Source organism: Dryobates pubescens, chromosome 35, assembly GCF_014839835.1.
Source record: "Dryobates pubescens isolate bDryPub1 chromosome 35, bDryPub1.pri, whole genome shotgun sequence".
NCBI classification, from domain to species: Eukaryota; Metazoa; Chordata; class Aves; order Piciformes; family Picidae; genus Dryobates; species Dryobates pubescens.
In genome coordinates this window covers 846,151-983,542 of record NC_071646.1, presented here as the reverse complement: position 1 = coordinate 983,542, position 137,392 = coordinate 846,151, and the positions used below count along the sequence as shown (strand labels likewise).

Below are 137,392 nucleotides of genomic sequence, written 5' to 3'. Positions count from 1 at the left end.
GAGGCTTTTTGCCACTTCCCCCCCTGCCCCCTGCGTGGCTGCTGCTGCGTTAAGAGCAGGCTGCCGAGAAGGAGGAAACACAGAGCTGGACCAGCCCCAGCGTGGAGCATGGAGGAGCTGTGACCCAGAGGTGCCCCCCCCCGGCCCTGCCATCCCACCCCCAGGTAACCCCTGCTCCATCACCCCCCTGTTCCCACACGGTGGGATGGCAGCAGAGCCCATCCCTGGGCTGTGGGCACCCAGGGGGTGGCTTTGTGGGTGCCTGGTGCTGTCAGGGCAGATCTTGGTGCAGGGCAAACACCTCTGGACTCCTGGCTTGCTGCAGCCAGCCAGCCCCTGCCGGCCCTGCAGTGCTGCTGGGTTCTGGGGTGGGTTCTTGGGGTTGGGGTGCACCAGGCTCCCTCATCTGCCCCTCACATCTGTGCCCCCCAGCCCTGGCATTTGAAAACGAGGAAGGAAGGCTTGGTGGGTGCTTGCTGTGGGCAGGAAGAGGCAGAGCTCTTCTCACTTCTTTCTTCTCCTTTTCCTCTTTGCTGCCTGCTTGGTTATCAATGAAGCAGCCCAGAGCTGGGGTAGGGGGGGACAGCATGGCCCCCTCCCCAGCTCCCCTCCTTCCCTGGGGGTCCCCTCCCCCAGCTGAAGCTGCCAATTGATTTTTCCACTTGCAGAGGGCCAGGATCGACTGGGAAAGGAGCACAGGGCCAGGGCAGGGCTGGGCCAGCTCCTCGGTGCGCTGAGCTTGGGGGTTCTCAGCTGCATTGCAGGCCCTGGCTCCCTCCTTCTTCCTCCAGCTCTGGGGGGGGCTGGGCAGGAGCTGGCTGGCACTTGCTGGAGGTGTATGTGTGTGCCCACACGGCGTGGGCAGGGTGGGCACTGGGGGTGCTGCTTCCCCGTGGGCCACCCAGGGAGGGTAATGTGATCCCCCCCGGGCTCCTCGGGGGCTAAATCTGGAAACTGCCTCACAGCAGCTTTATTTCTAACCCACACCTGGGCACAGCCATGGCAGAGCAGCAGGGGGTGCAGGGGCAGCAGTGTGGGTGCAGGGGCAGCTGTGTGGGTGCAGGGGCAGCTGTGTGGGTGCAGGGGCAGCTGTGTGGGTGTTTGTCCCTTTGGGGTGTCACTGGGTGCAGTGTGGGTGCAGGGGCAGCAGTGTGGGTGCAGGGGCAGCCGTGTGGGTGCAGGGGCAGCCGTGTGGGTGCAGGGGCAGCCGTGTGGGTGTCTGTGCCGTTGGAGGGGCACTGGGTGCAGTGTGGGTGCAGGGGCAGCTGTGTGGGTGCAGGGGCAGCAGTGTGAGTGTTTGTCCCTTTGGGGTGGCACTGGGTGCAGTGTGGGTGCGGGGGCAGCCGTGTGGGTGCAGGGGCAGCCGTGTGGGTGCAGGGGCAGCCGTGTGGGTGTCTGTGCCGTTGGAGGGGCGCTGCCTGCCCCCCGCTGGCTCCCGGCAGCAGCTCCGGCTGCAGCCTGCCCGCTGCGTTGCTCGGCAGCCGCCGATGCGGCTCCAGGAGCCGCCGCTGGTTGCTGAGCAGCAGCCCCTGCGCCGCTGGCTGTCGCTGGGTGCACTCCGTGGGCTGCGCTGCTCGCTGGGCTCCCGGGAGGGGTGGGGGACAGCTTGGGACTGTGCAAAGCCCTGTGAGGGTCAGGGCAGCTCCAGGTGCCACCAGGATCCTGCAGCTGGAGCCACCCCCCGCGAAGGGCTCCTGATGCAGTCAGCCCCAGAGGGAGAGCAGGAAAGGTCCAGAAATAACCTGGTTGCTAAACAGCAGCAGAGATATTTTGAAGGGAGATTAAGTCCCTGGCTCCGGCCCCACATGTGCCAGCAGTGGGGCTGGTAGCTGGTGGTGGAGCGTGGCTGATGCCTGGGCAGTGCCCCGGTGCTGATGGAGCCCATCCAGGCTCTCCAGCACCCAGGGAGGTTGTGGGCAGGGGCTTGAGGGCCCACCTGGGCTCTGGCTGCTCCAGGAAAAAGCCTCCCTGTGCCCCCCCAAGACAGCACAGGTGGAGTCAAGGGCTGGAGAGGGGCCAGGGCCATCCACCCTTTCCCTGCTCCCTTCCCGTCCTTCAGGCTCTCTTCTCCCTCTCCATCCTCTTCTTGCTGCTCCATTGCCCACTCTGAGCCTCCCACTGCCTTCCTCCCTCCCTCCCCTCCTCTCTGACCCATGTGGGATGGGGACATGTCCCCAGCAGGTGCCCTGGCAGCACCCACTGGGAAACCCAATGCCCTGGCATGCCCTGGCTGGCTGTGCTGCCCACTCAGAGCTGCTGGCTGGGCACTGGGCTGGGCCATCGCTGGGGACCCCTCCGGACAGGGACCAAGCTGGGGTTGCCCCTGGCGTGGGGATGGCTCTGGCTCAGCAGAGCAGGCTCTGGATGTGGTTCTTCCAGGATGCCAAAGCCTCTTCACCTTCCCAGGAACAGGAAGCATGCCAGGGAGAGCCACCCTGCCCTGTGCTTTATTTCTGACCCCCTGCACCAAAGGGGGGCAGGATGTGTCCCCAGAGTGGGACGTGCCCCCCAGGGGAGGGTGCTCGCACCATGATGCTGGCTGGGTCCCCATCCTTTCCCACTGCCACCCTCCCCCTGGGGCTGACTCAGAGTGAAAGCAGAAGCTGCTCAGCATTTTGGGGGGTGGGGAGAGGCCAAGCAGAACCAAGCAGATTATTTTAAACTTGACCTAATTCCCCACCCCCCTTTTTTTATCAGGCCCAGCTCTGGCCACCCTTCCCCAGCCTCACCCTTGGCCTCTGCTTTCCTCAGGAGCTTCCTGGGGGAGTGGGCAGCACTTTCACCTCCCTTCATCCCTCTCCCACAGTGGGACTGGGGGTGGTGAGCGGGTGTCACACCATGGGTGGTTACACCTTGGCATGCTTCACGTGGACCCTCCTCTCAGGCTGTTTGTCACAACCCTCTCCATGGTGGGACTTGATGATCTTAAAGGTCCTTCCTGACCAGGATGATTCTCTAAAGCTCCAGTTGATAGCTGTCCTGGGCTCCTCTTCTCCCATCCCCCTTCAGACAGGCCACCATGTCTAATTAATTACCTTCCCCTTGCTGTTCAATAGCTGCCTCTTGATCCATGTAATCGTGTTTCTGCCCATGCTGGCTTGATTTAATTTCCCCCTTAGGACATGGCCTGGCACTGTGTGTCAGATGCTTCACCAGAACCCCCTGTGCTGTACCCACTGGGGCCCCTTTGTCTGCAGGTCCCCCTCCTGTTTGAACAGCAGACCCCTCCAGGGCTGCCTGCTGGTGCTGCTGCAGAGCAGACCCCAGGGCTTTGGCTCCTGCCTGGGCCCCTGGCAGCGTTTGCTTTGGGTCCTGTGCTTTGCCTTCCATCCTACCCTGAGGATGCTGTGGTCCAGACCCCATCCCATACAGCATCCCCTGCATCCCTGTCCCAGCCCTGTGTGGGTGAGGCCATCCTGCAGCTGCCTGCCACTCCTGTGTGGGAAGTCATTCCATCAGCCTGGAAGCCTTCAGGAGCAGAGGGTTCTGTGGTTCTGGGGATGAGGTCCTGAGCAGCCTGGGCTGGGGGGAGGTGTCCGTGCCCGTGGCAGGGGGCTTGGAGCTGGATGCCCATTCAGGCCCCTTCCAACCCAACCCATTCTGTGGTTCTTTGATCTCCATCCTGGCCTGGTGTGGGAGCAGCCACCCCCCGCCCCCATGCCGGCCCCGTGGCAGGCCGTGGGCACGCTGGCTGTGGCGGCTCTGCCCTGGGCGGGCGCCGTCCCCTTTGTCCGGGGGAACAAGGCCTGGTCTGTGCGGGGTGGGGGCCTCGCACCCCTGCCCCCCGCCCCGCGCTCCCCGCCGGCCCCGCACAGAGGCTGCCTTGTTCCCCCCGCAGCGGGGCTGAGGTTTGGGCACCGCCAGGCTGAGGGTGAGGCGCTGCCTCCTGGCACCCGCCGGCCTTTTCTTCCTGCTCTGCCCCTGCTTTCCCTTTCCCTTTCGTCTGCTCTGCTTTCTCCTGCTCCTTGGCTTCTCCTCACCCTTCTTGCTCCGCTCCAGCCCTCTGGAAGTCGGTGACCCAAACCTGAGCGCGGCAGTAAGTGAGTCTCTGGGGGTGGGGTCCTGGCTGCTCCCTGCCTGCCCTGTTCCCCCTGCCCCAGGTGCCCTGGCTGCCCCCAGGGAGCTGTGGCAGGAGGGCAAGATCCCATTTGTCTGGCAGTGGGGAAATCATCCTGGCTCAGTCAGCAGCTCCGGGGGGGACTCTGGGATGTGTGCTCCCTCCCCTGTGCCTCAGTTTCCCTCCCCTGTGCCTCAGTTTCCCTCCCCTGTGCCTCAGTTTCCCTCCCCTGTGCCTCAGTTTCCCTCCCCTGTGCCTCAGTTTCCCTCCCCTGTGCCTCCCTCTCCCTCCCCCTGCCTCCCTCTCCCTCCCCTGCCTCCCTCTCCCTCCCCCTGCCTCCCTCTCCCTCCCCCTGCCTCCCTCTCCCTCCCCCTGCCTCCCTCTCCCTCCCCCTGCCTCCCTCTCCCTCCCCCTGCCTCCCTCTCCCTCCCCCTGCCTCCCTCTCCCTCCCCCTGCCTCCCTCTCCCTCCCCTGCCTCCCTTCCCCTCCGGCGGGGCAGTCGGACCCTGACGAGCTGTGTCCTGCCCTCAGGGTGAGCTCCGTGCCGGCGGGCAGCGCTGTGCCAGCGTCGGGCCGGCCATGGCGTCGCGCATCGGGCTGCGGATGGAGCTGATGAAGCAGCAGGCGCAGCAGGAGGCCGAGCGGGAGCGAGCGCAGCAGCAGCTGATGATGAGCTACATGCAGCAGCAGCGCCTGCCCGTGGCCTCCAGCCCGGCCATCAACACCCCTGTGCACTACCAGCCCCCACCGCCCGTGCCCGGGGAGGTCCTCAAGGTAGAACCTCAGGGCTGGAAGGGTCCTCAAGGCTCAGCCAGCTCCAACCCCCTGCCCTGGGCAGGGACACCTCACACTGCAGCAGGTTGCTCACAGCCACCTCCAGCCTGGCTGCAAACACCTCCAGGCAGGAGGCTTCCACCACCTCCCTGGGCAGCCTGTGCCAGGCTCTCACCACCCTCCTGGGGAACAACTTCTTCCTAGCATCCAATCTCAATCTCCCCACTTCTAGTTCTGCTCCATCCCCCCCAGTCCTATCCCTCCCTGACACCCTCAACAGTCCCTCCCCAGCTTTCTTGGAGCCCCCTGCAGACACTGGAAGGCCACAAGAAGGTCTCCCTGGAGCCTTCTCCTCTCCAGCCTGCACAACCCCAACTCTCTGTCTGTCCTCACAGCAGAGCAGCTCCAGCCCTCTGCTGTTCACAGTATCACCAAGGTTGGAAGAGACCTCAAAGATCAAGTCCAACCTGTCACCACAGACCTCATCCTCGTGGCCCTTCTCTGGGCACCTTCCAGCACCTCCAGATCCTTCTTGTACAGCGGCTGGGGGCTGCCCCTCACTCTCCCCTGGGGATGCTGAGGAGGGTGTGGGGGGTCCCTGACGGTGTCTCCCTGCAGGTGCAGTCCTACCTGGAGAACCCTACCACCTACCACCTGCAGAAGTCACGGGACAAGAAGGTCCAAGCTTACCTCTCGGAGACCTACGGGAACAAGTTCGCAGCCCACGTCAGCCCCGTCAGCCACTCGCCCAAGCCGCCCCCGGCCGCCTCCCCTGGCGTCCGGCCCGGCCACGTCCTGTCCTCCTCGGCGGGCAACAGTGCCCCCAACAGCCCCATGGCCATGCTCAACATCGGCTCCAACCCCGAGCGCGAGGTGAGGAGCTGCCCCCGGCGTGGGGAGGTGCCACCCTCAGAGGATGTGAGGGGTGGGAAGGGACCCCTGGAGATCTTCCAGTCCAACCCCCTGCCAGAGCAGGAGCAGAGAATCCAGCACAGGTCACACAGGAACTCATCCAGAGGGGGCTGGAAAGGCTCCAGAGGAGACTCCACAACCCCTCTGGGCAGCCTGCTGCAGGGCTCTGGGAGCCTCCCAGTGCAGAAGTTGCTCCTCGTGTCGAGGTGGAACCTCCTGTGCTGGAGGTCAGCTGCCTGGGGGCTGGCGAGGGCTGAGCAGCTCACTGGCACTTTCTGTTGCAGTTTGATGAGGTCATCGATGACATCATGCGCCTGGATGACGTCTTGGGCTACATCAACCCTGAAGTCCACATGCCCAACACGGTGAGTCCGAGGAGCTCAGAGCCTGGGCTGCGGGGAACAGAGGTGGCACAGAGGGGACCTTACCTTCTGCCACATGCCTGGGGCGATGCCCAGGTGCCAGCCTGGCCCTGGCTCACCCCTGGGGCTGAGGGAGGGGAGCAGGCAGTGACATCTCCCTTTGACAGCTCCAAAGCCAGTTCCTCAGCTTCTCCTCCTCTCTAATGACTGCTGGGAGCCCTCATAAAAGCCAAGTGCCAGGAGAGGGATGTGGGGAGGGACCAAGCCTCTGCTGCAGCACAGGGAGGGATTCACAGAATGGTTGGGTTGGAAGGGGCCTTAAAAGTCATCCAGTGCCAACCCCCCTGCCGTGGGCAGGGGCACCTCCCACTAGACCTGGCCTGGAACACCTCCCTGGGCAACCTGTTGCAGTCTCCCCACCCTCACTGTCAAGAATTTCCTTCTAATCTCCAGTCTCAATCTGCCCTCCTCAAGCTCCAATCCATTCCCACTCATCCTGGCACTCCCAGCCCTTGTCAAAAGTCCCTTCCCAGCTTTCTGGTAGCCCCCTTCAGGTACTGGGAGGCTGCTCTGAGGTCTCCCTGGAGCCTTCTCTTCCCCAGGCTGAACAGCCCCAGCTCCCCCAACCTGTCCCCACAGGGGAGGCTCTGCAGCCCTCTGGTCATCTTGGTGGCCTCCTCTGGACCTTCTCCAGCAGCTCCATATCCTTCTTGTGCTGGGGGCACCAGAACTGGAGGCAGTGCTGCAGGCTGGGCTCTCAGGAGGGCTGTTCATGCCGGGAGAGGTTTCCCAGCCCGGAGCCCCCTGGCAGTGGCTCTGTGCCTCCGATTGGATCCGCAGGGCAGCTTGTGCCTCCCAGTGGGATTCATCCTGCCGAGCCCTGCTCTGATTCATCTGCCCTATTTTAGATGCTGGCCGTGGGAGGGGATCAGCAGCGCCCTTTGAAGTCCTGTTTTCTTTGCTCCTCTGATTATAGCTGCTCTGAGGGCCCAGCAGGACAATTACACCTGCCCAGGCTGCACACTCACATCCCAGCGGCCACGCAGCAGGGCTTGAGCCCCGGTCCCGCGGCCCCAGATGGAGCTAAGCTGCCTCTCCCTCTGCTTTGCAGCTGCCCATGTCCAGCAGTCACATGAATGTCTATAGTGGGGACCCCCAGGTGACAGCCTCCCTCGTAGGTGTCACCAGCAGCTCGTGCCCTGCTGACCTCACCCAGAAGAGAGAGCTGACAGGTACGGCCCCGGAGCAGGTGGTGCCAGAACTGGCTGGGACTGTCCCGTGCCTGTGGGTGGGGAGGGTGGCTCATGGGGGTGCTGGGGTGCTCAGGCACCAGCCTGGGGTGCTGGTGGGGTAAGAGGCAGCGTTGTCCCCTCTGGGTGACACTGGGGCTCTGTGTTGCAGATGCTGAGAGCCGAGCCCTGGCGAAAGAGCGTCAGAAGAAGGACAATCACAACCTGAGTGAGTCTGGCCCTGCCTTTCCCTCTCCCACCCCTCCAGCCCTTTCCCTATCTCTCTTCATCCTCTCTGAGCCTGGGGTCCCCCCTTCCCATCCCACCTCACTGTGAGGAAGTAACCCCCCAGCTCTTTCCCAGCTGTGCAGGATGTCTGTGTTCAGCAGACCCCTTCTTGTCCCTCTCTTCAGCCCTGGGGGAAGGTCAGACCTGCTCCTGCCAGGGCGATGGATGGGAGCAAGGTGCCAAAGGGTTGGCCCAGGGGGGTTCTGATCCTCAGTCCCCCTGTCTCTGAAGGGTCTGGCCAGGCCACGATGGTGGCTCCCAACCCCATGAGCTGGGAGCAGCTGGTGGGGACACTGAGCTTCTCCTGCTCTTGCTGCCTCCTCACTGCCATCCTTCTCTTCTCACCCCGCAGTCGAGAGGCGGCGAAGGTTTAACATCAACGACCGCATCAAGGAGCTGGGGATGCTCATCCCCAAGGCCAACGACCTGTACGTACCCATGGCTTCTGGGGGAGCTGGGGGGCTGGGGGGCTTGCTTGAGCCTTGTCCCCGTGGCAGGCAGTACCTTCAGAGGGCCTTTCTGGTGGAGCAGAGGTGAGAGGCCGCCTGGCTGGCAGGCAGGTGGCAATCCTGTGTCCATCCTGCGCGGCAGGGACGTGCGCTGGAACAAAGGGACAATCCTGAAGGCATCTGTGGACTACATCAAGAGGATGCAGAAGGACTTGCAGCGGTCACGAGACCTGGAGAACCACTCTCGGCGCCTGGAGATGACGAACAAGCAGCTGCTGCTCCGCATCCAGGTGAGCTTCCCTCTGCTCTTCCCTCCCTCTGCTCCGCTCCGGCCCCACGGACAGCTCAGCCCTGCCCAGGCGAAGGGCTGGGCCAGGGCTCTCCTCCCCCTTAGGGCTCTGAAGTCACCAGGAGCAAACCCTTCAGACAAACCAGGTCGCTGCTGCGAGTGCTGAGCTCTGCATGGGTCACTGTTTTCCAGCCTTTGCTTCCCCCTGAGCCTCGTGGTCCCCCTGAGCCTCGTGGTCCCCCTGAGCCTCGTGGTCCCCCTGCCCCTGCTGCTCCATGAGCCTCTCCCTGTTTGCTGTCCCCACCGCAGACCTCCTGTGCTCTCTTGGCAGGAGCTGGAGATGCAGGCACGCGTCCACGGGCTGCCCACCTCCTCGCCCTCCGGTGTCAACGTGGCCGAGCTGGCTCAGCAGGTGGTCAAGCAGGAAGCCAGCGGGGAGGAGGGGACGCTGGAGCCGCTGCTGCCCGCCCCGGACCCCGAAGCGCAGCTGCCGCCGGCGCTGCCTCCTGCGCCGCAGTCTCCCTACCACCAGCTGGACTTTAGCCACAGCCTGAGCTTCGACGACGGCTCCCGGGGCTTCCCGGACAGCCTGGAGCCCAGCCACAGCGCTTCCTTCCCATCCCTATCCAAGAAGGAGCTGGACTTGATGCTGATGCAGGACACCATGCTGCCCCTGGCCTCCGACCCCCTCTTCTCGGCCATGTCCCCCGAGGCCTCCAAGGCCAGCAGTCGCCGGAGCAGCTTCAGCATGGAGGACGCAGACATGCTGTGACCGAGGAGCTGCTCCAGCAGCAGGGGCAAGGACTGGACCTTGGAGCTTGGTTAGTGAAGCTGAGGGCTCTGCCCTGGCAGGAGCAGCCCCTCCTGCCCTGCACTTGAACCTTCGTAGGAGTTTCCTTTTCTCTATGCAATGGGGGCTGGGGCCGCGGCTGGCTGGGGGCCGCCCTGGCTTGTGCAAGCTTCTCTTTTTGCCCAGGGAGCCTCCTTGGCTTCCATGGCCTCGGCCTGACTGCAGATTCCCCAGCCCTGGGAGTGTGATCTTGGCTGCTTTGCCTTTCAGCAAAACCCTCCTGGACCCAAGCCCTTTCCCCAGGGTGCTGGCTTGGAGCTGGAGCCAGCAGGAGCCTTCAAGTCCCTGGGATGGGAAGAGAAGAGAGGGACAATGCTCAGTGCTTTTGGTCTGGCTTGCTGCCTCCTTGCCATCCCTCTCTGGGAGCCCATGTCCCTAACAAGTCTTCCCCAGAGGTGGCCTCTGAGCCCTGCAGATGCTTCGTGGTGCCACAGCCTTCCTTGGAGCACCCCCTGCCTCTCCTGCTCACAGGGAGTTGATTGGAGCAGGTTAATTCACAGGGCACTGGGGGGTAGTGTGAGTGAGCTGGGTCTGAAGCTGCAAGTGTAAGTTCCAGGCTTCCAAACTAGCTGGGATGTGGTGTTTGATGCACGGCCAACCCCCTCCTGTGACTCCCTGCCTTGTGGGGGACCCCTTCTTGGGGTTTGGCAGCTCCTGCTACCCCAAACCCTTGCCAGCCTCTGGACAAGGGCTGCATGGTGCCAGGTGAGCTTCAGCCTCCCTTGAGACATCCCCACAGTGGTGCCTCTGCCCCATCTGGCTCTTCAGGGGGAGGCTGAGGGGTTTTACACTTACTTTTGGGTACACTTGTTGGAAGCAGGTGTCCTGGGCATGGAGGTCCAGGATCTGTCCCAGGAGCTGGGAGTAGTTTGTACTGATTGCCAAACCTGAGCTTCTCCTCTCTGCCTTTGCCTCTTGGGGTTTATTTCTCTTCCCAGTGCCCCCAGCTCGTTCCCCAGCCAGGACAGCTCCGTGGGGGGAAGCTGCTTCCAGCCCTGCATCACCTTCTGCCTTCTGAGCCTGGCTGCTGGTGGGGAGGGGGCTGGCAGGGGAGGGGAGATGCTCTTCACAGGGGAAATACCACAAGCATTTTTTTCAGGGAAGGCTGGGGAGAGTCCTCCACTTTGTGATCCCACAGCAGAGCCCAGCATCACCCCCTGGGCTGTGGGAGCTGTGGCTGGATGGAGCCCACATGGGAGGGAGCCACTGGGTGCACCCCATCCTGGACTGAGGATGGAGGATGTCATAGGGTTGGGACTGTGAGGGACAGTCAAGGAGGGACAAGGTGGTTGTGGGTGGATTTAAGACTGCAAGGTGGGGGTCAGCCCCAGTGCCCCCCCTGAGAGGTGCCTGGGGGATGTGAGGGTGTGGGGAAGTGCAGAAGGTGGGAAGGAGAAGGGGAGGGAGAGGAGGGAGGTGTTGGGGGTGTCCTGGGGCAGGGCAGGGTCTGTCCACTGCTCTGCAGGGGTGCAGGGAAAGGGGTGAAGGGGACATCAGGGTGAGGGGCACTGGGCTGTGCCCTGGTGGGGTTGGGGCTGGTTCACAGGGGGCCTTGGCATCCTTCATGCACTGCCATTAGTGCCTGCAAAGAGAAGAATTCCCCCCCTGGCAGGGCAGCAGCCCCCAGGCCCATGCTGAGCACCTAGAGGTGGGGGTGAGCTGTGGGCCTGTGGTCACCAGAGGGTCTGCAGGGGAGCTTCAGGGCTGCCAGGGGAAACCCCTGGTTGCTGGGATTGCTGTGGCTGTGGGGTGGCTCTGCTGGGCCCTCCCTGGTGGTACCCAGCAGGTGTGGGGCTGGCTGGGGTGGACTCCTGCTCCAGGCACCAGTGGGCAGAGGACCCTCCCCTGCTCAGCAGGAGCTGTGGCCTCTCCCCCAGCCACCAGGAAACAGTTGTGGATTCTTATTCTTTTTTAATCTTTTCTGGGGGTTTTGTTTTGTTTTTCCCTTTGGTTTTTTTTTTTGTTTGGTTTTTTTTTTTAATGCACTGTGCTCTGATTTCAACAAAAGAGAAAAGAAAAATTTTACTACTGTTTTATAAAGAAAATGTACAAAAGAATGAACTGGAATGGAGGAGAAGAGAAATCATTAAAGTATATTTATTTACAACAGCCTGGAGTGCTGCAGTGTGAGCTGCTGCTGCTCAGCCTGCAGCAGGGAAGGGGTCAGGGGGCACAGAGCCACCAGAGCTGCCTTGCCCCAGGGACAGGATAGGATAGAATAGAATAGGTTGGAGGAGACCTTCAAGATCATCAAGTCCAACCTATCAACCAATCCAACACCACCTAAACAGCTAACCCATGGCACCCAGCACCCCACCAAGTCTCCTCCTGAACACCTCCAGGGATGGGGACTCCACCACCTCCCCAGGCAGCACATTCCCATGGCCAATCTCTCTCTCTCTGTAGAACTTCCTAACCTCCAGCCTAAACCTCCCCTGGCACAGCCTGAGACTGTGTCCTCTTGTTCTGGTGCTGGCTGCCTGGGAGAAGAGACCAACCTCTGCCTGGCTACAACTTCCCTTCAGGTAGTTGTAGAGAGCAAGAAGGTCTCCCCTGAGCCTCCTCCAGGCTGACCAACCCCAGCTCCCTCAGCCTCTCCTCACAGGGCTGTGTTCCAAGCCCCTCACCAACTTGGTTGCCCTTCTCTGGACACCTTCCAGCAGCTCAACCTCTTTCCTAAGCTGAGGAGCCCAGAACTGGACACAGGACTCCAGGTGTGGCCTAACCAGTGCAGTGTACAGGGGCAGAATGACCTCCCTGCTCCTGCTGGCCACACTGCTCCTGATGCAGGCCAGGATGCCATTGGCCCTCTTGGCTGCCTGGGCACACTGCAGGCTCATGTTCAGCCTGCCATCGACCAGCACCCCCAGGTCCCTCTCTGCCTGGCTGCTCTCAGCCACTCTGCCCCCAGCCTGTAGCTCTGCCTGGGGTTGCTGTGGCCAAAGTGCAGAACCTGGCACTGGGATGTGTTCAATCTCCTGCCCTTGGAGTCATGCATCGGATTCTGGGATGCCACAGCCATGCCCAGCTGCAGCAGAGCTTGCAGGGCAGCTCCCCTGGATTTGGGGAGGGGGCTGCTGGGGGTGGTTTGGGGCTGTGGAGAAGGGACTGCTGCTGCTGTTGCTCTCTCATTCAGCTGCTCCCAGGGTGGTTTGGGGTTTCAAGCTCCCTTGGGATGGGTGCCAGCCTTGCAGCCAGGTGCTCCTGGAAGTTCCACAGCTCCCAGTGCTGAGCACAGCTGGGACTTGGGAGGTGCTGACCCAGCTGCTGGTTGCTTAATTGGAGCCAGGCTTGGTCCCTTAATTAATCAGTCACAAGGCCCTGGAGAGTGGAGCTGGAAGGAGCTGTGCCCCTGGGGCTGAGCATGGTGCCAGGAGTGGAGCAGGTTTCTGGTGTTCATCCTGGGCTGAGCTGGGTAAGGGTAATGCTGGAGCCCTCCCTGGAGCTCAGCTGTGCTTCCTACCTGTTGGGGGGCTCTTGGGGTGGGTGTGGGGCTGGGCTGGGGGCTTTGTTGCTGCTTCATGGCTGTTGGTGCTGCGTTAGCATCGCCCCAGGGTGCTCCCTGGTGCAGGGAGGCTTTGGGGCAGGCTGTCCTCATCTGTTTGCAAACCTGCTGTAGGCTGAGCACCCCCAGCTCTGCAGGCAGAGAAAAAGCTGTCTGTGAATTGTGTGGGCTGAGCCCCTGCCTGGCACAGCTCATCACGTGCCATGCTTGTAGATCCTCTGTGTGTGTCGAGCCACCTGCTGTGTTCACACAATCCCAGCATGGTTGGGGTTGGAAGGGACCTCTGGAGATCATCCACCCGCCCTGCTCCAGCAGGGCACCCACAGCAGCTTGCCCAGGAGCACACTGGCCAGGGGGGGTTGGAAGCTCTCCACACAAGGAGACTCCACAACCCCTGTGGGCAGCCTGCTCCAGGCCTCCAGCAGCCTCACACCAAAGAAGATTCTCCTCCTGTTCAGATGGAGCCTCCTGGGTTCCAGTTTGTGCCCTTTGCCCCTTGCCCTGGCCCTGGGCACCACTGACAGGAGCCCAGCTCCATGCTCTTGCCCCACAGCCTTTAGCTCTTGCTGAGCACTGCTCAGCTGCTCTCTGGGGCTGCTCTTCTGCAGGCTCTCAGCCCCAGGGCTCTCAGCCTTTGCTCCTCACAGAGCTGCTCCAGGCCCCTCAGCATCTTTGTAGCCTCCTCTGGACTCTCTCCATCACTTCCCTGTCCCTCTTGAACTGGGGAGCCCAGGACTGCACCCAATACTCCAGATGCAGCCTCACTAGGGCAGAGGAGAGGGGCAGGAGGACCTCCCTTGACCTGCTGCCCACACTCTTCTTCATGCCCCCAGGACACCATTGGCCTTCTTGGGGCTGTGAGGGCACATTGCTGGCTCCTGGGCAACTTGTCCTTGGTCCTTCTCTGTGGAGCTGCTCTCCAGCAGGTCACTGCCTCACCTGTACTGCCAAGTTACCTGCCCTGTCCCTTCCCCCTGCCCCTTCTGCTGATGCTGACTAGACCAGAACAGGATGAACCAGGTTGGAAAAGACCTTTGAGATCACCCAGTCCAATCCAACACCATCTGATCAACTAAACCATGGCACCAAACCCCCCTCCAGGCTCTTCTTAAACACCTCCAGGGATGGTGACTCCAGCACCCCGCTGGGCAGCACATGAACACACAGAGAAAATCCATCCTGAAGGAGACTTCCCAGGGTGGCAAACCACAGGGGCTAAGCTTGGAAACTTTGTTAAGAATAGGGAGGAGAAAAAAAACCAACCCAACAATAACCAAAAAAACACCCCCAAAAACCCCCAACCAGAGCAGAGGAGGCTGGGGGAGGAGGGCAGAAAGAGTGAGTTAGGTTCAGACACTTCAAAAAGCCTCCTCCCTGGTTTGATTTATCTGGGGAGTGTGAGGACTAAATAGAGAACAAGGCCTGGAGTGTGAATTATTTCCTATATTAACAGGGGGAGAAGCTGATAGCCTTTTCATGCCAGGAGAATAGCAGAGGAGGAGGAGGAGGAGGAGGGGGTGTGTGTGGAGGAAGGGGGGCTGGGGGGGGGAGGGGGTCCATGACATTGTTCGCTCTCTGGGTTCGCTCCACTCTTTATCAGGCTGAGATCAAAATTTATTCCCAGGATGAGCCCTGCAGCCTGGCTGAGGCCCTGGAGATTCTGAAGGGCCTAATTAAGAAAACAGGATGAAAATGGCGAAATAAGAGGGCAATTTACTGCTTGCAGAATAGGGAGATCAAATCAACTTATGAGCAATTAATGTGCACAAGGAGAGAATAAAAGGGATGCCGGGAGATGGGAGAGGGGGCCTCATTTTAATGACATGCTCTGGTGTTGGCATAGAGGATTACTCTGAAGGTCAGATGTAGATTGAAACGACCTTGCAGATTCTTAACCCTCCTTCCAATTAACAGAACCAACTCAGAAATGCAAAAGAGCCTGGCTCGGAGCACTGTCATCCCTTCATGTTCGGGAGGGGAAGGGAGGGGAGAGGGGGGAAATGAAATGATAAAGGAGAGCGAGGACAAAAAGGGGGTTTCCTTCCCTTAAAGAGCAGCTGCCAGAGCTGGGGCAGGCGGGAGAGAAGGGCTCTTAATTACAGCCTGAGCCACCCACGGAAGAGAAAGATCCGAGTCGAGGCTCCGGGTGGGATATAAAAGGGAGGGAGCTGCGGAGGGTGTGGCGAGCGGCGGCTGGGCTCTGCCCCTGGGGACGGAGGCAGCAGGGGGATGGGGATGGAGGCAGCAGGGGGACGGAGGCAGCAGGGGGATGGGGATGGAGGGAGCAGGGGGACGGGGACCTGGCTGTGCAGCGGCGCTGCCCTTCCAGCTGGGTTGGGTTTTGCTTCGAGTGGATATTTTTCTTAGTGGGATGTGAAAAAAGAGAGAGAGTGCTGGCTGGGACCGTGGCAGGTGTGATGAGCTGTGCCTGGGCTCTGCCCGTGGGGATGGAGGGAGCAAGGGGATGGGGATGGAGGCAGCAGGGGGATGGGGACCTGGCTGTGCAGCGGCGCTGCCCTTCCAGCTGGGTTGGGTTTTATTTCGAGTGGATATTTTCCCTTATCTCAGTGGGATGTAGAAAAGAGAGAGAGAGTGCTGGCTGGGACCGTGGCAGGTGTGATGAGCTGTGCCTGGGCTCTGCCCGTGGGGATGGAGGGAGCAGAGGGGTCTGGACTGGGGGGCACATCACTGTTGCCTCTTACAACATTTCTTTTCTTGTTGTGGATGTTACTTCTCCTCCAAATGGGCTGTGAAAAGGAGGGAGACGTGGCTGGGGCTGCAGTGGGTGTGATGAGCTGGGGCTGAGCTCTGCAGGCAGTGATGGATGGAGCAAGGGGATAGGGACTGTGTGGGACATCATCACTGCTCTTCCAAGAGTTGTTTCTTTTCTTCTTCTAATGGTTATTTGCTCTAACAGGGGACATTTCCCCATCTCCGAGTGGGGTATCAAAGGGAGAGAGCCCTGGCTGGGGCTGTGGTGGGTGTGATGAGCTGTGGCTGGCCTCTGCCTGTGGGGGTGGGCAGGATGCATGGACAGAGCAGCCCCCCTTTGCCGTTGCGTCAGGGGAATGTGGGGTGCTGAGCCCCTGGGAGAGAGTCCCCCCACTCGTGGCACTCTCGGGGGCACCATGGGCGCTGTGACATCTCTTTCCGGGTCGTGGCTGTTCCCTCAGCGGGGAGGAGCGGCGAGGCTGCACCGGGGCTGAGCAGCCACAAGAGAGAGCCAGACGGTTGCCGGAGACGCCGGGGCTCCGGCGGGGGAACCGGAGCGGCCTCGCCCGGCCGGGGCTGCGCATCCGCGGCTGCCCTGCCGCCGGGCGCCGGTGCCCAGGGCGGGCTGGCAGGGAGCGGAGCGAACCCAGCAGTGCTGATCCTGGCAGCTTTCGGGGGGCGGGAGCCCCCCTGCGCCCCCCGGTAGCCGGTGCTGGCGTTCGCCAGGCTGCGGGAGCTGCCGGAGCCGGTTCGGGTGGGAAAGCCTTTCAGGATCATCGAGTCCCAGCTCCGAGCGTTGTGCCGGGGCTGGTGTCCTCTGCAAGCAAGAGCAGCTCCTGCTTGCCCTCTCAGCCTGCTGCCAGCACCCCCTTGCCAGGGCCGCTGCCCCCTTCCCCACTTTCACAGACTCTCAGACTGGTTTGGGTGGGAAAAGACCTTTTCAGCTCATCTGCTCCAACCCCCTGCAGTCCACAGGGACAGGCTGAACACCCCCAGCTCTCCCAGCCTGGCCTCCCAGCAGAGGGCTTCCAGCCCTGCTGTGTCCTCTTCTGGCCCTGTTCCAACAGGTTCCTGTCTGCGCTGAGGACTCCAGAGCTGCCCCAGCAGAGCACAGCAGAGGGGCAGAATCCCCTCCCTGCCCCTGCTGCCCACACTGCTGGGGATCAGCCCAGGACACTGCTGGGGCTGGGCTGGCAGTGCACAGTGCTGCCTCGTCTCCAGCTCTGCACCCATCAGCACCCACAAATCCTTTTCCCCAGGGCTGCTCTCCATCTATTCTCTGCTCAGCCTGATTTTGGGTTCTATTTGTGCTTCCAGTTGGTTTTGCTAAACCTAGGAAGGTTCAAACCAAGCCTGCTGACAGGCAGAGCTGCTGAGCAGCTGCTGCTCTCCACAGACCCTGTGCTCAGCACCTCCAGCAAACCAAGTTGCTGAGATTTGACCTCCCTGTGCAGGAAGTGCCAGTGAAAACTGGGCAAAGGGAGAGCCCCTGGAAGAGGCTGGATGGTGAATGGAGCTGGAGGAGAGCAGAGGGGCTTCTTGGGGAGGAAAAAGCCCCTCAATAGAGCAGAGTTTGGGCTCAGTCCTGAAGCAAGAGCAAGCAGCAGCCAGCCCAGGCCTCTGCACCAAGATGCTCACCCAAGCAGGGCAGCACTTCCCTGGGTACCAGGACAGAAGAGTGCAGAGGCAGGAAGAGGAGTGGGAGATGGCTGGAGGGGCTTCCCCTGCTCCACCCCAAACCCTGAGCTTTCTGAGCCCAAGACATCTCAGCAGAGCATTGCTGGCGTGGGACCAGCCAGACCTGCAACCTGGAAGCCATCCCTGTCTCGGTGCTGGGCTGTGGCTGAGTTTTCCTCCTCCCCTGTCTCCCTTCATTTCCTTTCTGGCTCTCACTGAGCTCCTTTGCTTTGAGCACTTGGGCTACTCCTGCTGCCTGTTCCCCCACCTGAAGCCCTAATCCTCCAGGTTCCAAGGGCTGTTGTGGCAACAGCTGGGATGAGGTCAGGGGGAAGGGAAGCTTCTTCAGGTGGGGGAACAGGCAGCAGGTCTGCCTTGGCATCAGGAAACCAAAGCAGCTCTTTGCAAGCCAATCTTTGCAGGTAACGAGGAGGGAGAGACTGGAAAGCCTCTGATGCCTGTCCAGAAACTGCTTCCAAAGGCAAGGGCCAGGCTTGGTCCCTGGGGGAGTCCCTGCAGCAGAAGGCTTTGGCCTGGGGGTTATTATTTTTTTTTGCATCAGCAGCTTTTTAAAGCCCTGGGGGTTGGGGGAGCCCTCTGGGGGTTGGGGAGCCCTCTGGGGGAGCCCTTTGGGGTTGGGGGAGCCACCATCCCTGGAGGGGTTCAAGAGATGCTTGGATGAGGTGCTGAGGGATGTGGTCTGAGAGCTGTGTGCAGGGAGATCTTGGGTCATGGTTGGCCTCAATGATCTTGAGGTCTTTTCCAGCCAGGCAACTCTCTGCCTCTGTGATTGTGCCACCGTGGACGTGCTGGGGCCACTTCTCCCACCAAGCTGCACCCCCAAAGTGCTTTGCAGCCTCTTTAGCCAAGGGTGCTCTGCCTGGGAGCCACTTCCCATCTTGCTCCTGGGATTTTCCTCCCAGCTGCAAGCTGCTGACCTTGGGGACTTGGGGGGGAATGCAAATTCCTTGCCCCTTTGGGGTCCCATTGTGGGTTTGTCCATCTTCAAAGCCACCTTGGAGTCTTTGCACCTCTTCCCCTGGCTCCAGAGCTGGTTTAATCATCTCACAGTTTTCATTTCATGCTTTTCTCTCTCTCTCTTTCTCTCTCTCTCTCTCTTTTTTTTTCTGAGGGGGCAGTGAAATTTATACAATATTTAAGCAGCAGAGTGGAGTCCTGGAAGATATTATTAATGTAAAAGGGACAGGCTGGAAATGCACTTGAACCTGGTTACAATTAGAGGGTGATTTTTCTAAAGGTCAATGAATTCAGATAATATCCACAGGGGGGAAAAGAAATTTAATACCTTTTTAGTGAATTAATTAATTATAATATTATATCGGCTTGGGGTTCTTTTCCAGAGTGATTAAGGGAACGATCTGTCTTCAGAGGGGCTGGGGGGGAGGCAGGGAGTGAAGGGGAAGACTGACAGAGGGAAGGGGGAGAGCTGGGGAGAGTTTAAAGGGAGAATAATGGAAGCCTTTTCTTCCCTTCCCCAAACTTGCTGCGTTTCCAACCCCTGCCTGCCAGCTCCGGACCCTTCCCTCCCAGCCCCTCCCCAAGGCTCTCAGGGATGGTTTTGTTTTTAACCTTTCCAAAGGGGCTTTGGATACTTCAGCCTCCCAGATGCCAAGGTGGGCAGAGCCTCGGTGCCAAGCCACGTCCCTGGTGTCACCAGGCTGGTGAATGGGTTCTGAGGGGGAGGTCTGTGTGAGGGGGTCCCCAGGAGCCACCAAAAGCTGTGGTCTTGGCACTGTGCTGCTCTGGCCCCGTGGAGCCCAGCCCTGAGCGGGGTTGGTTCCTCTGCAGCCTGAGCTGGGGCTGGAATTTACACTCTCTGCTAATCCAGCCAGCTCCAAAAATTAATTACAGCCTTGTACATTAAAAATTAACATAACCTTTCTGGGTGTGTGTTCTTATAGCACAGGAGTGGGCCAGAGTCCCTCAGCAGCCTGGCACTGGGGCTGCTTTTGCTTCTGATTCTTCCCCCTCTCTGCTTTTTTTAAAGCTGTGGACACCAGAATTCATTAATCACAGATCCTGGGAGCTGGGGAAGTTGGAGAGGTCTGCACTTGTGTTTGGTCCTGGCAGAGTTTGCAGGGAAGGGAGAGAAGGAAACTTCTCCTTTGTTAGCCAGGGCTAAGCAAGCATCTAGGGCTGGGCTGGGAGGGAAGGGAAGCTCCTGGTCACCCTCCCAGGGGCATCTGCTGGCATGGGTAGGGTACCCAAAGCCTGGCAGGGAGGTTGGCTGCAGGAGGGATGGGATAGGATGGAAGCCCAAAAGTTACTCTGTGATCTTCTGCATGCCCTGTGCAGGTGTGGCTGCAAGAGAACAAAACTGCAGAACAAAAGCAACCTCTTGGGGGAGGTCCTGCAGCACATTTCCACCTTTCTGCTGAGCCATGGGCTGCAAACCTCCCAGCAGGTCCAAGTGGGGCAGCTGGAGGGGTGACTCCATTCCCATGGGCTGAGCTCTCCAGTGCTCTTCTCACTGCTTGCCTAAGGAGTGGTAACATCTGGAGTGGTGGCAATGGGATTGCTCAGGGTGGGTTGTGGTCAGCTAAGGCATGAAGAGCAACCTCTCACAAGGATTTGCTCTCTGCTGCTGGAACATCTTAGCCCTGGACTTTTGTCCCTCTGGCCTCTGTCTTCCGTCCTGGGAGCTGGGGCTGGAGCCCTCTGCTCAACATCCTTCTGGGTGCTGAAGGAGATCCTGGGGGAGATCTTCTGACAGAACCTAGAGCCCTGCTTGATTCTGCTGTGTCAGGGCAGTCCTGGGGAAGGGGATTTGGAAGGACCAAGCTGTGATGCTGAGCTGCTTTGGTGACTTCAAACTCAGGCTCTTCTGTACTCTGTGCCCTGGCAGGATCCAGCCCTGCCCATTTCCCCTCACTCCTCCACGGGAAGCATTCAGCCCTCAGCAGGCTCTCACCTCCTCCATCGCCTCCAAGGCAGCAGAGCACTCTCCAGGCCTTTGAAAACCTTCCCCATCTCTACTCTTCCAAACCCCTCACCATCTTTTATCAAACCATCCTTCTCACTTCTTTTTTTCCCCCCCTTTCCTCCCCCCCCACCAACCACCACCCACCCAGCTCCCACCGGCAGCAGCCAAGCGAACTGCCACGAGAGAGAGAGAGAAAGAGCGAGGGGAAGAGGGAGGCAGAGCGAGGCAGAGCGAGGCAGAGCGAGCCAGCTCCTTCCCATTGTGCTATCTTTGGGTCCTAAATTAAAATTTATGACATCTTGAAATGAGCAGTGAGGGTAATTTTGCTTCTGAGCGAAGATGCTAATGAGTCCCCTTAATGGCGTGACTAAGGAGCTGACGGGTCGTGTGTCACCCCGCACAGCCCTGCTGCTGGTGTAATGGCCACAGTAAGTGGCTGTAATTATACCCTGTCTCGCTGTATTTTGGCAGCCCTGGTGGGAGAGCAGCAGCTCAGTAAGGCAGAGTAGGGTGGGGGGAGGAAGGGAGGAAGGAAAGAAAAACTCCCCAGCACCCTCTCTTCATCCTCCTCGGACGCCTCGCGCTGGGAGGTGCCGGAGCGGTGGCTCCCGGAGGGGTTTGTTCAGAGAGGCAGGGAAGGGGTTGGGTGGGAAGGGGTTGGCTTGAAGAGCAGCAGGTTCCAGTTCCAACCCCCTGCCGTGGACAGGGACAGCTCCCACCAGCACAGGTTGCTCATCCAGCCTGGCCTGGAACACCTCCAGGTAGGAGGCAGCCACAGCCTCCCTGGGCAACCTGTGCCAGAGTCTCCCCAGCCTCACTGCCAAGAACCTCTTCCTCATCTCCAGTCTCAGTCTCCTCTCCTCCAGCTTCAATCCATTCCCTCTCATCCTATCACTACAAGCCCTTATAAAAAGTCCCTTCCCACCTTTCTTGTAGCCCCCTTCAGGTAGTGGAGGGCTGCTCTAAGGTCTCCCTTCTCTTCTGCAAGCTGAACAGCCCCAGCTCCCTCAGCCTGTCCCTGCAGGGGAGGTTCTCCATCCCTCTCTCTCATCCTCTTCTCTTTAAAACAAGGAGAAAGCTCCATGTGTCCCTTTCTGCCACATCAAGTGTGCCCAGGGTGGGATGTCAAAACCCTGTTGGACCTGAAAGGAGGTTGGAGTGAGGTGGGGGTTGGTCTCTGGTATTAGCTGACAGGAGGAGAGGAAACAGCCTGAAATTGTGCCAGGGGAGCTTGAGGCTGGAGACCCTACAAGCAACCAGCTCTGCTGCTTGTGGCTCTGGCTTGGGAGCCTTCAAGCTGCTCTCAGAGGATGATTTACAAACTGTGGAGCCTTGCCCTGCTTTGTTTGTGTAGGTGGCTTTTTGTTTGTGTGTGTCTTGAAGCCTTGAGAGCCCTCCACATATTTCTCCCTGTGCTCAGCCCACACCTTTCCGGCTGGGGGAAATTCCCAGCGGGAGCTGGGAGCACCAGGGGCAGCTGCACGGCCCCTAGCCCCAGGGCCATGCCCAGACCAAGGGAGGCTTTGTGCTGTGGAGATGCTGCTGCCCTGGGTGTTGAGGTGGAAATTATTCACCCTGGCTCTCCCCAGCCTTCCTTCTTGCTCTCTCATCACGGTTGGATGATGCACCTGGGGAGGGATAATCTCCTGCACAGGTGAGGGATTGGTCTGCTGGAAAGCAGCTCCATGGAGCAAGACCTAGGACAAGCTCACCATGAGCCAGCAATGGGCCCAAATAGCCCCCAGAAAGCAGATAGTGTCCTGGGGGGCATGAAGAGGAGTGTGGCCAGCAGGTTGAAGGAGGTTCTCCTTCCTTCCTGGGATGCAGCAGCCTCAGTCCCAGAGGGCTGTGGCACAGCCAGATCCAGAGCAATTCCTTCACCAGCCCCATGCCTTGAGCTCGCACAGGGTGCCAGGCTGACACTGGCACAGCCCCACAGTGACCCACAAGACTGCAGTGCCCATGGCGCACCCAGAGGTACAAAAATCCACCCCAGGAGCATCACCAACCAGCCCTGCTCACACCCACAGCATCTCTCACCCCCGTGGCTGTACCTGGCACCTCTGGCCTCCTGCCCACAGCTGCAGCCACTCACTGGAGTGCCAGCACTGTGTCCTGGGAACACATCACCCTCCTGGCCCAGGTTTCACAGCCTCTCCCTCTCTTCCTCCTCCTCCTCCCACCAGAGGCTCTTTAGTTAAAAGCGACACCAGGAGGGGAGGGCTGCGGCGGTGGGGGGGAAGCCTGGTTTTCCTAATTAACAATTAGCACAGAGTGTGCTGCTAATTATGTGGTTCCATGTAATTAAGAAGCTAATTAGTGCGGTGTCAATTAAGATTTAATTAGTACCCTTGTCAAAAGTACTTGAAAGCACAGTTTGTGTGCAAGTACTTCAATATTTCAATGGTCGTGATCCCCCGGCGTGGGGAGCCCCTGCCTGCCAGCCCCTCCTCGGAGCCTGCTCCCAGCCAGCCTCACTTACTGATAGTGTCCTTTACAACCTGCCCACGTGTGGCTCTGCCACAGACACTGGGATTGATCCTGCAGGCAGCTGCTGACGTGGCAGAGCTTTGCTTTCCCACCGGGATGAGGCTGCCGGCAGCCGTCGCCGTCCCTGGCTCCGTGCTGGGCAGGTGTGAAGCTTCCTCTGCCAGGGCCATGCGGCAGGGAGGCACAGAATGCCAGAATCCCAGCGTGGTGAGGGCTGGAAGGGACCTCTGGAGCTCACCCAGTCCAAGCCCCTGCTCCAGCAGGGCACCCACAGCAGCTTGCCCAGGAGCACAATGGCCGGGGGGGAGGTTGGAAGCTCTCCACACAAGCAGACTCCACAACCTCTCTGCTCCAGGCCTCCAGCAGCCTCACACCAGAGAAGTTTCTCCTTCTGTTCAGATGGAACCTCCTGGGTGCCAGTTTGTGCCCATTGCCAGGCACCACTGAAAGATTCTGACCCCATGCCCCCTACCTTTTAGCCCTTGATCAGCCCAGCCACATCCCATGCTCCCCAAACTGCACGGCAGCCACCAGGCTGTGTCCTGTACCACAACGCTCTGTGCCCAGCAGCCATCATCCTCTCCACATCTCCCAGCCCTGGCAGCAGCCCTGGCAGCAGCCCCTTGGTGCCAGGCACCAACAGCCCCACCCCAAGGCTGCAGGTTTTCTTCAGGTCTCTCTTTGGGTTTTTCTTTAATAGTTCATTTTTCCAGGAAACACAAAACTGCCCTCAGAGCTGCTCCAGACTTTGTCTTTCCCAAGAGCCCCAAGGAGCAGGATGTGGATGTGGAGCCAGCTGGGAGACTGCAGCTCTCTTGTTTATGGGGAAAGAGGGAAAGGGGAAAAGAAAATATCCCTAATTGCCCTGGCTGGGGAAAAGAGAAGGAAAAGAAAGAGAAGGGGGGGAAAAAATAAAAGGGAAAGGAAAAAAAAAGAGAGAGAAAAAAAGAGGTGAGAAAATTGTTCACATTTGACAAATCTTTCTAATTAGGGCCAATTATGTCCTCAGATTCCTAATTGGGATTCCGGCAGGTTTTCAGGCTTGCAGGGTAATTACAGGCTCCTAATTCTATTAAGATGGAAATTTGGGAGAAATACCTTATCATAACATTTGGATTCTGCCATCTGTGTTGACAGGCTGCAGCTCGGCTGGGAAGGAGCTGCCTTGCCCCAGCACAGCCCTCAGCTGCTGCCAGGAGCCGACAAGGTGTGGGCAAGGGGAGGATGCTGAGCAGCAGCTTGGTGCATGGAGGCTCTCTGGGGGCCCCTTGGACCATGGAGGCTTCTTGGGGTCCCTTGATCCATGTAAGCTCATTGTGGGTCCCTTGGTCCACAGGGGCTCTTCAGGCATCCCTTGAATCATGGAGGCTTGTTGGGATCCCTTGGTCCGTGGAGGCTCTTCAGAGGTCCCTTGAATCATGGAGGTTCTTCAGGGGTCCCTTGAATCATGGAGGTTCTTCAGGGGTCCTCTGGGGTGCTGGGAGTGTGGGTTTAAGGGAAGATGCCCTGAGGTCCATCCTTGCCTCCTCCATCAGCACCATCCTGGGGTTTCCAACCAAGACTGACCATGGCAGTCAGCCTCTGTCTTCCTCCTCCTCACCCAGAAGGAGCTTCCTTAGCTTCCAGGCAGGCCTGGATCTCATTTTGCACCAACCTTCATCTGATGCAACAGGGGAAAGAAAACAAAGGCTGCAAGGTGCCTGTGGCTGCACCCAGGGGGTGTAAAGGAGCTCAGAAGAGCTGAGCTGTGGGGGCATGCTGGGGCTGGCAGGGATGTGCCATGGGGCAGAGGTGACCACATGCTGGAGCAGGTCCAGAGATGGACAGCAAAGCTGGTGAGGGGTCTGGAGAACAGGGCTGGTGAGGAGCAGCTGAGGGACCTGGGGGTGTTCAGCCTGGAGCAAAAGAGGCTGAGGGGAGACCTCATTGCTCTCTACAGCTCCCTGGAAGGAGGCTGGAGCCAGGTGAGGTTCTTCTCACAAGGCACAAGTGATATGATGAGAGGAGATGGCCTCAAGTTGCACCAGGAGAGGCTTAGCTTGGATATCAGGAAAAAATTCTTTGCTGCCAGAGTGGTCAGGGCCTGGCAGAGGCTGCCCAGGGAGGTGGTGGAGTCCCCATCCCTGGAGGGGTTCAAGAAGCTGTGGCCATGACTCCTGGGGCCATGTGTGTGTTGGGCTGACATTGGATTTGATGACCCTGGAGGTCTTTTCCAACCTCAGTGGGTAGATGGCAAGAGGAACACAGCCCTGGAGGCTTCAGGGAGCTCACAAACCACCCCCAAAGCCACCCAGCAAGTCCTGCTTGGGCACAATTCCTCCATGAGAAGTTCTCCCTTTTCCCCCTGTGGATTGTCCCAGGGCTGGGGCTGGCTGCTGGGACACCTCTGTGCCCATCCCCTCCTGGCCATCCCCTCCTGTGCCTCTCCCCTCCTGCAAAGCAGCAAAGCTCTGTGGAGAGGAGCTGGAATTTGGGGCTCCCCAGATTGCTGATGCTAATCTTCTTCTTCTTCCCTCCCCCCTCCTAATGAAGCTGCCTGTGGGCAATTACTTGACTGTGAGTTCCTGGGTGGAACTCAGCTGCTTCTGGAGCTGCAAATTCATCATAACACTGAAAAAAAAAAAGGGGGGGGGAAGGAAGAAGCAGCAAACCCTCCTCTCCATGAGAGCCTGGCTGCCTTTGATCTTTTGTGTGAGGCCTCTTATCAGGATGAGAGTGGGTTTCCATGCTGGAAGATAGGGGAATAACACTCAGTGGAGATAAGCTGCAGCCCCAGCTCGCCTTTGTGTGGTAAATTTGATAGTACTGGGGGGGGGGGAAATGTTTACTGGGAGACTTTGGGGGAGAATTAGTCCCCAGCACAGCTGAGCAGAATAATTGCTTTGCATGCTAATTAAAGGGTGCTGAGGGCTGAGCCCTGGGACGGTTTGTTGGAAGCCTCTTGGCTTTCCTGGTCACAGCCCACGGTGGTGCCAGATGTGAGTTCTTATTGCCATGGCCACCCCCCCCACCCCCCCCGTGGGGACACAGCAACCCCTTGGGAAGGGTCTGAGGTATCAGATTCTGAACCACTGGGTGACTGGGGGGGGATGAGTGGGGGAATGGAAATAGTGGGGAGCAGCTGAATGTCCTCTAGGTGAGGTCCCCTTCCCATCCCTGCCATTCTGAGGCCCTGGGAGCGGGGTGGGGGCTTTGGTGTTGTCACTAACCTCAGCTCTTGGGTTGCAGCAGGAGCCAGAGCACGGTGGTGCAGCTGCAGCAGCTGAGGAGCAGCACCCAGAGGAGACCTGGATGGGGACACAGCTGCAGGAGCAGCACCCAGAGGAGACCTGGATGGGGACACAGCTGCAGGAGCAGCACCCAGAGGAGACCTGGATGGGGACACAGCTGCAGGAGCAGCACCCAGAGGAGACCTGGATGGGGACACAGCTGCAGGAGCAGCACCCAGAGGAGACCTGGATGGGGACACAGCTGCAGGAGCAGCACCCAGAAGAGACCTGGATGGGGACACAGCTGCAGGAGCAGCACCCAGAGGAGACCTGGATGGGGACACAGCTGCAGGAGCAGCACCCAGAGGAGACCTGGATGGGGACACAGCTGCAGGAGCAGCACCCAGAGGAGACCTGGATGGGGACACAGCTGCAGGAGCAGCACCCAGAGGAGACCTGGGTGGGGACACAGCTGCAGGAGCAGCACCCAGAGGAGACCTGGGTGGGGACACAGCTGCAGGAGCAGCACCCAGAGGAGACCTGGGTGGGGACACAGCTGCAGGAGCAGCACCCAGAGGAGACCTGGATGGGGACACACAAAGCCCTGCTGGATTTCTGCCACCTCCTCCACAAGGAGTTTCCCAACTCTTACAGGTGCCAGGAGGAATTTCCCAGCAGCTCTTTCAGCATCCCCAGACATCCCTCGACTGCTGGGCAAGGACACAACTCCCTCCCTGAGGACACAGAGGTTTGAGAGGAGCATCAGGGAGCAGGCACCTCCAGGACCTCTGGGGGGTCACCCAGGGCCAGCCCCCACCCCCTACTGCTGCGCAATCACTTTCCTATTAACCCAGCTTTTTATTATTATTATTATTGTTATTATTATTAAACATCTCTCTTCTCCCAAGTCATCTCCCAGCCGTGGCTGAGGTCCCTGGTAATAGCTCCATAAATTTCAGCCATAAAAAGTAATGGAGGGAGACAAATGAGATAATTAGGAATAAATCTTGGCGAGGTCTCTATTCATCAACATCCCCCAGAACTGGCCAATATTCCAAATCATTAGCAAAGGCTGTAATTAACAAAGAGCCAGGGCTCCCAACCTTAATAAAGCTTCCCTCAGCTCTAGATGAGCAGGTAGTGGCTGACAGATCAGGCCTGGGAAGATTATGGCCTTTGGTAAGGAGCTTCTCTCTCCCCTCTTTCCCCTCTCTCTCTTTCTTCCTCTCTCCCCTCTTTCCCCTCTCTCTCTTCCTCTCTCCCCTCTTTCCCCTCTCTCTCTCTCTTCCTCTCTCCCCTCTTTCCCCTCTCTCTCTCTCTTCCTCTCTCCCCTCTTTCCCCTCTCTCTCTCTCTTCCTCTCTCCCCTCTTTCCCCTCTCTCTCTCTCTTCCTCTCTCCCCTCTTTCCCCTCTCTCTCTCTTCCTCTCTCCCCTCTTTCCCCTCTCTCTCTCTTCCTCTCTCCCCTCTTTCCCCTCTCTCTCTCTCTTCCTCTCTCCCCTCTTTCCCCTCTCTCTCTCTCTTCCTCTCTCCCCTCTTTCCCCTCTCTCTCTCTCTTCCTCTCTCCCCTCTTTCCCCTCTCTCTCTCTCTTCCTCTCTCCCCTCTTTCCCCTCTCTCTCTCTCTTCCTCTCTCCCCTCTTTCCCCTCTCTCTCTCTTCCTCTCTCCCCTCTTTCCCCTCTCTCTCTTCCTCTCTCCCCTCTTTCCCCTCTCTCTGCCTGGCACCTCTGCAGGCAGGGAAGCACAGGAGCAAGAGGAAAAGGCAGCAGAACTTCGTGGTGGAAAGCAGAAACAGGAGGATTCAGCCCCAGGCACCACAGAAGCCAACTGCACCTTCAGCACAGCCCTGCACACGCAGCAAGGGCAGGGGGGGATCTGCTGCACAGAGCAAAGCAGCTTCCCTACCTTCCTGCTGCCAGCCCAGGGTTACCCCAAGCCCCCACCCCTGCTGCTTGCCAGGGGAAGCAGGGCACAGACTTACCTTGGCTGCTCACCACAGAGCTGCCTCTCCACCCCCAGCAAAAGGAGCCCTGTGCTGCCCAGAGCCTTTAAGCCCCAGTGCAGGTGGTGCTCATCACCTCCCAGTGCCAGCTGATTGCTGCTGGAGGACTCCTTCCATCTTCCCTCTGCTAACACCAAGCACCTGGCTGGTCCTCAGCCCCCAGGCTCTGCAGCAAGCCCCCCCCCCATCCCCAGAGCAAAGCAGCCCAGAAGAGCCCCAGCCTGGTTGTGCCACTGCCACAGCTGAGTCAGAGCAGAGCTCCCTGGGGTGGCCAGAGCTGACCAACACTTTTCCTGCCTCCAACATCTCTTTTAACCTCCCTCACAATCATTTCTTGGTGCTTTTGAGCTGGAAGCTGCTTCTGATGTTGTGTGAAGCCGGATTTAGTTCCCTGGGTGCCCCCCGGGGGTGCAGGTGCTGAGAGCTTCAGTCAAAGTGGGATTTATTGAGGGTTTTTTTCTGGTGTCTTGACTTTTCCACTGCAGGAACAGGCTGGAGGCTCAAGCTCTGCCCGGACTGTCGGGCAGCTGGGCCCAGCCGAGGGTGGAGAGGAGGCTGGGGATGGTTTCACTAGAGGGCAGCATCATGCCAATAAAATTGCCTTAAATCCCTGCAGTTTGGGACCAGCCGAGTGGCAGCGTCCGAGGAACTTGGTTCACACCTTGGGCAGCCCGGCGTGGAAAGGTTCTGGGGTGGGCAGCCCGGCGTGGAAAGGTTCTGGGGTGGACAGCCAAAGGCTGTGGGAAGGTTCAGGTGTGGACAGCCAAAGGCTGTGGGAAGGTTCTGGTGTGGACAGCCAAAGGCTGTGGTCCAGCAGCTGCTGGGCTGCCCAAGAAGCCCAAATGTCCTTCCTGAGGTTGACTTCTGGGCTGGAGAAGGACCTGGAGGGCCCTGCCCAGGGCTTGTGTGCCCCCAGCTCCTCGGGGCTGCAGGAGGGAGCCAGTTGCTTGCAGCACCTGGAAGGCATTGCCAAGAAGCTTTGCTGCCCTGGAGATGTGCAGCAAGGGGAGAGCAGCAAACTGAGCACAAGCAGCCTGGCAGCACTGGGGGAGGCTCTGGGGTTTGCTTCATTGCAAGGAGACATCTCCAACTAGAGCAGGCTGCTCAGGGCCCCATCAGGTTTGACCTTGAATATCTCCAGGGATGGGGCCTCAACTACATCCCTGGGCAGCCTGTTCCAGTGTCTCACCACCTTCATTCCTCCTGATGCTCAAGCTTCAGACCATTGCCCCTTGCCCTGCTGCTGCAGAGGAAGAGAGCTGGGGGGCAGGAGACAGAGAGGGGAAAAGCAATAAACAGAGATCTGTCATGAAGGATGTTCTGTAAGCACCTGAACTCAGCTGAGGACGTGGAAGAGGAGGTCTCCTGGAGTCCCAGTGCTGCAGGAATGGACAGCAAGGGTGAATCCATTGAGGTCACCTGGAGTGGGCACAGAGACACAGCAAGGCCTGTGCCAGGCACCTTGTGCCAGCCTGTGGCTGCCCAGAGCTGAGAGCCACCCCCATGGCCAAGCCAGCGTGCCAGGGCCCCGTCAGGTGTGACCTTGCACCTCCCCAGGCATCTCCATGTGTGTATAGACATCTGTCTAGAGCTGATGTGGGGTGAGGGCCTTGGCTTCTAGCACCAGCCCTGGCAGGGTCAGAATGCTTGGCCTCAGTGCTCTTGAAGATCATTTCCAACCCCAATGCTTCTGTGCTCCTATGCTGTGGTGCCCACAGGGTCTCACACAGCCTGCCCAGCGGTGCCCACAGGGTCTCACACAGCCTGCCCTGTGGTGCCCACAGGGTCTCACAGCCTGCCCAGCGGTGCCCACAGGGTCTCACAGCCTGCCCCGTGGTGCCCACAGGGTCTCACAGCCTGCCCCGTGGTGCCCACAGGCTCACACAGCCTGCCCAGTGGTGCCCACAGGCTCACACACAGCCTGCCCAGCGGTGCCCACAGGGTCTCACACACAGCCTGCCCCCTGCCCAGCACACAGCAGGCTCTGTCACACCCAGAGATAGAGACACAGCTATGCAGAGGAAACAGCAGGGCTGGGGTCACCACCACAAGGCACCACCACATCTGTGCAGAAGGGGAAGCAGGGTGGGTGTGGGCAGGGGCCCCATGTGGAGGGCAGAGTGTAAGCAGGGCTGAGTTAGTGGGTGGGAGGTGGGGGCTGTGTGCCCTCTCATCCACGGGGGGTGGGACGGGTGCCAACTTTCCCTCCTGGGCTGGGACGAGCCCTTTGGTCTTGCAGAGCGAAACAGAGCCACTTCTTTCACTCCATAACTCACTGGGGCAGCTCAGCCTGCTTCTTGTGGGGGGCTAAAGGGAGGCTTAGGGTTTTTTTCCCTTCCTCCCCAAATATTCCTGTTAATGGCTTGCAAATGTTGGCACCCCCGGCGGCTGCACACACGTGTGTGTGTGTTGGCTGCTGGGGCTGTTTCACACACAGCAGCCTCCCCAGCTCCCAGATATTTAAGCTAACTCCATCTCCTCTCCAGTTTCAGCTGCATTTTGAAAGAAAACAACTCCCACCAACTGCAGCAGGAAATCACTATTTGGGTTTATGAGGCACCGCTTCCTGACGAGCCGTGCGGGAAGGGCTCAGCTTGCTCTGCGAGGCGGGCAGCCCCCTGCAGCCTGCTGCCCTGGCACTGCACACCAGCCCCTGGCACTGCACACCGGCTCTTGGCATCACTGGGCAGTCCTCAACGTTGTGCTCCAGCCCTTGGCATCATGCATCAACCCCTGGTATCACTCATCAGCCCTCAGCATCATGCACTGACCCTTGGCATCATACACCAGCCCTCAGCATCATGCACTGACCCTGGGCATCGTGCTCCAGGCCTGGGCATCGTGCTCCAGGCCTTGGCATCACGCACTGGCCACCAGCACCATGCTCCAACCTGCAGCATCATGCTCCAGGCCTCCAGCATCCCACAGCATCATGCACTGACCCTTGGCATCATACACCAGCCCTCAGCATCATGCACTGGCCACCAGCACCATGCTCCAATCCACAGCATCATGTTCCAGGCCTCTAGCATCCTTCAGCATCAAGTACTGACCCTTGGCATCATACACCAGCTCTCAGCATCATGCACTGACCCTTGGCATCATACACCAGCTCTTAGCATCATGCACTGACCCTTGGCATCATACACCAGCTCTCAGCATCATGCACTGACCCTTGGCATCATGCTCCAGGCCTTGGCACCACGCACTGGCCACCAGCACCATGCTCCAACCTGCAGCATCATGTTCCAGGCCTCTAGCATCCTTCAGCATCATGCACTGACCCTTGGCATCATACACCAGCTCTCAGCATCATGCACTGACCTTGGCATCATGCAGCAGCCCTTGGCACCACAGGGCCAGGAGGGATGAGAGCTTGTGTGGCTGCAGGGCTCCCAGGAGCTGGCTGAGCTGAGGGGGTTTGCATCATCTCCAGAGGTGAAATGAGCTGTGTGGGGAAGGTGCCTTGAGGTGTGGTTTAGGGTGTTGAAGGGGAGAGAAATGTTACTTAGACACAAATAAAGTCACTGAGGTTTTATAAGCCAAGTCTCCTGGTCCAGGCACCTGCTCTGCACACACCCAGGGACCCCAGCACCCAGTGTGGGGCTCAGCTGCCCAGGGAGGTGGCTGAATCCCCATCCCTGGAGGGGTTTCAAAGCCACAGAGATGTGATGCTGAAGGCCATGGTTTAGCCCCAGCCTTGGTAGAGTCAGAGCATGGTTGGGCTGGGTGAGCTTAAAGGGCTTTGCCACCAAACAGTTCCATGAGGATCTGCCCTGGGGGCCATGGGTCCACCTGTGCTGAGCATCCTGAGCTTGTCCCTCAGAGCCTCAGTGTTTCTTTGGGGACAAAGCCCTCCCTGCCCTCCTTGCCCAGCTCTCTGGCAGCACATAAGGGGGAGGGGGTCCCCAGGCTGCTCAGCTTCTCCTCAGGCACCCAGGACAGGGTTAACAGCAGCCTCTGCGTTTTCCTGCTCCAACTTGGTAGCAAGGCAGAAGGTCTCTGCTTGGGTCCCGGCCTCGGAGGCTGGCTGGAGGAGCCGGCGCTGTCGGGCAGTTTGCCGTCTGGCAGCCGAACCCTCCAGCGTTTGCCAATTCCGTGCTGCCGCAGCTATCGCCGAGCTCAGACAGCTCCTGCACCCCTCTCCTCCCCCGGAGACACCGGAGCCGTCTGTGTAAACTCCGCTGGTGACAGCAGCACGGAGCTAACCCACCCTGCTCCCCGCCCCCCCAGCTCCTGCAGCACGCAGTGAAGGGATCAGGGTGCCAGGCTGCAACCACCCCCTCGTCGAAGTGCAGGTCCCCATAATCGGGGCACGGGCAGCTCCGAGGCTGCTGCCAGCGTGGGGACACCCCGAAGTGCCAGCAGGCACAGGTTTCCTGGCAGCTGCTGGCGTTTTCCCGGCCAGCAAACCCTCTCCTGCATCTTGCAGGGCATCCACGCTGCCCGCAGCAGCAGCAGCTGGGGGATTGATTTCCTTCCTTGACAGCGTTGTCTCCAGTGCAGGAAGCTGAGAGGTGTGAGATGGCTTGGAGCCACCTCAAAGTGCCGTTGTGACCTCGGTCCCGATCCTCTAGGACACACAAGAGCCCCAGCACACGGAGCGGGGCTCTGCCTGCGGCAGACGCTCACGTTTCTGGCAGGTTCGGGATCAAAGCGGAGATCAGCTCCAACCAGGTCCTGCTGGATGCCAAGGAGTGGGAAAAAGTGATGCTGCCGAGCCCGTGGCCTCAGGCTGGGCTTGCTGGGGAAGGGTGAAAGCGGGGAGAGGAGCCGGTGGACCCAAACTGCTAATTCCTTCCAGCTGTTGTCAGTCTGGCAGGGTCTCAAAGGAAGTTTAATAGACTGCAGTCGTCTCCCCTCGGCCCCTTCCCCCCACGGCCGCGGCGTGCAGAGGCAGCCCAGCAGAACCTGGGATTACAAGAGCTGCTCTGCCTTCCAAAGACCTACTTTTAGTTTTTTCCCTCTGGCTCTGGAAGTGTTTTCTTGCCTCTGTGTGAGTGTGTGCAGGCACGCACACGGGAGATGCCTGCTCCCTCCTCACCCTCCAGCAAAACCTCCCCCGAGGGCTGCAGGGGGCTGGAAGGGACTGTTGGGGTTGCAGGGCATGGGGCAGGGGCAGGGGCCAGCATCATCAGGGAGGAGAGGGAGGAGGAGGAAAAGGCTCTGTGGGCCTCCTTGCTGGAGCGTGCCCCAGCCTGCCGTGTGAACTGGGAGGAAGCAGGATGAGGAAAGCATTTGGAGTGGAAAAGAAAAGCCTTCTCTCTTGCTTTATTGATTGTGATTGTGGACAGAAATAGCTCAGGCTGTTGAAAGCAGTCCCCCACCACTGGAGCAGAGGTAGGTCCAAGCTGCTTGGATGTGGGGCTCAGCCCATACAGCACAGAATCATGGATTTGGGTGGGAAGAGACCTTTAAAGCTCACCCAGTCCAACCCCCTGCAGCCAGCAGGGACATCCCCAGCTAGAGCAGGTGGCTCAGAGACACAAACAACCTGGCCTGGAATGGTTCCAGGCATGGGGCAGCTCCCACCTCTCTGGGCAGCCTGGGCCAGGGTCTCACCACCCTCAATGTCAAACATTTCTTCCCTATCTCTAGCCTGAATCTCCTCCTTTTAACTTCAAACCAACCCCCTTCTCCTGTCACAAAAGGCCCTGCTAAAATCTGTCCCCAGCTTTCCTATCAGCTCCTTGAAGCACTGCAAGGCCACCAGAAGGTCTCCCTGGAGCCTTCTCTTCTACAGGCTGACCAAGCCCAACTCTCTCAGCCTGGCCTCACAGCAGAGGGCTTCCAGCCCTCAGATCATTGTTGTGGCCTCACTCCAACATCCTCCAGCACTTGGGGAAGGTGGTACCCAAAAACCTCCCAGCAGCAGGAAGAGCCAACCCCAAAGCAGAAGGCATCTCACCTACCTGCCACATCTGCATAGTTTCCAAGCCTCCTGTTGTACATCTTGCTGGCTGCATCTCTGGACAGGCTGAGGGTGGACACAGACATCATGAGGCCCTGGCAGTCTATTAGCAATTAGATAATAAGCTCTCATCATTAATACAGCCAGTAATGAATCACCAGCTGGGACCATGCACAGCCCATGCCAGGGAGGCAGACTGTGGTCACTGCTGGAGGGCCCTGCTCTGAAGGCAGCAGCAGAGCAAGGCCAGTTTGGGCAGCTGGGCACTGGGTGAATTTTAGCCTGGTTTGTTGGATTATTTCCCTTGGGAGCCCAAGTGAGGGGCTGGGGGAGGAGGGTGAGCAAGCAGCATGGCCAGCACAGCCCAGCCCACAGGGCCAGCAGCCATGCAGCCATGGTGGGATGGCTCCCAACTCCAAGAGGCTGCCAAGGGAAACGTGAAAACCAAGTGCTGGCAGGAGAGTAATTAGTTAAACCCGAGCACATCTGGTGTTAATTAATTCCCAGGCAGGAGGCTTTAACTCCTGCCTTGCCTGCTGCTTTGCAGAGTGGGTGACCAGCATCAGCTTGCAGCCAGGGGAAGGCTTGAACTTGGCTTTTCAAGCCCTTTCCAGAGACTTGGCTTAGTCTGCTCTGTCATCCCCTGCTCTGCTCCATCATCCCCTGCTCTGCTCTGTCATTCCCAAACCCCCAGAATCCTTCTGATTTCCAGGAGCCCCCCCAGCATCCAGCACTGCTCAGGGCAGTGAATGTGCCCCAGGCTTGGGGTAAGGGCTGGAAACAAAGCCCTGACTTTTCCTCTTGCAGTGTCCAGCCCTGAGCAGCTGCTGCAGGAGGTGGAACCTCCCTGAGGGTTTGCTGAGCATCACCCTGCAGGGCTGAGCAGCGTTTTTGGGTAGCTCAGCACTGGCAGCTGCTATTCTGTTTGCATTTTTTGGAGGCAGCCCTCACCAAGCACATCTGCAGGGGGGAGCATCACACACAGCCAGCACTGCCTCACACTCGGGGAGGAGCCCAGCTCTGCTCCCCACCTCCACACCCCACCTTGCCCGTGGTGGGTGGACAGAGCTGCTGAGGGGGGACCTGCTCCCTCGGAGGCAGCATCCATAGGGCTTTGGATGCTGGAGCACAGTGGGAGCAGCAGGATGAGTGCTTGAGGGGCATGTGGGGGTGGGGTGATCCTCATCCCACACCAGCACACAGGCATGCACGGCACGGCCAGCCCACAGGACCCTCCCACCCCGGGAGAATCTGTTCCCCATTAAGCAGCTCCGGCAGCACTGGTGTGAGGAGAGCAGCTCTGCCAGCTCCAACCTCCCTAATTAACACCACAAGTGGGGCCAGGCTGGGGAAGGTCAGCTCCTCCGGGCCTCCTCACCAAGGATGCAAACAGTTTGGAGCTGAGCCTCAGCCAGAGCCTGTGGAAAAGCTCCCACCGGGTGCAGGATGAGGCCCTAGTCCCATCCACACTGGGGCAGGCAGCCCCAAACCCCCCACCCCTCATCCCCCTGCTCCGGGGGCTCAGCCCAAGAGGCTGTACCACAGAGTGAGGGCTACAAGCTCTGATCCACCACCCCAAGTCCTCCCCGTGGTGCATGGGGTGGAGGAAGGCTGCCCAGAGCATCCTCTTCCCCTCCATGCACTTGCTGGGCTCCAGCTGCCTTCAGCTACCACTATAAATAGGACGCAGGGCTGAGCCGGAGGGCAGGCAGCCCAGATCCCAGCCCAGCTCCTGTCGCTGTGACCAACTGACCCAATTGGCCTCCAGCTGCAGTCTTTTCCCCTCCTCGCTCCTCTCCAGCCCAGGCAGCAGCCTGGCTGGGGCAGCAGAGCCCCCGAGGGGCAGCAGGACTCCAGGGAGGTCCCTTCCCTGCACGGCACAGTGCAGCCTGGCACGGCTCAGCAGGCAGCGGTTGGTGCTGCCACGGCAGGGCTAGGAGGTGGGAGGTGGCAACAGGAGCACTCAGGCCACCCAAATTCAGAGAGCTGCCAGCTCCCACAGCCACTTACCAAGCCTGGGCAGCTGGTGCCCACCCCAGCCCTGCAGCCAGGAATGTGTGCCACTTCTCTTTCTCCTGCAGGGAGGCTGTGTCCCTGCAGCAGAGGAAGAAGCTCCTGGGACACACTGCAGGTCGCCAGGAGGAGCAGGGAAGGAGCTGTAGTGGGGACAGGGTTTGTATCATGGCTGCAGGAGCTGGTGCCAGGCTGCAGCACACCAGGACCTGGAGCAAAGGACAAGGAGACCTTCCTGGCACAAGCAGGAGCACGCTGGGGCTGTTCCTGAGCTGTGCCAGGGCCCCAAGGCCAAAGGAGCCCTGCAGCCTCCATGCCAACTGCTGTGCCCATGGAGACAGGGGACATGGCATGGCTGCAAGCAGCTGTGCTCTGGCAGTGCCCTGTGGAGCAGGTGAGGGGTCAGAAATGAAGGCAGACCTTTATTTACAGTGACAAACAAAAGGGACAAAACAATTCACTCCTGGGACTCTTCCCTCCCAGCCCTTCAGCTGGGTGCTTCCCACCCTCACCCAGACACCCTGGCCCTGGGCTGCTGGGATAAGGCCTACAACTACTGGGGGTCATTTGGCACCAACCAAGCCACCCTGCCCCCCAACCCCTGGGGCACACGGGGGGTCAGAAGCGGCTTGGCACAGCTCCCAGCTGCCCTGGCTGCAACCCTGCTGCTGGGACCAGCGAAGGAAAAGCTTCTTCCTGGTCAGAGAAGCAGGGAGGGGAGCAGGGAGGGGAGCAGGCTGTGTGTATTGCACTTGGCTGCAGATCTCAGCATCGAGGAAGGGAAGGGGCTGGCAGGATGTGTCCCACAGCACAGCCCCCTGCAGCCTGGCTAAATGCTTTGGCATCACCTGGCGCCCAGCGAGGCTCTGTGCTGTGCCCAGCGTCGGAGCTGTGCTTTGGGAGGGGATGCTCTGTGCCCCCTCCCGTACAAAGCAGAGCACTGTCCTGGGGCAGCAGCCCCGGGTGGTGGCAGCAGGACCAGGCTGTCCCCAGCGCCAGGGTGGCACCCGTGGGCTCTGTGGTGCCCGGGGGGTGCTCCTGCTCTCGGCTCAGGTGGCAGGAGGCTCCCACGGTCCTTGGTGAAGCAGCTCGGTGTGGGGAAGAGGTAGAGCCCGGTGGGGCAGCTGGAGGGGCACCTGATGGGGCACCAGCTGTCCCCAGAGTCCCCAGGGCTCTACGGCTTCACCCTTCCCCAGGCAGCACCCGAGCCCAGCTCACTGGCTGCCAGCTGAGGTTTGCAGGGGGGAGAGGATTCAGCTCTCCTTCACCAGGCTCAGTCCACACCAGCTCAGGGACAGAGCAGACTACGGCAGAGCGCGGGCTGGGGGCTGGGGGGTCCCGCTCCGGGCGCCCCCCGGTGCGCGCAGCCCTCAGGAGGAGAAGCAGAGCCCACAGCACTCCATGCAGATCTCCAGGCAGTCGGCAGACTCGCAGCAGGCATCGATGATGCCGCAGTCCATGTCGCAGGGCAGGTCGCAGTCTGCGCACTCCCCGGAGTTGCAGCAGCAGCAGCAGATGCAGGAATCCTCCGAGGTGCAGGAGCCGCAGGTGGCGCAGTCCAGGACGATGTTGCAGAGGGTCAGGAACTCGCAGAAGAGGCAGGAGAGGATGCAGTGGACGCAGCAGTCTGCGGAGGACAGGCAGAGGGTGGGCAGAGGGTGGGCGGAGGGCGGGCAGAGGGCGGGCAGAGGGGACAAGCCTGGCTGGGTGAGGCAGCACCTGGATGCTCAGCCCCGTGAGAGGCTGTGGAGCCTTCTCTGAAGACTTCCAAGACCCATCTGGTGTGTTCCTGTGGGACCTGGCCTGGCTGATCCTGCTCTGGCAGAGGGGTTAGACTCAATGTTATCTCCAGAGGTCCCTTCCAACCCCTACTGTTCTGCGGTAAGGGTGGAAATCCTCCCTCAGGCATTAATGGAAGGGATGGGAAGAGGGGCTGGGAGCCAGGCACTGCTCCAGAGGCCTCCCTCAACACCCAGGGACTGCTGAGACCCCAAGAGAAACCCATTTTGGAGGACCTGAGATGACCCCACTCAGCACCTGCCTTGCAGAAGGTGCCAGGAGGGGAGCTCAGCCGGTGCCCAGGTCTGAGGGTACCAGTGGGCTGCAAGGATGCTACCTGAGACACCCCAAGGGACGTGGGGTTAGAGGAGAATGGCTGGAAAGGGACCCCCCACCCCCAGAGAGCCAATACCTTCTTGTGCCTCAATGGGGATGTGGGAAGAGGCCGACTTGGAGCTGCCTTTGCTCTTCTTGCTGCTCTGGCTGTTGATGGAGTGGTGAGACTGCAGCTTCCGGTGAGGCTTCTGGCTGCTGGGGAGGGCGCGGAGGACCCCGTTCCCGGCCTCCCCGTTGGCACCCCCTGGGGTCACCCCACGCCCAGCCCCGTTCTGCAGCAGGTGGGTGCAGGGGCTGGGGGGCTGGGGGGCTGCTCGCACCTGGGGCTGGCCTGGGAAGGGAAGGACAAAGGTTAGCCCCCCCTGAGCCATCCCTGAAGTGCCCAGGCCCCTGCCACCACGCAGACACCCGGCAGGGGACAGGGAGGAGGAGGTCTCCTGGGGTCCCAGAGCTGCTGGAATGGGCAGGAGGGATGAATCCACTCTGGAGTGGGCACAGAGACACAGCAAGGCACATTCACCTGTGCCAAGCAGCCTGTGGCTGCCTTGGCCCAGCCATGGTGCCATGAGCCCCGGGCACAGCTCCTGGCCAAGCCATTGCCCTCCATGCAGCCAGAGCTGAAGCTCCGCCGCAGAGCCCAGGCCGCTCATCTCCCCAGGACTGCAGCAACTAATTGAAGGTCTCCCCAGCCTCTGGCTGAACTTCTCTGCAGGAGGAGGAGGGAAGCCACCATCTGCTCTGTCTGTGCCTCCCTCCAGCCCTGAGAGAGGTCTGTGGCCCTGTGCTCCGCCGCCCGAGCCAGCAGCACAGCTCAGCCCCTTCGCTCCTGCTGCGGTGGGCACTGGGAAGCCAGCCCAAGGGAGGGGGTTTGAGATCCACCCAGCCCACAGCAACGCCAATCAAAGCCACAAACAAAGTCCTGCCTGATGCTGCTTTGGCCAAAATTTGCTTTTCCTCTCCCATGGCAGTAAACAAGGAATGATTCAGGGGAGAGGCTCGAGGGCAAAGGCACCTCCGGCTGCCGGGGAACAGGAGCTGCTTTCTGTGTGGGGTGGCCATGGGCATGGGGAGACAGCCAGGGTGGAGGGGGGCACAGACAGTCTCTGTCCTGCACCCACCCTTGCCAGTGAAAATAAAATAGATGGAAAACAGAAGTGCATGGCCTCAGTGCCCAGCTGGGCTGGGAGGTGGAGGAGGGCTGAAGTGGGTGCTGGGTGACGCTGCCACTGGGAAGAGAACTTAAAATAACTGGACCTGAGTGGGATGAGCAGGCTGGGAGCAGGGGAGGTAGGAGAAGGGCAGCAAGGAGCAATGGAAAACAGGTCTGGGATAACATGGGATGTGTGTCCCCATAACAGCCCATTCCTGGAGCACTGGCTCCTCCAGCACACTCAACCAGCACCACCCTGGCGCTGAGCAGCACCGAGCTGGCACCAAGTAGCACCAAGCTGGAAGGTGAGCACAGTGCCCAGGGGGTGCCCAGAGCCATGGCAGGCAGGGACTGAGCCCACAGGGACACACAGAGCAGCCAAGCCCTGCCCAGCAATGTCCAACCCTACAGCTTCCAGCGCTGGGCTGCTCTGGGGATGCAGAGCATGCAGTGTGCTGGCTTTGGCACTCTCAATCTCACTGCATTCCTCAGATTAAACTGTTTGTAAATCAGAATCAGGCTCTGGCTCCAGTGAGAGCAGCCAGCAATCCCCCCTCTAAGTCAGGGAAAACAGCTTCCAGTTTTCAGGAGAGCTTTCAGCTCATGGGAGCTCGAAGCTCTGCTAGAAGAGACACAACAGTTTGGGTTGGAAGGGACCTTCAAGATCACCCAGTTCCAACCCCCTGCCATGGGCAGGGACACCTCCCACCAGCCCAGGCTCCTCAAGGCCTCATCCAGCCTGGCCTTGAACACCTCCAGGGAGGGAGCATCCACAACCTCCCTGGGCAACCTGTGCCAGTGTCTCACCACCCTTACATCTTCAGCCCCAGGCTTAGGTGGGGCAGTGGGTAACCCTCCCTGCTATCAGGGGGAGCCCAGCCCACCCCATGGCCTCCATGGCATCAGAGCTTTGGAGGAAAGTGACTGCCAAAGGCTCTTCAATGACCAAACCCCTCCTGGGTGTTCACTTTGTATCTCACTCCTGAGCTGATGCTCTCCTGGCACAGCCACGCTGCTGGCTCAGCTCAGGCTCCCCCACGGCAGCATCCCCATGGGTTGACTGCCCTAGGGGAGAGGGGGCTGGGGAGGGGGCTGCTTGGGGCCGCACCATGCAGGGTGCAGCAGGCTGCAGCGTGACTCAGAGGTGCAGAATGTCTGTGGGCAGCCAGCCCAGCTCCCAGATGCTTTTGCAAGGGCTGGAGCTCTGCTCGAGGAAACGTGAGCCCTGCTCGCTCCACGTACGCCTCAGGAGCACCCAGAGCCTTCCCTCCCCTTCCCACCCTGCTCTTCCAAGTTTGTAACCTCATTCCCACCCTCCCTTCTCTCCCTGCCGGGAAGCATCCATCCACTTTACACCCCCTGGAAGGGGGAGCTGCAGGCTCACATCTACCCAAGGGGAAGGGCTGCGTGCGTGAGGGGCAGCCTGGGGGCAAAACCCTGGCTGCAGGCTGGGGGCCAGGGAAAGAAGGATGGACAGTGTGAGTCCAGGAGAGCCTGGCCCCCAGGCTCCCACCTCTGCCAGCTCTGCTGCCCTGCCTCTGCAATGGGAAATGGAGCAGGGGCACCCCAGCATTTCTCAGGGCTATGGGACCAGCAGGTCTGCAGCAGCAGAAATGGGGAGGTGCTGCTGGCCTCACCACTGCCTCCAGCAAACCAGCTCTGCAGCAGACAGCCTGCCCCAGCCCCTGCTCAGGCTTTGCACCACCCTCACCCTTGCCCTGGATATGCCAAGGCAAGAGCTGTCCCAGTGGGAGCCATCTCCCTTTGCCCCAGCACAGGCTGCTGCGCTGTGACCAGCACCACGGGGCCCATTCTGCCCACCAGGGCTCTGGGAGATGTTCCACACAGCAGCTGGCTCCTTCCCCAGGAACTGGGCCTTCCTCCCACCATGGCACAGCAGCAGGGCCCCAACACGACTGAGGGTTCCTCCAGTCACCCACCCTCCTCCACCACCTCCTCCACTACCAGACAGTCCCGAGGCCAAGGGCAGCAGGAGACATCTGGGTGATGCTCTGGATGCCACCCATCACTTTCCCCAGTGCCTGCTGACTCACACTCGGTTAAAGCCTTCTGCTGTGATGTGGGGAAGGGCAGAGTGAGGAGGAGAGAGCCTCCCACCCGAGCTGCCTCCCTTTTTGATGAGCTCTTGAACGATTAGATGGCAGCAGCCCCAAGCAGGGCACCCAGATGTGCCACCACGGAAGGGAACACTCACATGTCACAGCTTCGGGAGCACCTGCAAGCTCAGCCTGGGGGGCCTTTGTCACGACTTTTTGGGGCTCATCGTCTTCCAGGGGCTTCTCCTTTGGTGCCGAGGGGCCAGCAGCAGGGCCAGCGTCCGGCCGCGGCTCTGCCGCTGGGGTTGGCCTCAGGGACGGCCGTGAGGTCTCGCCCACCCCTGCAAGAGAAACAGGGCTGGAGCTGAGCGCCTCGGGGTGCACCGTGCCAGGGGCAGAGACACCTCCCCCGCAGTCACCCAGCCCCACAGCCCCCACCCCACCGCCCCCCCAGCACAGCCCCAGCCGCCGCGAACGGCCCCGGCGGCGCTTCGGGACTCGACTTCGGGCATGAGCCAAAGGCTCCTGCGGCTTGTGCAGCCTGGAGCTGGGGCGCTGCGAGGGACTGGGGGCTGCTGGGGGTGGCCACGGGGGCTCCATCAGCCCGCAGCCCCTCACCCCGCTGCAGCGGCAGCGCTTCCGCAGCACCCTCCCCGAGCCCCCTCCTGCGGTCCCGCATTCCTTCAGCACAAAGCCAGCGGATCTGGTTACACTCCGCGGTTCAAGCTGGATTTTTCATCCCCCGCTTCCCATGAAAGAGCCACTGTCTGCCCTGCAGGAGCTGGCTGCCACCTCCCTCCTGCTGCTGCCTGCTCCGGGACCGGAGCAGCCCCCTGCAAGACCCCCTTGATGGGGCAAGCAGGACCCAAACCGAGAGCTGTGTGACTCCTTGTGGAGAGAACCCCCCGAACCAGAACTCCCCTTGCCGAAAGCCAGCGAGGGGAAGGTACAACCTCCCGCAGAGCCAGCACTGCAGGCTAGGGCCCGGCTGCCCCCCCAGTAGCAGGGGGTCTGTGGGGTGCTCACCACGGTGCCAAGCTCCCCCCCGCCAGCCCCCTCCTCGCCCTCCTGCCCCTCTCCCCAGCACTCAGAATAGAAGCTGCTTGCACAACAGGGGCTGGACTGCACTTTATATAAAACTAAATTATAGCCTGGGAGAAGGGAGGGAGCCCAAAGAGCCTTAATTGCCCTGGCTGTAACCAGAGGTCCTCCACACAGGCGGGCAAGGGCTGGGGGTGGGGGGAAAGAGAGGCCTTGGACACTTCATTATACTTAATATAACAAAAGGTCCTACAAGCAGGAGCTGGGGAGGAAGGCAGGCAGACCTCACACATAATTATAGGGACTGTAACAGGGGGAGGTGGAGAGTCCCATCTCACCCCGGGGTCAGCTGCAGCCTGGACACACTGCAGAGGGGCTGCAGCCAGCCTGGGGCGATGCTTGCTCAGCTCCCAGCTCTGATACACCCCCCCCAGCTCACCTCCCTGCCTCAGTTTTGCCACAGACCCATCCCTGCTGCCCTCCCCAGGGTGCTGATCCAGCCTGGAGAGCCAGGTCTCCTGCCACTGGGGGTTTGCTGGGAGGGGAAGCTCATCCCAGCGCAGAGCCCTGCTTGCAGCTCTCGCAGGCAAGGCGAATTTGGGGCTCAACAAGGGAAATTCAGCAGCTGGAAATGAATTTTACACAGCAAAGTTGGCTCCAAATCCCAAATGGAGTGGGAGCACGTGAGCCCCAGAGAGGAGAGAGCTCATTCCCATGCCCCTGGAAAGCCCAGGGCAAAAGAGGGAGGAGGAGAGAGCAGGCTGCCATCTGCCTATAGGTGTTTGTGCATAGGTGTGGTCTATAGGTGAATAATAACCACATCCTGCATCCACAGCCTCTGTCATGTCCCAGCCTGGACCAGCCTGACTCAGACCTGCAGTGCTCAGTCAGCACCTGGTCTAAAACCTGTTGAAGCCAGCCATGAAAACCCTGATGGTTGGGGGCTTGGGATGAAGCTGAGTCACAGCTCCCACACGGACCCCAGGAAGGGACCTGAGCTGCTGGGCACTGGAGTAGCCAGGGAGCTGCTCTGGGTTCTGCTGGGAGCTGCCCAGAGTGTGCTCAGGGCTTAGAGTGGTTTGGGTTGGAAAAGACCCCAAAGGTTATCCAGTCCAACCAGCAACCCAACCCCACCACGGCCCCAAGTGCTATGGCCACAGAGTCTTGAACCCCTCCAGGGATGGGGACTCCACCACCTCCCTGGGCAGCCTCTGCCAGTCCCTGACCACTCCTGCAGCAAAGACATTGCTCCTCATGGCCAACCTAAGCCTCCCCTGGCACATTTCAGGCCATTTCCTCTCCTTCCATCACCTGACACTAGGGAGAAGAGACCAACTCCCACCTGGCTCCAGCCTCCTCTCAGGGAGTTGTAGAGGGCAATGAGGCCTCCCCTTGGCCTCCTCCACACTGAACAACCTCAGCTGATTCACACTGGGGAAAGAAGAGCTGGGAAATGAGGTTCTGCAGTGGGAGAAGGGCTGCCCTGTGCATGGGGAGAGCTCCAGCTGCTCCCTGCCTCTGCCAGGGCTGCCCTGTGCTGCCTCCATCACAGCCCTTGCCCTCATCCATGCCTGTTCCCCAGGGGCTGAGGACAAGGGTGGTCTGATCCTGAGCACTGCAAGAAAGCAGCAGCATGAGCTGGTCCTGCACATGGCCACTGTGCTGGGCCACTGACTACTGGGACAAGGCTCACTTTTGCCCTCTCCACTTCACACATATAATTACCCTGCACAGCAAGAGGTCTCTCACACAACCACAGCCATGCAGGGAGGAAGGTGGCAATTAAATTAACTCCCACTGGAACAAGCTGGCCAGAGGAGACATAAAAATAGACAGGAAAGAAATTCAGGCAAGCTGACTCTTCCCTGCTTCACACAGCCTTGATTCCCTGCTGCTGCACACCCCTGGGGAGCATTCAGCTGCAGCTGACCCCCAGGCTCATGGGCAGCTCCCAGGAGTGAGATGGGGACGGGCTGAGTCTGCCCTCAGGGTCACAGCCTGAGCCTGGGGCAGGGCTGGGGGCAGCTGGACCTGTGTGGGCTCAGCACAAAGCCTCCTGCACAGCTCTCTGCTGGGCCTGGAAAGTGCACAGGAACCTTCCCACCCAGAAGGAAATGCAGGGGGAGAGGGGGGTGGGAAGGCAGGGGGAGAGGGGGGTGGGAAGGCAGGGGGAGAGGGGGGTGGGAAGGCAGGGGGAGATGCTCATGCTCTGGGCTTGCAGTGGCTCTCCAACAAGCCTGGCAAAAGGCACCCAAGGCAGAAGCCTCACCCCTGCCAGCACAGGTGGACAGACAGGGTCCTCACTCCCTGCTGCCACCAGAGCAGGGGCTGCCTCCTTTCCCCCTCCCCTGCTATTACCCCAGAACAAGACCAGGCTTGACCTAAATATCTTGGGTTTAAACCCAGCCACAGGCCCGAGGCAAAATGCAGCTGAAGTCCTAAGGAGAGCTGAGGCAGCCCTCAGGATGGGGCATCCACCCCACTCTGGAGGGCACCCCCTTAGCAGCAGCACCCCCAGCTCCTTCCTGAGCAGGGCAAACATTCATCAGATGGCAGAGAAGCATCCTGGGATGAGACTCCAGGGCCTCTGCTCCAGCTTTGGTGAGACAGGAGGGAGAAATGGAGGTGAGCAGGGCACAGGGAGGGCACCTGCCAGGCTCTGCTCCTGAGCACAGAGATGATAAAGCACTGAAAACCATCAGCCAGGCTGCAGCAAATCACAGCTCTGCCCTAAGGTATGGAAGATTGGGAAAGCTGATAGCCAGGGAACTACCTTCTGAGCCTGCTGGTTGCCAAGCCTGGGAGATGCACACAGCTCAGCTGCTCTGACTGTTCTCCTCACTCACAAAGTCCCAACCCACCTGTGGTAAAGGTCCCAAGACATCAGCCAAGCCCCAAAGACCACCAAGCATGGTGGGAGCTGAGAAAGAAAGGAGGAGAGGAAAGAGGTAAAGAAGCTGGAGAGGTTCATTGGCTCTAAGCATTTTCCAGCACTCCTGGAAGGAAAAACATTCCAAAGGCACAGCAAAGGGCAGTGAAGGTGCTGAGGGGATTAGAACATCTGTGTGCTGAGGGACTTGGGGCTTCTCAGCCTGGACAAGAGAAGACTGAGGGGGAAACTGATCAGTACTTAAAGGGTGGCTGTCAGGAGGATGGGGCCAGGCTTTTCTCAGGGGTGCCCAGAGACAGGGCAGAGGAAGAGTTCCATCTGATCATGAGGAGAAACTTTGAGGGTAGTGGAGCCCTGGACCAGGCTGCCCAGAGAGGCTGAGTCTCCACTCCAACGCTGCTGGGATGCCATCCTGTGCAACCTGCTCTAGGCTGGACTGGATGATCTCCAGAGGTCCCTTCCAAGCCCTCTCACTGTGATTCTTTCCCACCCTGTCTGCAGGGAGGGCCTGCTCTGTGTGTCCAGTGTCTGCAGGAGCCCCTGGGACAACCCCCAGCTGTTGTGATGAGGGGAAGCAGTGAGAGAGCTCTGGTGGGAGGCAGGCTCCGTTCCTGATGAGCTTGCAGGGCTGAGCTAACCCCGAGAAGCTGGACAAACAAAAGGAAACAGCAGAGTGTCAGCAGCTGCTGAGAGCAGCTGGCCAGGATGAGGCAGAGCTTCTCCAGCAGCACAAACACTGCCACACCACAGGCAGCATGGCCACAGCACCTCACAGGCACCTCTGGGCTTCCTTCTCTGCAGCTGGCTGTGGTGGCCAGACCCCCAGGCTGGGAACACACAGAGGATGTGGGAAGAGGCAAAGCCAGAACCACACTCTTAGGTCAAACCCACCATGGCTCCTGCTCAGCTTTGCTGAGCAATGGAAGATATCTGCCTGGCTGCTTGGTTGGGGGCTTGGTCTCCTCTCAGGTGATAGGAGGAGAGGAAATGGCCTAAAATGGTGCCAGGGGAGGCACTTGGGACATGATTTAGTGGCCATGGTGGGGTTGGGTTGCTGGTTGGACTCAATGTTCTAGGAGGACTTTTCCAACCCAAGGAGTTCTGTGACTCTGGATCCACACCTGAGCTCTTCTGAGCCTGAAGAGCATCCAAATCCAATCTCCTGCTGATGTGGAGATGCTCAGGGGAGTCTCCTGTCCCCCCTTCCCTCTCCCTTTAACCCCTCAGGAACGGTTGGTCAGGGAGGAGATGATGCTGGCTGGAGACACAAACAGCCAGGCTGGTGAGGCACTTGCCATGACCAGCACCCCCCTGGCAGCAGCATTTAGCTTGGGAGCCTCCTAAGGTGTTTCATGCAGGCAAGAGGAGAGTGCAACCTCTCCTGCTTTCCCCATATGTGCTGCTTGGCCCCACCAGGTGCCTGCCTGACCTCCTGGAGGGGCATTTTAGAGCCTGATGAAGTGGTTTCAAGGGCAGGAGAGACAGCACTGCAGCAAATCCTTCCCGTCCCCAGAGGCAGCCTGGAGAAGAGGGAAGAGAAATTCCTGTTCTCAGGTTTGCTCCACTGGGAAAAGTCCCTCATGGCTTGGTGCACATTGAGGCTGAAATTCCTGCACTGAAGCCTTTGCAGATTCTGTGATCTTGAGGGAGAGAGGCAGGAAGGTGGGAGGGCAACAGAGGAGAAAGGCCCAGAGCTCCTGAGCACTCCCTGGGAGAGATCCGGGAAGTGTTTGCCTCGGTGTCCTTCAGCTCACCTGGGCAATGCTCTGGACAAACAGTGCAGCTCTGGGACAAAGAGGAATCTGGCCCCAAAACAGAGAGGATTCTATGAAAAGTGACTTCCTAAATGCAAAAAAAAAAGGCAAAACAAAGCACAAAAAACCTTCCCCACAAAACCCCAAAGAGCTCTGCCGGGCTGGGAGCTGTTGTTGTTTGTTATTTATAGCCACTGGGTGGGTAGGAAGGGAGGGAGCCAGGAGCAGCATCTACCCAGGCAGTGCTTGACCTCAGCTCAAAGCTGCTCTGGTGACAATCCCTCAACTCCAGATTGGAGGCCCTGAGCCCTGTGCTAAGATCCCATCAGCCCCAAGTCCTTGCTGAGCCAACCTGCTCCTGCAAAGGAGGCACCAACCAGCCCTGATGGAGGAGGTGCTGCTGCCTGGGACAGGGGGAGCAGGGTGCTGGATCACCCTTGAGCAGGGCTCCAGGGAAGAGAAGGAATAAAAGCCCTGTGAGAAGCAAGCACAGCTCCACAGATTGCATGGGGTTGGAAGGGACCTTCAGAGGTCATCCTGCCCAACACCTCTGTCCCTGGCAGCGCTGGGGGAGGATTCCTCATGCTGCAAACATTTAACAGACAGATGAAGGCATCACCTGGGACTGCAGGTGCCAGGCAAGCAGCACTCTCTAAGCCTGAACTGGAGACAGGGGGCAACACAGCTTGCTCCAGGACACAAGCCAGAGCCAGCAGGATCAGGCTTCTGCCTCCAGCTTCCCGGGGTCAGGTCTGGGCTTTGCCTAAACCAAAGAGCAAAGTCCAACACCCCAAATGTGCTGCAGGGGCAAGGGGTGGAGGAACATGGTGAGGGAAGCCAAAGGGTCAAGGAGCCAGCGTGGGGCCGAGTCGACTTTCATTGACTCTGAGGAGCACCATGGCAGCTTGGCACTTCCTGGTGCTGGCCAGGAGGATGTAAACCCCTGTGGCATGGGAGTCTGGCATGGAGGAAGGAGGCAAGCCTCCATGCCACTGGAGCCTGGCACGAAGGAAGGAAGCAAGAGGAGATCCTGCAACATCCCAGGTCTCCTAAAGAAGCAGCAACTAACCTTGACACCTGGAAAGTGGCTCAGTCAATGCCTACCAGATCCAAGGAGATTCTGGGAGTTAGAGAGCAAGGAGCCACACCATTGTGCTGGGGAAAAAATTAAGGAGAGTCTAATTAAGGACCATGCCAGAACAGTAATTGTCTGACCTCAGGGGGTCACAGCAGCACAGGGTCTGCCAGGGCAGATTTGAGTCCTTCCAACCTGCTAAGAGTCCTCAAAAGAAGTTAATTGAAGAGCAGCTAGGTGTGAGCTGCTGGACATCATTAATAACAAGAGTGACAATTTGCACTTCTGCAGCACCTCTCAGCCCAGGGTGCACCCAGCAGGCAGCTCCGAGCCCAAGCCCAGCACACGCTGCCCCAGCTCCTCGGCGCCGGCACAGCCTCAGGTCTAAGCCCCTGTGAAATGAAGCCTTATCACAGGCTCTATGGAAGCTCCTCTGGAGCCCCCAACACAAGAAGGATGTGGATCTGCTGGGGAGGGTCCAGAGGAGGGTCACAAAGATGATCAGAGGGCGGAGCAAGGACCTGCTGGAGCCAGCCTGACCGCCGCGCGCAGGGCAACGCCGCGCCGACAGCTCTGCCCTGGCACCGAAAGCAGCTGAACCGGGCGAGCACCATCCTGCCCCAGGCACTGGGGGAAGGAGGCAGAGCTGGGAGCCTCCTGCACACCCATGGGGAGCACCCCAAGGGAGGGATGGGACCGGGGTGAAAGCGTCTCCTGAAGCTTCCTGCACCTTGGGCTGCGCCATCGCAGGGCTGGAGATGCCAGCTGGGGACCACCGGCCCTGGGAGTTTCTCCAAGCCATGTGGATGTGGTGCTTCAGGACAGGGCTTCGTGGTGGCCTTGGTGGAGTAGGGGTAATGGTTGGACTGATGATCTTGAAGGGCTTTTCCAACCTACAGGATTCTGTGCACCAGTGGAAGCACAGTGGGATGGCAGTGGAGCAAGTGGAGAACCTTCCCCCTCAAGTCAAAGACCAAGCCCAACACAGCTACCAAAGCCCAGATCGAAAGGAGAGAGGTGACAGCCTGTATCCATGTGCTTACAGCAGCAAAGAGCCTCAAGACTGGCATTTGGGGCAAAAAAATCCCCAACCCCAAACCATTAGCCCATCCCTGCTGCCCTGCAACAGCTCAGTGCCACCAGCACCCCCTGAGCACAGCACCCCGGGCGGGACACGGGGAGGCACCCACCTGGCTCCATCCCACCCAAAACCCCACAGCCCTGGGAGGCTGCAGAGGGCAGAGCTGAGGGAAAAAAATCAGGAGGAGTACAGAAAAGCCCCTGAGGAGAAGCTGGGTTGCTGCAGCTCCTCGAGTGGAGCAGGAGCTTTCCAAGGAAATTCAATCAGGAGCTGGAGCGGGAGCAGGAGGCTGGGGCGGTGAGAGGCACAGCCCCCAGGGGCCTGCTTTGTTTTGCTCCAACCCAGAAACCCTTGGAAAAAGCCAGAAAGCTGCCCTTGCTCCTGCTTGCTTTTGCCTTTGGGGGCTTTTTTTTCCCCCTTCTTTTTGGAGTTTTCTTGTTGTTGCTGAAAGCAAATCAAAAGCCAAAGCATTTTCCTGAGCAGCTGAGAAACTCTGAAAGAAAAACAGCAATGAAATGTGAAAGGCAAGCAGAAAGGCAGTGCTCTCCTTCTCTTTCTGGGGGGGTTGTTGCTGTTATTTTGGTGCAAAAAAAGGTCTTTATCTGGGGTAAATATATATATATATATACACACACACATAAATGACAATTTTGTGCCTTTTAGGGCTCTTTTTCTTTGGCCTTCTTTGCCCTCACAGGATGCCCATCGCTAACTCTGCAGCCAGCTGCCTTTAAATCGGTGCTAAGACAAGCAAAGAGCCTTTCACTTTGCCCTTGGAGGGGGCTGCCTTCCTCTCTGCTCCTCTCCCAGGGCAGGACAGCAGCCCAGTGATGGGTACCTGGGTGATGGTGGCACCAGCTCCTCCCCTGCCCACAGCCCCGCAGCGCTCAGGGCGCCCAGGGGTGCTCAGGAGCCCAAGATGGGTGGCAGAGCCCTTGTGCAAGCAGCCAGCCTGCCCAGGCTGAGCCCTCCCTGGTCTGAAGGCTGCGCTGCTGGGGCTGCAGCAGGCAGCAGTTTTCCATCTGCTCTTACACCTCAGGGCAAACTCCCTGGGAACAGGCAGAAAGAATTAAAGGGGAACAAAACAAAACACAACAAGAAGTGCCTGTGAGAGTGTCCCATCCCTGGCCAGCTCCAAGCAAAGAGCTGCCAGCACCTCCAGCCAAGCTGGGACACAGGCATGGAGCTGGGACAGGGAGGGGGGGCATGGTGGTGTCCCCACACAGCCCAAGTCTCTGCTGGGAAGGGCAAGAAGGGAGGTGGGAAGGAGCAGAGTGAAATCCAATTCTGCTGGGGGGGGATTGGCCTCAAGCATCTGGACCTGGCTTTGATTCCCCTAAGGAAAAACTCTCTCCTGCTGTCCCTGTTCCTCCCTCCCCATAAAGGGAAAAGAACAACAAAAATAATCTCACCAGGCAGAAGGGTTTCTGATTTTCTCTTGGTTTTGGTTAATCCCTCAAAAAGGCACAAACCAACAAACACAACCACCCAGACCGTGCCCCCGGCCCCCCCAGCAGACAGCAGCCGCTGCTCCCTGAGCCTCCTCTACAAACCACCTGAGGCTATTTCAGGGGTCTGGTTTGCAACCTGCCCACCCCTCCAGGGCTCCAGGCCTGGCTCCAGAGATGCCAAGGCACAAACTCCAGGAAACAGGCTGGGAAAGAGCAGCAAGTGTGGCAGTGCCAGCCCGACCCTGCCCAGGACGCACTGCCTGGTGCCAAACCCCGCTGGCACCTCAGGCTCCCGTTACTGTCACAGGCTTGGTGCTCATCAGGTGAGCTTCCCTAATTAGCAAAGCCTTGGAAAGGGGAATGGAGCAGAAGTTCCCAGGCTCCATGGTGCGTGGCAGAGCCCCTGGACACTGCCCAGGTGACAACGGCCCTGAACCCAAACGTCATGAGGCCAAGGAGGCACCAAAGGCAAACCAGAGCCTCTCCATTCATTGCTCACCAAAGCAACTGAAAGGAAAGGAAGGAGATGTGAGCAAGAATTCAAAGCTCCAGACCTGCAACTGGAAAGCTGCTCTCTGAGACAGGCCACAGATACTCTCCCAGCCTGAAGTTTGGCCCCAGGAGCCAGCAGATGAAAATATTTGGCCCCAGGAGTCTGGGCAGAGGGAAAGCAAAGATGTCCTGGAGACCTCCTTGGCTCCCCCAGCTCTGCACACTCTCAAAGGGGGGTCAGGGCAGTAAATTTGGCTCAGCTCTGCTCAGGTCCAACCACCTCAGGTCCAAGCTCTCCTCTGGAAGGAGGTGGCCAAGAAGAGGGTGGGTTAGGAGCTGGTGTGGGATGGAGGTGACACCCCTCCAACCATGACAGACCCCAGCAGGCACTCCCAGCTGCTCACACCTTGGCCAAGCCCCACAGCTCCTGCTCAAGACATCAATGCAACCAGGAGGCTGAACCATGCTCTGCCTCCACACTGCTCCTGCATGGTCCTGGAGCATGGAGAAGCTGCAGAGCCCTTTCTGCCCCATTCCCACCAGCCCCAGTTTCTAAACTGCTTTGTAGGGTAACCAGCCCTTGATCTCACAGCAGCCACTGCACAGTGTGCTCCTACCCCAGGCTGCTGGCAAGGTCCTGTGCTAAAGCTTTTTTGCCCTAGGTCCATGCAGGAGCAGTTCAACATTTCCCACCTGGAGTGGAAAGCAAATGGAAGGAAACCCAGAGAAGAAAGCTGCCTGCAGCTGCCTCGGCCCCCAGCCGTGGCTGCAGCACCAAGGGGAGCCTGCAGCATCCAGCTGGAAGAGCAGGGGGAAGAGAGCAAGAGGATGTGTTCTCCAAAACTTGGGCCCAGCTGTGCTCCAGGCCAAAGGCAGCAAGGGGAGAGATCCAGCTGCGCTCAGCTGGGTCCTGGTGCACCTCTGTGCCCACTGCTCCTGTGGCACAGCTCCTGCCTGCTGCCTGCCAGCTGCTTTGGGAGCACACAGGGCCCTGGTCCTGGGCAGGATTTAGCCCCTTTTGTGTCTCTGCTCTGACAGCACACAGCAGTGTTCCACCTCCTGCCAGCAGCTCCTTGCTCCAGCAGTTTTTGTTCTCACACTGGAAATTTGAATGCAATTTCTGCACGTGAGCCTTGGCAGGGACTGACCACCATGGGCCACCAGAGCCAGGCACTGACCACCATGGGCCACCAGCGCCAGGCACTGACCACCATGGGCCACCAGCGCCAGGCACTGACCACCATGGGCCACCAGCGCCAGGGACTATCACGAGGCACCAGCCCAAGCTCTCCTGACCCAGGCAAAGCCACCACACACTGAGGGGCTCAGCTCAGCTTTGCCCCACAGAAAGAGTGAAGATTCCCCAAACTTTCCCCCCCATTTCTCCACAGCCCCCTGCGTCCTGCTGGAGAGCCCCAGGGAGCCACTGCAGGGTGGGGAAGGGGTCCCCCAGCCCCTCATACCCATCCCTTAGGGGAAGGAGGGAGTCTTAACCCTTTCCACCCACCCCCCCCCCAGCTGCCCTCTCTGCTTGGCTGAGTTACAGAAACTGCTGCAAAGTTTGTGCCGTGAACTCCCCCCGGTGCTGGCTGCATCTGTGTGCCAGTCCCGTGCCAGTCCCGTGCCAGGCACACACAGATGTGCACAGTGTAAGGGGCACACGCTCACTGCCGTCTGTCCCCCCCATCCCCAGCCCTGCACCCCATCTCTGTCCACCCACAGCCCCCCAGTTCCCCTCCCCCAAACCCTCTCCATGCACTCACACCGTCGCCAGCAATGTGCCCCCCCATGCCCCCCAGGGGCACTCCCCCAAACGTGTGCCCAAATCCCACGCTCTTCGCCCCCCCCGAGCCGTGTACGACCCCCTAATTGCGTACAACCCCCCCCCCCCAAACCGTGCACAAGTGCCCCCCCCCCTCCCCCGGAACGGTGCTTTCCATCCCTCTGCTGTGTGCCTACCCCAAGCTGTGCACGGACCCCCGGAGCCCCCAGAGAGCCCTCCCAGCCGTGCAGATTTCCCCCCCATACACTCCAGAGGCACACACACAGCCCCCCCCAGTAGTGAACCCCCCAGCCATGCACAACTCCCAAAGTCACACACAGCCCCCAAACCGTGTGCACACACACCCCCCACGGCCACGCACACCCACTCAGCCGTGGACCCTGCCGTCCAGTCAGCCCCTAGCCATGAACCCCCTCCCCAAGCCACGCACTCCCTGCACTCCCCCCCCCTCATCCCGCAAGCCTTGCGCACAGCCCCCAAGCCGTGCGCACCCCCCAAGCAGTTCACTCAGCCGTGCACCCCCCCAACACTCACCCCCACCCCCCTAAACCGTGTCCCCCCTAACCCTGGCGTCGCCACCACCCCGCCCGGTACCTGTCGCTGGGGCGGGCTCGGCTCGGGGGGGCTCCGGGCGGCTCGGCCGGTGGCTGCTGACCTGGGACATGGGTGAGGGGGGCGGCGGCGGCGGCAGCGGCAGCAGCAGGGAAGGAGGAAGGGAGGGGGCTGAGCGCGAGCCGGTACCGACCCCGGCCCCACCAGCCCGGCCTCACCTGGGGGGGCCCCGCGGGCCGCCGCTGCTCGGCTCAGCCCCGCACCCGCCCCTGCCGCGCATCCCCCGGCCCCGCCGCTCCGGCCGCCTCCAGCCGGGGCGAGGGCTTGGGGCTGGGTTCGGTGGTTGGTTGGATGTTGGGTGGGATTTTTTTTTTCCCCTCAATTGCTTTAAAAAAAAAATAAAAAAAGAATCCGAAACCCCTCCCAACCCACCCCCCAAAAACAAAAAAAGGCAGCTGCGAGCCCCAGGCAAGCTCCGCCCGCGTCCGGCGGCTCCGCGGAGCTGGAGGGGGGAAGGAAAAGTTGCTTTTGGGGGCTGGAGCAAGGCCGGGGAGGGGAGAGGCACAGGGCAGGCTGAGGTTGTTTGGCTCCCGGGACCAGCTTTGAAGTTGGGCTTGCTCAGCTCTGCTGCGCTCTCAGCCCAAGCGCTGAGCTCCCCCCCTCCAGAAAATTAAACGGGGGGGGGGGGAGGAGGAGGGGGATTAGTGGGCTCGGGAAAGTCCCAGCACCCTCGGGTGGGTGCCCCCGGTCTGTCTGCTCTGCGCCTGGGCGTGGAAGCAAAGAGGTTTCTCCTGTTCCTGACTTTCCTGGCACGGCTCTGCCTCACCCACCCCTCCCTGCCTCAGTTTCCCCAGCTGGCAAAGCAGAACGAGGTTGGGCTCCTCGGGGCGACGCCTGGAGGTGCTGGGATTAGCGGTGACGACGTCGCTGCCGTCACCAGCCGCGATAGTGACGACATCAAAGCCTGGCCTCAGCCTGTCCCGGGCGGGCCGAGCCGGGGCTCGCTGCCTTCGCTCCGTGTCCCTGCACGGTCCCCAGGAGGCTTCGTCCTCGTGCAGAGGATCATGTAGGACCTCTCCAGGGCTGGATTCTCACAGCACCGCTGCCCTTCCCCTGCCCTGTAGAGAGCATCGCAGCGCGGATACAAAGCAGCTGTGACGGCTCCGGAGCTCTCCTGGCAGCCTGAGACTGGAACTGAGCTAGCTGGTAGCACGGGGGGGGCTGCCCAACCTGTGGCATGGGGTTGGGGGTCACCAGCTTCCCTCTGTCACCACTTCCTGGACATGCCAGAGGTCCAGGGGACAGCTTGATTTTACACTCCAGAGTTATGGCTCTGAGTTCCCAGAGCAGAGTTGGCTCCACTGGGCAGCCCCCCACCCCCAGAAGAGATCAAGTCCAACCACTTGCCTCGAGCTCACAATCCACCACTGCTGCTGAGCCACTGAGCCCTCAGCACCACGTCCACACAGCTTTTAAACACCTCCAAGGATGGGGACTCCACCACTGCCTTGGGCAGCCTGGGCCAGTGCCTGAGAACCTTCTGTGTGAAGAAAATTGTCCTAATATCCAAACTGAACCTCCCCTGGTGGTCTCCTCTTGTCTGTCACCTGCTGAGAGAAGAGCCTAGCCCACACCTGGCTCCAATCTCATTTCAGCCTCCTCTTCTTCAGGCTAAACAACCCCAGTTCTTCTCTCAGCTGCTCCTCATGGAACTTGTGTTCAAGGCCCTTTCCCAGCTTCATTCCTCTGCTCTGGCCATGCTCCAGCACCTCAATGTCCTTCTTGCAGCAAGGGACCCACAAGGGTGCCACCTGCCATGCTTGCACTGCCTGCAGCCCCAGCAGGACCCAGCCAGCTTCCCACAAGCCCTCGCCGGGGCAGTGTCCAGGCCCTGCTGGTGAGGGTGAGCAGGGCCACGGGGTGTGCCAGCACCACCAGCCTGTGAGGCAGTGTCTGAGTCATGCCAGGAACATGCCAGCCCCGCACATTCCTCCCTGTTTACCTGCTCAAGCACCCCAGAGTCCAGCCATGCTGCAGGGGATGCATCCATGCAGCTCCTGGGGGGACATGGCCCCACCAGACCAAGGGGCTTGAGGCAAGAAGACCCCAGAAACCCTGAGATTGCCTTGGACCTGGGGAAGGAGGAGGGTGGCTGCCCTGGGTGGGTGATGCTCTGCCTGTGGGAGGATGGAGCTGGGAACGTGGGTGCCACATGCTCAGCTCAGGCCATGAGGCTGCAGAGCTGGGTGGGATTAGCAGCAGATTTTTTCCCCTGTGTGCTGACAGCTTGGCCTGATAAGCCACAAAGCCCAAATAATTAAAGAGTACTTGGGAAGCTGAGTCACAACTTTGGTGGCCCAGGATCTCTCCTCTGTCTCTGAAGGGGAAAAGGGACTCCCTGGGGTGGCTGTGTGGGCATGGTGGCAGCTGGGCCATGCTGGAAAGGGCTTTGCAGGGGTTTGGGGGCTGGAGAGCAGCAGAGCTTTACCCACAGCAACACTGGGGCCATGGTGTTGCCTGCCCCATGAGCCATCCCAGCAAGCCTCCCATGGACACTCCTGGCCTCAGAGGCACAGCACTGCTGCCCCTCCAAGCAAAAGGGATTACACCAAAGCCAAAGTCAGGATCCAGCCTTGCAAACCAAGCCTGTACCCTCTTTTCTTCCACCACCTGTGTCCCTCTGTGGTGAAATGCTGCCCTGGTATCTGCGCTCGGGGCTCAGCCTGGGCAGGATCCACCCCACAGCAGGGGGCACGACCTGCTCTCTGCTCCCTCCGCTGTTCCCCCACCACCTCCTCACTGCCTGCTCCCGTCGGGGTTCCTCTCCCGCCCCATCCCACGTTCATTCAGAAGCAGAAGGAGAATTTTGGCAAGCAAAAAGCGAGGGCAGCCGGGGCCCAGCCTTCCCCAACCTCTCCGTGTGGTGAGGACGGTTCCAGCACGTCACCGGCAGCAGCCGTCCCCGGCGGCATCCGGCGGGGCCGCGGCTCAGCCAGCGCTGCCGCCGCTCTCCCATGAAGGGCCCTGGAAAGAAATGTGCTGGCACTTTGTCTTGCTGTTGCCCAACAGCAATGAAGCAGCCTCCAACGCTCTCCCTCGCTGTGGAGCTGCTGGTCCCTGGGCTTGGTGGTCCCATGGGGGCTTGCAGCTCCATTGCTGTACCCCAAAACCCCAGGGGTGGAGGTGAGGTAGTGACAGGATGAGAGGGAATGGCTTTAGGCTGGAAGAGGGGAGATTGGGACTGGATATTAGGAAGAAATTCTTTCAAGTGAGGGTACATTGCCCTGGGAGGTTGTGGATGTCCCCTCCCTGGAGGTGTTCAGGACCTGGCTGGATGAGGCCTTGAGCAAGCTGGGCTGGTGGGAGGTGTCCTTGCCCATGGCTGGGGGTTTGGAACTGGATGATCTTTAAGGTCCCTTCCACCCCAAACCATTCTATGACTCCATGAGCAGGAAGGTGCAAACAAGTCCAGGGAAGGGTCACAATTTGCCCAGCAAAGCTGAGTGCTCAGGACACTGAGATGAGCATTTCCCACAACAAGAAGTAATTTGGTTTTGCCCCAGAGTCTTGCCCCCTCTGAAGAAAACTCCCCCTGAGCAGTTCTGGCAGAGGTGGGCAGGGGTGGGCAGGAGAAGGGCTTGGGGCACCCCGCGGTGTGCAGGCTTGACCTAAGCGCGGTGATTAGAGCTGGGTTAATCCTGCCCTGCACGGCGGAGCGCTGCACCCCGAGCAGCTCGGTGTTTTGGAAAGCCCAGGCCGGTTTCTGTAGGTGTGGGACAGCTCTGACCCACATTCGCAGCGCCTGGCAGCCGCCGCGCCGAGCTCCTGCGCTGCCAAAGTCAATCCGGCCAGGTCCTCCCAGCTCCCGCCCGCGGCTTGCGCTCCTCGGGGAGGGGGGTGGGGTGGGATGTGTGTGAGGAGGGTCTGCACCCTATCACCCCCCAGGTCTGCTGCTCCCCAGCCACAGCTCCCCATCACCCAGGCTGGGGAAGAAGGAGGGGCAGAGGTTTAAACCTCCCCGACCTTCCCGACTCCGGCGAGGATCTAGCGCTGAAGCCTGGGCTCCGCAGCTCAAAGCGAAGGTTTTGCAACATTCCCGGCATTTATCCCTCGGCAAAGCCTTCGCAGTTTCGAAAGAAAAAAAAACAAAACAAACAAAATAAATAAAGAGGAGAAGAAAATGTCTTCGATCTGAAAACAACACCACCACCACACACACAAAATAATTCCCCACCCCCCCCCGCCAGCCCCAACCCCAAACCGCAGCGCGGTTAACCTGCCATGAATGGGACTGCAGACGCCGGGCTGGGGCTCAGCACAGAGCCCGGCTGTGCAGACTTGGGTTGTGTTTGCTTAGGGTCCAAGCCATCACCCCCTGATCTTCTCCAGCATTAATTACCAGGCACCGGGAGCACACAAAACCTCCTAACAAAATAACCTTCTCAAACCCTTCTGTGCTGGGAGGGGGGGTGGTGGTGTATGGGGGGAGGGGGAGAGTGGTGCGGGGGGGAGGGGGAGGGGGGGAGGTGAGGCTCTGGGTTTGCAGTGAATGACCCCAGTGTTTGGGAGCTGCTGCTGAAGGATTTTGATGAGTCACGAGCTATTTCTGTAAATAATGAGAGAAAAAAAGGGGGGGGGGGGGGGGGAGAGAGAAGAAAAAAAGGGAAAAAACAAGGAAAAAAAAGAAGAGAAGGAAATGGACATTAGAAAAATCTCCTCGTGGAGATTCACCTTTTGAAGATGGAAAATGAAAGACTTGCCCCTTCCCCTCTGTGCCACCCTTCAGCCCTGGGGGGGTTGCATGCAAGTGCTGTGCTCAGGGGGAGGAAGAGGCAGCCCCACCACTGCCACCCACCGTGGCTGCACCCAGGGGACCACTGGGAATCGTGGCTTGGGCAGCTTGAGGGCCCCTTTGGTGCGGGGGGAGCTCATGGACCCTGTCCCAGCTGGGCATGGGACTGTGCATCACTGTGGCCTCTTGCAGGGATAGCACCTGGGGGATCAAAAGGATGATAGGATGAGAGGGAACAGCCTCAAGTTGTGCCAGGGGAGGTTTAGGTTGGACATTAGGGGAAAGTTCTTCCCTGCAAGGGTTGTCAAGCCCTGGAACAGGCTGCCCAGGGCAGTGGTTGAATCACCATCCCTGGGGGGGTGGTTTAAAAGACACACGAGAGGTGATGCTGAGGGACTTGGTTCAGTGGTGACCTGGTACTGTTGGGTTGATGGACTTGATCCCTTCCAAGCAAAACGATTCTGTGACTCAATGAAGAGCAGCATTGCTGGAGAGCACAGGGTGCAGCCAGGGATGGAGATGGTGACAGCAGCACTGTCCCTGCACAGTGCCAGCATTTCTCCTCACTGCTGTGCTGGGCACAGACCTGGGCAGAGTCAGAACTCCCATGGATGTGAGGAAAAGCATCGAGCTGGCTGGAGAAGAGGGTTGTACCCCCATGGATGTGGGCTCCAGAGCACCCAGGAGGGGAGAGAAGGAGAGGGGTGGGTGCCTCCTGCTGTGGGAAGGGGAGGCAGCTGGTCCCAGCCTCTCCCCCCCTCCATGCACTGGTTTAGCAATCAGACCAAGGCAGCTTTTCATGCCCATAGCAAAAAGGGAAAAGAAGTTTCTAGTTTAAAAGTTAAAAGCTGTTTCTCCAAGTGTTAAATCAATCAAAGCCACATGTTCCCCCAAGTGATGGACAGCCTGGAGCCAGCTGCAGGCCCCCTGGGAGCGGGGATGGGGACGCTGACCCCTCCACATGGCTCGTGCACCCATGGGTGCTGGCTCAGCCCCCCGGGGGGGCAGCGTGGGGCTGGTGCAGGCACGTTCAGCACACCCCAGGAAGCCACTGGCAAGCTGGCCACGGTTCAGAGAGCCCTGGAAAAGGGCCACTGGAAAAAAGATTAAGTTTGGCTGGGATGGAGCAGCAGAGGGAAGGGGATGTAACAGTCTATTAATATTGGCAGGGTCTAGACACAGCTGGGAGCCAGCCACGGAGCTGGGCTGCGGACCCAGGGGCTGGGGGCTGCAGCGGGGGCTGAAATCTGCTCCCCGCCCCGGCCCAGCCTCCTCCCTGGCCCCTCTGCTGCTGCAGCTCTGGCTGGGACTTGGAGTGAGGCTATTCAGGAAAAAACCCAAGGCAAGAGCCAAAAGTTCTGACTGATGAGGCCTCGATGGCCTGGGAAGTCAATTCCCCGAGGGGATTGGTTTTAGAGGGCAGATATCACAGGATCGTTGAGGCTGGAAAAGTCCTCCAGGGTCATCCAGTCCAGCCATCAGCCCAGCACCACCGTGGCCACTAAACCAGGTCCCCAGCTGCCATTGGCCACACACTGGTTCGAAAGGGGGACAGGGTTTGATGTCTGAGGCGGTGCTGGGTCAAGGGCTGGAGCTGGCCACCTCCGAGGCCTTTTCCCACCAAGCCAATTCCCAGGACTCTCCCTGAGTGGAACCACCTGAAGGAAGCAGGCAGCAGGGCAGCAGGATAGGTAATTCATTTTATTGCATTTTATAATGCCATTGTCCATACAGATTCTTACATGCAGCTAGACCTACTGTACAGGGGTTTACCGTCTGCCAAGGCAGACACACGGAGCTCCGGAGTACAAATACACAGCACTGCTAGTTCCTTTATACAGCACAGGGACACAGCCGTGGTGGGAGAGGAAGGGGCACTCTATACACATCCTCCCTCCCCCCCACCCTCCAGCCCCCACCCTGGACCCGGTCCCACCTCCCCAGCATCCCCTTCCTACCTGGCGCCAAAGAGGAGGGATGAGGAAAAACGAACCAAAAAGGGGACAAAAAAAAACCCAAAATGAGGACAAAAGTGGTGGCAGGGCTTGGAGGCTCCTCAGGGAGGAGGAGACCCTCAGGCTGGGCACCCATGGGGGTTTCCCCAGGAGCCGTCACGGGCAGTGGAAGGTTCCCAAGGCCCCGGCTCTGGCCTGTCCCTGCCTTCCCCAATGCTTCCAGGACAAAAACCTAGATCCAAGGAGCTCCTTCCTCTTGGGCTGGCCAGGTGTGTAAACAAAGCAAAGCAAAGCAACCCTTTGGCTTAATGCAGGTTCAGCTGCTGCTTCCCCTTCCACGGCCTCCCCAGCAGCTCCCCAGTGCTGCCAGCACCCCTTCCCTTTGAGCACTGGTTTCTGACCCCACTGGCTCTACCCATGCTGGCTGGCTGGGGGAGGGGGGCGGGGGGGGAGGGGGGAGAAGAAGAAGAAAAATGAAATAATTGGGGGGGGGGGGAAGAGGAAAAGGTAGAAAATGGAAAAATTCCTTCAGGTGAGAGAGAAGTGAAAATGCCTTCAGTTACAGAGAGGCTGCCCACAGCCTCCTCTCACAGAACTGCCCCAGGGTGGGAAGAAGTTGGAAATAAAACACACACCCCCACACCAAAAATCCAGAAGAAGCCCCAAACAGCCCCAAAGAACAATTGGGGCTGGTAGGTGTAACCCCAGAATCTCTCTAGCTCAATGCAGACAGACACACAACCCTGCCCCACGCTGTGCTCGGTGCTTGAGCCTTCCCTCTCCCCCCTCCCCACCACCAGGGTGTGTTTGAGGTAAGAGCTGTGGAATTGTCTCCAATTCAAACCAGCAACGACAGCAAAATAATCAACCAGAGGGGTGGGAGGGGTGGGTGAGGTTAGGAGGGGACGTGGGTTCAGATGGGACCCTGCAGAGGTGGCTGGGGGGGGATGGGGGGGAGGGTAAGAGAATGAATTCAGTTTACCCCTGAGTACCAAACTGGGCACATTTGCTGTGACATCACCAACTGTGGCTCCTGTGGCAGCAAGGGCTGGGCAAGAGGCATCACCTGGAGCCACTGAGCTTCCCAGACCTGGGCATGTGTTTGAAAGGAAAAAAACTCCTTTATAAGCATAGATTTCTCTCTCTCTCTCTCTCTGATACATACATTGAGTGCTCTTTGGAGCCAGGATGGGGGCTGCACACCTAGTCTAGGTGCCTGGCTGTCCTCATGGGGTCTGGGGGTGATGGTGAAAGGGTTTTGTCTGGACCTGCTGGGTTCTGGAGGCAAACAGCTCACCATGGCCCCAGGAGGTATTTTTGGGGTGTCTGTACCTCTGGAAAAGCTTCAAAAATAATAAACCCCACCCTGAGCAGGGAGGGCAGAGGGTGCTGGAGGCTTCCCTGTGCTGGCTGTGCTCGTGCCTGGACCACCCTGGGGCCCTGGGACCCCATCTCTAGGTTTTGCTGAACCTTAGGCAGAAACTAAGGGGGTGCAGAGCTGCTGCAAAATTAAACTGGAAGAGCACAAGGAAGGTGAGGGGAAAGGCCCCAGGGGGAGAAAAGATGGGGAGCAGCTACTGAAAGATCCCCCCGGAACGGTGAGGGGCTCTGACACCACGCAGAGCTCACAGCCCCGTGGCTGTGGGGAAGGACCCAAAGCACCCCCAGCAGTGGGTGGGAGCTGGGCAGCGCTCATCACCTGCTGGCAGCCCTCCCTGCACCCACATGAGCTCCTGAGTGTCCATGGCACAAACCCTGATGGCTGCCAAACTTCCCCCTCCATAGGAAGGACAAACTAGACCAGTACCACGCCAGGCTGCGCCCAGCACAAGCCCAGGCTGCTCCCTCCCCAGGAGCACGGAGGTGTCCCAGACACACGGGAGCAGCACTGCTGGGTGACACTGGGGGCTGGCACTGCCCCAAGAGGCACAACTGCCTCTCACTGTGGAGATGCAAACCAAAAATCCCAAAGCCTGGCTGCAGGCAGGAGATCTCCTGCTGAGGGTGAACCGTGGCTGAGCAGCAGTGGAGGGGGGGAGCGGGGGCTGCACCCTCACATGCAGCCCCTTCATCCTTTGGACAAGTAAAGCAGCAACGTGTGGCAGCAGCCTCCCCCCAGCAACACCCACCTGTGGCAGCTGTAAACTTGGTTAGAACAATAACTTAAAATCTAAAGACTGGAGGGGAAAAAATACAGAGAGAGAAAGAGAAAAAGGAAAAAGAAAAGAAGGAAAAAGAAGAAAAGAAAAAGACAACACAAAGGAAGGGAAAAAAGAAGGAAAGAAGAAAGAAAAAGTGCAAAGAAGAGAAGAAAAGAAGAAGCAGAGAAGAAAAAAGGGGGAAAGGAAAACAAGAAAAGGAAAGAAGACATAAGGGGGGGGGGAAGAAGAAAAAAGGAGATAAGGGAGGGGGAAAGGAGGAAAAAAGAAGACAAGGAGGAAAATAATAAAGAAGAAAAGCAATAAAAAGTTCAAAAAAGAATAAAAAGGGAGGGGAAAAGGAAGGAAAAAAGAGAAGGGAATAAAGTAGGAGGGGAGGGAAACCCGCGGCACCTCCAGCCTCGCGTTTGCTTTGGAGGTACAGAAGGGATGAGGCTGGCCCCACACCTCAAGAGATGGGGTTTGGTTCATGCCCCTCAGCCTGGTCGGGGTCTTTGGTGTCCAGCAGAGGCTGGGTGGGAGGCGGCGGCGGCGGGGACGAGCCGGGAGAGAGGCTGGAAGGCGATGCCGGGGCGCGGGGGGCCTGGCTAAGCTCCTCCCTGGGATGTTTCGGCTGCGGCGCGGGGGAGAAACTTGGGTCGAGTGGAGACACCTAGCGAAGGCTGCCTGGGATGGGCTGCGCTGGGCGAGCACTGCCGCGCCTGCCGCTCGGGGGGCATTTCCCGGGGGCTAGGGGAGAGAAAAGGGTCCCCCTGCAACACCAGCCACGGGGGCGGCTGCTGGACCCCGTTAATAGCCCCACTGGGCTGTGCCCCCCACACTCGGTGGCTGCTGCCCTGTCACGGGGGGGTGGTTTCCACTCAGCCCCACCGATGGCTGCCTGCAGGGGGGGAACAGGGAACCCCTGCCCCCCATCTCTACAGGCAGCAAGAAGGGTCTCAGGTACAGGCTGTGCCGGGGACCAGAGCCCCGTGGGGATGTCACCAAGGTGATGCTTGGGGACAAACAAGAACAGTCCTCCCATGACCCACGACTGCACGTTGCATTCTCACCCCAAAACGTGGCTCCTGGGGTGCTGGTGCCAGGACCCCAACACAGGGCTGGGGGCTGTGTGCTGGGGCAATGACACAGCCCCCACCACCCATGTCTCAACCCAGGGTACCAGGGACAGGGCAACACGGAGCAGCCTCGGGGTCCCTCTGGGACAGCCCAGAGCTGGGCAAATTCCCCAAGACCCCACTGTGTGCCAGGACAGCCAGTGCCAGCCTGGCCACGCTGGGGCAGGTCCCCGAGGCCAGCACAGCTGCTGCCAGGAGGAGCCCAGCGCTGGGTACCCACATCATCACCACCACAGAAAGAAAGAGCAGGGAGCAGAGTGGTGTTTGGTTGTCTTGTTCTCGTTATTATTGATATTTCTCTCTTTTTTTGGCATGAAGACCATCTGGTCACCTCAGCTACTGCCCTGCTGGCTCTAGACAGCTTTTGGTATCTTCCCATCTGGATGCACACAAAAGGGTAACAAAAAGAAAAGATGAAAGCAGGAGCCCCGGCGGCAGCAGGCTCAGGCTCCCCGGCCTTGGCCACCACAGGCTGGCACCAAGGTCAGCTTGGCTACCAGCAGGGTGGCCAAGCAGGGCTCACCACCAGGCTCTGCCCACGCCAGCTGCTCTGCAGGTGCTCTGTGGTGGTGGATGCTGCCTCCTCCCCACGCCGCTGCCCATCCTCGGAGACCCTGCCCCGGCTCTGGAGGAAGAAGGGGGCACGAAGGGGCCCAGGAGCTGTTCCCTGAAGTCGATGTCGTGCCAGCAGCCTTCCACACACGGGCTGGGAGGGATGTCACTGCTGCAGCCAGCGTTGAGAAGGAGGCAGGGAGGGAGATGTCCTCGCTCCTGGCGCTGGTGTTCGGCCAGGGATGGTCACCACTGGTGGGTGCCACCAACACCCCCACCAGCAGGGACTGGGGGGCTTGGGGAGGGCCACCAGTCCAGGGCGGGCGTTCTGCTTGCTGGGCAGTTTAACAACCTGCCAGAGGTTCCAAGGCAAAGGGGACACAGCCCCACTGGCACGCTGGTCCTCGTCCTTCCCCCAGGTGCAAGCCCAGCGTCCAGACCATGGCAGAGAACTCGCCCCCATTTCTGCCGTTTCTTCCCCCAAAGCTGGGTGGAGGCAGCACGTGGGCAGGGTCCACAATCGATCCCTCCTAGTGCAAAGCCCACTGGGGGACAGAGAGACAACAGCAGGTTCCTGCCATCGCCTTCCCTCCCCAGGGTGGTCACTGGCAGAGGCTTGAGCATCGCAGGGTGGCAGAGAGCCGCAGGGGAGGAGGGGACAGAGGAAGCCTCCCTGTGCCCACCGTGCACAAGGAAGGAAGGAAGGAAGAAAGGAAGGAGGGAGGGGACCATTTCGGACAGGAGCAACCTACCATCCTCGTTCACCAGTCACTAACCAAGGGAGGAGGGGAGGCAAAGTCCAGCTCTTGGGTTTTTTGCTTCTGGCGCCGTGGGCGGTGGCCCGCGGCAGGGGTCGTTGCCCGGGGCTGCAGCGCAGGGCAGGGGGAGCGTGAGGGAGGCGCCGGCAGCAGCAGGTGGTCGCACCAAGGAAACCCTTTTTGCTTTGTGGAAGTGCCTTTAAGAAACAGGTTAACGCTGAAGGTCACCTTGGGGAGGTGGGAGCCGTCGCTTGGTCTCCGTCTGGGAGGGTGGGAAGGGTTTGCCCCTCGGTGGGGAGGAGGAAGGGGTCCTTAGGACAAGTCTTCCACCGGCAGCTCCTCCTCCAGGTCCCTGTCGTCAGGGATCGTCACATTCTGGTTGGTGGTGGCCATCAGGGACACAGGTCTGCTGTCGTCCTCTGCCTCGGCTGGCTCCTCCTTCACGTGCACTGGGTGGCTGCAGGGAGGGAAGCCTTCAGCCTCGGGCAGCAGGTCCCACTGCCCACAGCCCCACGAAGCCCTTGCTCCACCTCTGCCCTCACCCAGGTGAGGGGAGGCCACCAGCAGCTCCCAGCGCCACCCGCCCTGAGCTCCAAACCCTCCAGCAGCCCAGCACCACCCCCCAGCACCCCTCACGCCCTCTGCCCAGCCAGGCTGACCTGTACTGCTGCGGGGACAGGCGTGGGCTGCTGCTGCCGTTGCTGTTGACCTGCTCCACGGTGCTGCTGACATCGTCGTGGCCCACGTGCAGCATGCCGCTGGCGGCGCTGGTGTTGATCATGGTAGGGCTGTTGAGCAGGGGGAAGCTGCTCTCTGCCAGCGCAGCCTGCAACAGAAAGCGGCAGCTGGGGGCGCGGGGGGTGGCAGAGGGCGGTGGAGGGGCTGGGCTGCGGAGCAGGGAAGGCTCAGCCCCCCGGCGGCTCTGCCAGGGCCAGGGCCGGGGTCCTCACCTGGTAACTTGCATTAAGTGCTCCGTAACCGAGTCCTGAAATCATGTTCTTGACCAAAGTTGGACTCCTGCGGGGAGAGAGAAAGCAGAGCAAGGCTCAGCTGGGTGCTGCTGGCCCCAGGGGGGGCAGGCAGCAGGGGTGGGGGCGGGCCGGGGGCACCCACCCTGTCATCTTTGGTGGCCTTCTCTTTTGGTACTCGTGCTCGTCCACGGTCCAGACGGCTCCCTTGACGTTCTCCACGCGCACGAAGCACTTGTGCAGGCTCAGGTTGTGGCGGACGGCGTTCTGCGGGCACAGCAGGGGCAGGCTCAGCACCACGGCCCTCACCTCGCCGCCCAGACCCCCTCCTCCTCTTCCTCCCCATCCTCCTCCTCACCCAAGGCTCTGGGCCGTCCCGGTCACGTTTGGTTTGTCTCCACAGCCAAACACTCTGCACAGCCGGGCAGGGATGCTGCACGCTCTCCCCCACCCCATCAGCAAGCAGGGGGGTTAGGAGTTGAGCCCCCAGACCACACCTGGGACACGACCCTGCTCCGTGGGCCTCGGCAAGGTGCTGAGGACGGTGGGGACAGCGTGGGACAAGTGACACCAGCATGGACCTGGGAGCAGAGCTGCCCTCTTGGCTGCAGCTGACCGGGTGCTGCTGGGTGCAGCCAATCTTTTCCTTTCTTTCCCTCCCCCCCTCCTTTCTCCCCCCCTTCCCTTTTTGGTCCTTTCCCTCCCTTTCTTCTTTACCTCTCCCATCTTTACATTTCTAAATGTAAAATAAAGAGACACACACGTAGGCAGACAGCGCAGCCCCGAGAGGGACCGGCTCCCTTTTCCCCTTCCAACTCCCTGCCATTTGCTACTGCCCCTATTTCATTACCAATTTTAATTTGCCTCTAATTAAATCCTGTGTATTTTTCCGACTCACTTGCTAATCCATGAGGGAGGCAGGAGGCTGGAGTGGAATCTCTCCGAGCTATAATTACAAAGGGCCTAATCACGCCGGGGCTCTGCCTTTGAATAAATTTCCTTGCATTAAGGTTCTCAGATTCTCTGCCTTGCAAATGAGAATGACCCCAATTTCAGGAAGTTGGCCTTGGAGGGGTTTTTTATTTTATTTTATTTTATTATTATTATATATATATTTATTTATTTTTTACTTCCAGCCCCGGCTGGTGCCCAGAGAATCATTGCTCACGCCGCGGCACCAGCCCCAGGGGGAAAGGTCGAGCAGGGGCTGGGTAAACAAAGCAGCTGCCCAGCACAACGAGGCAGAGGGAGGCACAAGGACTGGACCCCCCCCCACACACACCCTGCACTGGGAAGGGTTACAGAGTCCCCAGGAGCTTCATCACATCACCTCTGTTTCTTTCTAATGGAAGGACAAAGCCAAGCAAAGATGGGCTCCTTCCGGCATCATCCATCCCTCTATCCATCCATCCATCCTTCCATTTCCATCCATCCATCCTTCCAACCTTCCATCCACCTTCCAGCATCATCCATCCATCTATCCATCCACCTTCATCCATTTCCATCCATCTATCCATCCATCCATCCATTTCTATCCATCCATCCTTCCAACCTTCCATCCTTCCATCCACCTTCCAGCATCATCCATCCATCTATCCATCCACCTTCATCCATTTCCATCCATCTATCCATCCATCCTTCCATCCATTTCTATCCATCCATCCTTCCAACCTTCCATCCACCTTCCAGCATCATCCATCCATCTATCCATCCACCTTCATCCATTTCCATCCATCCTTCCAACCTTCCATCTATCCATCCTTCCAACCACCTTCCATTCATTTCCATCCATCCATCCTTCCAACCTTCCATCTATCTATCCATCCATCCTTCCAACCACCTTCCATCCATTTCCATCCATCCTTTTCCATCCATCAATCCTTCCAACCACCCATCCACCTTCATCCATTTCCATCCATCCACTCATCCATTCTTCCAACCTTAGAACAGAACAGAATTAACCAAGTTGGAGAAGACCTCAGAGATCATCAACCTATCACCCAACACCATCTAAGCAACTAAACCATGGCACCAAGCAGCCCATCCAGGCTCTTCCTAAACACCTGCAGTGATGGTGACTCCACCACCTCCCTGGGCAGCACATCCCAAGGGCCAATCTCTCTTGCTGGGAAGAATTTCTTTGAAATTCCATCCATCCACCTACCTTCATCCATCTCCATCCATCCACCTACCTTCATCCATCCCTCCAACCTTCCATTCCATTCCATCCATCTATCCATCCATCCACCTACCTTCATCCATCCCTCCAACCTTCCATTCCATTCCATTCATCCACCTTCATCCATCTACCCATCCATCCACCTACCTTCATCCATCCACCCATCCATCCACCTACCTTCATCCATCCACCCATCCATCCACCTACCTTCATCCATCCACCTTCATCCTTCAACCTTCCATTCCATCCATCTATCCATCCATCCTTCCAATTTTCCTTCCTTCCTTCCACCCATCCATCTTTCTAACCTTCTTTCCAACCTTTCATCCATCCTTCCATCATGGAATGGTTTGGGTTGGAAGGGATCTGCAAAGCTCATCCAGTCCAACCCCCTGCAGTCAGCAGGGACATCCTCCACCAGATCAGGTTGCTCAGAGCCTTGTCAAACCTAGCCCTGAATATCTCCAGGGATGGGGCCTCAACTACCTCCCTGGGCAACCTGTTCCATCCATCCCTCCTCTGCCCACCCCAGCCTCCCTGGCTGTGCCATCATTGCTGGTGCTGCCATGGTGGCTTCTGTGACAGCCAGCTCAGACAGTGCCAAGCAGCAGGGGGGGCAGGTTCTGGCTGCTCTCACTGTAACCCCAAAGGAAATCTTTGCAAGGAGCTCCCTGACTCCAAGGAGCTGGTTCCTGGGAAGGAGATTCAGGCACAGGTGGTGCTGTGAGATGCTTTTTTGGGGGGAAACCCAGAGGCTGGACCAGGAAGTGTTTAAGACCAGGCTGGATGAGGCCTGGGCTAGTGGGAGGGGTCCCTGGATGGTCTTTCAGGTCCCTTCCAACTCAAGCCATTCACCACGACAAGCTCCAGGTCGGCAGCCAGCCTGGCTCCTCAGGTGGTGCAGAGCCAGGTCCCAGGGTGCCAGCCCAGTGCCATCATTGGTTGTACCCAGAGGGATATGCTCCATCTGGGACATGCCCTGTCCATGGAGGGAAAGCCTGCCTCATCCTCAGACCTTGTGCTGGCATCACCCAGAGAGGAGAGGTCTGGCTGTGCTCAGCACCACGCAGATATTCCTGGGAGCTGGAACTCCACAGGGGACTCCAGACACTGCTGTGCTCCAGGGCCAGGAGGGAGCAGGGTGAGCCCCTGGCCCTTGCTCCAGCTCTGAACACCAGCTCCCTGCCCACAGCTGGGGGTCTGAAGTGCAGCTGGGGCTGGGTCCTGCTGCTGCCCTTGAACCCCTGTCCCTTGGCAAGCAAACACAGGAATTCCTCCCCCCAGTGGGGCCGGATCCTGCCCCGCGCTCCCCTTCCTCCTTCCTGTGCAGGCAGGGGACTCCTCATCCAAACAAAGCCCTGATTAAAGGCAAGAAGCGTGGCAGAGCCGAAACCTTTCCTGCCATGGAGACACAGCCCCAGCCCAGCAGTGCCCCTGTGCCCCCCCCTGCTCCAGGCAATGTGTTTGCAAAGGCAGCAGAGGAGAGAAGATCAACCCTGGCAGAGGGCAGGATGCGACTGCAGCACTGCAGCCTGGGGTGCTCCGCTCCCAGGGCTGGCAGTCAGGCAGGGTGCTGCCCCCAGGGCACAGAGGAGGTGCCAGGTGAGCCCCCCCCCAGCATGAGAATCCTCCTGCCTGGTGCCTGGGCGTGGGGGGGGTCCCTGCCTCCTCCTAAAGTGGCTTTTGTATTCCAGCAGTGTTTGCTCAGAGCCAGGCTTGGCTGCTCTGTTTGCCTCTCATCTTTGTCTTTTCTAATGATGTTTGCTTTACACCCCCAGCCTCACTCCCTGTGCTGGGCATCTCCTCACGGCCCCCCCACACCACACCACGGCTCTGCCTCACCATGGGGCTGAGGTAACCCCACCTGGGCACCCCTGCCCCACGCCAGGGGGAAGCTGCAGCAGGAGAGGAGAAGCTGCTGCAGGAGCTGTGGTTTTCCAGGGAGGGAAACTCTTTGTTGCTCCCTGTGCATCCCACCAAAAGTTGTGGTGGGAATCATCCTTCCCCCAGCAGCTCTTTTGAATCCCTTTTGGTGGTGGAACAGGGAAAAATAAAGAGCAGCAACAAGGGAACCAGAAGGGCTGGGGGATGCCCCTCTGAGACATCAGCTCTGCCCCTGGGTACCACAGGCCTGTGGGAGCCACACACTGGAAAACCCCCACCAGAGTATTTGTTCCTTCCAGCTAGGAAAAAGGCAGGGAAAAGGCTTTTCCACCTGCCAGGATCTGATTCCACAGACTGGGAAACTGAGGCATGGAGCAGGGGAAGGGCTGCCCTGGAGGGCCCCACTGAGACAGTCACAGAATCACAGATTCCCAGATTGCATTGGGTTGGAAGGGACCCTCCAGGGGCATCCTGTCCCAGCAGGCAGCAGGGACTCCTCCAGCTGCAGCAGGTTGCTCAGGGCCACACCAAGCCTGACCTTGGTTGTCTCCAGGGATGAGGCTTCCCATGTGCTGGGAGCAGCAGTGGCCACGCTGGGCTCCCCCCATCCCAGTGCTCCCCATCCCTCCCCATCCTCTCTCCAAGAGCCTGGGCAGGGCACTGGAGGTGCCAGCACTGCTGCCAGTGCTGGTCCCAGCGCTGCTGCCAGCTTGCAGTGCTGCTGGATGCCATCAGGGGCACTCCAGACTGTCGCAGGGCCACGGCCAGCTCCAAAAGTAGGGCTCAAGCACCTCTGATGGCTCCTGTCCTCTTCTGTCCCACTGCCACCAGCCTGTGGGGATGCCTGGGGTGTGCCAGGAGCTACCTGGAGAACTTTGGAGCCAAACTACTTCTTATTCACCCAGTGGCTGCTGTGGTGAAGCAAAGCTCTGCTGTGAGGAGCTCCAGATCTGCAGCAGAACACAGGGGGGCCCTGGGCTCCAGAATAACCCAGCTCTCCCTACCCCTCTCCAAATGCCCCTTGTTTATTCTCATCTGGGGGCTTCTGCAAGCATTCCAGGCTTTTCCAGGGCCACTTTCCCTCTGCCACTTCACTTCTCCCTGCCCCAAGCAGCAGGAAGCTGAGTCCCAAGTAAAGACAAGCAGCAGGAAACAAGAAACAAATCTTTTCTGGGGCAGTAACTGCTCCCCACAAGCACCTCAGCTCCTCTGAGTTCTCCATTTCTAAACAACCAAGGAGGGAGCAGCCCCAGCACTGCCCTCAAATTCACAGCCAAGAGCCCAGCCCCCTGGCAAGCAGCTCTTCGGTGCCCAAAGCTTCCAAAACCTGCCCCGAAAGCTCCATGCTGGGGGAGCTGAGTGGCACAGGCACCCACCTGGGGTCTTGCAGCAGAGCTGACGCTGCCCCCCCAGCCACCACCACTCCCCTTCCAGCCCCACGGAGCAGCAGCAGCATCCTTGGCCACCGCTGAGACCCAGGCACCACATCTCACAGCCTCACAAGGAGCCACCAGCCCCCAGGTCATCATTAACCTTCTTTGCTATTTTGAGTGTCTCACTTCTTTCCTCTGCCCTTCTCCTGGCTCTGCTCCAGCCCCAGCCCCACAGAAAGAAGCAGGTTCAGCCAGCAGCATATCCTACTGCACAGCTGATGTGTCCCCAGGGCCCAGAGGATGCATTTGGGTGGGGGGAGGGTGGGATCTGTCCTTAAGGTCATTCCCTGCACCACCTGGGAGCGGTGCGATGAGCTGAGCCTTCAGCACAGGTGCCGGAGCACCTCCTGCAGCTGGCAGTGCTGGGTGGGTGCCAAGGGGCACGGGGTGGGTGAGTGCCAAGGGGTGAGCCCCGTGGCACCCAGCAGGGCTGTCCTCACCTTCCAGGTGGCTGTGTTCCTCCGGAAGTAGGCAAACATCCGCGTGAACCAGTTATAGATCTCGTTCAACGTTAGCTGCCTGTCAGGGGTCTCCAGGATGGCCTGAGGAACCAGAGAGGGCACAAGAGGGTCACTCCTGGTGGCCTGGCCAAGGACTGCTTAGAAGGGTTGGTGGCAACAGGAAGGGGAGCAGTGGTTTGAAACTAGAGCAGGGAAGGCGCAGGTTGGACTTTAGGAGGAAGTTCTGCACTGCAAGAGTGGTGAAATGCTGCAGCAGGGTGACCAGAGATGGGGTGCAGACACTCAAGGTCAATCCTGACGTGGCCCTGAGCAGCCTGCTCCAGCTGGAGCTGTCCCTGCTGCCTGCAGGGGGTTGGACAAGAGGAGCTTTGGAGAGGCCCTTCCAAGCCAACGCATTCTGCGATTCAATGCCCACCGTGTGGCGAGCCCCAGGGGGGAGAAACGGGGGCTCAGCAGGCACAGGGCCTCCTCCAGGGCTGAGCAAGTGGGGGGAGAGCGTGGCTGAGCCCCAGGTGTGCCAGCAGCAGGGCCAGGGGGCACTCACCTGCCGGATGAGCGAGGCGTACGTGAAGGGCGGCCGGACGTCGGCGTTCTTGTAGAACTCGTGGTTCTGTGCCAGCTCTGCGGGGGGGACAGAGGGGGGAGGTGACCCCACGTGGGGACCTGGGCACTGCGCCGGGGAGGGTGCTGAGCTCCCAGCACCCCGGCTCACCTGAGGAGATGGGGGTGCAGAACTTCTCCGAGTTCCTCCTGCGGATGGGGCCCACGCCGTGCAGGGTGGAGGAGCTGATGACGGAGGGGCCCTGCCGCAGGGGCGTGATGGGCGCCGTGGCCGAGGTGGGGGGATGAGGTAAACCGTCGGGGAACGTGTCGGAAGTGCTCTTGGAGAGGGTGGCGCTGGAGACCAGGTTCAGCTGCAGGGACAGGCAGGAAGGAGGGCAGGTGGTTGGGCGCCGGCGCGGGGGAAGGGCAGAGGGGAGAGCCCCAGGCAGGCCGGCAGGGATGGGCCACAGAGTGGGAAGCAAAGGGGCTTGGATGGGAGAGGGTCTGCTGGGTTTGGCAGGGAGGGGATGCAAGCGAGGGGCGGGATGCAAGTACAGGGCGGGATGCAGCCACGGGATGGGGATGCAACTGCAGGACAGGCTGCAGCTGTGGGACAGAAATGCAGCCACAGGATGGGGATGCAACTGCAGGACAGGCTGCAGCTGTGGGACAGAAATGCAGCCATGGGATGGGGATGCAACTGCAGGACAGGCTGCAGCTGTGGGACAGAAATGCAGCCACGGGATGGGGATGCAACTGCAGGACAGGCTGCAGCTGTGGGACAGAAATGCAGCCACAGGATGGGGATGCAACTGCAGGACAGGCTGCAGCTGTGGGACAGAAATGCAGCCATGGGATGGGGATGCAACTGCAGGACAGGCTGCAGCTGTGGGACAGAAATGCAGCCATGGGATGGGGATGCAACTGCAGGACAGGCTGCAGCTGTGGGACAGAAATGCAGCCACAGGATGGGGATGCAACTGCAGGACAGGCTGCAGCTGTGGGACAGAAATGCAGCCACAGGATGGGGATGCAACTGCAGGACAGGCTGCAGCTGTGGGACAGAAATGCAGCCATGGGATGGGGATGCAACTGCAGGACAGGCTGCAGCTGTGGGACAGAAATGCAGCCATGGGATGGGGATGCAACTGCAGGACAGGCTGCAGCTGTGGGACAGAAATGCAGCCACAGGATGGGGATGCAACTGCAGGACAGGCTGCAGCTGTGGGACAGAAATGCAGCCACAGGATGGGGATGCAACTGCAGGACAGGCTGCAGCTGTGGGACAGAAATGCAGCCACGGGATGGGGATGCAACTGCAGGACAGGCTGCAGCTGTGGGACAGAAATGCAGCCACGGGATGGGGATGCAACTGCAGGACAGGCTGCAGCCGTGGGACAGAAATGCAGCCACGGGATGGGGACAAACCACAGAAGAGGATGCAACCACGGGCTGGGGATGCAATCACTACCATGGGAATGGGATGCAGCTGCAGGAAAGAATGCAACCACAGGGTAGAGATGCAACCACGGGAGAGGGAGCCAGCTGCAGGACAGGAGGCAACCACGGGATGGGGATGCAACCACAGGAGAGGATGCACCCAGCAAAGGGGAGGCACCCACCGCACGCCTGAGCCGCTGGAGCAGCTCAACAGGTTGGCACAGGCTGGGGTTCACTCCTGCCTGCTGCCTTGCACCAGCACAAAGGCCCAGGCCGAGTGTGCTGCAGCACGGTTAGGGCATGGGAGCTCATCCAGCTGGGCCACCCAGGGCCCTGGTGCCCATGCACAGGGCAGGGAGGGCAGAGGGAGGAGAGGGGGTGGCTGTGGGGGTGTAGAAGGGCAGGAGGGACACGCACGCTTACAGGTTGGCTGAAAGGCTTTGGCTCTGAGGGCCTCATGTGCAGATGAGCCATCATGGCCTGCAGACGCTCGCTCTCCTTGGCTAGCTGTGGGAGGCAGGAAGCAGAGGGTCAGGCAGCGCTGGCAGATACCCACCCAGGTGCCCACGAAGCCCCCAGACCTGGCTCTGGGCAGGCAGCATCCTTCAATGTCCCTGCAGCAGCCACCTCCTGAGAGCCCCAGTGGGACTACAGGACCCATCACGGGGGGGCTGCTGCTGCTCCAGCTCTGAGTGTGTAGCCAGATGACAAATCCATGGCCAGGTGGAGTCACTCCTTGGTCCCTCAGGCTGCCATCCACCGGCATGGCCCCGTCCTGCCCACCCAGCCCAGCCTTTGCTCTCCTTGGATGCTCTGGTGCCATCCATCCTCATGCCCTTCACCTTCCTCTAGCCTCTGCTGCTCACCAGCAGCTCCCTGTCCATCCACCCATTCCTCCATCCATCCATCCCTCCCTCTGTCCATCTACCCCTCCATCCTCCTGTCCATCCACCCCTCCATCCTCCCAGGCCCCTCCACATCGCTTTAATTGCGCTGCTGCCTGTGTGCTCCCCGCAGCGCGCGGAGGGTGAAATATTCACTGTGGCACCAGGGGAGATCTTGAGCCCGTTGGAGGCGATGGGATCTGACACCTGCTCTCTCCCCGTCACCTTCCCTTTCCTCTGCCACCCCTCAAAGCTTGGGGCTCGGCCGCGTCCCTGCTCCCCTGCCGGCTCCCTGCTCGCCGAGCACCCTCCCCGGGGTAGGTGGCTGGGGCCGGGAGCCGGGCGAGGAAGGGGTTAAAGGCAGGAGGCAGAGCGGAGTTCGCCGCAAGTTTGGAGCGGGTCGGATGCCTGCGTGCTGTCGTGGTGCTCATTAGAGCTGACAGCTCTCCCCTCGTGATGCAGACACTCAGTGCCGGCACAGCAGGAGCTCCGCGCTGAAAACTTTATAATTGGTAGCTGCGGTGGCAGGTTCTCCTCGCTGCACTCCCAGCGTTCTGCTCGCTTTTCAGCTTCGGTTTTCGCCCCCCCTCCCCACCTCCCCTCCTTCCTTTCCCTCCCCTCTTTAAGCCCCAGTAATTGCTTTCAACCTCTGGCTGCAGCGAGGGGCTGGGGAGCAGGATGCGATCGTGCAGCTTCGCCTGGCAGCTTCCCCACCCGGGAAGGTTTAGCTCAGTCCCTCCCCACCCTGCGGCCTCCAACTGCTGCAGCTGCAGGTGGGGGCTTACAAGGCTTCCATGGCCCATTGGCCCCTGCCCTGGGGCTGGCATTCCCTGTGACCATAGAATGGTTTGTGCAGGGACACCTCCCAGCAGCCCAGGATGCTCAAGGCCTCATCCAGCCTGGCAATAAACAGCCCCGGAGAGGGAGCATCCCTGACCTCCTTGGGCAACCTGTTCCAGTGTCTCCCCACCCTCACTCTAAAGAAGTTCTTCCTCATGTCCAGGCTCAATCTCTCCTCTTCCAGCTCAAGCCATTGTTCCTCATCCTGGCACTCCCAGTCCTTGTCAAAAGTCCCTCCCCAGCTTTCCCGCAGCCCCCTTCAGGTATGATGCTCACTGCCACACAGCAATGGGCACAAACCGCTCTGAGCTCCTGCCAGCCAGGCACTGTGGTGCCATGGTGAGGCTCAGATCTTCTGACAGAGGGTCCCATTTTCCTCCCTGACCCCTTTCAGGTCCCCAGCTGAAACCCCTCAGTGCCACTCCTTCCATTTTTCTCCCCCTCTTCTCCACTGCCCAATTTCACAGCTCACGTTGGGCACTCAGCGAGGCTGGCAAAGCACTATTTAAAGAGCTGCCTTTCCAAAAATAGCAGCCCTGAAGCTGGGCTCCAAAGACCATTCTGAGCCACCAAAGTCAGTGGCCTCATTTCCCAATTGCCCAGCAGCCCTGAGGGCTCTTGCTGGGGCAGCTCGACTGGGCAGGAGGGCTGGGGAACAGCTCGCGTTGCCCTCTCAGACAGCGTTTGCCTTCCAGGCTGGTTGCATCTCCTTGTACCCATCACAGGAAGCCTTTGGACAGGAGATGGTTTGTGCCTTCCTGCAGCCCCATCATCATCATCATCATCATGCAGGGATGGTGACATCAGAGGGGAAACTAAACTGAGGGTCTTCCAGGTCTTGATCTCCGCCAGGATGTGACCCAGGGCCAACACTTTGGGGAAGGATGATGGAAGTGAGCCCCTGGGGTGGCTGCTTCGCTCCCTAGGGCCCCAAACTTCACTACCCACCTCCTGCAGATAGCAGCCAGGACATGGAGCTGGAAAGGAGATGGCTTTTGGAGATGGCTTTTGAAAGCTGTGCCCCTCAAAGGCAGGGCAGCACCCACCTGTATTTCCAGCTGCTGTACCACTTGCATCTGGACTCGACACTGGGCCGTGCTTCGGTCGTCAAGTGCATGTTCTGTGTTGAGGTGTCTGGGGAGGAGAACAGGAGGAGGTTATGCCTGGATGTCCCCAGAACGTGGCCCTGCCACTGGGACCACACCTGGGATCAGCCCTGACCTGCTGACCTCTAGCACAGCAATGCCCAGGGAGATGCCCATCAGGCACTGCCCCTGCCAGGGGTGCTCTGGCGCTCCGGCCCAAAGCAGAGGGAGCAGGAGGGAAACCGAGGTCAAGCAACCTGGGCTGTGCCTCCTCCTCAAACCTGGGCTGCAGGGCAGATGTAGACAACTTGTGTTGTCTCCAACAAGTGTTGAGGAGCAGTCACTGATTGATGGGAAGTCCTTGAGAAGGTTGCTGGCAGGAGGAGCCCAGGAGGACCTGAGGAGCAGGTTTCCAGGACAAAGGTGGCAAGAAGGAGGTTTGCTTACAACCCCCAAGGAATCCTCAAAGGCAGAAGGTGACATTTCCAGGGTGCTTCTCATCCCACTGCTTTCATGTCCTGTGCTTCTAAGGCACTTTATAGAGCACAAGGACCTTTGGTCCTCCCCCATCTCAGGCAGGGACAAAGCTCCCAGCAGAAACAAGCAGCCAGTGACAGGGATACCACTGGTGGCAGAGCCAAGGACAAAGCTCAGCGTTGCTTTGGGGGTGTCCCCAGCAAAGTGGCAACCTGGGGGCCCACCTGGCCTCAAGGACATTGCATGTCTGGGCTGTGTCCTTGCTGGGGTGGCTGCAAATCCAGGGGGGTCTTCACTGGAGGATTGAGAAGGGTTAAGGGAGAATGATGGGCATCAGGGCAAACTGTACCAGGGTCACCCCAGGAACACCCCAGATGGTGGCATCCAGTGCTGGGTGTCCCAGGGCCAGGGCAGAATGACTGAGAGGTTTCTGCTGAGACCTCTCAGGAGATGTTCTGATGGGGAAGATGGCAGGAGTCTCACCCAGCTGTTTGTGAGAGCCTTCCAGCCCCAGCTTGCAAAAACAAGTTAGGTAACTGGGAGCAGCTGCCAAGCCCCTGTGTGAGCAAAACCCCAGCCCTGCCTCAGCCCTGATCTGCAGGGCTGCAGCTGGACCTGGCTGCCTGCTCCTCTCCCCACACAGCAGACTGAGGGCACTGCTGGTGCTCCAGGGAAAAAGCTCTTGAGAGCTTAGGCTGTGCTGAGCAGGAGAGGAGACATCTCCTACCTTTTGTAAACCACTGCTCCAAGGCCAAACTGCCTCTTTCCACCCCAGCACTGAGGCCTTCCAAGCTCCTCCATGGAGGTGAAGCTCAGAGGAGGCTCCACAGCAGTGCTCAGGCTCAAAGTGAGGTCCCTGCTGCAGCTGGACTCAGCCTTTGGGAGCTGGAAGTTCTCAATCTGCCTGTCCCACACCATGGCACTCATGCTGGCAGCTTGCTCCTGCAGGCACCAGGTGTGCTCAGGGGGTCAGGGCCCTGGCTGGCACCACAAGGCTCTCCTGGCACCGCAACACAGCCCTGGCCATCCCCTGCCAACTCCAGCTCCAGCTTCCAAACTGGAGCTTGCTCACCTGCCCTGTGCCATGCAAACATGCCCATAGAGCCTGCAGGAGATAACTTATCTAGGGTGACCCCATGAGTCAGAGGCAGAGAAAGGAGGATGCAGGAGCCTGACTCACTCAGTCCTCACCAGGCAACACTTCCTTCGCACCTCTCATCCTCCTGTGCCACACCTCTGCCCAGCTCATTCCTGGGGAACCAGGAGGACAGTGTGCTCTGAGGGATGCTCCCACTGGAGCCAGCCACAACAGGGGGTGGGATTAGTTTGTAGCCCCCCCCAAGATCTCCCTGGTGGAGAGGGAAGCACAGGCTGGTTGGTCTCGGCTGCTGCGCTGAGCAGACAGCCAGAGAGGCTGATGGGGGAAGGAGCCAGCCAGCCAGCCAGCCCGTCAGCTCCTTCTGATGTCTTTGCTAAAAATCCTGGCTACAAAGAGATCTAATTGCAAATGAACTAATTAAGTAAACCTCTGACGAAGCGTGAAAACAATTTGTTTGACCCTGACGCTAGCAGAGGGCTCCTCGACAGCAGAGTTAATCAGTCAGCGCCGGAGCCCACAAGCAGTGTCAGCAGGCTGCTGCCATCTGCTTCCCCCTCGCCCCCCAGGAGGGCAGCAGCCAACTCCCCTCGCCTGCTGCCCGCTCCTGCCCTCTCCTGCCCGCTCCCCTGGGCCTCTTCTCCTCTGCACCGGTCCCTGGGGTGTTTTCTCCTTCCTCACAGGACCCTGCAGCTCTGGGCTGACAAACTTTGGGGTGTCCAGACCCGCTGCCAGGGTCTCCCCCTCCACCAGCCCCATACCGTCCTGGCCCAGGAGTGCAGGCTTTGCCCTCCCCTGGGAAGATCTCCCCCAGGCAGGGAGCACTTACTTGACAAACTGTCCCAAGTCCTCACAGAGGGTTTCGCAGCCAGGCCACTTGCATTCTCCGTGGCCGTAGAGTGGGTGGGAGCCAGGGGTCTCTTCGTGGGAAGAGCTGCGGAGGATGAAGGGGACTGTGTCAGATGGGACAGCTGTGATGCTTCAGCGTTCCCACGCACGGGGCCAGCCCTCCAGGACCCACAGGAGGGGGATGATGCCCCCAGTGATGGCTCCCAGCCCTCCACAGGCACAGCAAAACAGGGACAGGACTCAGAGAAACCTTCCAACCCTCCCAACCCTGTTGCCAGCTCCACAGGTGATGGATCCTGGCCCCTTCCACCTCTCCAGGGGTAAAAGCACAAAGTGCCAGGGCCTGGCCCAGCTCTACCTGTCCCTTCTCGGCGTGTGCATGGTGCTCTGTCCATTGGGCAGAGGGTGATGGGAAATGGGAGGCGAGACCTTGGCGGCCGAAAACGAGGTAGAGTTGGAGGTGTTGGTGGTGAGGTCGAGACCTTCCTGCTTAATGCTGTCCTCAACGGGCTGGGCAGCTGTGACCTCCTTCCAGAGCTGCTGGAGGTCCGAGGGGCACACAGCTATGGCATGGGGAGCAAGCAGGCACTGTCAGCAGGGAGAAGGAGCAGCAGCACCCACTGGCACCCATGCACCAGGCTGCCTCAGCACCCCACAGCCTCACTCCCTGTGCCCAGGCAGCACAGCTCAGCTCCCCAGAGCTCAGGCAGCTCAGTGTAGGCTGTGCCCCAGGAGACCATGGATTCATGGAATCACTCAGGGTGGAAAAGGTTGGGAAATCACCACCCAAAGCAGGGCACAGCACTCTGTGCTGGTGGCTGGGGAGCAGAGGCTGCATGGCCCCATTTGGAAGCCCAACCCAAGCCACCCACAGCACCTGAGGAGCCCTGCAGAGCTCCTCTGGAGAGGAGGAGACCCCTGCTCTCCAAACCCCTCTACCAGAGGAAGCCAGGGGCCAAATCCTGTGCACAACCCAGCTCCAGCTCCCCTGAGCTGCTTCCACCATTAATGCAATCCCCCCCCCCCCCCCCCCCCTCCAATTTTAGAGGGAAAAATCAGCATTCCCAGGCTGGGTAAGGGTCCTTACCTTGGGGCAGGGTCTGCAGGGGCACGGTGCCCTGCCCTGGCGGGAGGCTCACCAGCCCTTGGCGCTGCAGGTTTAACAGGTGCTGCTGCTGGAGCTGCTGCATCTGCAGGAGCTGCTGCTGGAAGGCCAGCTGCTTGTTCCCTAACGGCTGCCGGGAGACAAAAGGGAGAAATCAAAGCCTGTTATTTCCGAGCCTTGCAGCAGAAAACCTCGCAGGGGAGGCGGTGGCCCAGCGCCGGCAGCCAGGGATGCCCGCGGCGGTGGGGCCGCGGCCGTGCCCGTCCCCGTCCTGCCGCTGGGCTCTGTGTCTGCTCAGCTTGCGGCCGAGCCGGACGAAGGCTTTGATCTATCGGAAGAGGAGGGGAAGAAAAGGAAAGGGGAAGGGAAAAAATAAAGCACTGGAAAGAGAGGGAGAGAGCAGAGCCGGGAGTTGCTCAGAGCCGAGACCCGGCTCTGCCGCCGAGGTGGGCAACCCCCCCCGACCCCCACGTGTGGAGAGGCTCAGCTGCGAGGTGAGCTCCCGTGGGTGCTGAGCATCACTGGTGGAAAGGGAGCTGCCCGTGCCAAAAAGGCATCCTGGATGCACAGGGCCCTCCTTTAGGCACGGGAACGGTCCCTGCTTGCCAAAAATGACCATGCCGAGACCCTTCCTGGTGCGAGGCAGAAAAACAAACTCTCTTCAGGTGTCGCCTGGGTAATTTTCTGCTGTTTTCTGCTTCCAACAGCAGGGGAGCAGCTGCTCAGCACCAGCGTGGGTTCACCCACCCCAGCTAGGTGCCTCTCCCACCCATCCCCAAAAGCTGGCCATGCTCTGAGCAACACAGCCAGCCCTAAACTAGTTAGGCAGGACAGGTCCCTGGGGAGGCACCAAGAAATCCATGAGAATTAACTGAAGGGGAGAGAATTCAATTAGGGCTGGGGACGGGCAGCTGCTAATCTGGGCTGGCCATGAGAGGGGAGCTGCCCCGGGCCTGCCCGGCCTCATTAGCAGGGCAGGCGTCTCTGTAACCCCTTGAACCCCTCTGTTTGTGCAGACATTGTTTGCAGGTTGTGAGGAGCCAGGCTGGCAGGCAGCAGGAGCCAGCTGTGCTGTGCTGACCAGCACCAGCACCAGCCTGGCCCCTCCATGGCAGCTCTGCTGTCCTGAGCTAGAAAACTGAGGCTGCTCCCAGCAGAGTGGAGCACCCCAAGCACTAAAGTGCTTCCCCCCCAAGTCTTGCTGCAATTGTGAGTGGGGGAACTTCGCTGCCTGCACTGAACCTGCACCTTCCCACGCTTCAAATCCACATGCACATCCTTCCAGCTTCACCAGACCATGGATACAGGGACCAGCCCTGGGAATTCCTATCCTGGTGCCCAGCAGATGCACAAATCCCTGGGCTAAGCCAAACCAAAGCTGACTTCTCTCTGGGTAAGCCAATGTGCCAGTCCCTAGAAAGCCACACTGCAGGGAGCCAGCTGCCCAGGCTCAGAGCCATGGTGGGACTTGATGATCTTAAAGGTCTGTTCTGACCAAAATGATCCTATGGTTCTGCTGGATCAAGAGGTGCACCCACGTGCAGACCCAGCCACCAGCAGCCACCAGCCCAGGGCCCCTGAGTCAGGAGTCTGCCCTGCAGAAGGCAGGGTGGTGAGAGCCTGAACCTCACCCCCCCTGAGCTTCACTTGGCTGCTCTCCCTTCGGCAAGCCCCAGCCTGGCAAATGCCAGCCGAGTCCCTCCCAGAGAGGACCCCTCAGCATCTCCTTGCTCTGTGTCAGGGCCAGATCCTGCATCTGGCCCTCCCAGCCCACCCCTGGCTGCCAGGGCGGCGCCGGGGCTCGGGGTGCGGCGCTCTGCCCGCGCCGGTGCTGCATTAGCCGCAGCTGAGTGGGTGCAGCTCCCGGGGTAGGAGTCGCCGTCACTTTGATTTATGAGCACATCAGGAGGAGTTTCAGCGTGACACACGGGACTGACAGGAGCAGTTCATTAAGCTGACACCGAGGTTAGGCAGCAGGCAGCCCTCCCCTTCTGCATCAACCCCCTCCCAGGCCCTGCCAGACTCAGGAGAGGGACCCCCCCTCCCCCCTTCTCCAGCAGCTTTTGGGGCACGCAGAGACCCGCTGGCCTGATCCCCAGGGGATACTGGGGTCTGTGCACCCAGACACTGGGTCTCTGCTGGGCTTGGAGAGGCAAAGCAGCCAGGGGAAGAGTGGGATGACAGACACCAGCTTGGGTGCCTCTTGCCATGAAGCTGAGATGTCTGGAGCCACGCCAGTCCTACACCACAGCTCCCTGCTGTGCCCAACACCTCCTCACTTTCCCCACACCCAAGATGCTGCTGTGGGTCCACCCCTACATTCTAAGAAGGCTCCAGGGAGACCTTAGAACAGCCTTCCAGTACCTGAAGGGGGCTACAGGAAAGCTGGGGAGGGACTTCTGGCAAGGGCTTGTAGTGACAGGTCAAAGGGCAATAGCTTTGAGCTGTAAGAGGGGAGACTGAGACTGGAGATTAGGAAGAAATTCTTGAGAGTGAGGGTAGGGAGACTCTGGAGCAGGTTGCCCAGGGAGGCTGTGGAAGATGATCTTTAAGGTCCTTTCCAATCCAACCCATTCCATGAGTGTATGAAAATGCTCTGTGCTGTGCTGCAGCTCAGCCCCATCCTGGCAGGACACATGGATGCACATGGTCGTGCTGGGCCCCTTCCTCACACCCCCCACCGCCACAAAGCTCCTCTCAGACCGGGGCCACCGCGCATCCCCCTCCCTCCTTCCCCCTCCCCGCATCCTCTGGGACAGGATGCTGCCGACAGCCGCTTCCGACACGTTTCCATCCTCCACGTTCCCTCTTTTCCTGCTCTCCCTTTCCCCGGGGGACCTGCTCCAACTACGCCGCTTCTCCCGCACGGGATGCTGCTCCCGGCGCGGGGGCACAAAGCTGTTCCCACCTGCCGGTGCCTCTGTGTGCTCTCGGGGTTCCGATGACACCCAGCGAGGCCTGGCAAGGGAGCAGAGGGGAAGCAGGAGGCGCTGGGCTCACAAGCCTGCAGCGGGGCTGTAACCAAAAACCGTCCTGGATTTCCATGAAGGAGCCGACGCGGGCCAAGAGCAGCTCTGCCGCGGCATCCCAGACACGCCAGCTATTCCCTGGGCTGTCCCGGGAAACTATTCCCGGCAGGAATGGGCTGCTGCCCAGCTCAGGCTTTGTTAGAATCGTCGAATCCTTCTGGTTGGAAAAGCCCTTGAAGCTCATCCAGTCCAACATTCTCTCTCTCTACCAAGGCTGGGGCTAAACCACGTCCCTCAGCACCACATCTCTGCCTCTTTTAATCACCTCCAGGGATGGGGACTCCACCGCGTCCCTGGGCAGCCTGTGCCAGTGCCTGACCACTCTCATACCCAGCCTGAAACTTCCCTGGTCCATTTCATAGCTTCATGGAATAGTTTGGGTTGGAAGGGACTTTAAAGCTCATGCTGTTTCAACCTCCCTGCCATGGGCAGGGACACCTCCCACCAGCCCAGGTTGCTCAGGGACTCATCCAGCCTGGCCTTGAACACCTCCAGGGAGGGAGCAGCCACAGCCTCCCTGGGCAACCTGTGCCAGAGTCTCCCCACCCTCACTCTAAAGAATTTCTTCTTAATCTCCAGTCTAAACCTACCCTCCTCAAGCTTCAATCCATTGCCTCTCACCCCATCACTTATTGCTAGGGAGAAGAGACCAACACCCACGCCTGCAGCCACCCAGACTCATGGGGGGGAGCCGGCTCCACAGAGCCCAGCTGGGGATTTTGGGGAGCAGAAACACTGTGACACCCTCTGACAGGGATCCCCTCGCTGCTTTTCCCAGCCATGGGCATGCTGGCAGCTGGACAAGCACCTCTTGAGCAGCATCCAATGCCCCTTCCCCCCCTCGCTGGCCACTCGGCAGAGAAATTTCTGCTCTCCTCTGTAGCATTTAATTAAAAGTTAACACAGGCTTTGAAAAGCAGGAGCCCGCTAAGCAAAGCCTTTGTTCGAGCTTAATTATATCCCTGGTCCTTGCTGCAATATAACATCGCCACAGCCAAGAGGAGAAGTCCTTGAGGAAGCTCAGATTTATGCCTCCCTCATTTCCCAGAGCAGCAGCAGCTCCTCCAGCTCCCGGGGACGGCTCCGATAAAGCCTGACCCTGCCTGAAGACGCCGACGTCCCGCGGAGAGCACCGGGGGCAAAGCCTTCTGAAGGCTTCAGTGGGTGCTGGTCTGACCCCAGCTGCTCGAGCTGCCTTATTCCCCCCCTGCCAGCGTGGGCTTTGCTGTTGAGCCCACATCAGTGTGCAATCCAGACTCAAACTCTGCCTTCTTCAGGAGAAAGCTGAGTTGTGAAGCACTGAGGCTTGGGGAGCACAGCTCAGGGGGTTGGGTTTCAGGAGGGCTGATTGCAATGAGCAGCTCCAGCATCACATCCTCCTGCTTGCTCCTCAAGCTCCTCTGGGGGTAGGGACCCAGGGGCTCAGCTCCATGCCCCTCTGTGCTGGGAGCCCAGGGAAGATGCTCAATAGAGAGGGAAGCTCAATCAGAACTGTGCTGCACAGCCTGAGCCACGCTGGGAGCCTGGCAGGGCATTACGCTGAGCCTCCTCTGCACCCTGCTGTGAGGAGGATTTGGGGAGCCTTCACTCTGGGCTTGGGGGGGACACATGACCTGCACCTCTTGCTGGGGAGGGTTGGGTGGCTCTACCAGCCCACACCCATTGACTCCACTGCTGTCCACACCCACCCCACGGTTTCCAGATGTACTGACAAGAGTGATGCAGCTCGGCGCAGGTGAGAGATCACAGATAGGGAGCAGGAAGAACTCCAGCACCCAGACTGGCCACCCCAGCACCCCCCCAGGGACAGGATGTCCCCTGAGCCCCATCCCTGCTGGCTCCCAGCCGGCTGCCCTGGGTGCTGGGATTCTCTCACACTTTGTTTTGTGCTGCTCTCCCTTTCATTTGCTGCCAGATCTGATGGCCCAGAACCCATCAGCGTGAGCTCACCTCTTTGGGTTGCTGCTTTCCGGCTTGCTGCTGCGTCAATAGCTGCAGGTGAAGCTGCTCCTGTTGCTTCTTGTAGTATTCCTGCAACTGGGAGGGATGGGAGGGGAGAGAGCAGCCTGGATTAGCAGCAGGAACATCCCGTTCACATCTCCCTGCTCGGCACTACCCTGTGCCCAGTGCCAGGCTTTGCCACAGCCATGCCAGCTCCTGGTGCCATGCCACCAGGGCAGGCTCTTGGCTGCAGCTCAAGAGGAAAAGCATCCAGTGAGGGAGTCATGGCTGCAGAAGAGGCCTTGGGCACATGCTGCTAAAGGTTCTGGATGCCCACAGCAAGTGAAAGGCCCAAACAGCACCAGTGCCAAACCTGCTGCTTGTTTTCATGCCAGCCACCTTCCCTGCCTTGCTGCCACCAGCCCACCTGGGAGCCTCCCCTTTGAGGGGGGGGCACAACCCCCAGCCTCAGCTATTTCCATGTGTCCTGGGGATTTTGCAGCTGTATTGGGGGTAGCTTTTGATGGGGTGGACAGGAAACACCAGGAGGTGGTAGAGCCCCTTGAGAGAAGCAGGCCCAGATCCTCTGGCACCTAACAGTGTCCCCAAGGTGGAGAACCCCCAGTTTTTGGCATGGAGGGACCCCAGAACAGCCCTTGTCAAGCATTGTGAGATGGGAACTGGGAAGGGACTGGGAGCAGACACAGTCCCTGGTGTGGCTGGTGCAAACCCATGGCTGCTGGGGGCTCAGACCTGCATCCCCCTTCCTGGACAGCACAGGAAAGCTGGGACAGCCCAGCTCCGTGCAGCACCCTCCTTAAAACAGAGAGGTTTGGTGCCCAGTACAGAAGGGACAAGCAGCACAGCCCAGCCCAGCCACCAAAGGGGCTCCCAGTCTGCAGAAGGCAGCTCCAGGACCTGGTTGGTGTTGAGGCCAGCTCTCACCCTGGCCCCTAAATAAACTGTTGGTGATGGATTTGCTGGGTGCAGGGAGGGGGGGCACGGAGGCACGGGGAGGTCAGCGAGGCCCCGGCGGCCCCTTCCCAGCCAGCCCAGCCGGTACCCCGGCGCAGGGGCTCAGGAATGCCCCTTTGGATGCTGGGAAGCCTTTATCAGCTCCAGGCTGACAGAGCTGACAGCAGCAACTTCGCTTTTTCTGCCGGGGGAACAGGTTTGGGAGGGTTGGGTGTTTACCCCAAAGCCAATCAAAGGCAGGGCTCTGCGGCATGGCCGAGCGCGGCCGCGGGAACATTGGGTCAGGGGTGAGAGGTGTGATGTTTGGTTTGCTCCCGGTGGAGAATTCGAGCTATTCCGGCCTGCGTTGTTTAATTTGCAGTCAAACGTGTTTCTTTATCCGGCTCCAAAGAGGCTCGGGAGCAGGACCCACCCAGGGTAGTGTTTACCCTTTGTTCTTTCCCCGGGGCCAACCTTGAGTGCTTATCAGGCTGTTTGGAGTAAACAGGTACTGGAGGCAGGAGGAAGGGTGTGGAGGATGCTTGTGGGATTTCTCCTTCTCTCCCTCCCGCTGGCAGGAGGTGTTTACCCAAGCAGACCTGTTTTGTTTCAGAGTTGAGGTTTGTTGTTTTTTGGTTTGGTTTTTTTTTTTCCCCTCTCCTCCTCTTTTTTCTTTTCCCCTCCCTTCCCTCCCTGTTCATTTTGTATTTGATGGAGTGCTCTGGAAAAGCTGAGCTGGGCCGTGAGAAACAAACCCAGGTCTGGAGCCGGACCCAGGCACCTGCCATGGGGGTTCTGCTTAGGCTCTGCTGAGCCAAGAACATCCATCCTGGCCCCAGCTCGCTCCAAGAGCTGGGCAGCCCCAAAGCAGCCTTTGTAGAGGAGCTGTGAGAGCCTGGCTGAGGGCAGCAGCATTCAGCTTCGCTGGCACGGTTAGCACCCACAGCTCTTTCATCACTTGGTGCTGGATGTGCTGGGAATCCCCAGGGAAATATGGGGGAACACCAGGAGCCCAAGGAAGAAAGGCCCCAAACTGCCTGCCCCTAACAAGCTCCAGCCCTCAGGGACCCCAGTGGGAAATCTCTTGGCTGGATGCAGCCAAGGCACAGCCAGCCCAGGAGCAGCCTTACCTGTTGCAGCATTATGGCCTGCTGCTGCTGCAGGAGGGCCTGCAGCTGGGGCGGGGAGAGGATCTGCTGCATTTGCTGCGGGGTGATCATCTGTGGGGACATCATGGCCACGGACACAGGGACCTGTGGACAGAAAGACCTTGGTGCCACTCCCAGTTCCAACCCTGCAAACCTCTCCTCAAGCACTCCCAGTCCCAGGCTCTCCCAGGGTACCCACCATGCCCTTCATCCCCGTGTCACCTCTGGGTGAAGTCTGTGGCCAGTGCTGGGGACATGCCAATGGCACAGTGGCACTGGCACCTGGGTGAAGCATCCTAACCCACAAGCTCCTCTCACCCTGAGGGCAGGATGCCCTCTGTCCCCAGGGTCTTCTCTAAATGCCTTTTAGTTGGGGGCATCGAGAGGAGCCAGCAGCACGCAGGCAGCCAGCTCCAAACCACAGCTCCCTCCCCTCCTGTGGGCATGGAAAGGTGCCAGGAACCCTCCTTCCCTCCAGGTCCTGGAGGATGCAGGGAGGAGGGAAACATGGAGGGAAGTGGGGAAGATCCCAATCACTCAACTTGCTTTGCAAAGCAGAGCATGGAGGAAGGTTACCAAGGCTGCTCCACAGACACATCAAAGCTTTACCTCCAGCTGACACCAGTAACTCACCTCGTTACCATGCCAAGGGGAGGGAGGGCTGAGAAACCCTGCCAGCCCCTGCCTTTGGTTATCATAACTTGGGTCCACACCCCCACAGCAAAGCCCTGGGGAAGGTGTCAGTGATGGATCCCAGTCCTGCCCAGGTGGAGCAGTGCATGGCCACCAGGAGCTGCCTCATCCCAGCCCTCTGCTGATCCCACCAGCCCAAAGCCCTGCCTGAGGCTTGGGGCAGGGTTGTGGCTCTGCTGTAACTTAAGAACCCTTGCTGGAGGCTCCCTTTTCCTCGGGAAGCAGATGAGCACTGTGGGTTGGGAGCCAGAGAGCCAATGATCCACCAGCCTGCCCCTGCCTGGAAGCCTCAGCTCTAAGCTCATCGAGCTCTTTTGGACTTCCAGTCCAGGAGGAGGCAACTCCTCAGCACGTGGGATGTGGCAGAGCCAGGCTCCTGGTGCAAGCCAAGGACACAGATTTGATCCAAAGCAGGCAGCTTCTCATCCTCTCACTCCAGGGTCTCCAAACCTCAGAGACCAAGGGACAGAGAAACAAAGCAACCAGCTTCAGAGCACCCAGCAAAGCCCAAATGAGAGCCCAGACCCTGCCAGCCCCTCCTGCCCAATACTCCCAGCTATGACCAGACTCCCCAGTCTGGAGCTGCTGACTATGCTGGGGGGCTGCCTCCCCACTCCAGTCACCCTGGTAGGACCCAGAGCAGGGCCAGGACCCCGAGGACAGCCCCATGCAGTCCCTCCCGTGCACGGTGGGCGCCCAGGCAGGCTGGAGCAGGCTGACCTTCAGGAGAGATTGCAGAGCCTTATCTGTTTGCTCAGGCATTTGGCTGGAGGGAGGCGTCTCGAAGGGGCTGAGTTTCATTTGTTGCTGAGATTGCCCCCCCCCCCAGCCCCCCTCGTGTCAGTTATTGATTAATTGCTGCCTGTTCACACCCAGAGGCTGCTGCTGAGGCACCTTCGACCGCACCGCCTGGGCTGGCGCTGGGGGATCAGGAGGCTGTGGGAGCATCTCCCTCCCCCTTCTGCTCTGCCCCGGTGAGGCCACAGCGTAAGAGGGACAGGGAACTACTGGAGAGAGTCCAGTGGAGGATGATGAAGGGACTGAAGCACGCCTGGTGAGGGAAGGCTAACAGACCTGGGGCTGCTGAGCCTGGAGAAGAGCAGCCTGAGAGGGGATCTGACCAATGCCTGTAAATATCTGCAGGGTGGGTGTCAAGAAGGGGCCAGGCTCTGTTCAGTGGTGCCCTGTGACAGGACAAGAGGCAACAGACACAAACTGGAACCCAGGAGGTTCCATCTCAACATGAGGAGAAACTTCTTTACTGTGAGGCTGACAAAGCCCCACAGAGGTTGTGGAGTCTCCTCTGGAGACTCTCAAGACCCACCTGGATGCATTCCTGTGTGACCTGCCCTGGGTGCCCCAGCTCTGGCAGAGGAGGTTGGACTGGATGCTCTCCAGAGGTCCCTTCCAACCCCTACCCCATTCTGTGATCCCTGGCAAAGACCTGCAACACCCTGCAAGGGCTTTGGCCCCCACTGAAGAAGAGCTTCTTCTGCAAGAGCCCCAGTCACCCACTGTGGTGGCACCAGCCTCGGTGAAGAGCTGCTGCCTGGGCAACCAGCCAGCTGTGCCAAGCCCTCAGCGAACATCTGGGGAAGGAGGGAAGCCGCCGGGGCCGGGGCCAGCGAGCAGGCTCTGCTGAGCCGCTGGCTGCCGGCTGAGCACTCTGCTAATTTCCCTTTGCCAATTCATCAGCTGGGCAACGTGCTCGGAATGAGAGGCCTTAATTAATTGCTCCTCCACATCCCCCCACCCTGCAACCACCACCTCCACGGCAGCATCCTCCCCTGCCCCCAGCTCCGGCCAGCCCCCGGTACGCGCCGCTTGGCATTTCGCGATCGGGAGGCATCCTAATTACCGGAGAGTTCTAACACCTTCCATTTCTCGCCCGTCGGACTGACACCCTGTCAAGAGCAGAAGAGACTTGCCAGAGGTTTTGACAACACTAATTGCCCCTATAATCTAAAAACACAAAGGAGAGGCGATTAGTGGAGAGGGCCTCGGCTCTCGATCCGACACGAGGTTTTCACAACGTTACAGCAAAACAAAAGCGAAGCTCTTTAGAGTTTGATGGCTGCTAACAAAAGCAGAATTATATTTTCATACAACCTCTGGTGGCATGAAATGGCTTTTTTTTTCCCCTGCTTTTTTTTCCCCTCTTTTTTTTTTGTTTTGTGGTTCCCCTCCCCCCCCCCCCCCCCCCCTTTTTTTTTTCCCTTGCCTTCCGTGCTCGGATGTGATGCTGACACGAGGGAAATGGTGCGGGAGGTGTGAATGGGGCAAGGCTTGGAGGTGTTGCCTCCTTCCCTGGAGGTGTTTAAAGTCAGGTTGGATGGAGGCCTTGAGCAACCTGGTCCAGTGGAATCATAAAGGTTGGAAAAGGCCTCTGAGATCATCAATTCCAACCATCGACCCAACACCACCGTGCCCACTAAACCATGTCCTGGAAGGTGGAGCTGGAATTAGGTGATCTTTAGGTCCCTTCCAGCCCAAACCATCCTAAGATCATCAAGTCCAACCATCAACCCAGCACCACCATGCCCACCATGCCCTGAAGTGCCATGTCCTGGAAGGGGCAGTTGGAACTGGATGATCTTTAAGGTCCCTTCCAACCCAACCCATTCTATGAGACTGGTGCTCAGTCTGGTGAGGGCCAGCTGGGTTCCCACTCCTGGCTAAGGTTTCCATGGAGGGCAGGAACCTTCTCCAGGAGAAACTGCCATTTACAACAACTTTTGCCCCCACTGAGGCCATTTATCACCAGTACTGGCTGCCAAGGAGGTTGTGGTTCTGCCACCAGCAGCTGGCTCAACCCTGGTGTGGAGCAGCAACCCACGGTGCTGGGGCTGTCCATCCTGGGCTCTGGTGACAGCCCCAGCTGCCTCTGGTGGGCAGGGTGACAGCTGCTCCCCCAGCAAAACGAGAGGGGGATGGAAACAGGGCACCTGCTGGCAGCTGATCTGTGAACTGGGAAGGGACAGCATGGGTGGCCCCTGGGATGCTGAGGAGCACAGCTCAGCCCTGGCACTCCATGATCACTGGTGTAAAAACTTCCCTGTGGCAGGGGATGAGGCCAGGCTGGCATCCCAGGACTGGCATCCCTGGACTTCGGGCAACGGTCACCTCAACATCTCCGGCAGAGGTGCTCACAGCCATCACCAGCCCAAGAAAAAGCCAAAGGGCACCAAGCAGAACAACATGGGGTAGGTCCAAGGGCTTAGCAGTGCCCAGCTGCCTCCTCTCTGTCCTGTCCATCCACACTTTGGTGGCACCAGGTGCAAGGGCAGCCGGGGACCATCCTGACACGCGGCGGCGGCTCCGCACCCAGCACATCCTGCGGGAAGCAGGTCCCCAGCAGCCAGCCCTGCAGCAGCGGCTGGTCCCCAGCCGACGCGTCAGGAGCTGGCATCTGCCAGACACCGAGTCAGGAAGGGTTTGACTCAGGGCTTGGCTGGCTGCCACCCCACAGAACTGCTTACTAACAGCTCCGGCTGCCTCCCAGCAGGGCCGGGCGCTGCGGCGGGGGCCGGCAGCAGCCTCTCCCGGGGGTGATTTTCCAGGCGGTGCCGGTTGTAATCCCTCCGTGCCAGGGGAAGAGGCGGACACGGCTCAGCAGGCAGCGGGTGGGAAACGAGACAGGGATTACAGGGGAAGCTTGGAGAGGCTCTGCCAAAGCTGCCTGAGCCAAACGGGATTTGGCCGTAAGGCAGCAGCCCGGGGAGCCAGGCTCCCAGTCCCCTTCCCCTCGCAGTTAAAGCTCTGCGTTTGGTTTCTCTCTTTTCTTTCTTTTTTAAACGGGAAGTGAATTGCAACTCCCAGCCATGAGGCAGAGCAGGGAAAGGCACAGCCTGACAGCCAGACTTGGCTCTCAGCACCGTGGGGCTGCCCTTGGAGGGAGGGTTGCCCTCCCCTCCCGACCCCCGGGGCACCTGGCTTGGCACGGAGCGGGGGCAGGGACATCCCCCCTGAGCCTGGGCGTGGGAGCAAGCCTGTGGTGTGCTCAGCCCCAAGGCATCTCTGCACTGACCTTCACCTCCCAGCCACATGTCCTGGTGCCACATGCTGTGTCCCCGGGGGCAGCAGACTGCCACCACTGTGTGAAGGAGCAGCTCTGGGTCCACTCCTCAAAGCACATCTCCAAACTCCTGCCCCAGCATCCCAGACCTTGTCCCTGTTGGCCTGGAGGGGCTCTGGCATGGGGGGAGATGAGCAAACCCACAGTGGGTGCACAGCAGCTACCTGGGGTGCTGGGTGCTTCCCACAGAGCCCAGGGGGCTGCACATTCTCATCCCTGATCCAGTCTCAGGGTTTAACTCCCAAGGAGAAGCAGCAGCAAACAGCTGTGCTGCCTTCCTGGGTGTTAAACAACCTTTTCATTCCAAACCCAACAGGAACAAACCAAGGAGGTTGGTGAGGGAAGCTGGGAACCAAAGTGGGGAAACAAAACCCACCAAGAGCAGCTTCTGCTCTGCTGATTTTAGGGGCAGGGGATGAGCAAACCTCACCCCCACCAGAGCACCTGCTTCTGACTGTTGCAGCTGGCAGAGAGCAAACCCTTCACTTGGAGCCCTTCAAGCTCCCAGGCACAGCCAGGCTGTGCTCAGCAGCTCCAGGCAAGCTCCGAGACTCAGCTGGCTTCAACCATCTGCAAGAGCTTCCAGCGCCTGGGGCCAAGCAGCAGTGCCACTCACACCAGTGCCACCCCAGCCACGGTTATACACACTTGAGGGGTGGCACAGGGCCACCCAAACACTGCCCAGCTTCTACCCCCTCTCTGCTCACACCACATCATGACTGAACCTTAACGAGGTGAGACAGAGATGGTGACCCAAAACCTACCCAGGGCCAGAGGAGAAACTCCCCCCAGGGCTGTAAGGGAGCTCCAGCTCCCTGTGCCTGGCTGAGCTGTGAGGCTGTTATGAGTGTTTTGAAAAGCACCAAAGGAGTAACTGCCCTGGGTGGGGGTTGCAGGAGGAGGGTGGCATGGGGTGAGCAGGTGAGGGGGCACCAGCATAGCTGTGTGGAGGACAACCAGGCTCTGCTGTTCAGCTGCATGCATAGAAAAGCAGGAATCAATCCCTGGTGTGTTCCCCCCGCGGGTGCACCCTCGTTAGCTCAGCTGCCCTGCCAGGGAGGCACTAATCACAACTAATTGGGCTGCAGGTCACTAGAAGTTGAAAGGGAGCTGGCTGGGGAATGCTGATGGCAGTGATGACGGTGGGCTGGAGCTCTTGCTGCCCTTCCTGGGCTCAGGAGGAGCTGCTGCCCCTGGGCATTGCCCAGGCAGGGCTACCAGGGGCCACATCACCTCCACGGGCACGGGGTGCTGGCACAGCTCCTCATGCTGCTGCGGCCTGCAGGGACTGAAGTGACTTGTTGCTCCCCCATTAATCCAGAGTGCTGTGGGTGCCATGGTGGGGGGGGGGATGATGGAGAGGGACAGTGGCAGTGGGTACGGGCTGGCAGAGCTGGGGGCTCCAGGAAGGAGTGGGGGGAGCAGCGCTGGGGACAGACAGCAGCGCTGGAAGATCAAATGGAAAAATCCAGCACTGCTCAGCCCAGATGGACAGGCTGCTGGATTTTTTTCCTGGAGAGGGAAGGCAGAAGGGCTGGTATTGATCTGTCTTCATTACCCATTTCACTCAAGTTTCAAATCAACAAAATACACTTTTCCGCTCCGCTGCCCTCCCCGCCGCCGCAGACAAAAGAAAAGCAATTTCCCGCAGCCTGCTCCGAACTCCTCTCCCCTTCCCTCGGTGCCCTTCAGCCCCTCTCCTGTTCCAGAGCCTTTTGAACCTCAGCAACTTGCTCCCACCGGCAGCTGGGAGACCCTTGGCCGCGAGGGCTGAGGTGGGGAAGGGGCTCGGAGCCTCCAAGGCAGGACTGCCCCAGCACCAAGCGCCCGAGGCGCTGACCTTCCAAACCTGCTCCAGCACCTCCTGCCGTGGGCTTCACCAGCAGGATCCTGGGAGGGATCCACTGCTCCTGACCAGCCTCATGCAGGAGAGAAGCGACTGCAACAACTCTCCTCAAACCACAGAATGGGTTGGGTTGGAAGGGACCTGAAGGGTCACCCAGTTCCAACCCCCTGCCACGGGGAGGGACACCTCCCACCAGCCCAGGTTGCTCAAGGCCTCATCCAGCCTGGGCTTAAACACTTCCAGGGATGAGGCATCCACAGCTTCTCTGGGTAACCCATCCCAGTGTCTCACCACCCCCACAGTGAAGAGCTTCCTCCTAATGTCTCATCTAAATCCAACACTTTGTTGGCACCTGCCAAGTTTCTGAGAGTTTTCGAGTTGCAGGGAGAAAGAAACCCTCTTGGAAACGCCTCAGGGCTGGGATTTTTGGGCATTGTTTTTGGGTGCAGCTCTAACTCGGGTGGCAGCTGTGAGGTTCTCCACACCCCCCTCCCGGCATCAGTGGGGAGAGAGAGCTCCAAAACAAACCCACCCCAAGGTCCTGCCCGAGCCCAGCAGCTCCTTGTTTGTTTCCAGGCTCACACCGTCGCCGACCGTAGTTAATATTCCTGCTGGCTGCGTGCCCCACAACCATCCTGGCCCCATCAGCAGGGGGGCAGGAGCTGCCAACTGCCAACCCAAGTGCAGGGGCTTGGTGAGCACAGGGAATTCACAGCACTCCTGGGTGCTGGGGCTCCTGCTTGCCCTGCCCACGCTGGGACCCTTGCAGCTTCACAGGTTGCATCGGGTTGGAAGGGAGCCTCAAAGCTCAGCTTGTCCAACCCCCCTGCAGGCAGCAGGGACACCTCCAGCTAGATCACACTGAGTCTGGCCTTGAACGTCCCCAGGGAGGGGGCCTCAGCCGATCCCTGGGCAACCTCCTGCTCACTTTGCCTGGGACTGGGGGCCAGGAGCAGAGGGGAGGTCACTGAAACAGCTTTGCCCCCAAACCCCTGAGAAATGTGGAAACTGTTGGATTTCCACAACGGGGGGCCTGTGGTGCAGCTGCAAAGCCCGGGGGGAGGGGGGAGGTCCAGGCTGGCACCTAGGAGCACTCCATTGCCCAACCACTGCAATGAATCCCCCCCAGTCCTGTCTGATACCCCTCCTCCCTCCCCAGCCAGGGGCTGCCGCGCAGGGACTCAGCCTTTCTGCTCCTCCTCCAGCCGTCCTGGCCAGTCTCATCCACACCACTGCCTTAGATAAACTTCCTTTCAAAGGAGCCTGCTTAATCCTCTATCTCCCCTCGGTCAGATCCCGCTCCAGCTGCCGGCTGGGCTCGGGGAGCCGGGGGGGGCAGGGGGGAGGAAGAGGCCGTTCGCTGCTGAGTTATGAGCTATTTCTGACTCACGTCTACAACTTTCACAAGTCCTTTTGCAACACAAGAAGGGAGGAGGGGGGAGGAAAGCAGATCCAGCTCGCTCCGGCAAAGCCGCCGGCCAGATGGGCAGGAGAGAGAGCAGCAGCCAGGGGCGAACGGGGTGGGAAGAGAGCAGCAAGAAAGTCAAGAGCGAGGGCACCACAGCTGGGAGCAGCGAAGGGTGGGCAGCAGAAGGGCAGGCAGGAGAGGTGAGGGAAGAAGTGCAGACAGGGTAAGAGGCGAGGGCAGACAGGAGGTGAGGGCAGAAGTGCAGGCAGGAGAAGAGGTGCGAGGGGGAGCAGGGGCACAGACAGGCGCCCACGGAGGGGAGCCAGGCCTGGGTTACCGGAATCTGACTTCACCCTGTCCGCCTTTGTCCCGCAGCCGTTTCCATGCACTGAGTGCATTTCCTTCCTGCCAGCGGCGCTGGAGCAGAGCCGCCGCTGGTGCCGCAGGAGCCCCGACCGACCCCCGCGGCTCGGCTCTGGCTGCTGCTTCCCAGCCCGGTGGGGCAGCCGAGGCGGGGGGGCGGTCTCTGGGCTCTGCCAAGCCCACCCCAGTCCTGGCAGCACCAGGCTGGCACTTGCCGCTGGTTGAGGTTCAGCCGTGCCCCGGCTCGCGGAGCTGGGAGAGGAGCTGCTGCTTGCCCGTCCCAGCCCTGGCTCTTGCCACCCTCCCGCTGCCATGCTGGCTCAGCCTGGCACAGGCAGGACCTCCAGCTCTGAGAGCGCTTGTGCTAATTACTTTCCTTTGTTAATTAAGCCCACGTGGCTCTAATAAGGTAACCTGCTGTTCTCCGATAAATTTAATTAGCCTGAAGGGAGAGCCCCTCCGCACAGCTATTTAAATTGTCACTTTCCATCGCCTGGGCTTTGCTTCTTCCTGCCTCCCCCCTCCCCAGGTTCGTGTTCCTCTTCTGCCCCTTTCCTTCCCGATTTTGGCTCCTTTCCTTTGGTGGAAGAGGGCAGCAGGGGACCAGAGGGGAAATCCCCCCACCCCTACGGGGCAATGCCAGTCAAGGGTGCTGCACCCACCCAGTACCCCATTTTCCTGCCAGTGCCACAAACCCTACCCCAGATGAGCCTCTGTCCCATCCCAGTGGCAGTCCCACACTTGCAGGACCTGCCCTTGGACTGGTCCTCATCCAGCCCCTGCACCCCACTCTCAGCACCCAGCACCAACCCTGGGGTGCCCCAGCCCTAGCGACTCTGCACCTCCCTGTCCAAAACGCTCTCCCAAGGTATGGTGGCACATGGTGAGCTTCTCCCCCTGGCCCTTGCCTCACCTGAAGCCAGCACTTCCTTCAAGTGACCCTTTCCCACCACATCAGCAAACAACAGGGACCAAATCCCCCTCCCACAAACCCCCTCAAGAAAGTTCTGGAGGTTTCCAGGGGATTTAACTCTTGGTGGGCTCCTGCTGTGCTTTACCCATCCCAAAGCCAGAGGTGTTGTTTTCACAGGCACCTTCCCACAGCACTGATCTGCAGCTGAGCCCCTCCCACAAAGGGGCTGATGGGGGCGAGGGGATGGACACCGTCCTGGGGCTCACCTGCACCGCCGGCTGCTTGCCCTCATTGCTGCTGGGGGAGCTCAGCCCCGTGGCCTGCTGCAGCAGGAACTGCCGTGCCACCTGGAGAGCCTGCAAAAGAGACACAGCAGGGTGGGCAGGAGGAAGGCTGCCCTCCTCCTCCCCCCTCCGGGCACGTTCCCCCTCCAGCTCCCCAGAGCAGAGGCCAGACCCAGGGCTGGCTGTGGAGCTGTGGTGCTGAGGCTCAAAGCCATGGAGATGTGGTGCTGAGGGCCATGGTTTAGTGGTGAGCAGACAGTGCTGGGTTAATGGTTGGACTTGGGGGTCTCTTCCAACCAAAGGCACTCTATGAAGGCCAGGTTGGATGAGCTCTAGTGGAAGGTGTCCCTGCCCATGGCAGGAAGGTTGGAATTAGATGAGCTCTGAGGTCCCTTCCAAGCCACTCTATGAGTCTGTGAATCTCAGAGGTCTTTTCCAACCTTAATGAGTCTATAGATACCCAACTTGAGCAAAGCAGCTTCCTCCAGGAGCTGAGAGCAGGAGAGGGAATAAAAAAACCTAACAAATCACAGAATAGACTCAAAAGACCTTTTTGAGACCATCAAGGCCAACCCTTAACCCAGCACTGCCAGGTCACCCCTAAGCCATGGCCCTCAGCACCACATCTCCCCAGCTGTGGATCCCCTCCAGTAGCCAGTTGCTGCTCCCAGCCCCACTTCCTCCTCCACTCCTGATTTTTGCTTTTCAGGATTATTTCCCCCCTGGGTTTTGGGTCCCTTTCAGAACAACCAGGCCATTGTAGCCCTGCCTGCAGGCCAGGGCTGCGGCAGGCCCCGGCGCGGGGTCAGAGCCTGGCTCAGAGCGGTGCTGCCAGCGGCGCGGCTCCGGCTTCCTGGCTGTCATCACCCCGGCCATAAATCACTGCTCTGGCTTCCAGGAGGTGGCTGCACGCCCCGAGAAAGGGCCACTTGTTAATTCTCCACATTTCCAGCTATAAAGAAGAAAGCCCCCAGCCCGCGGGCTGCCTCTCCAGCCCTCCCTGCCAAACCGGCTTTGCCCGTGCCAGGGGTGCCCCTTGGCACACGGCTCTGCTCCGCTCAACCCTTCATGCTCTGCAAATCAAGGAGCACCCCTGGCACCCTTAAAACAGAGCACCCAAGGAAATAGTCTCCAGTGGCCAGCTTAAGGTTCAGGCTGGCCACGAGGAACAATTTCTTCCCCAGCCTGGGCTGCTGGGAGGTGTCCCTGCCTGTGGCAGGGGGCTGGAACTGGATGACCTTTGAGGTCCCTTCCAACCCAACCCATTCAGTGCTGATGATAGACTATCACAGAATGATGATGCTAAGACCCAGTGTGATGCTCCTATGATGAATCACCACAGCAGCACCCCAGGGTGCACCCAGATCCTAGCTCCCAGAGTTGCCCCATGCCCACCACCTCCTCCTGAGCATCCCTGGCCAGCTCCTGATGGTGCTGCACAACCTCTCACGAATTCCCTTGATCCAAATGCTGGAAAACTCAAACCCCTGAGGTCAAAAGTGGCAACTGGCTGCTGGGAGCCACTGGTGGTGTGAACCCCTGGTCCAAGTGGCAGAGCTGCCACAGCCCCAGCACAAGATGCTTTCCTCCATGCCATGTTATGTCCCTGTTATTAGCAGTAATAGATGTGCCTGGGTAATGGGAACACAAAGCCCAGCTGGCAGTTATGACAGCTCAAGGTCTGATATTTTAATTGCTTTTGGGAATGAAAACAGTGATTCCAGTTAAAAGCCAAGGCTGGAAGAATTCAATGGGTGGCTGCTCAGCACCAACAGAAGCGGCAGGTTCAAGACACCCACCTGAGGGTGGGCACTGCCCTGCCCTGCCTCCTGTGGGTGCTCACCAGCTGCCTGAGATTCAGCTTTCCCCCCCCCCCCGCCTTCCACCTCTTTGACAGAGGTTTGCATAGATTTGGGTTCTCCAGCTGGACCATGTGAAATTCCTCCACTGTTCCTAAGGACCATCTCACAGAGGTGACCCAGAGAGGCAGGTCCCTGCCCCAGCCCAACAAAGTGACTGCAGGAGGTATGGAAAACACAGCAAAGAGAGGGGGGAAGAGAAGAGCTACGATGCCAGGGCCTAGAAGAGTGCTAGAGAGGACTTCTCCCACAGTCTGCAGCCTGCTCCAGGGCTCCAACAGCCTCACACCAAAGAATTTTCTCCTCCTCTTCAGATGGAACCTCCTGGATTCCAATTGTGCCCACTGCCCCTTGCCCTGTCCCTGGGCACCACCACCTAGAGTCTGGCCCCAGCCTCTTGCCCCCCACAGCTCATTTAGCTCTTGCTGAGCACTGCTCAGCTGCCCTCTGGGGCTGCTCCTCTCCAGGCTCTCAGCCCCAGGGCTCTCAGCCTCTGCTCCTCACAGAGCTGCTCCAGGCCCCTCAGCAGCTTTGCAGCCTCCACTGAACTCTCTCCAGCAGTTACCTCTCTCGAACTGGGGAAGCCCAGAACTGGACCAAATACTGCAGCTGTGGCCTCACCAGGGCAGAGCAAACCCAAACAGTGCCTGGTCTGCAGGTGCCCCTGAGCCCCCTGTGCCCGGCTGGCTCAGCCCCACCGCCGCCCGCCCCGCGCCACCTCTCAGGGGGGAATTTCATTCACTCCCCGCTGGCTCTCTCACTTTGTTGTGCTCTGAAGCACGAAATTACAAGATTTACAGGGCAGGGGGGGTGGGGGGGGGGGGCGGGAAATGACATGGCCTTACAATTGCACACAGAGGCCTCTCCACCAGCGCCCCGGAGCTGCCCCCTCCCTCCCTCCCCACCACCCGGCAGTGATTGCCACTTCAGCCCAGCCTAAGCTGAGCTCAGCCTGCCAATGAAGGATGCTCTGGCTGGTAGTGCCTGGGGCTGCAAACCTGTTGCACGAGGCAGATGGAGCCCCAAGAGCTGAATCTCGGGATGCAGAACTCTCTCTTCTGTGAGTTTGGTACCCTAAGGGCAGGAGGATAAACAACTTCCCTTAAGGATCAGCATGGAAGTGTCACCCACGAGCTCCCCTTGGGGCTTAGGAGATGGGAAAGCAGAAGGAAGTCAGCTTCCCGTGTAGGAGTGGCTGGGATCTCACCTCCTGGCTCTGTGAACAGGAGGGGGGAGGGGGTGGGAAATGATTTTACTTCAGAAGCTGGGATCGTGCTGCACGGTGCTGTTCAGGAGTCATTAGCACCTTACCCGTAATTAGGAACGAATGGGTCCTGTCACATCCATCATGCTCCTGGATGGTTCCCTTTGATCACCAAATTATCCCATAAAAAACTCTGCAACGTCTCAGACACTCGCATCAAGAGCTGCTGCTGTTTGGCTTTGTCCTCTCCAAAAGGAGCAGCAGCAACACGTATCAGGGCTGAGGAGGAGGATGGGGAGCCGGGCTCACAACCTCCCCCCCCGCCCAGGCTGTGTGGGGGCACAGAACACAGCAGGTTTTGGCAGGAAGGTGAGTGCTGGGATGGGGGGCAGTAAATAACCCACTCCTGGGATTAATCCCAGCTCCAGCAAAGGCTCCAGACACACTGCCAGGACCAGCTCTGAGCTGTGCCTGTGGCTTGAGAGGTTTCCCTGCCGGGGAAAAGGCTCTTGGGGTACCCTGCCCAGGGGGATGTTTTCCTCTCCCTGGAGACATTAAATCCCTCCAGACTGCTGGATAAACCAAGGCTGAGTCCTCCTCCTGGCTTCAGCTGAAAGCATCACATCCTCCAGTGGGGAGCAGCCCATGACCCCAGCTTCCACCCAGCGCGCCTGGGGATCATCAGTTCTTCCCCACAGGCTCATGCTCCAGCCAGGGGGACTGCACATCTCCACCCTCTACTTGATGGAGCCAGGCCAGGATGGCAGAAATTTCCCTGCCTACCCCACAGCAAGCAGCACGACCTTCCCTTTCTGCTGCGGGGAGCAGCAGCAGGTCCAGCCTGGGCCGGGGAGGGGAGATGAGGGGATGGAGGATCCCTAGGAGAGGAGATGGCAGCTCCCATCCCTTTTAGAGTGCCTGGCTCACACTTCAGCCCCTACCTTAACCCCTTCTTTCCTGCCTGGCCACCTGTATGCCCTCAGAACCTGCCCATTCTGACCCTCTCCAAGGTCTGCCACTGCCTGGGAAGAAAAGAAGTCCAAAGGGACAAAACACTTTGGTGAGGCTGGAGCCATCCAGGGGGCTTTCCAAAAGCACAAGTTCCAAACTCCCCAGATAATTAACTAACCAATTAATTAATTAATCCCTCAAAACAGGGCAAGGGGAGAGGGGGAAAAATAAAAGTCTTGCCCAGGGTATTTTTGCAGCCTCTGAGTTCACCAGGGGTTGGGTTTATGAGGGTGCAGCTTTCAATCACACCCAGTGGTGCCCGGACGCTTGCAGCTTGCCTCAGCCAAGAGCAGCCTGAGCCTGCTGGCTGCTCCACAGGCCCAAAAATAGCCAAGGGATTTTCCACCTGGATGGGATCAAAGCCCTTGCAAGGGGTTTTAACCTCTGAGGAGCAAAGGGGGGGGAAAAAAAAAACCCAACCCAAAAAACACCACCCTAAAAATAGTATTGAGCCAAGAATTTTGCAAGGAAAAGGGGGAAGGAAGGAAGGATCTGTGATGAGTCTGGGTCCTCCCTTTTGCCTCCACAGTTTGGTTTGGGGTTTGGGGTTTTTTTTTTTGGAGGGTAGAGGAAGGGATGAAAAGGAAAAAAAAGGTTAAAAAAGGAGTTTTGCACTACCCTCCTAAAAATGACATCGTCACATTCCAGAATTAGAGCCATTAAAACAACACACAGAGGGATATTTTTAGATGGATATTAACAGTAAATGATGCCATATTGAGCAGCACTTCCACCCAGCCCTGCCCTGCCCTGGCTTAACCAGAACCAAATGGCTCAAAAGAGAGCGAAATTAACTCCCCCCCCTAAAAAAAAAAAGGAGACAAATATTCACAGCAGGAGGGAAGGGGGGGAAAAAAAGAAATAAAATTAAAAGAAGTCCTTTTCACAAGCAGCTCTGTGCCTGCCTCAGCCCCAGCTGTGCTCCCTTCCTTCCCCTGCGCTCTCTCCAGTGCTCCTGGGCTTCAGTCCTCCACTCTTGGCTTTGGGAAGGGTTAAAATCCATTGCCACTAATGGAGGACACAAGGAACAAGCTCCTGGCAGTCCCATCCCATGGAGAGAAGGAAAAAGGGGGCGGGGGGGGGAAGGGAAAAGGGGGAAAAAGATAATAAAAGGGAGGAAAAAAGGGGGGGGTGAGGAAAGGAGGGGGAAAAAGGGGGGGTGAGGAAAGGAGGGGAAAAAGGGGGGGTGAGGAAAGGAGACCCCAGAAGCACCCAAATCATTGGGGAGCAGAATCCATTTGGTGTGGGTGTCCCCTGACCACCCCCACTGCCCCCTACACCCCAACAGCCAAACTGGAGCACCTCCCATCCTTACCCCCTTGCAGGGATGTGACACCCCCAGGATCCTTCCCCATCCCAGGGATGTGCCACCCCCCTCACCTCGCTGCCCCCATTTCCTGCCCAGCCTTCCTCCACCGAGGATTACCAGGGCGGGGGGGGGGGGCTTGGCATGGCGGGGGGCCAGGGGCCAGCCCCCACATTAAAACCTCATTAATGCACCGAGGCGTCGGGGCCCTTTGGAGCCCGGTTCGAGGATGTCAGCGCCGGAGGTCTCGCCAGGTTCCCACAGCAACGGCGCTGGGAGACCCCGGGCAGCGGGCAGCCCTCCCATGCCCCCGGGCGACCTCTCCCCTCCGCCAGCCCCGGCACAAAGCGGGAGCTATTCAGGCTTTTCAACCCAATCCCACCATTGAAATCCAGGGATTTAACCTGAACGCCATCCCCTGGGCTTTGAGGAGAGGGAGGGAAGGAGGGGAGGAGGCTGCTCCAGCCCTGCTGGGGAGGGGGATGCCCTTTCCCTGCTCCATCCCATTGGCCTCCTGCTCTCCCCACAGTCTCTCCGGACCAGGGGATGCTCTGAAGTCGCCTGGATTGGGGTGGGCAGAGGGACCAGGCACAGCTGAGGGTGGTGACAAAGCCATGCTCCGTGGCAGGGCAGAGCCAGAAACCCATCTGCCAGTCCCTGTCTTGGCAAAGCCCACCCTCATCCTCACCCATCCTCATCCTCTTGCTCTGGGGACCCTCCAGAGGTCACAAAACAGCCTCAGTGGGGCTCTCTGAGCACCCCATAATACTCCTTCCCTCGAGCTCCCATCTATCTCCAGAAGGCATCCTCAGGGAGAAGTTTTAAGCTGGGAAGTCTCAGCAAACAAACCCCAGGGCTGTCTGGGTTCACCCCTTCCAAGGGGTGAGAGCAGAGGCTGTGGGCACCCAGGGAGGCCCAGACAAGCTCAGGTCACCTGAAGGTGCAAAACCTGCCAGAGACAAGGGCAGACCAAGTGCCACCAGGAGCTCCAGCACCCAAGCCAAACACTATGGTCATGGAGAGCTAAGCCACCAGCAGCCCTTCAAGCCCATGCTGGGTGGCTGAGGGCTGGGCTCCCACCCCACCAGGTTTCTCAGTGCTTCCTGGAGAGGGTGGCCAGCTCAAGTTGCAGGAGAAGATTTCTTTCCTGCAGCAGTGGTCAGGGACTGGCAGAGGCTGCCCAGGGAGGTGGTGGAGTCCCCATGCCTGGGGGGGGTGTTCCAGAAAGGTGTGGCCATGGCACCTGGGGACAGGGGGTGGTGGCCACGGTGGTGTTGGGGGGATGGTTGGACTGGATGAGCTCAGAGGGCTTCTCCAACCCAAACCACTCCATGATTCACTCCATGAAACAAGGACGAGGACTGGGTGCTAAGGACGAGGACTGGGTGCTAAGGACGAGGACTGGGTGCTAAGGACGAGGACTGGGTGCTAAGGACGAGGACTGGGTGCTGACCTTTGGGGAGCTGTGGTGGAGCCAGGACAGAGGAGCTGTCAGCTGGGAATAGCTCAGTGGTCCGAGAGCCCGCCTGTGCCAGGGGGTGAAGGCTGGATGCTCCCAAGGATGGTGCAGAGCCTTCATAAAGCAGCTAATTGTGCACAACTCTCTAGATGAGGACATTTATTCCTGACCCCAGCTGGTGCTCAGCCTGCTCCCTGAGGCGTGAAGATTGATGGTCCTGGGGATGGTTTCTCCCTGCCTCCCCTCAGGTGCTGTCACTGCAGGACCTGGTTTGCTTTTGGAAGGTTACCAAACCCTCTGCTTTAATCCCACGTGCCAGCGACTTTCCCAGGGTGATTCCAGTGGGATGTGAGCAAAGAGATGCAGAAAGGTGGAAAGAAACCCAGGTTGTGCTCTGGGGCAGGGCAGGATGAGCTGTGGGTGAGCTCAGGGTGCAGCAGCAATGCTCTGCATGGCATAATTCCCTTTCTCCTCCTCCCCTTCCTTCTTTTCTGGAGGGGGTGACCCCATTTGACAGCCACCCTCTGACTCTGACTGCATCCAGTTCTGAAGCCCCCACTACATGAAGGATCTGGAGGTGCTGGAAGGTATCCAGAGAAGGGCCACGAGGAGGAGCAGAGGGCTGGAGCTGCTCTGCTGTGAGGACAGAGAGGGAGTTGGGATTGTGCAGGCTGGAGAGGAGAAGGCTCCAGGGAGACCTTCTGGTGGCCTTCCAGGATCTGAAGTGGGCTACAAGAAAGCTGGGGAGAGACTTCTGAGGGTATGAGGGAGTGATAGGACTGGGGGGGATGGAGCAAAACTAGAAGTGGGGAGATTGAGATTGGCTGTGAGGAAGAAGTTGTTCCCCAGGAGGGTGGTGAGAGCCTGGCACAGGTTGCCCAGGGAGAGGGTGGAAGCCTCATCCCTGGAGGTGTTTGCAGCCAGGCTGGAGGTGGCTGTGAGCAACCTGCTGCGGTGTGAGGTGTCCCTGGCCGTGGCAGGGGGTTGGAGCTGGCTGAGCCTTGAGGTCCCTTCCTGCCCTCGCAGTGATTGTATGTCTGGGCCAGGCAGGAGGAAGCATCTCCCTTCTGCCCTGCTGCTGGGTGAGAGCCGGGAGGGAGGGAGCTGCGGCAGGGTGACTCTCGGCAGCATTTCACGCATGATTACCCTTCAGAGCAGGGGAACAGAGGCTTAACTGCGTGCGAAACGGCCGCGATTCAGGTAATGGATTTACAGCACTCACTACCAAAGTATCAGACACAGCAATTTTTTACAGCTTTCACGCTGGAATTTATGGCTCAGGGAGGCGATCTCCAGCCCGGGCAGGGATCATTGCCTTATTTAGTAGCCGAGGAGGAAAATTTATGCTTTTTGCCAAAGTTTGTTTGGAAAGGTAACCTGCAGGCACGCAGAGAGGTTCTCCTCCCCCTCCCCTTCCCTCCCTGCAACCCCTCCTGCAGCTGGAGCAGATGGGGGCCACCCAGCCCCGCGCCCAGGCCCCCTCCACACACACACACACACACGTGTGCTCAAGGACAGAGCTGTTACACAGCGGTCACAAAGGGGTTTGGCCACGTGTGTGAGGTGAGAAGGCACCAGGAGAAGGCAGGGGATGGGGGGACCACAGCTGGTGACCCACCTGGAAAACCCAAACCACACTCAGAGGAAACCTGCTCCTTGTTTTCACAGAATGCACTGGGTTGGAAGGGACCCTCGAAGGTCCTCTTGTCCAGCCCCCTGCAGGGGTGAGCAAGGACATCTCCAGCTGGATTTTACACCCAGCAGGTCTCTCCTCTGCTCTCCCAGCCCTCCTCCATTTCCTACATCACTTCCCTCCCTACCAGTGGAGGACAGAGCAGGCAGAGGCCACCAGCACAAGGCAGGACCTCCCCCCAAAACTCAGCCATCTCTGGGGCAGCAGACACAATCCACAAGCTACCCAGAGATGGGTTCCATCTCCTGAGGGGTGTGCACCCCACAAGGACAGGCACCTGCTGTTTGGGGTAGCTCCTGCACCCCAGCTTCAACAGGGACGACCAAGCCTGGTGCAACCCAGCCCTGGGGATGAGGGGAGGGCAAAATCGGGTGCTGCCCCAAACCAAATCCTTGTAGGACCCAGCTCCACCTTGCTTTATGTGAGAAGGAGAAGGAATCAGAGAATGCATCGGGCTGGGTGGAACCCTCCAAGCTCCTCTTGTGCAACCCCCTGCGGGCAGCAGGGACACCTCCAGCCGGAGCAGGCTGCACAGGGCCACATCCAGCGTGACTGTGAACGTCTCCAGGGATGTGCCCTCAGCCAAGCAAGCAAGGACATCCTTCCTACCTGCTGCTGCTGGAAGTGCAGGAGCTCCACGGGGCTCATCTCGCCGTTGGTCTTGCCGCTGGCGGCTCCCTCGCGCCCGCCGCCCCCTGCCCCCGCGCCGCCCCCGCCGCCCTCCGCCTGGTTGCTGAGGCTGCTGACCCCATTCTGGCTGGAGGGAGTGGACCTTATCGTCTCCGAGGCAGACTCAACCATCATGACTTGCTAGCAGGACCTGAGGAGAAGGAGAAAAAGCAGAGCTTGAAATCCCAGGCTGGCATCCACGCCTCTGCCTTGCCCTCTGCCCAACCCTTGCCCTGCCCCAGCTCTGACCCCAGCAAAGTCTGGTGAGAGATGCAGGGATGGTGGTGGAGGTGGTGGAGTCACCACCCCTGGAGGTGTTCAAAAACATGTGGCCATGGCACCTGGGGACAGGGTTTAGTGATGTTGAGTTGATGGTTGGAATCGATGACCTTAGAGAGCTTGTCCAACCAAAACAGTTCTATGAATGCAGGGCTGGGATGCCAACCCCCTGGCACATGCAGGGCTGGGATGCCAACCCCCTGGCACATGCAGGGCTGGGATGCCAACCCCCTGGCACATGCAGGGCTGGGATGCCAACCCCCTGGCTGGATTTAGCTGTGTTCAGTGTACTCCAAAAGAACAAACACGCAGCAGCTGGAGCTGCCATGAAGATGCTGCCAGCCCTGCACAGCACCAAGGCAAAGCAAGAGCAACCCACCCCCGAGGAAAGCACCACGCCTGCAGCTCTCTCCCAGCCTGCAGCTCTCTCCCAGCCTGCAGCACGATGTCAAACTCCAGGAATCCAGGTATTTTTCACAGAATCCCAGAACACTTCACTTTGAGAAGCTGGAGACAGCAAAGGCTGAGCTCTGGCACAGCCAACACACAGAGCCTGAGCTGTGAACTGCGCCCTGAAAACCTCCACAACGCTGCCACCTTTCCACAAAGGGCTTCAGCTCCCAGCAAATCTGCACTTCCCAGTGGGAAAAACCACCTGGCAGGAAGCTGTGGCCCCAAGGTAGTGTGGAGCTGGGAAGTGGCAGAATCAGAGCATGGCAGTGCTCCAGAAAGGATCACCTGGGAAATCTTCCCTTTCTCCCAGACACCTCCCTGTGCCCCCTCATGCCACAGTACTCCTTGGATGCCTTCAAAAGGCACTGCAGGGTGCAGGGGCTGCAACAGCCACCACATTTCCAGTCCCACCCTAGACCCCAGCAGCTCTGGTGCTTCACTCCATGCAGTTCCTTCCCTCTTGCAAGGCACCAGCACAACACTTTGCCTCCATGGATGGGTTTCATCCCTGTGAACCCTCCCTGCCCATCACCCTGCTCCACCCAGACAGAACTCCTCCCTCTCTACCCTGCCCTTGTGAGGCCACACCTGGAGCACTGGGCTCAGTTCTGGGCTCCCCAGTTCAAGAGAGACAGGGGGACTGGAGAGGGTCCAGTGGAGGTTAAGGAGGAAGATGCTAATAGGCCTGGAGCACCTCTATGAGGAGAAATGTTCCAGTCCCCTAATCCTCTCCACAGTCCTCTTCTGTCCCCTCTCCAGCAATTCCCTGTCCTTCTTGAAGCAGGGAGCCCAGAACTGGATGCAGCATTCCAGATGTGGCCTCACCAGGGCAGAGCAGAGAAGGAGAAGATCCTCCCCTGACCTGCTCACTTCCTTATCCCATCCTGCTACTGGCAGGTGCTGGAGCAGGATCAGCGCTCACCCATCGGCACTCTGAGAGTTTGGAACAGGAGGGGAATAAAGAAAGAGGGACAGGGAGAAGAAATCCTATTTCTCCTTTTTTTTTGGTTGTTGTTGTTTTCTGCTTCCTCTCTCTTCCCCCCCCTCCCCTCCTGCCCCAAAAGGCAGAAAGACAAACCAGGAACGACATAATTGCCGAAATGCGGCGTGTAATAATAGCTATTCAGGAGCTGATCATTCATATTAAACAGGGTGAGGCAAGCTCCTCATTTGCATGGGGGAGATGATATGCATTTCAAAAGTCATTTCCGCAGGGGATATGACTGACATTAATTCCCACGGGGAGCTGCTGGCTCCATGCTGCTGTCCCAGGGCTCCCGAACCCGCGCGGGGGGACGCGCCGGCAGCCGCACCAGGGCTCGGGGTCAAGAGGCTGCCTGGGGCTGGGCGGTGCTTGGGAAGATGGAGCTGGGGTGCTGGAGCACAGTCAGAGCTTCCCAGGGAGTCACAGAATGGGAGGAGCTGGAAGGGACCTCTGGAGATCGAGTCCAAGAACCCTGCATCCAGAAGGGTCTTGGAAGCTCTCCAGAGAAGACTCCGCAGCCTCTCCGGGCAGCCTGCTCCAGGCCTCCAGCACCCTCACACCAAAGAAGTTTCTCCCCTTGTTCAGATGGAACCTCCTGGGTTCCAGTTTGTGCCCATTGCTCTGTTCCTGGGCACCACTGAGCAGAGCCTGGCCCCAGCCTCTTGCCCCCACCCTTTAGCTCATGCTGAGCATTGCTCATCTCCCCTCTGGGGCTGCTCTTCTCCAGGCTCTCAGCCCCAGAGCTCTCAGCCTTTGCTCCTCATAGAGCTGCTCCAGGCCCTTCAGCATCCTCATAGCCTACACTGAACTCTCTGCAGCAGTTCCCTCTTGAACTGAGAAGCCCAGAGCCGGACACAATACTCCAGCAGTGTCCTCAGCAGGGCACCAGGAGGGATCAGGAAAGGCTGGGATGCTCACCTATGGATGCTGCACTTGGCACAAAGAAAACCCCTGGAAGACAGAAAACCACTTTTTGCCCTCAAAACCTGCAGCTGCTCCTTCCCACCTGCCCAACACCAACCAGGGTCCAGCAGAAACAGTCAATTATTGCTGCTCCTTTTCTCATTTTCCCTCTGAAATCCACACTCAGCCTGGGGAACACCAGGCTCTGCCCACACCCAGCAGTCCCAGGGCAGCACCGTGGCCAGGATCTGATCAGGATTCAACCAGGGCTTGGACTTGCACAAGGAGAAGAGGAATATCCCAGAGTTAGCTACAACAGGAAGTAGTAAAAAAAGGGAAAAAAAAGAAACAAGAGCAAAGTTTCTGGAAAGGATGTCAAACTTTCCTGGCTTCAGGGCACCAATTGAAGCTGAGCTATTGGGAATTAGGAGGAAATCTCTCTTCTGCTGGAGGAGCTGCAGCCATAGGGTTGCTCCGCTCAGCCCTGCCAGGGGAGGGATGCTGGAGCAGATGAACTGGTGCCAGGGTCCAGCCGGTGATTCCCTCAGCCTGGGACACACCAGGCCAGTTGGGCTCCCTCTCCAAGTCCAGTAAAACTCAGCTTCCCCTTCACAAACCCTGCTGGGATCCTGCACTCCCTGGGTTCCCAACACTGCAAGGGAAGTCGTAAAGCAAAGTCATAATAATAATGAAAAGATTTCCATTCACATAAAAGTTTTACAAAACCTTAAAGAAGAGAGAGAGGGAGGAAAAAAAAAGAAGCCCAAAGCCAGTGTCTGGAAGGTTATAAAAGTCGATTTGCATTGGGAAGGAGTTGGCTTTCCAGCCAGGACTGAGCTGGGATGAGTGAAGCTGTGCTGGGAAGAGCCAAAGCCATGCGCGAGAGCTGGAGCCCAGCACAGGCAGCCGGGAGGGCTCTGCAGCATCCCAGCTCCTGCTTTTCATCTGGATCAGTTCAAACACAGGCAGTGGCTCAGGGATTCTCCATCCCTGGGTATCCAGAGAGGTCTAATGAGGATCAGACCTTCCCCCAGGCGTCAAAGCAGCGACTGTGTCCAGACAGTCGCCGCAGAAGATCCAACACCCAGATGAAGCGGAGGGGGAATGGCTTAGCTGAAAAGGGGAGGGGAAGACTCCCCTCTAACGGCAACGGAGGGGCAGAAGCTGTGCGAATGGATTGCTGCTGCCCCCTCCCAGGCTCCAAACCACCTCCCTGACCAAGCTCTCTGCCTTACTCCCCCACCCCCTCCGTGCACCTTTCGCAGGACAAAGAGCGGGAAGCAGCCTCACAAACGGAGAGAGGAATCCCCCTGCCTTCAGCAGCACCATATGGCAACGAGAGCATATTAATTACCAGGGCTTTTAATTAACAGTTGCTTCATCAGAGCAGTAACACTGCCGTGACATCCCCTGACTCGCTGCTAACCTGCGCGGTGCTCTCCACGCCAAGGCATCAATTCACTTTTATTGACATGCCCCCCCAAAACGGGCACCATACCAGCCGCTGCCAATTAGCACCTCCACACTCTCTAATTAGCACAATTAACAGCCTGATGGATGCCCAGAGCTTCCCTGCAAAGGAGGGCGCAGCTCAGCTGGCTGAGCTGTGGACACGGCTCCTGTTGCATGCACGTGTGCCCGGCGTGCGTGTGCCACGCTCCCCAGGGTCCCACAGGAGCAATGTCAGTGTCATGCCAGAGGGCTTGGCATCTCCAAGGCGCCTGGCATGAGGGCTGGACTTGACCTCAAAGGTCTGCTTCAACCAGAATGGTTCTTTGATCATCACATAGCCTGGAATCACTGTGGAGCCCAGGGTGGAGCCTGGCACAGCCATGGAGCCTGGCATCACCACGAGGCCTGGCATCACTGCAGAGCCTGGCTTTGCCAAGGAGCCCAGCATCACTATGGAGCTTGGCATCACCACGGAGCCTGGCACTGCCATGCAGCCTTCCCAAGCCCCAGCAGCAAAGGCAGGATGGATGCTTGAGCCTCAAAGCAAAGCTGTGCCCCCGAGGCCGTGGGGTCTCCAGCGGCAGGAAGGGGACACAGAGCATTTCCAGGGGTTTCTGCCCCAAAGCTGTACCCAGCCCCAGCCAGAACGATGCCACTTCCCCACCTGGCCCAGCTGCATGGGCAAGAAAATCAGAGAGAGCTGCTCAGCCCCTGGGAGCTGCAGAAGAGTCACAGCCAGGACCATGAGCTCCGAAGAAGCAATTCCCTCAACAACTATTTTAGCTGCTCCTCCTATTTTTAAACACCCCAATTCCAGAGCCCCCAGGGGCTCCCTAACTTTGGGCTGCCCTTCACAGGCTGCAGCAGGAGCCAGCACCCTGGGCACCTCCCCCCCTGCTGTCCCTCTCCTCAGCCCCACGCTGAGAGCAGAGGGTGCCCCTGGGCCTCATTGTCCCCAGCTGCAAACCAAGAGAGCATCCCCAGCTCAAAGCCACCAGCCCAGAGGAAACAGCCTCAACTTGCAGCAGGGGAGGTTTAGGCTGGACATGAGGAGCAATTTCTTCACCAAAAGGGTCATCCCCACCCCTGGAGGGGTTTCAGAGCTGTTTGGATGGGAACCTGAGGGCCATGGCTGGGTACTTGGGGATGCTGGGGGGGTATGGTTGGGCTCCATGATCCCGAGGCCTTTTTCAACCAGGTGATTCTATGATTCTGGGGGAACTCGCAGATGATGGAGGAGCACAGACCATCAGCAGTCCTGCAGGATGCTCCTCTGCATGGCTGGGAGGAGAGGAGGACTCAGGGGAGCTCCATCCCAGGCACTGGCTCTGCTCCAAGCTGCAGGAAGTTGAGCAACCTGCCCGTCCAGATCCGACCCCTCGGAGGCTCTCGGAAGTGGCTCACTAATCTTGAAAGGCTTTGGCTTGAGCAGAAGCAGCAGCCAGGATTGCTCTGAGTGCCTTTTTACCCTTTAATTAACACATAAACACATGGAAATGTGGAAAGGGGATTAAAATAAAAGTCTGGGGGAGCTGAACCGAAGCTGGAGCATTACTGTAAATTAGAAAAGGTTTAAGGAAGCAAGGACTGGCTAAGCCTGGGCACTGCTTTAATGGGCTCTCACCTCTGGGCACTTTCATCTCCCACTTTCATCTCTCTCCCAGCAACTAGACTGGGAAGAGGAACCTCTGGGCCCTGACAGCTGGGCAGATCTTTACTGACTTTGGCATCCTGGCTACACTCACCAGGTACCAGTGAGCATCAGGCAGCAGAGAGCATTTGCTGCTCCACAGAAACGAGGCAAGGATGACCACAGTGAGGGTTTCCCCCCCAGAAAGGTGGGCACCAAAGAGCCAGGAAAGCATCATCAAAAGGAGAAGCCCTTGAGACTATGCCATGCTGGTCAGCAGGACACAGCACTGCTACCTGCATCCTCACAAGGCTGCCTCTCTGAAGTCCATCTCCTTTGGAGCATCCCTTGACCTCCAGAGCTCACACCCATGCAGAGGTGCCCTCAGAGCACCCTCTGCCAGCCAGAGCTCTCACCCATGCAGAGGTGCCCTCAGAGCACCCTCTGCCAGCCAGAGCTCTCACCCATGCAGAGGTGCCCTCAGAGCACCCTCTGCCAGCCAGAGCTCTCACCCACACAGCAGCAAGGACACCCTGATGGTCACCAGCTCTGTGGGAGATCCTCCACTCGCTGCCCACCGCAGCAAGCCTGGGGGCACAGGGCATCGTCCCTGGGGACACCCATGGCTGGCTGGCACTGCTCCCATTCGCTGCCAGGCTTCAAGAAACACCAAAGGCCTCCAGCCTGGACGTGGGGCTGGCAGGACACGGGCAGGGCCGGTGCCAGGCTGGTGGCAGGCACGTGCCGGGTGCCATCCTCCTGGCTCCGAGGATGTGCTCTTGAAAAGATAAAAAACAACCACCAAAACCCCCCAAAAGCAAAACAAAAACCACAAGAGAAAGACAGAGGAAAGGGAAAAAAAGGAGCCCCACTCCATCTCATTAAGAAAGTAAACACAAGAGCCGTCTAAGTGTCTAATTAAGCTTCTAATTAGTCCCTGCTTGTTACTAATGCAAATTAGATTACGCCGCTTAACTACAGCATGTCCACAACACCCTTGTTAATTGCGGCCTTTTGAAATTAAATTACTCCCTAATTAGCATATCAAAGCCATTGATTCGGAGCCAGGAAAGAGAGGGCAGGAGGAAGCCGAACGCCAAGTTTTGTTAATCAGGGACATCTAATTAAATAGTGACGTGGTGCACGGGGGGCTCCTGCCTCGCCGCTCCAAAGCCTCATGCGTGGGCGCACAGGGGACCCCCAACCCCGCCTTTGGTGGGTGCTGGTGGTCTGCACCCAGCCTGGGTCACCGCCGCCGTGGCAGAGCATCCCTGCAGGTCCGAGCTGCATCCCGATGCATCCACGCTGCGGGCTGGCAGCTCCAGAAAGCTGCTGTGGAGCTACACCTGTGGTCATGGTGCCAGCAGCCAGCGCTGGCATCAGGGAGGGAGGTTAAAGCAGACCTCAATTTCTCCTCCCCCACAATTTGCTTTCCTTTTGCCCAATGTGTTCCAAACGGGAATTCAAAGGGAAAAACGTCCCAGAGCATAGGCACAGCCCTGCAGCCCCTCACGCTCCTGGGGCAGGGTCTCCCCTCATCCCCAGCCTCCTGCAGAGCATCCCTTGCTCCTCAGCAAACCCGCAGGGGAGCAGAGAAGGTATCCAAGTGAGGATGGACAGGGCTAGGAACGGGCACCAGCATCTCTCATCTGTGGGACCCCGAGTCCAGCTTGGCACAAGAGGTACTTGCCGAGATGGGATGCCAGGGACAGCACATGGCACAGGGAGGGATGCCCACACCGGTGGCCCTGGCATCAAATCACCCTTTGCCCAGGGCTCCAGACTGCATGGGACAGTGAACACCACAGTGGGGGATGCCTGCAGTGGTGGCCCTGGCATAAAGTCAGCTCTCACCCAGGGCACCGGACTGGATGGGGAGAGCACATGGCGATGCCCTGGCACCAAATCGGGTGCTCAGGGCACCAGACCAAGTGCCATCCCTCACTCCTGCGGCCCGTGGCCGTCACTGAGTGTCCAGCTCAGGTCTGTTCTTCAGAGAGAGCAAATCCCCTTCCCCAGCCCCGAGCGGGGATGCCCTTAGCACATCCTCCCCTTAGCACCAAACTCCCCCAAAGCCTCCGGCCCCAAATTCACGCCGGGACACGAGGGAGGCACCGGGGAAGAGAATGGATCTAAAGCTACCCAGGGCGGATTCACTCCAAGGAGAGCAAAACCGAAGCGACCTCCTAATTTTGAAGCGATTTCACCAAGTTCCTGACTGACCTAATTCTCTGCAGTCTGCAACTTTCCCTCTCTTTTTTTTTTTTTTTTTTGGTTTAAAGAGGTGGGAAGGGAAAAAAAAATAAAGGGGCGAAGATTGGAAAAGTTTAATAGAGGGAGAAAAAGTCTATTAAGAGAAAAAAAAAGACCAGGCAAAAAGCAGGCAGCTCATCTCGGGGGAAGAGTGGAAATAGGAAAGAAAGGCAAATCGCTTCTCCAGCTGCCGAGACAGAGGAGGAGAATAGAGAGGCTGGGAGAGAAGGAGCTGTGCACTTTGCATTGAAAAGAGGGAGATTCAAATGAAATCTCCAATATCCCCCGCGAAAGAAAGGAAGAAAAGAGGGACCCTGGCCGCTTTGCTACGCCGAGAGATTGCTAAAGCCTCAACTTTCTTTTCTCTTCCCCCCAGCTTCGGAAGTTATAGGAGAGAGGGATGAGAGAAAGGAAAGGAGGCGGGGGGGGGAAGAAAAAATAAAGAGGTCTTTAATACAAGAGGAACTCAAGGGAACAGGGGAGGAGGGTGGGAAGAGAGAAAGTTTTATTCATTTATTTTATGAGCCGAGTAAAAAAAATAAATATATATATATAATATAGCTTTAAAAAAAAAAAAGGCAAAGAGTTTTCATCATGTCAGAGTGTTTGGAAGCGGCGGCAGAAAGGAGGAGAGAGAGAGAGGGGAGCGCGAAGCAACTAAGAACAGAAGGGCCAGCTCCAACCACCCGCCGTACGAGGCTCTCTCCCAAGCAGATTCAATTAATTGATAACAAGAGGCATCAAATTAATTTTTCAAGGATGTTAGATTTTGATGAAGGGAAGGAAAGGGGAAAAAAAAAAAGGGGGGGTGGGGAAAGAAAAAGAAGAAGAAATCTCTCTGATTTTAATCGGGGCGGCGTTTAAAAGGCATAAATGAATATCCCTTTCTAATCATCTGAGGCGCCGAGGAAGCACCAAGCAGTTAAGGCGAACATTCAAATCGTTTAATTAGGGGGGGGGGGGGGGGAGGTGGGTGTGGAGGCTGAGGGGAGGTGGCCGTGGAAGGGGGGGGGAGGGGACCCCGGGGTTTGCTTTATGAAGAAATTATTTTTAACCTCCTTCCTTTCAAGCATCTTTGCTCTCCTCAACCTCCCTCCCTCCCAACCACCTCGGCACAGCACTTGTGCAAACATCTCTCAGAGGTCTGGTTTGGGTTGGTTGTTCTCCCCTCCCCCCTTTCGAATAGAGACTGGTCCCCAGCACAATCTAATTAACAAAAATGATAATGAATTGGGGGGGAAAGGAAATCATAGGGAGGAAGAGAATAAAAGACTCCAAACTCCCAGGGAAAGAGAGGGAAAAAGGCAGGAAGGAGAATCTGTGATTTCCCAGCTGGCTGTTAGAGCTGCTCTGCACTTCCACACGGGATGGGGGGCGCTCAGGTAGGGAGGAGCTCGCAGCACAAACATCCTCCCCTCTCCCCCCCCCCGCCCTTAAAATCCTATTCAAATAATTAAAAGCCCTTCCCCTGGCTGCTGTGGCATGGGACAGGGCATGGTGGGAGCAGAGCCTGAGCCCCAAGGCTGTGGTGGCAGGGCCAGGATGGCAGCCACCATCCACAGGCAGCCTGGACTGTGGTGCATGTGTGTGCACAAGTGCATGCACAGCTGCAAACATGCTTGTGCACACCTCCCCATGCATGCATGCATCTGCACACACATGCAGCTGCTCAGGCTACTGCATCACATCCATGGCCCCAGTGAGCCTCCTCAGCATCACTCCCTCACCCAGCACCACCACCCAGGACAGGACCAGCACAGCACCAACATCTTGCCAAGGCTCCCCCGGCATCCCCCTGTAAATCCCAACTCAGATTTAAGTCTCTCTCCACTCACCCAGCTCAGGCAGCTGGTTTTTAGCCACTCACACAGCCTGTCCATTGCAGCATCCCACCAGGGACACAGCCCTGAGCCTACCTGGGACACACAACAGGCCCCCAGATCACCTCCCTCACTTTGGCACCAACAGCCCAAATGTGCTCCAGTACTCACTGGGGTCCCCATCACGGCACCTGCCTGCCAGAGCCTTGGCTGCTGGAGGAAGAGGAAGGTTCTTGTTCCTCTTGGACAGAGCCATGAAGGACATTGCCCCAAGCAAGCTGAGGAAGAGAGGGGCTGTGGGAAGCATCCTGGCATGCTCAGAAAAGAGATGCCCACAGCACTGGCATCTGACACCCCTGGGAATGGCAAAAGCAGTGGCAGGGCAGGGGAAGGCTCCCAAGCAAGGCTGTGTGGAAATGAAAGCAAGCTCCCCTCACTCCATCCTTCAGGGGAGGCTGCAAAGGGTGAGGGCAGAGCTGGGGAGGAAGAAGATGACCTGGAGCAGATGAAGGATAAAGGGGAGCAGGATGAGGAGCAATGGGGGGGCAGGCAGGAGCCAGCACTGGCACACAACCTCCTGGTCAGAACCCAAGAGAGGTTTTCCAGCTGAGCTTGAGGGAAGTCAGGCTGGAGAGTGCTGAAAGTCTCTTCTGGCCTTTAAATAATCCAAAGGGGAGAGGAAAAAAGCACTCAAACAACTGAAGCCATGGTTCCTGCTGAAGGGGAGCAGGAACTCAGCTGCCCCAAGTTTCCCAGGCTCCCTCATGCCTGTGCACAAATCCATCCCCAAAGCGCTCTGCAAGGTGCTGCCTGCTGCTCCCCGCTGCAAGCTCATTTCTGTGCAGGAGAGGCCTGGTTCCCATCCAGAAATTCTGCTGCTCAGGAGAAGGGAGATGAAAAATGACCATGTGGGGGGAGAACTATCTTTAGGCATCTCCAAACTCCTGGTCTGAAGTCCCTTTTCTGAGATCCAAGTCAGAGGAAAGCAGAACCCGAGGCCAGCTCTGCCTCGCAGCCACAGCAGCTCTCAGCACTTCCAAACTTCCTGATTGTATTCTGGCTCCATCTCACATGGACTCAACAGCTTCCTGGGCTGCCTGGCACATCTCCTGGGCACCTGGCACACCCATGACAGCCTCAGCACCCACATGGAGCAAACCACAGCCACGGAGACAAACCTGGCTCCTGCCAGCCCCAAGCTCTCTGCTCAGAGCAGCGACTGCAGCAGCGCAGCAGCTCCTCTGGTGCTTGCTTCAAAGCCAGGAAGCAGCTTGCTCAGAGAGGCTTCACCAGGAATGGTGAGGGGTGGCCACGAGGCCACAGCACCCCCAGGAGGGGTTGGGAAGGTGCATTTAGCATTTTGGGTGCTCAGGAAGAGAACAAAGCTCAGCAGAGAGGCACCGAGCATCCCTCCGTCTGGGGAAAGGGATGCCCCACACAGACCCTGTGCTGAGGGCAAAAGATCTCCCTGTGACCTGCATGAGCCACACTCAGTGCCACATCCCCTTCCCAGGAGAGCAGCCCCCTCCAGCACCCACAGCTGTGGATGCAGCAGGAGCTGCTCTGCTCTGTTCCCGGTGGCACAGCAGCCACCTCCATGGCTTCAGCATCCCTCTGGATTGCTGTCAAGGTGGCATCACAGGAAGGTGATCTGGTCCCACAGCATCACTCTGGTGTCACCCACAGCATTCCTGGGTCATGCCAACCCATCCAGGTTCCCTGAGCTCTGCACACCCCCAGAGCTCAGCCCTTACCACACCACACAGCACCCAAATCCCTGCTTTATGGACTGGGAAGGATGAAGTGGATGGAGGTGCTCAGCACCTCCTGAGCCGCTGATCATCCTGGGCAGGAGGTGGTGCTTCCTCCTGGGGACAGCCAGAGCCCCAGCTCAGTGTGCAATGACTCCCAAGAGCAGCACACACAGGCGGCTGCTGATGCTCCAGGCCAGCAGTGGCCATGCTGCAGTGGCCCAGGAAGCCACTGGCACCTTGCCCCTGCTGTGGGACAGGCAGCACTGTGCAAATCCAGGGCATTATTGCCATTAACATGGTGTTGGCAACACCCCTGCTGCAAAGCACCCTGGCAAAACATTGCCATCCCTCCCTTCACCTCTCCTACAAATGTTCCTCCTTCTTTAAAGTATTAGGTTAGGATTCACCACCCTGCACCTTGCCCAGGCCCTCAGCTGCCAAGTCCCAAGGGCCCTCCCTGCAAGCACCCATGGGTGCAGGGGCAGAAATGGGCTCAAGGTAGCCACTGCCCAGCTGGCTCCCAACATGTGCCCCCTGCCCAGAGAGGACTCACTGATGGGAACAGCAGCAAAGGATCCCCAGCAGCAGCTTGGGCATCACAAACTGCTTCCTTCAGCAGGGAACCCAGAACCCCTCCAGCCCAGGGCACCATGTACCTGTGGGCACACACTGGGTGGCAGATGACAGTGCCCAACTCAGGCTGGGTGCCCACATGGGAAGCCTCAGTGCAAGTCCCACCACGACTGCACCACAACTCCCCAGGCTCCACAATCAGGTCACAACCTCTTCCCGTGGCTCCTTCTGAGACAGGGTCACACACAGCCCCCTCCCACTGTAACCTCCTGGGTGCTCCAAGACCACTGGCTGCAGGACATGGTGCCATGGGGTCAGCAGCAGCCACCCCACACACAGACATCAACCCAGGGAACGTTTCCCTTCCTCCTTGGACCACAGCTCATCCTCTCGTGGTGAAGGCAGCGGCACCGGGACAGCATCAGGCAAGGCACGAAGCTGACAGCTTGGGTCACCAAGCCCTGCAGGGACACAGCCCAGCTCCTTGCCCATTGCACAAGCTCCTGGCACGTGCCCACATTGGCAGCCCCAAACCCCAGCTTATTACTTTAAACCTCCAGCTAAGGCCAGCAGCTCTCTGCTCATTCCCAGCCCCAGGGCCGTTCCCAGAGCATCTGCAACGGCGAGGAGCAGAGGAGGTCTCTGCCGCAGTGGGAAAGGACCAACCCTGCGCTGGAAGGAGATGCACAGAGGACAGGGGTCGGTCTGTCTGTCTGTTCCTCTCCCAGACAGACAGGCACAGCTGCCATGGCCCCCTGCAGCAGCCCCAACCTGCAGCTGGAAATGCAGTGGCACCTCCTGCCCCGCTCCGGCAGGGACGCAGGCGCTGCCTGGACTCCATCTGAGACCTCTTCCAACCAAAACACCTCCAGGAGGCTGCAAGTGACCAGATGTCACCAACCTTCCCCACATCCAACATCCATCCCCAGAGGAGCCCCCTCGCCTGCTCCGCTTCATCTCTCACCTCTCTCAGCCTCTGGCCTTTTAACCAGCGGCTCATTTATTTTGGGGTGAAAAGCGCTCGTTTTGGCACCGCCAGCAGGGTGATGTAAAAGATGTGGTGGCTGCCCTGCCAGCTCTGCCCCTCGCTGCTCCCTGGGCCAACACCCAGCATGGAAACTCCTCCCTGAGAGCAAACCCACACTGGAATTTTCTTTTCCCCTTTTTCTCTGTTTTTTCCCCAAGGCCAAGCCGCCCGGGACCCCCCCACCCCCCCCACCTGTGCCACGCCACCAGCTCTCCAGAAAGGGACTTTTCACCCCCGGCTATTTCAAAGCTCCATAACTGAGGGGAAATGGCCCTGGCACTGCTTTTTCCCAGCTGGCACTGCCAGTGTGGCACCTGTGTGGTGTGGGAAGGAGGCAGCAGCGTTTGGCCTGCGGAGGGAGCTGCTCCGACAGCCCCGGACTTTGACCCAGACTCGGAGCTGCGGCTCCACTTCCCGGGTTCAAAAAGACATTTGGTCAGGACTTGAGCCTGTCAGCATCAAGGGAGAGACTTCAAGGGGTTTGGAAAGAGCCCTCAAAAGCAGACCCTGCTTTAAATAAAGCCCGGGTTTAAAAGGGGAAACGGGAACAAGCCGAAGGGAGCCATGAGCAGGGAACGACCCTGACTGCCGCCGCGTTCGGAGAGCCCCCAGCAGCCTCCCAGGCAGGCAGAGACCCAGGAACGGGAGCCAGACTGGTCCCTGCAGCACCCAGCACCACTGCCAGGGCCAGGAGAGGAGCCAGGCAAATTCAGAGCCTCATTCCAGCACAAATCTTCTGCCTGTTGCTACGGTGAAAGAGGGATGAAAAGATCCTGCTGTGGATCCACAGGAGCAGAGCTCAGCCAGAACTCCCTTCCCAGGGTTTCTGTGGTATGCTCTCATCCCTACCCCTCACCAGGACGGATTTTAGGGCATTTTCCTCCTGTGTTTTTCCTGTTTCTTTTGGAAGAGCATTGCCTGGGCACCTCCCCTCACCAAAGCACACAGCAACCCCCAAATCCAGGGAGATTTCCCCAGGGCTGCAGATCTTGGCTCTCACTCACCCACACCATACACAGCAGCAACATCCCACACTCTGCAGCCCTCACGTCCCTGCCCCAGACAGAAACCAGGTCCCCCTGCACCCAGTGCATGCCAGGGGCCTTTGCTCTCCCACTGCCAACCTTCCCAAGGGGCTCCATCAGCCAGGTGTGACACAAACACCTCCCTTCAGCCCCCAGCTGATGCAGCACAGGATCTACTGGAGTCCTGCAGGCTCTGGAGACGCAGCCACCTTCTCTTGCCCTTTGCACAGGAGGTGACTGAGCCCAGCCCCGAGGACAGAGGGGACACCACATCCTCAGGCAAAGTTCCAGCACCTTCCCTGAGTGCTTTTAGTGCTGTTATCCCTATCCTACAGTCTGCTCCAGAAACCAGGATAGCTCTGAGCCCAGACAGCTTTCCACAAGGGCAGAACCTGCCTCCTCCTCTCTTTCACCTGACTCCATCCTGGCACAGTCAGGGGGGTTGCAGCTGTGCCTGTCACAGCACATTTCCAAAATCCACACTTCCTGCCACAGAAGTTTTGGGACACTTCCCCTCACAGCCCAACTTTGCTTTCTTCCCTTCTTCCCTTTTCAACAAGCCCAGCGATGCCGCAGCGGTGTGGCAGCAAAATGCCCCCTGCCGTTCCTCACCATCCCAGCCAAGCATCCCATCCCCTAGGAGCTGGGGGTGAAGCCATCTGAGAAGCCAGGAGCCAGGGCACCTCCGAAGCTCCATGCCCCAGTGGGGTTTGGGGACAGTCCTGCAGCCAGCAGCATCCTCCCCGCAGCACCCAGCACTGGGTGGTCGAATCTCGATTGCTCATGCTGGAAATCCCATCCCATGGTGGCCAACTCAGCCGGCCTGGCAAGCTCTTGGCATGTGGCAGGTGGCACCACGCCGAAGCACAAGCCCAGTGCAAGCTCCAGCACAGCAGCAAGGGCTCCCTGGGCTGAGAGGCAGGGGCAGAAAGTCACTGGGCAAACACATTGCTACTAATGGGCCACAGCGGACAACCTGCAGGCAGAGAACCAAAGCCGAGGGGCCAGCAGGAGGAGGAGATGCTGCTGGGTAGATGAGATCCCAACACATCCTTCACTCAGGAGCACAAGTCCTGGCTTCATGTTTTGCATCAAGCAACCTACCTCGAGCCTCCTTCTGCTGCCCCTCTCTCCTAAGGCTGAGGACATCTTACACCAAGCCTGGGACAGCTTCTCCTAGGTGGTCCCAGTCCAGATCTTGCTACAAGCAACCGAATCCAGGCTGGTCCCTGGCTCGCAGATTCACCACAAGCAGGCAAAAAGAAAAGCACTCACCTACAATCTACACTTTAAACCAAGAGCTGGAGGAAGCAAGCTAATGGCCAGAGGGGTTAGGGTCAGGGCTTTGATGGTCCCTGTCCCCCGAGGCCACTCTTCAGCATGACCTGCAGCTCGCCCTGCCTGAGCTCTCGCTGCCCCGCACGGCGCCGTTGGTGTTTTATGCCTTTATTAGCCTCGGAGCAGTTAAATCCCACCAGATAAAGCCAGCTCCACCAGCGAGCTGCCAAAGGTGTGTTGAAATCAGTTGTTCCCACACCTCCTGCTCCGGGCGAGCAGCTCATCCCGGCCGCTTCCCGACACAGCCCCGGGGGCGATCGGTGTCCGAGCGAAAACACCTCCAGGGATGGCATCTTCCCGAGCCTCTGGAGCTGCCAAACTGCCCACACCACACACAGAACATATACCCATCACACAAGGGTCTTCCTCATTCTCCTCCTCCTCCCTGGGGGGCTGCAGCTCCCCACCACCCCCATCCACGTTTCCCGTTCCGCTGGTGCCAGCTCCCCGCCGAAGCCGATCACGTGGAGGACGTTTGCCAACGAAGCAGAATAAACAGCTCCCAAACCACCTCCAAACGAACCCCCCCGCCCCCCGGGATCTTTTTCCTATTCTGGCACCTTAAAACGAAATATTTGTTCTGCACTTTTCCATGGTTTTGAGAATAACTTTCCTGAAGAAGGAGCTGGTTTCTGGCATCTTCCGAAAAACGTCGCCAGGAGCCCGGGTAGAAGTTGAGAGCAGGGGAAATGTCCTCCCACAGCCGCCCTCCGCTCCCTGTTTAGCTAACAAACAAACAGCCAGGACCTGGGGAACAGCAGCGCAGGGGGAGGGCTCCCACCAGCACACACCGCAAAAGACTTTTGGTCAACTTGCCAGGGCACGGGAGCCGGTGGCAAGCGGCAAGCCCCGAGCCCGGCTCGCTTCACCCGAGCTCAGCAGATGGCAAACACGGGAGGGTTTTCCCTTAAAATTAAAAAAAGGCGGAGAGGGAAGGGAAAAAAAGAAAAAGCAAAAAGGGAGAGGATCTTGACTCTGTGCCAGGCTCTTTGCCGTCGCAGGGCTCTCCTGCCCGGGCACCCCGGTACCGTTACCGCCAGCCCCGTGTCCACGTCGGTGCCGCCGGCGCAAGGCATCGTAATCCCTTAATGACTTCCCTCAAGCTCCAGCCCCAGATTTAATCTCTCCTCCAGGAGAATCTTTATGGAATAAAACGTGGCAAGCAGGCAGGCAGACAGACAGACAGGCAGGCAGGTCGTGTTTCCCTCCGCAGCATCGTGCTGCCGACCTCCGAAGGGAGCAGCTCTCCTCCTCCGCTGCCTCTGCCTCTTCATTCTTCCCCTTTCCCGATGCCGTTCCGCTTCCAAAACCATTTTTATCCCGGGCAGGCTGATTACCAACACCACACTGGATGATGGAGACTGACCTTTGCGATTGCCAAAAAGGGTTTAAATTAGGAAAAGTTAACAAAACAACAAACCCAAACTAGCAGCCCTCGGAGCTGCCTCTCCGCTGCAATTTACACAACACACACTCGCAGCGCGGGGGGGAGGTGGTGTAAAAATAAATTCGGAAGTTTTTCAAGCTGTGCCCAGCCCCATCTCGATCCCTAAGCTGGGTTTGAGTTTAGAAGGTGCAGCACAGCCAGCGAAAGGCCAGCTGATAAGACGGGTGCCCCACGCCGCTCTCCCAGCCGTTGGCACAGGAGCCAACTCCGCCAGCCAAAGCTCCGGGGCCAGCCCCACACGGTCACAAGCTGGATGGCACCTTGCTGCCAAACTGCTGTCAGGGCCTCTGGGTTCTTTTCCAGAGTAGCTACTCCTGCGATCCTCTCAGGTGCATCGGGGCCTTCCGAGGTAGCACGGGGAGGAGGATTTTCACTCTGCCGAGGCGGACGCACGGCTTCCCGAGCTCCCAGTGCTTTGGCAGTCTGATTTCTCCTTTCCCTTCCCTCTCCTGCTAACACAGAATTTGTCCCTCCAAGGGGAGGATGCTCACAATGCATGCCCTCCGGGGCAGGACTGAGCGCTCCCCTGCAGCCCCACCGAACCCCCGCGGCCGCGCTGCTGAGGCTGGAAATCAAAGAGGACGGGACAGGAAATTTCAACTTTCCACTGCCGGCAGCAGCAGGTGATGGCGGGGAGGCAGCAGGGTCATTCTGGGAGCCCTGGTGCAGAGCGAGACACAAACCCAGGATGGTCCTGGAAGAGGAAGTTGGGAACCCCCCTGCACCCCGAGAAGATACTGAGATGCCAGCGGCGGGGATCAACCCTACAAGACCTCCACAAGCCACCTGCCAGCCACAATCCAGAGCTCTTCCCAGGCATCCAAACCGCTACAGGGAAGGGGGACATGGTGGGGAAATCACCCCCAGGTTTCCTCTCCACAGATATGAGGATTTCCCTCGGTACTTCAGGCCACCAAACCCCACTCTGCAGCGGGAGCCGCGCCGCAAAGAGCCATAAATTACAGCCTATTACTTTTAAACGAGCGAAAGAAAAGCCGGGGCTGGGGGGGATCTCCGGGCTCTCCCGCCTTTCTCCAGCGGGAAGAATGAGCCCCATGCCCAAATGGGGGCACAGCTCACCCCCCACCTTGCTGCTACAAAGGCAAACTCAGCACCGCACCTCTCCTCCTCCAACTCGCTCCCACCCCCCTTTCACCCTCCCTGCCGGATCAACAAGAAAAAAAGGAAAGGGGGAAAAAAATAATATAAATATAAAAGGAGAGAACCCCCCTGAAAGGCTGAGCTTTGCCGCCACCCCCCCACCCCTTTCTCCAGCCCCACAGCGACACACAAACAGCAGCAGGCTCAAAGCATCTCCCCCCCCCTCCCCTCTCCAGCGGCAGAAAAGAAAAGCTCCCGAGCTCTCCGGGCAGCAACTTCACAACTGAGTGCACTCGCATTCCTGCCGGGTTATTAGGAGAGAAAGGGCGAGGGCCCGCAGGAGAGATTTTCGTGTCACTTGGTTTTGATCCACTGCACAGATTTTTTTTTGGGGGGGTGTTTTTAAACACCTTTCTGCTCTTCCCTTTCCAAAAGCCCCCCACAAGGGAAAGGCGAGCGGCGCTCGCCTGCCAGGGAGGTGCCCGGGGCTGCATGCGGTGTTCAGGGAGATATTGTAGATTAGGGGGGTTTGCTAGATTTGAGTATCACACCCCCACCGCCCCCCCGCCGCCTTCCACCTCCCCCCAGCAGCAACTTTAATCCGTTTTCTTTCATTTCGCTCTGTTTGCTCAGCTTTCCCCCACCTCCCCAGCACGCCAAGCCCCAGCTCTCCCCTCAGCCGGCCTTTCCCCATCGTCATCTCCTATCCCAAATCGGCAAGTGGGGGCCACCCGCTGCTCCCCCTAACCCCACCAAGTGACACCCCAGGGGTGCACAGGTTCGGGGGGGGGGGGGGGGATTTTCCACACTGATTCCATTCTCCCACACTTCCCCCCCGCGCCAAGTCAAGTCCAACTTCACACTGCACAGCGGAGCCAGTTCAGTTTTTATCGTGGGAGCGATGCTCAATCCTGATGCTCGGGATGGGATGGGGGGGGGGGGGGAGGAACCCCCAACAAAAATCCCTCCACAACTACTAATAAATTAAAATACAAAATGAAATCTAAATAACTGCGAAAGAGAAGCTTCCAACTCTTCCAGGGAGAGCAGGAGGGTTCGGGAAGCCTCTTCCCTGCCTCGCCCCCAGCCCCACAAAGGGCAGAAGAAAGGCAGGAGGCACCGAGGGCTTCACAACCCTGACAAAAGCTCCCTGGCTCAGCACAGGGAATTTTGTCCCTTCTGGATCCCCCCACCCCAGGCAAATATAAGCAACCTGAAGAGCAGGGGGAGGAAAAGAAAAGATAATCAATATCTATAATTTCCCCCAGAGCAATTCTTTTTTTCCCTGTCCAGCTAGGGGCGAGTTGGATTTTTTGGGGGGGGGGGGGGAAGTGAACTTCGAGATGGAGTGAAAAGAAAATAATAATAATTTTAAAAGCTTAATAAACGAAGAGTTAACTTTCACACGAGCCTGAGATTTCGCTGCGTTTAACAGAGAGCACGAAGAGAAGGGGGGGGGGAGGCTGGGAGGGGGGAAGGACACCCACGGAAAGGGAACACATCCACACCAGCACACAGAAGGGCCTGGGTCACGCTGCCTGTGTGAGACACATGTTGGGTTGATTTAACATCAAATGCCCTTCCCTGGCCGAGCGCCTGCCTCGGTGTAAATTTTTTAACACCCCAGAAGAAATTTGTCAGAGTAAATCCTGCTTCTGGTTTAGGTTAAAACCCAGCCCAAAGCTTTTGAATACAGAAACTAATAAGGGTGTGTGGGGGGGTGGGGGTTATTTTTGTTTTATTGTATGCCCCACAGCTTTACAGCGGCGGAGGAGGAGGAGTGAGGTCCTAATCCGCTGATAAGTTGGGGCTGAACGTGGTAGAAAAAGACAAATCTTTGGGTGTCGGGAAAAAAAAAACCCAGGGGGTTGGAAGAGCTGCCTTGAAGTCAAGGAGTGATCCCAGGGAGGAATTTGGACACAAATTCCTCCAGGACTATATTAAGAGCAAAGGAGGGGGGGGGGGGGGGAGAAAAGAAAAAAAGAACAGACCAGAGTAAGTTTTCAAAGCAGGCACTTCCCGAGCACGAGTTCGCAGCCGCCGGTGAATTATTCCTGCTCTTCCCTCCACATGTTTTATCTCTGCTATAAAGCTTACAGGAGGGCAGGAGGACGCCGACAGTTCCTCACGGAGTTAGGGTTAGCTTTCCCCCCCCCCCGCCCCCCATTTTAAAGGGTAGAAAATAAAACTAAAAATATTCCCCCCCCCCCCCAAAAAAAAAAAAGAGAAAAGAATCAGTCCCAAACGGAAAAAGAAAATCCAATTACGCTCCACTTGTCCTCCCGATCCACACCTCCGCCTGCCAACTCCGACCAGATTTCCTACCACCGAAAGATTTCGGAGCCATCGGTTGCTAACGCAGCACTTTCTCAAGTGCCTTTTCTTTTTTAGCAGGGGAGAAGGGGGAGAGGGGAAGAAGAGACAGAGGCGCGTTTGTTTATCAGCCGGAGCCGGGAGATGGCTCAGGGAAGAATGGGAATCGCTGAACTTTGCCAGCGCTGGGGCTGGGCGAGCATCTCGCAACGAAGGCGGACACTAGGGTGGGAAGGGGATGAAAGAGGCTGATCCAGGGCTCCCAGCGACCCGCTGCCAGCTTTGCTAAATGATTTTTTTACCCCGGAATTTCGGAACTCCCAGAAGAAGACGGCTCCAGAATAAAAACTCTTCCCAAACGCATTATTATCGCTGATATTCTTAGCGGCCGCTGACGGCAGAGTCCTGCCCAGCTCACCAAGACCTCCCGCAGGCAGCGGACATCGTGGTGAGGCCACAAAGATTTCCCCCACCTCCACCCCCTCCAAAAAACAACCCCTTGGAAAAACCGACCCCAGCCTCGCTCCCCTTTCAAAGGCGAACCAAAAGCTCCCAAACTTCGGGCGAGGCGCAGAGCCGGAGCTTCGCCGCGCAGCCAGCTCCCGTAACCCCCCCGCTCCGGAATTCAAACCTGCGGGAATGGCTTGGGAATAGCCTCCAGCTCCATCCGAAGCCGGGCGTTTGTCCTTCCTCTCCCCTCACCTTGCAGTTTGGGTTATGATTTTTTAGCCCCAGCGAAGGGTTTTCCCAGGGCTGCCGGAGCGATGCTCGGTCGGGCTGCAGGTTGGCGGCGGCGGCGGCTGCTGCTCCCGGGGATTACAAAACTTGGGATTGACTTATTTTATCTCAAAACAAAACAAAAAAAGGGAATTGCACCCATCGAGCTGCCTCTGGGCACGGAGCAGGCGGGCTGGGGGTGAGTAAAAACGCAGTGGGAGCGAGGGGGAAAGGGTTTGAGAAAAAACCCTCCCGAGCCCCCTCAAGCAGCTGGAATTAAACCCAAATTGCCGGGGAGAAAAGAGAGGCGAGGGGGAAATGGGAAGCATCAACAAAGGGATCCCAGGGATGGCTGGCGGGGCAGGGGCTGCCGTGCTCCCCCCTCTCTACACACACCGCCGTTATAACCTCCCCCCCGCCCAGCGCGGAGCCCCCCGTCCCGGGGATGCGGGACTCCGAGGCAGGTCTGGAGCCGGCACCGGCAGCGCGGTTCTCCCGGCGGAGGCAGTGCAAGTTTCCCGGTGCCCAAACGCCCCCTTCCCCGAGGGGGGCTGCCCGAATCCGGACCCCCCCCCCCATCCTAAAACGCCTCGGGGGGAGGGTGGGGGGTGTTGGGGGTGGGCAGCGGAGACCTCCGCACCCTACCGCCGCCGGGGCAGCCCCGGGCTCTACGAACCGGGGGAGCAGCCGGGACCCCATAACAAGGACCCCCACCACGGCGCGCACCGAGCCCCCACACTGAAATCCCTGCCCCCCCGCTCACCGAGTCCCCCGGCCCCGTTCCCTTTGTCCGGGCGCTGCAACAAACTTCCGAGCGCGGTGGGGACGGAGCCGGCGGAGGGGGTGGAACGGGGCACGGCACGGACCTGCCGGTGGGGATTTGGGGGGAGTGAGGGGTGTCCCGAACTCCCCCCCTCCCCCGGTAGCAGCTGCGGCGGGGCGGGGGCAGCGCGCACACCCCCGTGGGTGCGGGGACTCTCCCGTTCCCTCCCGCCCGGTCCCGCTCCGCTCTCACCCACCTTGTCTCGCCGAGCACCGGGGGTCCAGCGACGGGCATGCGGGGGCCGAACCGCCTCTCACCCACCCACCCCCCCCGCCCCCCCCGGCCGTCTCTTCGGCTTCCCCCGAAAACTTCGACGGGGCGGCCGCGGCGGGGGCTTGTAGGAGTTCAGGAGCGGCTCGGCATGGCGGCGGCGAAGGAGGGGAGCTCCCGGGGTACCGGCGCCGCCGGCCCTGGCTCCCTACCGCGGCTGTTGGGCCGCACCGGGCCGTGCTGGAGCGGGGGGCAGCCCGGGGCCGGGCCGGGGCCGTGCGCGCCGCGCTCGGCTCAGCTCGGCGGGGCTCGGCAGAGCTCGGCTCAGCTCCGGTCCGGCTCCGGCTCAGCGGCGGCGGCAGCGCGGGCGCGGCGGCGCGGGGCGGGCACCGGCCCTACCATAGTTCCTCTAAAGCAGGTGCAGTCGCTTTCCCCGCCTGGGTCCCCCCCCAGCACGTTCCTCCTCCAGGGGGTGGGTGCACACCCCCCCTGCCCGCCCTGCTCTATTTTGAGGAGGGGGACACGGACACACACCCCCAACCCAGCAAGACGTGCCCCAGGCTCTTCCCCTCTCCCCACGCCGTGTTTTGCTCATTAACATCCGCGCTAATTGGTTTCTGCTGAGGTTGGTCCCCCCGGGCACGGCAGGGCTGTGAGGACGGCGGGAGGTGGGGTGTGGGAGGGAAACTGAGGTATGGGGGTCTTGGGAGAGGAGGAGGGGGGCACACTTCCACCCAGCTTGGTAGAGGCAGGACAGGCATTGATCCAAATTTACAGATGGCAACAGTGAGGTGCTGAGCTGGTGACCCCAGCACCCTGCAACCCGTCTCTGTCACATCCCAACATCCCATCCTGCTGCCGTGGAGATGGTGCCCTGAGGCCCCAGGACAACAGAACCTGTGCTGCCCAAACCACCACCTGGCTGTTGGACCTAAATATATCTCCCAGGCAGAGGCCCCAAACCTTGCTGAGGACGCTCAACCCAAACCATCATCCGGATTCTGAACCCAAACTACCACTCAGTTGCAGGAGCTCAGAGCATCACCCTGGTGCTGGACCCCAGGCCACTCAGGTTGGGCTCAGATGGTCCAAATCTCACGTGGAAGGAGTGAAATGAAGCTTTTTTTGTGAGGCTTTGAAGCTGGAGGGTTTCCTAAGCCCCAAAGCACAGCCCCTGCACAGCCTCCTTGTTCTTTTTTTACTTCAAAAGTAGCTTCTTTTTTTTTCCCCTCTAAATGTCCATTTTATGGACAGCAAAAAGAGTTTTAAAAGGTGAAATGGGAATGGGAACTGTTTCAATCCACCTGGATTATTCCCCCCCCTATAATTTAATTTTTCACAGGAAAACTGTTTGTTTATTTTTTCTTAATCTCTTCTTGACTGAAAAGTCTGTACCTGGGAATTTGGGAGTGATGGAAAAGCTCCTTCCCCCCCCCAGCTACCAGCTCTGGGGTCTCCAGAAGACATCCCAGTGAACCCATCAGGTTTGTCCACCCCCAAAATTTCCCCTCTAGGGGAGCAACAGGACAAAGGTGAGGGCAGGGCTGACTCCTGGCCTGCTCCTAGCCCTCAGCCCTGCTCCCAACACAACCTTCTGGCAGCCTGAGACTTCCCAGAGGGTTCAGCTCATCCTGGGGCAGCTCAGGGGCGCTCCCACTTCTGCAGAATCAGCTCCTGACTTGCTTGGAAGAGGCTTCCCCAGCCCGGGATGGGTTTCTTGGCAGTGGGGGGCATCAGCTCCAGGGCACTCTTGTGGCTGGAACCCAGCTCTGAGCGCTGAGCCTGGCAAACCTGTGCCTGCCCTCTTTTCTCCACATAGGAATGGCCCCTTTGAAGACATCAGATAGCATCTGAGTGGGAAGGATCTGCACAAAAAGACGTGGACAGCCTTTCACTGAGGGGAGTTGGTGGCCCAGAGGTCCCTCCTTGTTCAGCTGTGTCATCCAGGGGGATAAAAAGAATAATACCAGGAGTGAGCAGGAATCCGAGTGAGGAGACCCCAGGCTCTGTGTGGCACTGTGCTTCCTGGGGTTTGGTCTCTCAGGGAGCCCCTCAGCCCTGCCAGAGCTGGAAAGAGACGTGGACCTGCTGGAGGGGGTCCAGAAGGGGCCCACAAAGATGATCAGAGGGCTGGAGAACCTCCCCTGTGGGGACAGGCTGGGAGAGCTGAGGCTGTTCAGCCTGGAGAAGAGAAGGCTCCAGGGAGACCTTAGAACTGCATTTCAATATCTGAAGGGGACCTACAGGAAGGCTGGGGAGGGGTTTAGAAGGGCCTGTGGGGGTAGGAAGAGGAGCAATGGTTTGAAAGTGGAGCAGGGGAGATTGAGGTTGGACATCAGGAGGAAGTTCTGCACAGTGAGAGTGGTGAAATACTGGAACAGGTTGCCCAGGGGTGTGGTTGAGGCTCCATCCCTGAAGACACTCAAGATCAGACTGGATGTGTCCCTGGGCAGCCTGCTCCAGCTGGGGGTGTCCCTGCTGCCTGCAGAGGGCTTGGACAAGATGCCCTTTGAGGGTCCCTTCCACCTCAGTGTAATCTGGGAATCTGTGAAAGCTGATGGCTGTGGGGACGTCAGGGTTGCTGCAAGGACAGCCAGGAGATTCCCTGGAGGACAACATAGACTTAGAGAAGAGTTTTAGTTGGAAAAGCCAAGTCCAACCATCAGCCTAAGGCCACCAGAGCCACATCCTGAAGTGAAGACATGATCAGACACCAGTGGTGCTCCAGCTCTAGCACTGGACTGAGGCGGGGGGGGGGAAAGGAAAAACACTGCAACAGGCAGAGCTTTGGGGATGCAGCACCTGCAAAAGGACATGAGAGAGGCAGGAGGATCTCTAGCTCTTGGATGAAACATTTTGCACAATGTCTGGTCATAAAGCACTGAGAGATGTGGCTGGGGGGAGCTGGAGTTGGTGTGGGGTGAGGCACAGGTCCCACAGTCAGTGTCTGCCACTTCTTCTAGGCAAAGGCTTTTCCAAGCTCATCCTAACTCTCCTGTCTCTGGGAGTGATCCCTGAGCTCTTATCTGTGGGAAATTGTTTTTCCTGGCAATGTTTTTTGTTCCCCCCTCTCCCCTCCCCCTCCAAGTCTCTGTTCTTCTAATCAGCAAAAGCAACAAGCCATAAAAAGTGACAATTTTCAACCAAAAGCTTTCTGATCCCATCCCTGCCTGCAATGGAAATGTGCTCAGTGTGCTGCAAGGCTCCCAGCAAGCTGAAATCTCCTGTAGGAAAGGTCAGGTTGGGTTTGTCCTGTTCAGAGCAGAGCAGCTCCAAACCAGGCAGGAGCCTCTCAGCCTTCCAGGAAAGCCCTCCCCGGGCTGGATCCAAAGGCTGTTAGCCACAGGCTATGGATTGGCCATTCCTGGCAAGTGGCTCATGGAAAACAGCTCGGTTGGGTTCTGTTTTTTCTCCTATGGTTCAGAAAGAAAAGCCTGGGGGGCAAAAAATAATCTGTGTTTGATGATGTGAGTCCCCTGAGCTCCTCAGAGCCTCACCTTAGTTTCTCTCCCTCCTTCTCCCAAGGCAAAATAAAGACAACTGGGGATGGGAAACCAGGGAGAAGAAAGGAAGGAAGTTATTTTCCCCCTCCTAGAGTGATGTTTCAGGGAAGGAAGCCCCAAGTTCACATCCATTCCAGGATGGAAAGTCCAACAGATGAGCAGAAAAGTTGTGTTTGCACCCAGCCATTTCCACACACTTCCTGCAGCACCCTCTGGAGCTGTGATGCCTGGCAGCACCCAGAGCCCACCCTTCCACCCCTCTGGGGGTCCAGGGCAGAGTTTGCCCCCAGGTGCCCTCCTGGGCATCACCACAGGGTGCACTGACCAGCAGACAAGAGGAGAAGGATACAGGATCAGTCCCCCTGGGATAAACCCACAGCTCTGGGCACCACATCCACAGCTAGCACAGGGTGTCCAAGCTGGGGGTCCCAAGGAGACCTCCTCAAAACCTTGAGGGAAGCTGCTGGTGTGGCCACAGGCTCACAGGTCAGCAAGCACCCGGAGGATTCCAGCTCTGCCTGGCTGTGCTGGTGGGGCTGTGGCCAGCACTGAGCTCTTGGACCCTGCTCGCCTCTTGCGTAAGGCAAAGAAATGATGCAGGAGTTACTGTAAGTGATGAGAGGCTCCTGGCTCCCTTTTAAAGCCACAGGCTCTGTCTGCCCGGGGTCCAGTACCTCTGCCCTCTGCCCTGGCCAGAAAACCCCACAGTGTGACCACAGGAGAGCACCCCCCTGGGGACAGGGGACCCTGGCGTCCATGGGGACACACAGAGCAAGGATGTGGAGGGAAATGTTGGGGGAGGATGCAGCAACCAGAGCCCAAGTGGTGGTTTTGCAGCCCCTCTGGCTTGCAGTCATGCTGTGCCTCAGTTTCCCCTCCTTGCACAGGCAGAGGAGCTTCAGACAGATGGGGCTTGGCTGGGCTCTAGGGAGCTGAAGCGAGCAGTGAAAGGAGGCACAGCAGAGAGGTGAAAGCCCTGGCGCCTGGGCGTGCTGCTCCCACACACGGAGGAGAGGATGTGGCTTGGGGGGTCTCCAGACAGTGACCAATTTTCCTCTGTGCCTGCAAAACCTCAGCACAGGAGGGGAAGGAGGCTGTGAGTGGGAAGCCTGCAGATCTCCCTGCTGCAGGGGGCTGTGGCATTGCCAGCCAAGCCATACCCCTCGTGTGGAAGCCGGCGTGCCATGCAGCGCCATGCAGCGCCATGCAGCGCCATGCAGCGCCATGCCACCAGCACACCACACCTGGTGTCTCTCTCACCCTGCTTTGGGCTTTCCTTTTTTTCCCTTTCCCCTCCCCTCTCTGCTCTGCCCTGATCTGCTTTTCCAATAAGGTTACTCATCGGAGCAGGACGTCTGCGCTCCCTGCTCCCCTGTTTGTCTGCATTGTTTCCTTCAGGGAGAAGCCTCCCTGCACGTGGTGACTCCTCAGGCTGAGTGGTTGGGATTACTCATGGTGTAAGGCTTGGGAAGGGAGGGGGGAAAGGCCACATTTGGTGCTTTGTCTCCACTTGGTCATTTCTCACTCTTTGATATATATTTCCCCCCCTCCTCTCTTTCTTCCTCTGCCAGTGCTTTCCAGCCTGGATCTCTGAGCTCACTCTTCCCTGCTCCTACACCGGAGTGGAACCCCTGAGGGATGGAAAACTTCTTCTGCTGTGCTGACTCATGGGTGGAAAGGAGTCCCCTGTCCCCATGGACCCAGCCAGGAGAACCAGGCCTTTGGGACCCCTCTGCCCACCACTGCCAGTTCTGCCTGCTCTCCAGTTGCCCATTTCCACTCACTCCTGGCCCAGCTTTCCTCCTGTCTCTGCCACAACGTTCTCACGTGGCACCCAGCCACCATGGGCCACAGCCAACCTCAACATCTCCCCATTGCTTCTTCCAAAGAATCACTGAGTGCTAGGGGTTGGAAGGGACCTCTGGAGAGCATCCAGACCAACCCCCACACCACAGCAGGGTCACCCAGAGCAGGCTGCACGGGATGGCATCCAGGAAGGTTCTGAATGACTCCAGAGATGGAGTCTCCACCACCTCTCTGGGCAGCCTGCTCGAGGGCTCTACCAGCCTCAAAGTAAAGAAGTTAAATGGAGCTTCCTTTGTGCACATTTGTGCCCTTTACCTCTTGCCCTGTCCCTGGGCACTACTGAGCAAAAAAGCCTGGCCCCATCCTCCTGCCACCCACCCTTGATCAGCACTGATCAGTTCCACCCTCAGGCTGAAAAGCCTCAAGCCCCTCAGCCCTTCCTCATAAGAGACCTGTCCCACTCCCCCCAGCACCTTCCCAGCTGTGTGGAACCTCAGCTGCCATCAGCAACAGCGGAGGGGGGAGAGGGGGTGGGGGCAAGGACCAGCACCCAGAACGCCCCAAATCAGGCTGGGGGCTCAGCTGGGCTCCCCAGAAGGCTTCATGCCAAGGGCTGCTGTGGGAGTTGCCACGTGTGCAGTGCCAGGGCACAACCTGCTGTGCCAAGAGCCTGCCTGGGAAGACTCAGCAGAGAAGCATTCGGGCCACATCCTTCCCTGCCGCCCAGCTCCGCCGCGGCAGATCAATGAATATCTTAACAAAGAAATATTTCATTAAGAGTTGATTGCTTAATGAACTGTCCCTGTGAGCCATCAAAATGCAATGGGTTTGGCTGCTTTGGGTTTGTTTCTTTTGCTTCCCCCCCTAACGAAGGCAAAGATTCCTATCACGGAGAGCTGCCTTATCAAATTACCGTAATAGCCTGAGTAGAGCAAGCCTCTGCAGCCTGGGGGGGAGGCTGGGGGCTGCCTCACACCGGGGATGCGAGTCCAAGCACCCCCACCTCACATCCTGCCTCCAGCTCTGGTGTCCCCAGCACGAGAAGGACACAGAGCTGCTGGAGCCAGTCCAGAGGAGGCCACGAAGATGATCCAAGGGCTGCAGCAGCTCTGCTGTGAGCACAGGCTGAGGGAGCTGGGGGTGTGCAGCCTGGAGAGAAGAAGGCTCCAGGGGGATCTCAGAGTAGCTTTCAAGCACCTGAAGGGGTCCTGCAGGAAAGTTGAAGAGGAACTTTTCCCGAGGGTGTCTGGAGACAGGACAAGAGGGAATGGTTTGGAGCTGAGGAAGTTCTTCAGTGTGAGGGTGGTGAGACTCTGGCACAGGCTGCCCAGGGAGGCTGTGGCTGCCTCCTCCCTGGAGGTGTTCAGAGCCAGGCTGGATGAGGCCTTGAGCACCTGAGTGTAGCTGAGAGCTGTCCCTGCTCACGGTGGAGAGGTTGGAGGGGATGATCTCTGAGGTCCCTTTCCAACCTGGGCCATTCTGTGACTCCCCAGGTGTGTTTAGATGATCCCAAACAGGATGGGACCAAGGCAGGGTCCCTGGGCACTGTTGTAATACCATCCCTAACAACCAGGGGTTGGGGTAGTGTAGGAGTTCCAGCAACTCAAACAGGCTCTGTGAAGGGAAAGCAAATGATCCATCTTGTCTTTCCCATCCCAAGGATATGATAAAGGGACAATGTCTCGCTCATTAATAGCCAGTTCTGATGTCTGAGTCCACAAATCCAGCAAAGCTCTGCTGGATTTGCACCAGGGCTCCAACCTCCTTTCCCAGACTCTCATTTTTGGCTGATTAAACCAGAAATGCACCCAAAAAAAAAATCTAATGGAGCCTCTCTCCTCGACACTCTTTGCCTGCTTGTGTGCCCTGCTGAGCAGAGCTCAGCGCTTCCCATCGCTGCTGCTGCTTCCCCCGGGGCCGCTGGGAAGGACATGGACTCAGCCTCCCGGCTCCAACTTTCCACTGCTTGGCTTTTTGAAAGTTTGATAATGAAAATATTCCTCCGGAGCCCAGGACTCTGCCGGGGCCGTGCCGCTCGTCCGGCTCCGGGGCTGGGCACGGCTGGTGGGAGCAGAGTCATTAGCAGGCGGGAAATGAACAATAACCTGACAAGAAACGACCAATTTTCCATCAATTAGAGCGAAGCCTCTTTTTGTCTTTTTGTAAAATTAAGTTTTGCTGACTGGTGATTACTTTGGTCTGATGACAATTCATTAACATTTACACGGGGAGGATGCTAATGGTGTGGCCAGGAGGAGGAGGGGGGGGGGAGAAAGGAGGTGAGGGGCTGGGGTTGAGATGCACTTGGGTGGAAACGTGGGTTTGAGGAAGGCTCTGGAGGTCGGGATCTGGCCTCCAGCGGTGGGCCAGGACACGGAGAAAGAGGGAAGCAGCCCCCAAAAGCAGGGCAGCAGGAAGCCATCCCAGCTCGCTCTCCAGCCAGAGCACAAAAGCGCTTTGTCTGGGGCTGGAGTTTGCTTTCTCGTGTTGCTTCCCCCACCGAGGGCTCCTCCACCACCTCATTCCCATTTAGCGATGCTGCAGCATCCCTGGGTGCAGCACCAGGCCAGGATCCCGACCGGTGCCGAGCTCCTGTGAGCTTGGGGACAGCAGGGACAAGTGCCGTGAGCCCTTGCGCAGCCTGTGCTCGCTGCGCCTCGGGCTGGCTGCTCAGCCCCTGCAGAGGTGCCACGGATGGGGAGGGGATGGCTGCAGGGCTTTAGATTTGGCACAGGTGAGACCAGGGGTGGGCAGCAGCAGGAGTGAGCTGGTGCTGCGAGAGAGCAGGAGGGGAGGTCGTGACCAGCACCTCCAGCAACCATCGGAACTAGATGCAGCCAAGCCCCAACTTCTGCTGAAGAGTGAAGGGCAAATGCTCACAGGGTTTGTGCCGGCAGCTATCTTCCCTCCTGTCTGAGCAGCCCCGTGGCAAGTGGGAAGGGTTAACACCCCCCACAGTGTGAGGCACAGGAGCCTGGGGAAATCGTGGCAAGCACCGGCTCAGAGCAGCCTCAGTGGCAGGATCAGGCTCCCTTCTCCCCCAGGCTCATTCCCCAAACCCAAGGCAGGAGTTCCTCAGGATGTGCACACCTCGGCCGTGCTGGAGCAGGTGTTGGGGGGGCTCTAATCCTTCGGAAGCCCCTTGGCAAACTTCCCCGGGCAAGCCTCACCTCAAACCTTCTCTATTCCTCACTTCTTTGTGGAGGTTTCCCCGCGAGCCCAAAGCTGGCACTCATCTGCGCTGCTTTTCCGCAGGAAGGAGCTGCCCCTGCGATACCTTCCCAGGGAACTGGGCCGGGATTAGCTCATCAGGCGGTGATTGGGAAAGCAAAGCCACTATTTACTGTAAGAGAGCTTTGATTCAGCGAGGCGGCTGCTTAAGTGCTAAGTCAATGGGCTGGGAGGATGCTCTCCTGTGCCGGGCTGAATCAGAGGCACAGCCCAAGCCGCCCTACCCACACCCCTGAGCAAACTGCGGACTTACACCCAAACCCTCGTCCCGCACTGGCCAGGTTTGAAGGACACAAAGGTTTGGCAGGAAAAAACACAAGCAAACCAACCCCAAGCCCCAGCGAACCAAAGCCGGCTTCCCAACAAGGGTTTTTCCTTTTTCTTCCCCAAACTTACTGCGAGTTCAGAAGGGCTGAAACCAGCAGGGAGTTTACAGACTCACAGAGCGCTGGGGGTTGGAAGGGACCTCTGGAGATCGTCCAGTCCAACCCCCCCTGCCACAGCAGGGTCACCCAGAGCAGGGTGCACAGGATGGCATCCAGGAGGGATTTGAATGACTCCAGAGGTGGAGGCTCTGGGCAGCCTGCTCCAGAGCTCCACCACCCTCAAAGTAAAGAAGCTCCTACCACGTTCAGAGGGAACTTTCTGTGTTCAAGTCTGTGCCCATTACCTCTTGTCCTGTCACAGGGCACCACTGGCGAAAGGCTGGCCCCATCCTGTTGCCACCCACCCTGGAAGTATTGATCAGCATTGATCAGATCCTCCCTCAGTTTTCTCCAGGCTAAAAAGTCTCTCAGCCTTTTTCCAGTCCCCTCCTCAGGTTCAAGCTGGATTTGCTCACAGCACCCCGCAGGACACACTGGGTGGACACAGGGATGGTTTGCTCCCTGCTCCTTTTTGTCACCCTCTTTATAACCTTCTTTTGGGAGGGGATTTCCACAAGCAGCCATAAACCCTGGGGTTTCCCATGGAAAAGCTTTCCATGTTCTTTCCTGACCTTTGTTCAACAACGACCTAATTTCTCTCCAACTCTGGCACAGACTATTCCTGAGGTGGGAGGAGAAAGTGGCATTCAAAATTGGGTCAGTTTTCATTAAAAAGGCTTCCGTTTACTAATAGTTTTTCGTTTGTTGGAAGGATTCGGATGGGCTCGGGACACCGCCCGGCACAGAGGGGCTGGCAGCTGCTCCTGAGTCCAGAAATGGG

The 137,392-nt window shown here is 58.8% G+C and overlaps 3 protein-coding genes across 8 annotated transcripts; 1 reads left to right on the top strand and 2 right to left on the bottom strand.

The window, feature by feature from the left end:
- Positions 1-4,609: 4,609 nt before the first annotated feature.
- Positions 4,610-9,679, top strand: TFEB (transcription factor EB). The gene is made up of 8 exons (XM_054176474.1): positions 4,610-4,831; positions 5,450-5,704; positions 6,028-6,108; positions 7,217-7,337; positions 7,507-7,563; positions 7,975-8,050; positions 8,214-8,361; positions 8,692-9,679. Exons 1-8 carry the CDS (start codon positions 4,637-4,639, stop codon positions 9,130-9,132), a joined length of 1,374 nt encoding a protein of 457 aa, XP_054032449.1. The 5' UTR covers positions 4,610-4,636; the 3' UTR covers positions 9,133-9,679.
- Positions 9,680-37,025: 27,346 nt separating this feature from the next.
- Positions 37,026-53,450, bottom strand: MDFI (MyoD family inhibitor). The gene is made up of 4 exons (XM_054176458.1): positions 53,153-53,450; positions 41,150-41,332; positions 37,861-38,115; positions 37,026-37,296 (listed from the first exon to the last, which is right to left on the bottom strand). Exons 1-4 carry the CDS (start codon positions 53,220-53,222, stop codon positions 37,040-37,042), a joined length of 765 nt encoding a protein of 254 aa, XP_054032433.1. The 5' UTR covers positions 53,223-53,450; the 3' UTR covers positions 37,026-37,039.
- Positions 53,451-63,326: 9,876 nt separating this feature from the next.
- FOXP4 (forkhead box P4) lies at positions 63,327-127,979 on the bottom strand. 6 transcript variants are annotated; one of them, XM_054176371.1, is made up of 18 exons: positions 127,633-127,687; positions 126,599-126,741; positions 105,484-105,694; positions 96,325-96,414; positions 86,743-86,865; positions 84,668-84,754; positions 79,671-79,818; positions 78,942-79,146; positions 78,564-78,668; positions 76,123-76,210; positions 73,770-73,859; positions 72,082-72,283; positions 71,914-71,990; positions 71,349-71,450; positions 65,558-65,679; positions 65,395-65,461; positions 65,104-65,270; positions 63,327-64,901 (listed from the first exon to the last, which is right to left on the bottom strand). In XM_054176371.1, the coding sequence occupies exons 3-18, from the start codon at positions 105,676-105,678 to the stop codon at positions 64,757-64,759; spliced, it is 2,013 nt and encodes a 670-aa protein (XP_054032346.1). In that variant the 5' UTR covers positions 105,679-105,694; positions 126,599-126,741; positions 127,633-127,687; the 3' UTR covers positions 63,327-64,756. The 6 variants fall into 6 exon arrangements, with proteins under 6 accessions (XP_054032346.1, XP_054032345.1, XP_054032348.1 ...); XM_054176370.1 differs by lacking the exon at positions 126,599-126,741 and having other exon boundaries at positions 127,633-127,979; XM_054176373.1 differs by lacking the exon at positions 126,599-126,741 and having other exon boundaries at positions 73,776-73,859; positions 127,633-127,979.
- Between the last annotated feature and the right edge of the window lie 9,413 nt (positions 127,980-137,392).

Bases quoted from the DNA above. Each gene is read 5' to 3' on its own strand.
- TFEB (XM_054176474.1), top strand. From the start codon at position 4,637: ATGGCGTCGCGCATCGGGCTGCGGATGGAGCTGATGAAGCAGCAGGCG. The intron at 7,338-7,506 runs GTACGGCCCCGG...TCTGTGTTGCAG, and splicing joins CCAGAAGAGAGAGCTGACAG to ATGCTGAGAGCCGAGCCCTG. The intron at 8,051-8,213 runs GTACGTACCCAT...CCTGCGCGGCAG, and splicing joins ATCCCCAAGGCCAACGACCT to GGACGTGCGCTGGAACAAAG.
- MDFI (XM_054176458.1), bottom strand. From the start codon at position 53,222: ATGTCCCAGGTCAGCAGCCACCGGCCGAGCCGCCCGGAGCCCCCCCGA. The intron at 41,333-53,152 runs GTACCGGGCGGG...TTTCTCTTGCAG, and splicing joins CGAGCCCGCCCCAGCGACAG to GGGTGGGCGAGACCTCACGG. The intron at 38,116-41,149 runs GTGAGTGTTCCC...TTCCCTTCCCAG, and splicing joins TGCTCCCGAAGCTGTGACAT to GCCAGCCCCAGGTGCGAGCA.
- FOXP4 (XM_054176370.1), bottom strand. From the start codon at position 105,678: ATGATGGTTGAGTCTGCCTCGGAGACGATAAGGTCCACTCCCTCCAGC. The intron at 71,451-71,913 runs GTGAGTGCCCCC...CTGGTTCCTCAG, and splicing joins ACGCCTCGCTCATCCGGCAG to GCCATCCTGGAGACCCCTGA. The intron at 65,271-65,394 runs GTGAGGACCCCG...TTTCTGTTGCAG, and splicing joins CACTTAATGCAAGTTACCAG to GCTGCGCTGGCAGAGAGCAG.